This window comes from Onychostruthus taczanowskii, unplaced genomic scaffold, assembly GCF_017590055.1.
Source record: "Onychostruthus taczanowskii isolate IOZ18803 unplaced genomic scaffold, ASM1759005v1 scaffold5, whole genome shotgun sequence".
Taxonomy (NCBI): Eukaryota; Metazoa; Chordata; class Aves; order Passeriformes; family Passeridae; genus Onychostruthus; species Onychostruthus taczanowskii.
Window position 1 is genome coordinate 551,952 of NW_024502568.1, and position 135,548 is coordinate 687,499.

At 44.7% G+C, this 135,548-nt stretch overlaps 1 protein-coding gene across 6 annotated transcripts; it reads right to left on the bottom strand.

The window, feature by feature from the left end:
• Positions 1–30,361: 30,361 nt before the first annotated feature.
• PAX2 (paired box 2) lies at positions 30,362–112,909 on the bottom strand. Of its 6 annotated transcripts, none has more exons than XM_041415414.1 (10): positions 112,766–112,909; positions 108,780–108,948; positions 107,191–107,388; positions 78,851–78,936; positions 76,718–76,837; positions 55,360–55,535; positions 53,425–53,551; positions 38,347–38,448; positions 32,415–32,501; positions 30,362–30,483 (listed from the first exon to the last, which is right to left on the bottom strand). In XM_041415414.1, the coding sequence occupies exons 1-10, from the start codon at positions 112,806–112,808 to the stop codon at positions 30,362–30,364; spliced, it is 1,230 nt and encodes a 409-aa protein (XP_041271348.1). In that variant the 5' UTR covers positions 112,809–112,909. The 6 variants fall into 6 exon arrangements, with proteins under 6 accessions (XP_041271348.1, XP_041271349.1, XP_041271351.1 ...); XM_041415415.1 differs by having other exon boundaries at positions 30,426–30,502; XM_041415417.1 differs by having other exon boundaries at positions 30,426–30,502; positions 78,878–78,936; positions 108,780–108,945; positions 112,766–112,808.
• Between the last annotated feature and the right edge of the window lie 22,639 nt (positions 112,910–135,548).

Genomic DNA, 135,548 nt, shown 5'->3' on the forward strand with positions numbered 1-135,548 from the left:
GTAGGTAACAGAAAAAATAAATTTGCACGCAGAAGGAATCCTGAAGTAATCTACTTTGACCCCCTGAGCAAGACACATAGTGTACAGTTTACATTAAAGAGAATGAGAACTCACTATTTCAGTTGACACTTTCAGTTGCTAATCACAGTAAATTAAAACAGTGGAGTGTATTTTTCATCTGAATTTGTGTTCTATCTTCTAAACCATAGGTTTTTTGTTAGGCTTTTTTTCTGCTAAACTGAAAAAAAAAAAGCCATTTTATACATTGTTTTTTGTCTGTTCAGATACTTCTGTGTTAGATTCAGTGCAAGATTATGCACACCCAAAGCTATGATTTACATTTCTTGTATGCTTTATGCTGTCAACTCAGGAAAAAAAAGCTAGGTGTCACTGTGACCAGCTCAACAAATATAAGTATTCAGCATGTCCTCATCCACCCTCTCTTGTCCTGCTGCCATTTCCCTTTACACATGGGCTATGTTCAGTGACCTGACTACGAGCAGTGTTGAAGCTCTGGGGAAGATGATGAGATTTTAATGAGAGGAGTGGGGTTAGTGTTTGTATTACAATAGCAATGAAAAGCTCTCGTGAGATCAGAGCCCCTGTCATGATAGGATTTGTCTCTTGTTAAAAAAAAAAAAAAAAAAAGGCAAGCAGATAGTAATTTGGCTTTGCAGTCCAAGTGATCTGAAATTTGGGAAGACTGCATCCTCACACATAGGAAATAAAGTATTTGGGTTTTGAACCACAGAGGAGAGCAAAGTAAGAGCTGCAACCCTCACCTCTTGCTTGTTAGTCCAGCACTAGTATTGCAAGATCCTTCTGCATCTTGGGCAACTTTTATATTGGTATTTGGAAATAATAAAGATGGTGCTTTTCTATACTGTCTCCTATTTCCAAAAGATTGTAAGCCTCTATGTAGTCATGGTATATTTTTATATAGTGAAATGAATAATAATAGTGGTTGTAGTAAATGTTAGGGGCTACAAAGCTCCTCTTCTCTGATCAGGTGACTCCTCTAGGGGGATTTTCAAGCATTTAAACCTGGCCCGTTCCAGACAGTGTCAGTCAGACATCGGTCTGGATATCTAGCCAAAGCATCCAAAAATACAGAGTCCTATTTCTCCATCTGAAGGCATTTGTTATTTGGGGGTTTGTGGTGGAGTTTTTTTCTGTTGTTTTTTTGGTTTTTGTTTTTTTGTTTTTTTTTTCTTTTGGTAGAAACTTTGCAAAAATCTCTGGGAAATCCCAACTTATAAGAAAAAGACGAAATATCAGAGAATAAATGAAGATCTGTATCATGGCTCTGTTCCACAGCCTTTACCTTCTTTAATTTTTTACTTCCATTCCTATATCTGCTTTAGCACTTGTTTAGTGATATTTTCTATGGTTATCCCATCTTTGGTGCATTTCTCTCTGCTCTGTATCACAGCTGCTTGTACCCTTCCCACATTTATCTTTGTCCATAGCCCCACATTGTTCTTTATCAGATTTACCCTTAAGGCCACCCCATGGAGTATAAAGAGCACTTTTGTCTCCATTCAGCAACAGAAAAAATAAGACTCAGAAGAGCACAGGGGCTTGGGTAGGAGCAAGTGTTCACTTGGTTTGACCAGCCCCTAAGACCAGGGATACTTAGTCACATAAGAGCTGGATAACTTTAGATTTTTAGTGGGATTTTCTTCGCTGAACATTTTTCCATCATACTGAGAATGCTAAGGTGAAAAAAGGGATCATTTCCTCACAGTGGGCTGGTTCCTGCTCCTGACTGACCTGTGCCTCTGGAAGTGGGACACAGATGCACCTGAGGGCATAACTAGTGTCCTTGAGACCTGGCCACTGGGTGAGTTTCCAAAGGACATTGACCTGTCACAGTGGAGAGTAGTCCTGCTCTGGTTGCCTTGAGCTTGACCTTGATGCTGCAGTGAGTTTTTGGTGGTGCCCGAATGTGATTGGTGGTGAGGATTGCTGAGGCAGAGCACAGAAAGAGGATGCTGCCATGGGACCAATTGTACTGGCACCTGTGAGGAGGCCAGACTGGCTGTTGTTTGCTATTCCCTGCACACACGCAGGGAGCCTCGTGCACTAAGTGACATCAAGGCTCATTATTTTCATCAGATGCCACATTTGTAACCTGTTACCAAGTAAATTGTGATAAAATAGACTGGAGCAGCCCAGAGTCTGACACTGTGCTGAGATGGTTGCTGTGTGCACAGCAGGCAGGTACAGAGCTATACAGGACTGCTGGCTTCAGCATCCTAAAGGAGCAGCGAGCTCTCATGGATAACAGAGTTCAGGTCAAAATCAGCTTATGATGCATCTTTTTTGAAGACACTGTGTGCTTGGATGAGGGTGAGCTATGCCTTTCCAGTGTTTCCAGGAGGTATGTCTTTTACCTCCCTCCTCCTTCTTGCTAATGGGGAACTGAGACAAGGGAAAACGTGATTCACCCAGTGTCACATAGTAAATCTGTGCTTCATATTGTAGTCCTTGCCCGGGTGCTTGGAGCCAAGAATGGGTCCCTCACATGTTGCAATTCAAATGGAAGGGTCAACAGCAATGTGTCTGCAGTTTTCACATTCTCTTTCCCACAAGCTGGAGTCCAGATGATGTGTGTGACTTGCAATGACATCTGAGGGCACAGGAGAAAACTCAGCTGATTGCTGGAGTTTAGTTTTCTCTTTAGAGATTCTTAAAATCTGCCCAGGATGTTCAGGTTTTTGAAGACAAACTCTGTGTGTTTCTGTTCTAGGAGATACCAATTGAGGCTTGTCCTCCCAAGCCTCTGCCTGCTCCGCAAACAGACAAATATATTTGCCCTACATCATATTGTCGAGCTGTATTAAGTAATGCCTTCAGTTTGTATGTGGAGAAACTGAGGCAAATGGGAAGCTAATAAATGTCTGCAAGGACTCTTCTGTGCCTTTGAGAGTTAGAAAGCTGGGAGCAGGAGCCTTCCCAGAGCTCCCCCCACTCTGCAAGATTTCTATTCTATTTCTGGCATACACAGAAGAACATGCTGTGGTTTTAAGGAACAAATTGAGCCTTTAGTGGAGATCAAATCCTCCAGTGCTGTGCATATACAGAATTGAACTAACACACTTTATTTGGCTTCTAAATAAATATATTTTGCAGGACTAATAGATGCTGAATAGCAAATACTAAAATGCTTCATGTGTGAACAGTATGTGTTACTTGTGGTGCTGCAGTGGAACAAGCTGGAGGTAGTCATAATGATAGCTGTAAATACAGAGTTTCTTGGGAATCAAAAGTATTCTGTGATCCGTAATAGTTTGAGAAGTTTGGCTAAACAAGTATGAAGTAATTTTAATATCAATGTGAATGTTTCACTTTAGCAAAATTAAGATTATATTAATTTTAGAGCCCTTCTGTGTTCTGGTGTTTTACAAATAGAAAAAAATGTTAAAGTGACAATGTTTTTAATAGAAGTACAAACAAATAAATGGGTAACATTTGCTTCCAGGTTAGTTTAAAATACTGTTGGTATAGCTAAATTACGAAATACTTTATTGATATGAAAGATATATTGAGGGGTGGAGGGGGAGTACATGAACATTTTTTCTAACTTTAGCTTTGTGCATCTGGACTGTGGTTACCAGCTAACTAGGTCTTTACTGCAGCACTTCTTTAATACTTACTGATCCTTTATAAATATAATAGAAGGCGTGCTCTACTCTCTGCCCCTAAGGTCTTACAATTTAAATTGGCAGTTCAGAAGAATTATCTCCCTATTTCAGGAACTGGAGCATAGCAAGATCAGTAATTTGCTCAAGGTGACATGGAATGTACAAAAACCAGCACCAGCTCATTCCACTGTCCGGTTGAGATCCATCCTCCAAGTTACCCTCACTTTGGGAGCACTCTGACCCCTGAGCTTCCTGGCTTTACTGCCCTAAGGCTTGAGGTGTGGACATGGCCAGTGGCTGGGGGGGAGTGGCCGGCCAGCCCTGCTGCAGCTGTCACTGCTCTTTGCTGACAGTTGCTGTAATCCATGGTACCTGCTTCTATGGTGCTAATTAATCTCTTTTAATTAATGAAATCCTTCTACTTCATGTTCCTCCCCTTCTTTTCCTCTTTGCCTCTCTCCAGCTTCCACAGCTGAAACCTACAGTCCTCCTTGAACAGGGACTGATAAAATCTCTAGCCTTTAAACATCTCTGTGTACTCATCTGTGGCAGTGCTGGTGGCTCCATCTGCTTTCCTCCTTTGGTGCAGTAGCAGCTTAATCTTCATGGCCTGTTATCTTTGAAGCACACTTGATTTCTCAAAAGAAAAACAGCTAAGCATTTCAGCACCCGCTGCTTTCCTTCATAGGCTGCTACATGTCATTGCTGTTTAATCATGGCCTGAGTTTGCAAACACTGTGCATGTATAAAGTACTCCTTTGAACAGATATATGGGCTTGATTTGGACAACACATCCAGATAATAGTGCTTGCCTGCATCTTTGCACTCCAGGACTGCTTATTTTCTTTCATTTCATCCCTTAAGTCCTACTCATAACCTTTCATCTCTTAGGACACAGATTCTAATTCTGTGAAACTTGTAATTCCATGTCAGGTAAATCCACAAGCAGAAAACTGGCTTGGGAACTGCAGGACTGGGTGTATCCAGCCTATCCACCAAGTTACCACTTCTGGTATTCCTGAAAAAGCAAGGACCAGAGCACACTGAATAAGCAATAACACACAACAAACTATAGTTCTCATTCTGAAGGACATTCAGTTCATCCTGGGACACAGACCACATTTCTGGCCTCACAGACACATGTCACTGCTTGGCTGAAAGGTGATAGAAAATTCTAGGGAGCAGAGCCATCAGCATTACAAAAGAAAGTTTCCGTACTTCTGCAGATTCTACTGCTAATCACAACAAAATCTTCCCCTCTGTAAACCCTGCCAGATAGTTCTGTTACATTTTTTTCATCAGTTCTTTACCTCTCTCGATATGTAAGTTTACAGTGCCTTTCCTCCAGGTCAAGTGGCTGATTTACATACAAAAGTGATCAGCTGTGGGTCTAGCGAATCAAATAATAAGTGACATTAAGTGGCATCTAAATGACATTACTTCGATTCTCTGCTGAGCGAGCTATGAGTTGTAGTGTGACCATGCACGCAGTAATTAATTCCTGTGTCTCAGGTCCCCAGCTGTAAAATGGGCAAGGTTCTGAGTTTCTGGGAAGTCCTGTTTTAGTCTGGAGTCAAAGTGAGCAGAGCCTATGCAGAACTGAGAAACCATGGTGGTGGGCTGCATTCAAACATGTCCTTAGAAAGCTGCTAGAAAGGCAGTTACTGTGAGGGAAAAGAATTATATTGTGTCTTGTTTATATGGCAGAGCAATGCTTTTATATGATACAAGGACTGCATAGGAACCCTCTAGTTATATTAACTTTTGCTTTTTTTTCTGTTCATCCCCATCCTTTTATGTCAGAACATACAAACAATTCAGTGAAAGGTAGAATTGACTCATTTGCACAGTGGAGGTCCAGCCCCACAAAGCAGTATGGGGAGATCTAGTGAAATTAGAAAAACTTCCATGGCTCATATAAAATTTATAGTTTAGTCAGAGAGAGAGAGAGAGGACAGACAAAAAGCATGTTTAAAGAGTGATCATTGGAAATATGGAAATAGGACTGTAAAAAAACCCAAATGAAACCAAATAAAAAATTCTATCTTGCTGAATGCATCAACTCACACTCTATGATTCTCACTCTCCTAATGGACTTACAGATGTAAATCCAGAATTATTCTGTTAAAGTCAACAAGAATAAAATAATTTTCAGTGTATGTTTTCCATGTACTTGAACAAAATCAAGTCACTGCTGTAGTATCTAGTCACTATTACACCAGAAACTGTAAATACACTATGAAATGCATATGCTTCTTTTACAGTGAAGGACTAGATTATTTTCCTTGTTGGACTGATGTAGATCACAGATGATCTTTTCCAGGTCAGGGTGAACCCTGAGAGGCTGAATAAACTTGATCAAGATGCAGAATTACTTGGAAAAGGAAGGGAGTAACAGGGAGACCACAGAGACTTGGTAAAAGCTCCTTTCATCACCTTCTCTCATGGCTGCACACAAAATTTCTACCCCTACTTAGACTGTCCCAAAAATACACCCCAAGCATCCCTTGCAGAGACCTTTGCCTCTAGATCAGGGGCAATTTCAGCCAAGCAGTGAGGTGGACATACTGACCTTTTCTCCCCAAGGACAATCTCATCCATCCCTGAAAGGAGACCTGAGGAGCAGTGTGCAGTCTCATGCCCCATCACGCTTCTCAAGTGGTAAACAGGTAGTACAGAGAGGCTGTGGGATCTCCACTGACACCAAACATGTCACTGAGCTGCCAACACAATGGGAGCTGGGAGAGCTGCTGGCCTAGGATTGGATGTCAAGGAGAAGTGGCAGGAGGTGAGAAGTGCCAGGAATACTGCTTCCCAGCTGGCTCTGGAAACAGTTTATGCCTGTGTCCATCTGCACTCAGATCAAAGCCTCCCTGAATTATTCAGGTGCTCTTTGAAAATTCTCATCATGCAGAAAGTGAAGGCAGCTTGGCTTTACCTGCTGGAAAACAAGCACTCATTGTAAGCTCCAGGGCCAAACCAAGGTTCCTCTGCTCACACAATGACAGCAGCTCCTCCCACCTTTATGGCAGAATTCTCTCCTCCTGTTACACCAGGTTCTTACATATATGTCTCAAATGTGTGGGCCCTCAGTCCTTACAGGCTTCAGAAGGTACTTTGCATCTAATTCAGTCCAGACTTACAGTCCTGATCCTGCCTTCTGCAGTGTGCTGGGCACACTGATACATGCGCTTAAGAACAACCACTGGCAAATGCACCTGGATGGTGTTGAGTGCTTCCAGCTGTATCAGTGAGAAGAACATTCAGTTCAGCCTAAAAAAAAAAAAATAGACAACAAAAACTTGAGATTTCCAAGAGGGGAAGGGCAGTGTGTGATCTTTTGTGCTGTGATGCTACTAACACTGTTAAAGTAATTGGGCCCCAGCACTGACCCCCACACTCTGAAAGCTGCTGTATGCAGCGGCTTAAAATAGGAAAAATGGCCTGAGAAGGAGGAGATGGGGTCAGAGCTCTCTGCTGTCCTTTAAGCTACCAAAACCAACTTCTTCTGGGAAGTGAGTCCAGAACTCCTTGTATTAGAAGAGCTCTTTTGGTGTCATGGGCAGATACATCTGTTTTACAAGAAGAGAATATGAAAACTATATACAGTCTTCATATTGCTTTATGTATATTAAGCCTTCTGCATGCCCAAGGCTGGGATGACTCTGGCATTATAAACTATTCTGTCTTTGTAATATTTTAATTTTGTATTTTCTTTTAAATGTCAGCAGCAGGAGAAAAATTATTACCCTAAAAAATAAGTTTCACTTTAGAATGTAGTTTTACCAGCCATGTAACTGAAAGGTGAAAGGGTTGAAAGTAAGATGAAAACACACAGTCATCCCTGTAATTTTTTGTTTTTGGACTTTTCAGGCTGTTGTCTGACTTGCTAAACACTTGCAGATAGCAAGCCCCATTATTAGAAAGCTCATCAGCCAAATACCACTTTTCATCCTCTGCTGTTGACTAAGTTAACAGCCTACAGAGTCACGCTGCTCTTACAAGAAAAGGTATCAGCAATAGTAGTGCTCATGATAGTCCATATTGATCTCCTAGAATCGCAGGATTCTTTTCCCTGATTGTCAGTATTAGTTATACTGCAAAGTCTGTGTCCTTGATATGCATAAGTGGATGATGATTGTTTGCACCCTCTGAAACCCCCAGACTCCTCCTCATAAATCACTATCAGCTGCATCACAGTGTAAATCCCCAGTAAATAGTGAAGTGGTTTGACATTTTCACCCTAGGAACTAATGACCTGTTGTGTTTTAGCTTCAGCAGGTAAGTTGCCACATACTACCCCAAGATACTTTAAGGACAAACGTGTGCTTCAGAGAGGAAGTGACTATGCAGAACAATGTTCACAGTAAAGCTGCAGTGCAGGGACACACACTGAATTTTTTAACCAGCAGAGAGAGTTTTTTGAGGCCAAAGTCTCAAGCAAACTTAAAACAGCAAAATACATGGTGCTCCTATAATGGGGATGTCTCTTGGAATAAGCAAATGGAAGTCCAAAATATCTTTTCATACATGGAATGAAACTGTTACTGCCTGTCTTTCTAGACAATGAAGGCAATCAGAATCTCCATAAAAAAGTCTATCCAAGACAAAAGTAAATTTTCTGACCCGACTGTTATCGGGTCCTCCACTCTCAAGACTATTTCCTATCTGATTTCTTCTGTCATGCCTGCTCTGTGAAAGGGTAATTTATTTCTGGTACCAAGTAGGATTATTTGAAAATATTTATTTTTCTTCTGGTTTTGCTATTTGTAGTGTCACAACAATATCTGAGTGACATCAGCAATACTGGTGGTTTCAAGGAATTCATGTTTCCTAGTACAAAGAAGCTATAATCTACTGAAAATTAGATTATTATCTGAATATTATTTGCAGCTTGAGAGAATTAGTTTGTAATATGATCCCTTTTCTGAATATCTGAAATACGAGGTTTTTGAAGGCCAACAAATGACAATTGTATATTGAAGTTTCACTTTTTAAATTCATTGTTTTCCCCATCACATTTTAGATGGAGCATAGGGAAGAAATGAACAGAACTGTCAGCGATCCCTGAGGTCATTGAGTTAGGTTTTTTCCCATTGGAAAATGACCAGGCTTTTTTAACTAATACTGTATTGTGATGATTACAAAAAGTGAAGGGAGTGGTTACTGTTTCTGCATGTATGCTAATAAGGCAGCTACCTAAGAGTCAGTGGTAAAGATTACTGCAGACTGTACATCCTGCAGATTAGCTAAAATCATCTTTGCCTACATAAATTACTCATTAGATGAAATAAAAGATTCTTTTCCTTTTCTTACATGGAATTAAGGAATAGAAAACTTTTTTTTTCATCTAAATTCCTCTATAAAATGTCAGTTATTAGTAACAGACAGATGCTAGGAAGCACTCTTAAAGCCTGATTGAGAAACGCAACCATGGTTGATTGTGGAAGGGATTTATATGGATCCCGTGTGACTTAAGTAGTCCTTTGTCAAATGAGTTTCCTGATCAGACTGTACCTTCCACCACACACTAACGTTTACCTATTACTGAGTGATTACTGAGAGAGTGGAGCTATAAATAAAGATAAATATGTAGATGCAGATTGCCATTAGAGCAGATGTTTGTTTCCTGTCTCTTGTTGTTCAAGACAGGATCTTTAGAGATATTGTTGTCTCAGGGACAGAATAGATCTCTCTCCCTGGCTTGTACAGGACAGCTCTCTCTTAAGGAAATTAACACAGTTATTCCAATTTGTCACTTAGTGTGTGATGCTGTAAGGTGGATGTGGAATTGCAATCTTGGAAGATTGTCTTTTGGATAGGGATGGGTACAAGGAAACAGCCTAGTATAGCACTCCAATGTGTCCTCCAAGCCTTGGAAGGATCTAACTGTAGCTCCAAATCAGGAGAGTATGTTTTTGTAGTTTGTGGTATTAAACTACATCTAATATGCCATCTGATGTGCTGGAGGTCTCTGTGTGTCTAAACTGCTAGGTGTGTTCTCCCGTCTGTGTACCATGATAGGCAGGGAAAGGATTTTTGGCCTCTTTAAAGTGAACCATGGTGGGGCTGGGAAAGGTAAAGGCAACAGCTTTTTGTCAAGATACAACTGCAATAGCTCACCAGCTCAGACTTCTGCTGTGGTTTTGCTTTTCCTTATTGCACTAATAAGAATGAAGAGACAGGTGTTTATTTGGAGAGATGTCTGCAGAAGAAAAGCACTTAAGCCTTGTTCTTGAATATTCCCAATGGTTAGGAAAATCCAGACCAGAAATCCAAAACTTGTAAGTATAGCTCTGTTTCTTCAGGCATCAGATGAAATAATGCTGCAGAATAGTCTGACTTGGGAGGGACTCACAATGATCATTGAGTCCAACTCCTGACTGAATGGCCCCTATAGAGATTGAAGCCAAAACCTTGGCATCATTAGCACCTTGCTGAGCTAGTCTCAGGGTCAGCTGGAAGGGTGCAACAGTGCAGTTCCTCACTGGACATCAAGTGTGAAGGAATAGTTTTCTTTTTCAGTGAAGGTACTTGAAAGAGCAGAGCTGCTAGTGAGAGGTCTAAAATCTGCAATCCTAGTGCAGTATCATCACTCCCAGGATTTCTTCATGTTTTAAGTTGTCTAATGGAGGATGAAAATTTGGTTCTGCTGGCCCAATAGGAAAATGCATGTTCTGTTAGATTAAACCAGAATGCATCCTGTTGTTTTATAAGCAGGCAAGAAAATGTTAAAGAGCAGCCCATGCATCATCTGTAAATCTATACAATGTGGTAGAGACATATGTCTGTCTCTTACTTAAAGGTGGAGATACATTTCAGGATCCACCTTGATGATTTGTGAGGGAATTGGCGTTTTCAAACCCTAAAACCACAGCAGGGAGAAGAGCAAAATGGTGTGGTGGAGGACTGAGGTTGTGTAGCCTTTGTTGTTGCTCTTAAAAACAGGCCAGACAAAAAGGTTTAGTACTTTAACAGTGGTTGATCCTGCCTTGGCAAAGGCATGGTCTTACCAATCTCCTAAGGTCAACTTCAGCCTTATTTTCTGTAATTCTGTGCAAGGATAGAATTGTTGCTGTTATTATTCTTTCTGTTACTACAATCTGAGGAGCACTTCTCAGAAATCAGGCATTGCCTGGTGCTGTACTTGTGTGTGAGAGAAGGATGGTCTTGCCCTCAGAGAGCTTTCAAATATGAGCCAAGAAGCAATGGCTAGTACGGACAGCTGGGGGAATAGAGTAAGGAGCAATGAGACGCTATTGATCAGCAGGATAGGCAGTGCTCATAATACATCAGCAGCCTAACTGCTGTCAGATTTTTGCAGGCATCATGGCTAAGGAGAGTTTGAAGGAGGATAATGAGGAAGCTTTGCAAATGAAATCTCCAGGCTCCCACCATCCCTGCTCTAGAGGTGGGCAGCAGTGGGATAATGGTTTGCTTCTGAATACTTCTGAATGTTCTTGTGTCCCCACCTGCCACTGCCCACTCTCACAGAGGGCACAAGTGGTCCTCTTCCAAACTTGCTTCTACCCTGTATTGTAGCAGGATGGCAGGAGACAGAGCCAGAAAAAGGCCTGGCCCTCTATCTCACATGCTGTGGGATCTCTCCCAGTGACAAGAAGTAAAGTTGATGAGTCTGTATCGAGACAGTGAAGTGACCCCCGTGCTGCTCCACATAATTAATAAATAAAGCACTGGGGGAGTTTTTGCCATGCCGGCTGCTATGACAGGGCTGTCTACAGTGCACTTAAGCATTAAATGACCAATTTCTGTCAGACTAACTTCCCAAGCCTCTCTCTCTCTCACACACACACACACACAAAGCTAGCTTCCTCGCTCCCTGCACTTGGAGTTTTTCAGCAACTGATGGCTCCTGGTTCATTTCTGTGGAATTAATTGGTCCCTGAATGAATTCTGTTGACAGGGCAATTTATCATGTGTTTGGGTTGACAGTGTTGGATACCGGTAAAGGGGGGGAGTGGTGTGTGAATAGGATGAGGGGAGATGGACAGGATGGGGGTGGGTGGGAGGATGAAGAAGAGGAGGAGTAGAAGAAAGAAGAGGTGGAGGAGGAGATTGCTTAAAAAATAAAATGAAAGACAAAAAAATTCTATTCCTTTTTTGCACTCTTCGTTACAACTCAGTGCAATGGATAATGCACGAGAAGGACTGGGAGAGGAGGGGAGTGCCACGTCTCTTGCAGTGGGAGTCACAATGCTGCTTTTCCACAAATAGCACCATGGCTTGGGAGGAAAAAAAGGAAAAAAACCCCTAACAATAAAAGCTTAAAGTTTTTCTGTGGTGTCTTTGGGGCTCGGCCAGAAGCCTCCACCTGTAATGCTTACATCTCTATTTCTCCCTCATAACAAAGTGAGTGGGAAGTTAAGGACACATCTGGTTAACCCTCAGAACCCTGATAGGTGCCCGAATACTGTTTCAGTAGGTACTGAGTGATGTCTATCACCTCGTGATGCATTGGTGTCTGTCATTGTCAGAGACATCCAAGAAGGAATCACATCTTGCAAAATCACATCTTGCAAAACAAATTCTGTGATTTGGGTTCATAGTTTTCTCTCTGTATGGGTCAGAAATGGGTGCCTAGTTCTATACATGCCACTGATGATCCCAGGTTACATCATTTCACATTGTACAAGGTTGAGACAATGCAGTGCTTCCCAATACAATTAAAATTACATCATTGTTATATTTTCATTAAAATGTCATGACTCTGGCATAGGGATTCAGTTTCTAGTCAGAGCAATGTAGATGATAATTTTAGTGCTTTTGAATTCACAACTTCTGAATGTAGAAGAGTGGGTATGCAAGCACATGCATGTGCGTCAGCATGGATAATGTTAAAACCAAACAAAGATAGAAAGAAATTAAATTTGGCTGCAACAAAAGTATTTGCATAAACATTACATGGATTTTTAAATTATGTATGTTCTAGGAATCTTTGAGCATCCTAAAGAGATGTACTGCAGACTTGGTCAGAGGGAGATAGGTCTGTGAAATGTTGTATGCAGGGGTAGAGAACCAGCTTCATTATCTTCATCTTCACCTCAGTCTCCTCCCATGGGCTTCTTTCCACTGTAAGTGGGATGTATCAAAATACTCAAGGCTGAAATCAGTGGAAGAGTCAACAGTAGCTTTCCTGCTCATCTCATTGCAAGAAGCTTTAAGTTGGAGCTCAGCATTTCTGGAACCGCCATCCAGAGCCTTCAGCTGCAGGCTAGTGGGGCCTGTCTTGGTTTTGGAGCACTGTGGCTCAGTTTACTAGCATTCAGCCATCACCTTTGTCTTGGGACTCTAAGTTTCATCAGTCCAGCTGTCAAAATGAATGCCCATATCATAAACAGCCTGGAGACAGAACTGAATTTGAGTGGCAAGCCCCAAACTGGGGGTGGTAAAACACAACAATGTGTGGTAGATGGTCTCTCTCCTATTTTGTTCAGTCATATTAAAAGCAAACACAAATATAATTATCATCTAGTAAAAACTATGCAACTGAGCTTTGAGGAGACCAAATGCTTGTTTATGGTTGTCTTTACATTGTTGTTTTTATGCTGGGTCGGGTCAAGCCTCTAGCCTGCATCCTGCTGGACAACATCCTGCCGAAGCATCAGAACTTCTATGGTGCTAAAACAAAGTAGGTTGGGTGAGGAGATGTAGGAAGACAACAGCTATCATAGCAAAACTTCAAAGGATTTGAGACAGTCTTTTTGTATAGCCCCCAAGTTTTCTGCCAGTCAGAAAGACATTTAAAGTTACTGTGCTAAGAGCAAGTGTACAGGAAAGAACATAGGAGTTGTCTCTTTTATTTAGAGTGATTCCACACAAAGACATAATGTCTAAATTCAGGTTATTTATAAAAGGATTTTTTTTCTCCTTAAAAGTAAGATTAGTAGTATTACAGTTTATAAATATGAACAAAAATGAAGGACATATAGTTTGGTAGCAAAGAACTCTGCAATATAGTTTGATCACAGTTTGGTATCTGAGAAGCTCCAGCACCTATAAGTTGATACCAGGTAAATTCAACCAGAAAAAATGTGCATATTTCCAACAGTGCAGGTAATCACCTGTCAAAATATTACAGTTAGGGCTCACTGTATTTTTCAGCCCTTGAACCTTTACAGTTGATAGCAAATGTTCCTCAGGAACAGATCCTCCTACTTCAACTCCAGTTATTGGACCCACAGCAGGAATTAATTCAGAGCAGCCCTATGGGTATCTCATATCAGAGGCCAGACAAGATGATCACAGTGCAGTAGGAGTCTCCTCTGGGGTAGCTGTGGCAATGAACTTGAAAACAGCTATCTTAAAAGTCAATGCCTGATTCCAGTTTCACTTGCTCACTGTTTACATGAATGTTACTCTTTTGACTTCAGAGGGCTGACTGACAGTGGTGCATACAGAAGGCAAATCAGCTTCTGAGAAAAATGGTGATGATCAAGCTGTCCTGAGCCAGTGAGGTGAACATGACATAGGACACATTAAAGAAGTAAACAGGCATTTCTTCTCCTATACCACTGAATCTTTGAGATAGGAACAAAATTTTATTGAAAAATTACCCCTAAAAATTGGAGAGAGCAAAACCTGAAAAAAACACAAATCTCCTTGCATTGTGAAACACAGATGAAAAAACTCCTGTTGCTGAAGAGACAGTTCATTCAAAACTGAACTTTGCATAAAATAGTGGAGATAAAATGAACCAAAATAAGCTCCAAGAGGGTTGCATTTAGAACTAACCAGGATATAATAGGCAGCTAAACAGCAAGGCAAATTACTTCAAATTATTCAATATGCAGCTCCTTCGGCAGGGCCCACAAATAGAACTGCAAGCCAAAGTTGCAGGCTGTTTCCTCCCTTTTAATGGTATTTGTGTATTTAGAAGCATAGGATTTGTAAGAAAGGTTCATATTTTGCCTGCTAGACCATCTCTAGCAATAGTTTCAACAGATTCTTTACAGGAAGGTAGAGTAGTGCAACAGGCAGACAGAGGAATCTCCTGCACTTTGTTGTGAGCTCAGATAATCTGCAGAATGCTCGTTGAGTGCTCATAAATCTGGAATTTTTTTCTGTTTATAAAGCTTTCCAGAATTTTCTGGAATCTTGGTAACTCCCCGTGGTTACAAATTCAGTTGGTCAAAATACAAACTGGTTGGGAAAAATTTTAATCAGCTTTTCATTTGCTACTTTGTAATTTAATCAATTGCCATCTTTTTCTTGTGTTCTTGTGATCTGCAGAGTCTGGTTCTGCTAAGGAAGCCTGTGGCTTATCTTCTGAGGAGTGTTTAGGAACCATTTTAATGAATTCCAATTAAGAGTCTTTCTGACACCAGGGGATGCAGAGGTCAAAGAATGCCCTGAGCAGCACAGCAACAGACCACGTGGAGCACAGATAAAGGTAAGAAAATGTCACAATTAAAAATTCGAACAGAAAATTCCTGAAGACATGAAAAGCATTTGAATTTGGAAGGATTTTTGAGTGAATTGTGCAGCTAAGATTTCTGCCTGGAGCCCTGAAGAACTATGTAAAGATTCTTGTATACTTGGTGGAGGAAGTAATAACAATGTTATGCCTCATTTATGTAGTGACTAATCTGGAATGGAGGTTTACAGAAAGTTGTAGATGGTCTAATCAGAAACAAGAGGTTTTTATTCATGTGTGACTTGTAAGGGAGAATTATTGTGGTTGCTTGAAGATAAGAGATCCCTGAGTGCCTTCTGGTGTGCTTGTGATTCAAGCAGGAGATGGCAGTGGTCTGCATAGCAATTTGTCTTTAAGCAACTCGGATTATGGCTAGTAAAATGAAATTTAGGGGACTACCCTCATGGCCAAGTGGATACTCAGTCAGGAGCAGAACTGACAAATTCTTGCTGACATTTGTAGACCCAACCTCTGTTTTTATCACAGCCCAGGTAACTTGTCGTACCAATATTGCAGTGTTGACTGAGCTTGATAGGAGCTCTCCAATGAGTCTGAGTGAGTTAACCATTATATAGATGAACATCCTGCAGGTTTGAGAAAAGATACAGAAAGGACAAAAAAAGCAAAATCTCATTGTTCCAGTTGAGAACCATAATTGATTGTATATACAAGTGGGTTGCTATCAATCTCATGACCATTTTCTTCTCTCTTTGGCTTCTTCAGTCTGGGCTGTATCTTAGGTGGCTTGTTCAGCATTTAAATAAGAGGTTGACCAAAACTCATTTTAAGGGAAAAATATAATACAATGGGAATCGATGGCAGAAACAATATGTTGTTATTATTTTGGCCCTGCTAACCAAAACTAGAATCTTGAATGTTTTTTTGAAGGTTGAACAGTTTAGGAGCAAGCCATATTAGACAGACTGCCCACTAGTTCTGCATGCCAAAGGAGAAACAGTGTCAAGAAAAATGTTTTCCGTCTTTGCTAAGCAAACCAGATGATCAGTGGCTTACATACTCACCATGCTTTGAAGTAGGGTTAATGGGACAAAGTGAGAGGATCTGCAATCACAACACTTATGTCTGAAGAGAAGGAGCATAAGGAAGTTCTTGCATCTGTGTGATTGCTGCCAGTATGTATCTCCTGTGGTAGCAGCATGGGGTATTTCAAAATTATTGTCTGTTTTGGCAAATTAAGAACTATTCTGGAGCATAAACCAAGCCCATTAGTCTAAGCTTTCAGCTGCCTTCTGGGGCATTTGGTTGGCCATTTAATGTGGGCTCTGATGCTCACTGTTAACGTACACAGATACGTATTGCACAAAAAACATGTTCTGTGCATAAGCAACCAAATAATCCAGGCTCAACTTTGCTGTGTTCTGAGTGGTTGTGCAAGGGAAGGGATATACCAAAGCTTTGATTTTTCTGAATTAAAACCTTTGTAGTTCAGAGATGAACAAAAAGAACCCCTATTACCCTTGCCAATGTATGACTCGCTTAGAAGGAAAGACACCAAAAAGCCTTCCAGTCACCTTAGAATGGAACACAAATATGATGAGGCCCAGCCCTGAGATATGACCTTGGAAACATCTTCCTTTCCCTGCAGACTGTTCACCATGGGTCTCAAATGTTCTGGTGTCTCCCTCTCTTCTGAGGGAATGGATGATGTCTGTGCCCAGCCTCAGCTTGGGAATGCAAACAGGTCACACAGCAAATAAAAATGTTATTTCTTTTTTTTTGTTTTGTTGTGTTATCCAAGCAAAATATAAATGAAGGTGTAAAACACATGACTAAACAAACAATAATGAGTCAAAATGGGCAATGCATACTCAAAGACAAAACTAGAAAGGCACTTTTGTCAATACCACAGAGATATTGATAAAGATTGACAACTCTCCATAATCAAGACTGTTCTGAGTTACTTCTAGTTTTGTTTCCACTCTCTCTCCCCTCTTTTGGTGGAAACTTCATATCTGGCACTATGACCCAGAGCAGGATTTTCCAAGTAGACAGTAATTTCAAAGAATTCACCTCCAAGGAGAAGATACATTCAACATCACCTTCATGTTTCACAATGATATTTTGTGGCCTTTTCTCCAAAAATATTTTGCTGTTGAAAGTTTATTTTGTGGGAGCTCTTTGAGGCTTTTGGAGGGGGCCAGGAGCCCACTATGGTACCTGCTGTACAAACACAAAGCAGCAAGAGAATTTCTGCTGCAGACAGTAATGTCTAAATCTAGTGAGAATGATCAGTTGATACAGACAGAAGGGGAAGCACAATGAAATAGTTGGAGCATGGGGTATAATTTAAGTTTCTTTTGATTTATACTAAAACCCAAAAGGAAGTTGAATGGTGAATATGTCATCTAGTTAGTAGAAGAGCAGGGTGAAATTTTTCCTAATCAACCTAAACCCCAGAATTTTCAAAGAAGAGCAAGTTAAGAATAAATGAATTAATTAAAGCTAAGGTCTGAGTAGATAGAGATGAAAATGATGGATGGGTTTTCAGGGATCTTGAAAAAAAATTCAAAAACACTAAAACTCAGTGTACAATGTGCAACTAAGTGTTCAAACACTTTTCAAAGTCTTGTAGTAAAAAAACTGAGCTGTGCATATTTACATACCTAGCTCACCTTTGAACCCTTTAGAAGAGCTGGTCACAGCTGCAGAGACTGAGCCTCTGGAATATTTTGACAGAGGAGAAACCGAATAACAAAAGATTATGCAGTCCAGAATACTGGCCAGTATCCTACAGTTGTTGGGCAGTGAACCTACAAAGCAGAGACCTGGGATGGGAATAAATCATGGAAGAAATTCCACTCCTGCGTGCAGCCACAACAAGAAAATGTGCTCGTGAACAGGGAAAGTGCTGGGCTCTTGGTGATTCTGGGAAACCTGTGGTGTTTGCTTAGATCCTTAAGTATGAGTTACATTTTAGAGAGCTGCTTTTGGGGATCTTGGCTTTATGGACATTCTTTGGCCTGTTGTACTCTCTGCTAGCTCTTTATGTCCACAAAGCAGTCTTATAAAGTTTCTCCTTTTTTTTTTGGCACAGTGTTTTCCAGTTGATTTGCTTAGACACTCTGTGTATTACATGTATGTACTCCCCTCCCAGAAAATGATGCAGCAGGTAGAAAACCTGTGTTGAAGATTCATTATCTTTTCTTTAATTTACCTTTTCAAGAGTCTGTTTAAAAAAAAAAAAAAAAAAAAAAAAAAAAAAAAAAAGCAGCTAATTGATGATGGTTCCCTTTGCTTTTATCCATACCTGCATAAAGAGAAGGAGGATCCAGCTGGCAGAGCTGGTGAGATTTATGTGTTGTTCCTTTGCTGTCAATGATCAGGTGAGCAGCGCTGAATGAGTCAGTTTCTCTTTCAGTTTTGTCTAATGATAAGTAGGCTGGTCAGGACAGGAATGATGTTTTACTGTGTACAGTACATAAGGAACAGAGTCATTGTCTCAGGATTGGTAGGTGATATTAGGTTCATAATCACAGTTTGCAATGTTCCTTTCCAAGACTACAGTCTTTGGCTATGCTACTTTGTGTATTCACTCAGTACCCTGTAACCTGCCTGCTAAAAACAGTCTTTCAACAGCCTGTTCAAGCCCTCAGACACGGAGGTACAGATTGTATTTTGACCTTGTATGTGTAGCCCAGTAGATGTGTCTATGAAAGCTAACTAGTATCACCTGGTCAATATTTTACCAGATTCATCTCACATGAAAATCTGTACTTTGTATGTCCAGTTCAGCAAGTCTCACACACTCAGTAAGTAAGAATAATGACAGGAGCTTTAATGTTGTAAAGAGTTTTTTTGCAGTTTGATTTTAAGCATTTAGTCTTTTGTTTTTGAGCCTGTAATTGACACTGGATGGTAGAAACAAAAGAACCCACAACTATTTTAGGGAGGCTGAGATTTTAATCTTTTATTACATATCCTTCTTGGAGCAAAAGCACAAAACTTTGATGAGACTTGCATGGTAACTGTGAGAAATAATCATGTACTCTACTCTGATTTTGAGAGAACAGTTTGGCTACTGCATTGCTAAGATAATTACAATGATGCCTGCAAACAGTGTAAATGACATATGCAGACAGAGCTGTTCTGAGCAAAACAAAGTAGAAAGAAAAAATGTAGGTACCTGAGATGAGGTTTATGATGGGGTGCCTAAGAGTCAACATAAATCCACCATCAAGCAATGGCTTTGTGGAAGAAAAATTCCTTGATTGGTTTAATAGCAACCTAAAGCAAATATGCAAATGAGAACACTGTAAAAAAGAATTTAAAATCAGTTTTTGGAAAGCAAAAGAAAAAATTAATAAAAAATTTGGCCTCCTTTTCTTGGACAGACAGCAGAGTTCAGAATTTTCCAGTGAAAACTGGACAAGGTGAGATGTTCTGTGAAGTTCTGCTCTCTCTGGGGATTGTTCCCAGAGTATCATCAGCTCCTAAGTGCCAGCTCCTCTCAAGTCCTGTGGTGTGAGCTATTGACCTTTGCTGCCTTTTTATTCCCTCTTTTATGCCTTTAGATTAAATACTTCCTTTGAAATGCAGTTTGCAAGCCCCTTCTTTCCTAGCAGACAGGTAGAAATACTTTCTATGCTTCTCCTCAGTGGGTGACCAGATAGGCACAGTGGCACAGCAGCTTTGGAAAGGGGTTTGGAATGTGTCCTGTCTCTCCTCTTGTGGTATTTTGGCTTAGTTCCCAGAGCCCCATATAGCATGTCATATTTACTGCTCCTTCTACATCCTTTTAGCCACCAGAAAACCTGCCATTTAAGAAATCAAAGAGCTTGCTTAAGATGTGAAAAATGGATTTTCAGAACAAAAGGTGATGCCAGTTCCTTGCCTCCCACCAATACTATGAGGAAGGAGCCAAGCTGCAGATTGTACTGAAAGTGAGAAGGGTAAACTCCTTCATTCTCCTTTCCCATCCCAGCCCCAACCCAGCCCCCAATAAGGCTTCATCTCTCCGGGAATCGAGTCCCTCTGAGCATGATGCTGAGCCAGAGGAGTGACAGGTGCCTCCTGATATGCCTAAATGAGAAGAACCAATCGGAGAAGCCTGCCCAGCTTTTGTTGTCATCTGGCTTTGCTCACGAAAGATGAGTTTGATTGACAGATGCATCAAGGTTCACAGTTTATTGTTTTTTGCAAAAGAGCCAGATCTGCCAATTTAGACAGGGGAGTGACACAAAACTTTCCATCTAAATGGACTAATTTTACCACAGGGAATTCCCAGGCAGTGCGCTCCAAGGCAGGCGCAGTCCTGTTTTATATTTTAACAAGGACTGAATGACAAATATAAACGACAGTTCTAGGCTGACGGAACATCAGCATTTGACACTTCACAGGGGAGCGGTGAAATAAACAATAGGCAGAGAAATTGAATTAGAATCAGATGAGAGTCAGCTAGAGAGGCAGAGGAGGGCCTGATTCTCTACCAAATCATTTTTAAAAGAGCAAACTGAATACTAAGTAGCTATAACATGCTCACATCCTCGTTGATTAGCAAATTTAACTTGCTAGCATATTATACTTGCTTGATGTTAATGGCTTGCTGGACAAAGGTGGATGAGGGTGTAGACAAGGAGTTTCTGTTCATGCTGGTGCAAACCTTTTCTGCTAATCTTATCCTGTTACTAATAGGATCTACCAAGTTAGAGAGCAGAAAGTATGACAAGTTGATTTAATTTCTCTCTTGTTCCCTTTGGCATATTGCCTGCAGAGTTCTGTCCAGTCTTCCTCTATTCTGGCACTAACTAAGTTTTGGGTACCCTGCTTTGTAGCTTTGGCTCAATTCTTTTACTACTCTTTTTTTCTCTGAGACTTTTCAAGTTCAAACAGGCAATTCATGACATTTTAAGGAGAATGATTCTGTGCAGAGTCTGTCTGGAACTTTCTGATTTTAAGGAGAATGATTCTGTGCAGAGTCTGTCTGGAACTTTCTGACTGTGGACTGTATCAGCTTGAGAAAAAAGGTTGGCTTAGCTGGTAGCATTAGCAAGCTATTATCCTATTTCTACTCAGTTTTGACAGTGGGATAGGATATATAAACTTTCTTGATGGGTTAGCTAACTGTTAGCTAGATGTTGCTGGTTAAAATTTGGGTTCCTGGATTTTATATCATGTTCCAAGATTTGAAGCATATCTAGAGAAATTATTTTCAATCTTTTTCAATTAGCAAACAGTAAGAACAAAAAGCAAGCAGTAGAAGAATAGCTGCCTGTACAGTCCATCTATGGCCATAAGCTCACCTTTCCCAGTTACATTAAAAGAATTTTCCTTAAAAATAAACTAGTGATGTTAGAAGTGTACACTAAAAACTACTGTTCTTGATGTTAGAGAAACCAGCATGAAAATAGGGGCTTTGGATTGATTTGCTTGGTAATGGTGATTTGACTTTCATATATGAGTCTGTGAAGTATATATGTGGAAGCTGCCTGATTATCTAGGCAGTGTAATTAACCATTGCTGGTGTATTAAGGAGGTTCTAAATGCAGCTCTGTGGTTAAAACAGGATTCTCATGGATGCTGACATGGAAAAAAAAAAAAAAAAAGCTTCTTTCTTCTGTGCAGAGAGGTTCTCTACCTGTGTGAAGTTTCACCCTGTTCAGTCCATTTGAGTTTTCTGTGTAGATTTTGTTTGTCTTTTGTGGATGCTCAACAGGATGTGTTTGAAATTATTCTCAGGTTAAAAGTCATTACAGAACTGTAGAATGTTTTGGGTTATAAGGAACCTTAAATTTTGTCTCACTCCAACTCCACTGCAGTAGGTGAGGATGCCACTCTCTAGACCAGGTTGCTGAGAGCCCCATCCAGCCTGGCCTTGAACACTTCTAGGGATGTGGCATGCACAACTTCTCTGGGCAACCTGTTCTAATGTATCACCACCCTCACAGTCAAGTATTACTCCCTAAAATCTAATCTAAATCTGCCTTGAGTTTGAAAAAAAAAAACAAACAACCAAACCCAAACCCTTCAAAACAGTCCCCTACAGCTTTTCTCCCAGTGGTCAGAAGCCACAGAAGGTTGCAGTTTCAGAGGGTCAGCATTTGCTTACAAATGGCAGCAGAAAATTAGGGTGCCTGTAATAATGATGAATGTTGCCTCCTTCCTGAAACCTTCTGTTCCTTACTAAAGCGGACTGTGAAGGGGACTGTGACTGAAACAGCAAGGACAGAGAAGGTCCTTTGAATGTGTGGAGAAGCCAGTAGTGCCTGAGGATGGAATGTGGGGTGCTGGATGCTCTCCCCACTGTGTATAAGAAACATGTGGGGGGTTATACCTGAGAGGGTAGGAGGAGAGAAGGAAGAAGAGACTTTATAGATAGTCCATGTATTCCTCATCATGAGCAATATCAGGGGTCAACATGCCTGGGGAAGAGCTGGCAAGGCACAGAAAGAGATCTTGAAGGAAGGGCATGGCAGGAGACAGAGCTTGCAAGAAGCAGCCAGCGTTGACAAGAGGGGTTCTCTTGCTACATGGATAAGAACCAGTGGCAAACAGTCCTTTCCAAGCTGCTATTACAGAATTAATTTCCAGGTAGAATTTTGAACCTGAAATTATCAAATAGGCTTTGGATGGCATCTTCCACCAAAATGTCACACAGGAGAAAACAGGAAAAAACCCAAGCCTTTGACAAGCTTTGGTATCAGACCAGCCCTGTCAGCCTTGCCAAGAGTTACTGGGCTGTTTCCAGGTCTTGTGACATTTGAGCTGCTTCCAAAAGCACTGAGCCACAAGGTCCCTGTGATGCAATGAGATGCTACCTTTTCACTGGAAGTAAGTTTCTGACTCTTACAGAGGAAGAGGCACCATTAATAATGTAGCTGTAGATGTCTTGAGAACACTGAAACTAGAAGTAAAATAAAAGTTCTTTTGTATTTATGTTATATATGTGTATATAAATATACGTTTATACAAAATGGTGTTGTATACAAGTTACATTATTTCTAATGTATCTTGTGATTTTTGCCTGTACTGGGATCATGAGTTGCTGACAATACAAACATTCTTTACTTCATTTCAGACAGTGCCTGAATCATGTAAGTTAACTGTCCTGAGGATAGTTCTAGCATTTTCTAAAGCAGAGAAAAATTTATATATGGACAGTTCACAATCTTCATTAACTGTTACTTTTTTAGTGAGTGGATCCTTCTCTTAATATTTTAAAGCATTTTTTCTTTGGACACAAACATCATTGTATAGATTTACTAGATTATAGTTTTCAGGATGATCTTTTTCCTTGTTCCTTTCCATTGATATCATGTTTGCTGTTCTTCCATTTTTGTCACTCCCCAGGTTCTTACAGTTTTTCCGTACTGATTTTGTATCCAGTAAATTCATCTGCTACCTAAATAAATACCTTGAGTTGTGTATTATCTTTTCCCACCCACACTCATTAAAGAGTGTATTTAAAGAAGGTTGTCATCATCGCAGAATGTTCAAACTTTTCTTTATTTTTCTTGTCAGAGTAATCATAAAGAGGATTTCTTTACTTAGTGTTGTATAAACCCTCACAATATAATTTTCCTCATTAGGAGACAGACTGTGGCGCTCTTTTTAGTTTTATCACATAACATTTTCACACTGAGAACCCCCATTGATTATGCAGAATTATTAAAGGAACATAATAGTAGTTTAAATGGTGGAAATAGCTCTTTCATGCAAGTATTTATTTTTGCAAGATATATAAGTTTTTGAAAGTTGCAAAAGTTTTGCTGTAGTTCTACTGCCAGTTATGGAGACTTACACAAGAATGTCAGGGTAAAGATCTCTGGGCTGTATTTTGTGATATAAATGAGATAATCATGCTAGTTTCTAAATCATTCTTGTAAGATTATTTTACCAGGATGAACTTTGAAAATCCATTTTGCATTTGTCTGACACATCTATCTGGTGATTCTTAGCATGTCTTTCACCTCTGACAGTGAATGTACATTAATAATTTCCTTTCATTCCGGTCAATTTAACATCTAAGATTCATCTATCAATTGGCTTTTTGATTCTTATCACCAAAAGTTTGGTAGAGAAAGATAATTCTGATGCATAAAAAGTGTCAGAATTGGGGAATCCAGTTTTAATCCAATTTTGAGTGCAAGTCTATCCCTACATAACATCCCAGGCCTGTCTCTCTCACAGGCAGTAAACCCTGGGAACCTGAGGCCTCCAACTTCAGGAGAGTTGCCAGGCAGTTTTGCTGCAGTATTGTGAAAACGGCATTGCTTTTACAGTCTGTTTGGATTTCAATAAATTGACTTTCACTTACAGAAAATGTCCTGTTGGGGGATTTTCAGCCTATGCTATTAATACTGCATGGGAAAAATAGAAAATAAACAAAAGGCAATGCTTTAACTCTCTGATGAGCAAAAGTATTTGATTTCATGACAGCACTTATGTGCAGGCTTTCCTTAGGATACACAGGCACTGGCAGAAAATGGGGCCCACTGGCTTCATGAGGAGTTGTGAAAATATTTTATAATGACTAAAAATTGTAGGAGCAAAATTGGTTTGGCCTAGCCCGACTTCTTGCTACATTTTTAGTCCACCTCTATGACCTTAAACTGTATAGGACTTCCTGGAGAACTAATGCTTAACTGAGGAGAAATTGACTGAATACCTCAGTATTTGGTATGTTTATAGCATACCTGAATATAATGCCCAGCTGTTTGTTAGGGGGATGATGAATAGCTTGGAGAATGGGTAATTTATGACTTTACATTGGGTTTTGTTCCCCAGTTCACCTAGACAGAGTCTCCCAGTTGAGGCTATGAGGAAACAGGATTAAAGGGGAAGGAGGCTCTGGGCTTTACCCCACATCTTTCTGATGTTGTGGCTACCCAACAGCATTTTGATTTTCTGAACTACCTGGGGGTACCTGATGTGTTATGCATCATTGGGAATCAATGGAGTGAGATCAGTAGAAGAGGGAGTCCTGCTGGCAATGCATAGGAGCATGGTGGGGGCTCAGGGGCTGCATTGTGCTGTAGGGTGTTGCAAGCATGTGCAGTGCTGTCCATCACGCAGCATGGTGGTTGTTTACAATCATAATGTTGTTTACACGGTGCCCAAAGGGTGCCAGGTGCAACAAATGTAACTTCCCAGAGACCTCAGGGTGAATCTATTGGAGTGAAGTGTTGGGGGAGTGGAGGAAGAGAGAGAAAGAAGGAGAGGGCAAGAGAAACAAGCCGGAAGCCACAAAAATGACATAGAAAAAAAAAATTGCTTTTATTTCTCATGTGCACAAAAAGATAAAAGAAAAGAGTCAAACAGAACTGAAGTGATGAGGAAAAGCCAAGAGGGGCTGCAGAAGCCTAGAATGGATGTGACCCTGCACCTGGCACTTGCCCCCTCCCTCCCCGGGCTCATGTCTAGCTTAGCCTGGAGATCACCAGCAGAGCTGCTCTACGGTGACATTTGTTATCAGTTCTCTGCTTTGCAAGTTTGCCACCATCCTGAGCTCAGCCAAGGAGCACCCTGTGGTTTTGTGGGTCCCTCAGAAGCCCTCACTCTGTCAGTGCCAAAGGGGGCAGCTCAGCTATGATTCTTATTTCTTTTTCCAGAGGGGTGCTTTTCCTTGGGGACAAAAGGGTAAAGTTTTTCCAACAGTTCAGCAAAACAAAAATTCCTTTAGGAAAACATTATTAAGCATATATAATTTTATACTCAAGAGAAGAAAGAGATGCAGGGCTTTTTGCTTTCCTTTTCTTGTTTAACATCCTCACATTTATGTTGTGATTAATTCCAAAGTCTTACTCTGAGTTTGATTCATCGCTACTGATGGGTCAGACAGCATGCAAACTTCTCCCTGTTTCCACAGCAGGGCTTATTGCCACCAACTCTCCCCAACAGATTTACAGGCCACAAGTGTCAGCTTTACTGCATCCACCTCATGCAATCCTCCCCACATCCCTTTGGGCCAAAAGGATGAGAGCTTCAGAGAGCAGAACTCAAAGGTACTGCCCAGTTTTGAATGCCATGGTCCCTGTTGTTTCCAGCCAAGCACAGCATTTGAGATTTTGTGAGGTTCTTCCCCCATGATCGAGTAGAGACAGAGGAGAGTCAGTCTCACAACATTTCTGCTTGGTCCATTAGATAAAGCACATGTAGCAACAGAACTAAGAATGACCTGAGAAGAAAGAAGTGAAGGGAGAGCTAAGGAAGAAGTATAAAGAAACAAAGAATGATTTGTGTGAAAAAGGACAACAGAGAAATGTCATGGAAACATTAATTGTTATTCACAATAATGCTTAAAATTTTGATAGAACTTTCTATCCAGAATCTCAAAGCACTGAGCCGGTGCTAATTAATTCAGCTATGCAATCCCCCTGTGAACTAGAAACTGTTGTTATTCCCATTTTACAGTGTTGGAATTGATGTGTGTGGGGAGGCTGGAGTTGACAAAGGTTTTCTAGAGCCACAAGAAGAACAAGGGTGTTTGAGGTCCCAGAAACCTGTTCTCGTATCAGTAATGCTCTTCTCTCCCTTGATAGAAAAGTGCATTGGGAATGAGAAATAATAAAAGAGAGGGATAGAAAATGAATGGAAAGAGGGTATGAGAAAGAAATGTGAGAAAGGTAAGAGACAGCAGAATGGAGAAGTCTATAACAGAATGTGTTATAGACTTCACTGGATTTTGCGTAATGATTTCTTCCTCCAATCCTTGTTCTTTATCCTGTAACACTTTTAAAAGGAAAATAATTAAAACCCCCCACCTATAGCAAAGCAGCTGTTGGCCTGTTGGGGAAAGGGTCCTTACAAGGTTTGGCTGTTCCCTCAAGTTCTGGATTTGTGCTGTGCTTTATTGAACACATTGTTTTGTTTTCAGTGAGCACAACGAGACTTGCACGGTACACACAGCGTGTTCCTTATCTACAGGATGAGACGAGGCTGTTTTAATAACTACCATGATGATGATGGAGATGAACTTATATACAAGAGGAATTGCCTTCACATTACACACATTATCTTCCTACAAAGCAGCAATTGTTTTTTGCAAATAACATAATATTAAATAATTGGTAGAATTTTTGCGTTTCCTGCATAGTCCAGTCTAATGGAATCTAGATGAATATTGATGGTTTTCTTCTGCATAATATCACCACATAAATCCCCGTGTCAGCTACTAGACTTGGGCTATAATACTGCTTTACAATGCATCCACCGACTGTAAATCAAAACAACCAACACAAGAAACTCTTTGGCAAATGTAATTCAGTACATTCGCATGAGGGTCTACAGATGGTGGTGGAAGAGGATTAGACTGCCCAGTCCTTTGCATAATTCTGCTTTCCTTTGAATTTTCCTGGTCAAACTATATGCTGTACTTATGAACTTTCAGACCAATCCAATGCCTGGTGGAAATCCTCTTTAAACAGTGGAGTTAAACCAACAATAGATTTGGCCTTCCAAGGGTCAAATCAAGCCAGCCGTGAGTGAGACAACTAAGTCCTGCTTTCAGACTCTAGCTCATGTCCTCAAGTTTAGTGAAACACTATTAGAAAAATAAGCATTTCTGAACTTCTGGCTTCTCTCAACCTGGGCCCTGGGCTGCAGGTGGCCGAGTGTGAGGTGTGACCGTCTCCTTTTCTCTAGCTTCCTCAGGAGCTTCTCTTTGCTGGTCCTGGGATTTCTTGCCTCTGCACTGATTACCTGCTGAGTGAATCTGTGGTGCACAAGTAGAGCAGAGGTTGTACTGAGAGACTAAAAGAGAGACCATTCTAACAGGGTTCAGCATCTATCTGGTGGCTGTGAAGGAAAACAGAAGGAGCGGTGAAAGCATTTGTTTAGAAATTGAACAGAATTTTTTCTCTCATAGAGTAGGCTCAGACAACAGGCCAAATTCTGGTCATGGTGACAGTGTAACCACTCGGCTATTTGCAGCAGGTTACAGAGAGGCAAGTTGTGCAGAATGACACTTTTAATAGATCAGAAGTAACCTCTTGGATTTTATTCTGTACAGGAACAGATTTTAGCTCTATATCTTCTATGTAAATGTCCCCCAAATACCCTTATCATTTGGGCACCCCATTAAAGAAGACACAGACCTATAATCAGCTAAAGCCATGCAAAGGCTGAAAGTTAGGTGAAAGGGCCCTTTGGGATCAATACAGCTGTTTACTGATGGTGGATTTCATACATACAAGTTAAACTTGGAGACAGAATACCAAGTCCACTATCACATCTCCTCAGAGGCTTGAAACTTTGGATTTTATACATGATGTTGGCTGTAGAGATTGCTCCACTGTTCACTTTTATGCCCTTCGGGGGTTCTATTCTCAATCCTGTCTTTGTCCATGGACAATAGCCCATGAGTTTTATCTGAAACCTCTCTAAAACAACAAGGATCTACTTTGGCAGACTTGGTGCTCTGGGGACAGGCTATAGCTGCCTTCATGTTTTCTTTGAGCAATTTTGAGGAAGTGTCAGTGCAAGGAACAGTTTATGAGTTTGCTGACAATACAGGATAATAAGCATTTCTATTGACATTTAGCCTTTTGCAGAACAGTGTTTGTCCATCACTTGGGAACCAAAATGAGCAGAGAATCTCTTGAGAATCATCAGGTGAACATTTGGGATAAGGGGTAAATAGTAGGGTGCACAATACAGGATTGAAAATGAAAACATGGGGCTGTATATTGGGTCTGGCTGGTAGGATGCAAGCATATGGATTTGAATGGGGGCCTATAAATTAGTAGGTGTATGAGCAGATGGGTGGGGAATCAAAGGGGGGCCCATATAGCAGGACTGTAATGGTTAGGAAATTAGGTGTTGGGCACAGATAATGAGGTGGTTGTCACCAGCAGTGGAGATCTGGAGAATGGGTGTTGGGCATATCTAAAATTGCAAAAGTTGGGATGTGGGTGAATTGAAGTCATCACAGGTACAGAGTTTAAGATAAAAGGACTGAAGGCTAAGGACTAGGGAACCAAGCAATTATCCCAGCCAATCCTGAATTTGTCCATCTCAGTCTCAGCTGTCCAGAGGGCAATCAGATGGGCCCACGTGAAGCCCCACACTTTCCACCACACAGCACAGTGAGAGCGCAGCTGGGCTTGTTTTCTTTGTTTGCCAACCAGTGACATGGAAAACGTTTGTTGCCTCAGAGTGCTTTTTTTTTTCTTTTTTTTTTTTTTTTTTTTTTTTTTTTTTTTTTTTTGTCGACTGATGTATTTGGTAACTTTGTCAGATGTGACTTGTCCACACTGCTCCCCAGAGACAGGATTTGGGAAAGGAGGGGGAGGAGGAGGCGACCGGGTGGAGCTGGCATCCAATCCTCTCCAATACCATCATCCCACTGTAGTGCAAAACAGAAAGGAAACAAAACCCTAGAGTGAAAGAGGAGCATCAAACGTCAGAGGAACTCGTCTGCCATTCAGGTGGTGGGGAGAGATGGGACTTGGAGTTTTATTTTTGTAGGGTTTTTTAATTATTATTTTGGTTTTTTTGTTGATTTTGTTTGCTTGGGTTTTTTAGAAAATTGGGGAATTTTTTTGTTCCTTTTTACAGACCTTCATGACAAAGCATAAAAACACAGTTATATTTATAGATCTATTTATATATTTCTTCATTTCGTCGGTTTGTTTGTAAATGTTGCTCCATCCTCCTGTCTGAGCTGATTGTGTGTCACAGAAATTGTGGGTGTATGTGTGAGGTTCCTCCCAACTCTGGCCTGCAAAGTCACCACCCATGAAGTGCAGCCAACTCTGGGGGAGTCCATGCTGGAAAGTGGGGATGAGGTGCACAGAGAACCCTCATGGGGTGCAGATCTTTACTTGGTCCTTTCTTCATTTGGCAGATGGGCCAGGTGCTGCCATCTCTGCTCTAGCCAGACTGTTCCCTCTGTCCAGGGAAATAGGATGAGCATCACAGGTTACACACACTCAAGAGTCCACCACAGAAGAGTATATCTTTGGGGAACAGTGTTTCACAAGCGGCGTTCTCCCCTGCTTCCCTGGCCCTTACCGCTCCCAGAAAGGGGTCCTGTAAGGCAATGGTTGCCAGCTGCATTGCTTCCCAGTCCCCCTGGAGTCCTGGAAGCCAAGGGGATTTTGCATGGCTGAGTTTTACCCAGGGGTGTTGGAGGGCTCCTGCAGGGGAAGCCACTTGGCCGCACGCTGTTTCTGGCAGGGGCGGAGGGCAGGGAGAACGAAGGGGTCTCAGTCTCATGTGGTGAGCGCTTGGTCCGGCACCTTCGTGGCGAAGAGGAAGGAACTGGACTGTGTGGAGGAACAGAGAAGGTCTCTTCACCCTTCCCAGGGATGGAGGGAGGTGATCAGACAGGTACAATGTGGAGGCCTAAGCTGTCGCCCTGCAGTTTCATGTGGTTTCCATGGTAACTAGTGGCGGTCATAGGCAGCGGCAGCAGTGGGAGGTGCGGAGCCCCGGGATGTGGCACTATAATAATAAGGGGAACCTGAAAGTTAACACAGGAGAAGAATGGACTGGTTGAAAGGACAAACAGTAAACAAAAAAAACCAAAACAAAACAAAAAACAGAAACAATCAAACTAAGAAAAGAAATTAAGGACAACTGAAAACAAAAAGAAAGGTAGAAAGAAAGAAAAGCAAAAGAACTGAAAGAAGAACTTGGAGACTGAGCTCCTGATGGGATTAGGGAAAGGCAATCAGTGGAAGCCAACTGAGGGCTACACTTCAGTCGATAGATGCTACGGTGGCCTCTAGATAGGACTTCCCGCTATGAGAAAGAGATCCTTTTGCATCCTCTGACAATCTATAAGTAAGCCCATGGGCATTTGTGCTGGTCTTGGCTGGGTAGAGTTCGTTTTCTTCACAGTGGCTGGTAAGTGGCTGTGTTTTGGATTTGTGCTGAGTACAGGGTTGATATGTTTTTGTTATTGATGAGCAGGGCTTACACAGAGCCAAGGCTTTTTTACTTCTCATACTACCATGCAGCAGTGAGAAGTCTGGGAGTGCATGGGAGGCTGAGAGGAGACACAGCTGAGACAGATGACCTGAACTGGCCAAAGGGATATTCCAGACCAGGAAAGATCCTGGTCACTATGTGAATGCAGGGAAGGAAGGAGGAAAAGGAAATATTTGGAGAGACACTGTTTGTCTTCCCATGTAACCATTGTGCATAATGGGGCTCTGCTCTCCTGGGGATGGCTGAACACCTGCCATGGGAAGGAGTGAATTCATTCTTTGTTGTGCTTAGCTTGTGTGTGTGGCTTTTGCTTTTCCTGTTAAACTGTCTGTATCTCAGCCCAGGAGTTTTCTAGTTTTTATCCTTCCAATTCTCTCCCTGATCCTCCTGGTGGGGGAATGAATGAGTGGTTGCACGGGGCTTGGCTAATGCCTGGGGCTAAACCACAAAAAACATCGCGGTGCGATATGCCACACCTGATCCGTAGCCACAAAGAAAGTGTCAGGGCCAGATGTTCTGGATGCACCTGATAAAGTGACTTTAAAACCAGTAGGGGAGAAATGAAACAAAATTACAGTGCTTTATTAATTGGGATTTGGGTCACAATTGGCATGAAAGCTCTTTAGATGGTTATTGAATGTGTGTTAAATAGTGATTGATTATTAAAATCACATTTACTGAAGTTTAACAGCACTGGAATAAAATGTGCATCTATTATCCAGTTGTTAAACCTCAGTAAATACATAGGTAATAATCACAACTGATTTATTTTACATATAATAAATCTCTTCCTATTCCCCTGCAAAGAAATGTTGTATTAAAAGCTAAAGTCTCATAGGAGTTTTTTCCCCCACTGAAAAAAAATCCTGACTCTTTCTGAGCATATCAATGACTGGAGATGGATATATATCCCTGCAAGAGAACTCTACTGGCTATTATAAATCTTGTGATGCAGCCTGTCTCCCACTCTAGACATTAGTCCAACTGGTCCAGTAGGAAGAAATTCTATGGGATTTAAAGATTTCCCCGGAATTGACTCTGGATTTAGCCTGGGAGAGGAGTGAAACCTTATCTGAATTTTTAACCAGGCCTTGAAAGTATGCTGGTTGTGGCCTAAGAGTAGCAGAACCTAAATTTTTACTTTTGATATAATTTAGAATAAATTGTGGATGCAGCCCATGGAGAAGCCAGAGCTGAACTTGAGTTCTTAACTGTCTCATGAAAGAGGAATCTGCTACAGAACTGATACAAAATATGCATGAGGTATATTTCAAACTGGACTGGAGAGTGAGGAAAAGACCTCTCACCTGCCCAAATACTTGAAACCCCTTTTCAGAAACAAACAAACAAACAAAAACCCAAAGAGAACAAAGAAAAGAAAACAAAGAGACAAACAGAAGGAGCGCGAGGCTGGGGGTGTGCTGTGGGAAAGAGGTACTCACTTAGTAATGCAGGGTTGCTGAACCGCCAGGCCTCGTTGTAGGTCGTGTACTGAGGGTGGCTGTAGGGATTCCCTGAGAACTCGCTCCCTGGAAGAAACCAAGGAAGGTGTGAAATATAGTAAGGAATAAAGATTGATGTCTGCTATTTCATCAGACCACTGTTCATGCTGAATCCATTTGCCAGCAGGAAAACTGGTGTATGTAGCTTCCTTGTCTAGCTGGAACTCTTCCCTTCAAGACACTTCCGTGCCTGTTCAGTGCAAAATTGCTTACACATACCATTAAGCATCACAAGATTGACTTCTTCACAATCAAGAAATCAGTTCAAATTCAATAATACAAATAAATTATTTAATTGGGGTGGGTTTTTTCATTTTTTTTTATTGCCTTCTCTCTTCCAATTCTCAATCTGCAGTAGGACTGCGTATGCAAGCTTTTATGCATTTAATTATCAGCTTTCTTATTAATAACAGGAAGGTTCTCCAGCAGTGTCGAGACAGCAGGCATGGAAGGTTAATGGGACAAGCTCACAAGAAACTCTTTGGAACTAGCAGTGCTGTTGATAGCAATATGTATTGCTAAATTTTTTTATTAGGGTACTGAGGGTGATGGCATATTTGTGGAGAAGAGTATCATTAATTTTTGGAAATGTTCTGAGTTGGCTGTGATTAAATACAAAACAAAATGGCAAACACATGAATCACTTTCTTTCTTACTCTGGATGATGGTATTAGTCAGAAAAAGTGATTCATACATGATTAACCTCTCTTTTATGCTTAGAGAATTATAGAGAAAGCTTGCTGCATTCTAGCTCTGGAAAATGTTTTTCTAATGATTAGCACTTTAGGTACTGTGCTGAATCTGAAAGACTAGTTGTGCTACAGCTGCCTTTTTCACATTAGGAAAATGGGCCAAAACCAAAATACTTTCAAATTTTGTGGCCTAGTAAGACTCTGAACCAAGATCTGAATGGTGCAGAGTCTTCTAAAACATTCAGTTTTATTGTGCAGAAGGAGCTGAGTCTCGCTGTTTCTTAGAAGGCTGTGCAGGGTATTTGGTAACCGAAGGGGTCTGGTGCTGCATTCAAAATAAACAAATCGCCCCAAACTTAAACATGTATGCTTCTATTATGGAAAATCATTATGATCTGATCATAAGCTCAATTTAATGTAGTATCAACAAACTGTGGACAGTTAAGGCTGTCTGAAAGGCCTTATGTGCTTAAAAGGCAGTGAAAGAATAATGTAGGTATTAGATTCTGGTCTGCCCAAAGGCAGAGGTGGAATTGTTTCAACAGAAGCACCTGGCAGTCCTTGCTAGATACCATGGAACAGGAAAAGAAGGTAATGCAAGATGGAATGGATGCCTGTAATACAATTACCAAAGAATGTCAATTAATTTATGGCATAATCTCTGCAAATCTCCTCTCACTGGAGTGTTAAAGCCAAAACCACAGATTCTCAGATGGTGGAAATGAAGTCTGTTCAAGTTAGGGGATTTATACTGCTTTAAACTTGAGAACAATCTTTCCAGCAAGGTTTTTAGAGGTACTCAGGGTGATAACCAACGTAGTCAGTGCAAAAATGAGTATGAATCAAACCAAATAATCATCCAAAGGTATTTAGTCACAGTAGCTTTTAGTTTCAGTATAAAGCCTCATTTTTTGTGAGATCTTGCTAACTACTGTTTTAATGATGATAACTCAGCATAATTCCATAGCTAGAAACATCCTGCATGGAAATTCTGACAACTAGCTGGGAAGGAATAGGTGAAACCTGTGAAGATGACCATGCAATGCACAATCCAGATTTTTCTTTACTGGATTGATTTATCTGTGGAATATGCTGGAATTGGTTTGCTTCCCAAAGGAGAAGAAAATCTATCCTCATGAAAATTTCTGCTTTTGAAATGCTTCATATGACATAACTTTACTGTATGGAGAGAAATTGTTCTGATATTTCAAGACTTTTTTTCTCACTCCCTGCTGAATTGACACCCTAAACTGTTTATAGTGTTGCTAAAGCATGGGTTAAGCACAGGAGAAAAAGCCACAGCTATGGAGCTCAGGGAGGAGGGAGGGCAGCCACTGGAAACAGTGTTTATTGACGAGGAGTGAAAGCATGCATGCAGCAGGATAATGAGCTTTTGAGCTCAACTGTGACCAAGAGGAACTGAGCTATCGCCTTCCCCGATCACTAATGAAACAAGTGTAATTTCCTCATCAACATTGGATTCTGTTTAACGACTCCCTGCCGCCGCCGTCCCCAGCACTCTGCAGGCTCTGCACTGCTCTGTGTAAACTTCAGTTCCTTCAGTGGATGCTGACTTCGCTAAAACAGTTTGCAGAAACTTAACGTCCTTTCTGGGAAAGAGGAAGAATTGAGACAGGAATCAAAGACATTCTGTACCTTTGTGGGAAACTTCTCTCAGATATGTAGGTTAAGTGTACCTGATTCATCTGTCTGTGAGTGACTGACCCCTGCTTTTCCAAGTGTGTGCTCAGAACCACTGGCCTTTGTCCGTGTTTGCAGCCTGGGACCTGAAGTTACAGGAAGGGCAAATGCAGGAATATGTATCTTGTCACATCATTTGCATAAACCTCAGAGGCATTTGCATTTACTGCCCATGTGGCATGAATGTAGTGCTACAGGAGACAAGCTTCTCTCTAAACTGTGTGAGTAGAAGTCTAGTGAAAGGTTGTCATGGGTAGAAAATAGCAGCTTTGATTAGCACTGGTTAAGCAATCTTCTCAGAAACGGTTTTCCACTGGAAAATGCTGTCTCATTGAAATGGAAATGTTTTGCTCAAGCTTGTCAGCTTCAATAGAGTTTTGGAAAGAAAAGTTCTGAAGTTTTGGCAAATTGAAACAAAGTATTATGTTTCAACTTTCTTGTTTTGTTTCATTTTGCCTTTCTCATTTCATTTAATTTCCTTTCAGTCCTTTCATTATTTTAATATGTCTTGACATCTAGAACATGTTGATGTTATTGAAATGTTTCATCCTGATGTTTGCAAACTGAACTATTGCAAGGTTCTGACTCCTCATACCAATGCAAGATGAAAGCAAATATCGAGGAGTCACAATTTTGAATGGATTAGAAATCTGATTTCTGAACAGTTGTGTTTTTAGCTCTGCACCTTTGTTAAAAGAAGACAGAGCCTCTTTTCCATGTTTTCTCACATCTGAACAATAGGTTTGTTTGCATGTTAGTATGTTTCTCAGAGATACTTCCTGAGCAGTCATCTTGCCGGCTTCATGTTTCAGGTGTAGTTAAAGCACTGGCTCCTGAACTTTCTTGGCCTGAGGGCACATAACAAACCATTGGCACCATTGTGTTTGATCAAACTGGACTCCTAACAGAGGTTGCAGGTCAGCAGAGAGGATCGATCTCAGGAGGCCTATATTCTGTGCAATCTGCTCAGGGAATCTTTACTAACACTATTTCTCGGTATCTGTATTTAAATCTTATTGGTTTAGTCTTCTAATACAGAAATTAGGAGGCATGAAGTGAGCCTAGCAGGTGGCAGGTTCAGAAAAAATAAGGGATATAGTTTTCACACAATATGTAGTTTAGCTATAGAATTTCTTGCAAAAGGTTTCTGTGCATGTTAAAGGCTTATATGGGCACAGGAGACATTTTTTACATTTGCAGAGGAAAAACCTATCAAGGGTTTAATATTAAAGAGAAAGAAGTCTGACTTAAAATGTTTCTTAGCTGCAACATGGAGGCTGGGAGGTCTTTCAAGAAAGTGCCAATACATACTTGCTCTTCTCTTACACCCTTCCTCATATTTCCCCTGTTGGCCCCCGACAAAAGTAGTGGCTGCAGAGATCTGCAGAGTGACCTTTTAAAGCAAAATCTTCTGTTTCTTCCCAGGAAGCCTCTTTATCTCCATCTTGTTGGCTTCAGTCACACTAGAAATCAGGAAGAAAAGGGCTTCCTGGCTGGGTCTGACCAGTGGGGTATGACAGAAACAGCCAGAACCTCTTGTTCTGTTGAAAGATGCAGTAACTACTGCAGGCTACTGGAAAAACGCCCTCTGATTAAATGTTGACATCAGATTTAATGTGAAGATATCCATTTGACCAGAATAATTTTTTTAACTTTGAAGTATAACTAAACTTTTTTTTTTTTTTTCCTTTTCTGTATAATTCTGTTCCTTTTCTTTCAGGGAATATTTCTGGGTTGTTTTTTGTTTTTTGGTTATTGGTTTTTTTTTGGTTTGTTTTTTTTTTTGGACACTACTATCTTATATGCAGCCTCCACACCAAGGAGCTGAAATACCTTATTCTTGGATAAATGACCCCTGATATTAGTGGTCTTAAAATTTTTGTCCCAGTTTAGAAGTTACTATCATCCTTGTAATGAGGACATTAAACTTACTTAGAAATCACTGAACACTTTCTACTCAAAGAGCCAGCTACTTTGATATTATTAATTCTTATATGCTGTGGCCTCCTGTAAGTTTTGACCATAAATGATCTTAAATACTGTCAACTGAATTTACCTACTGTTACTGGGGGAAGTTGTGTGGGAGATGTTAATTGATTTTATATTGTCTCAGTGCATGTCTGATTCTGGAGCCAAAACACCTTCTTGAATAATTTAGTACATGCCCTAGGACATGCCCTAAAATTTGCCACTAGAATAGGTTGCCCAGAGTAGTTGAGGATACCCAATCCCTGAAAGTGTTCAAGATCAGGCTGGATGGGGCTTTGCACATCCCGTAAAGATGTCCACCCATGACAAGGTGGTTGGAACTAGGTGACCTTTAAGGTCCCTTGCAACTCAGGCAGTTCTATGATTTGTCACTTTAAGATGTGAAGACTTTCACCTGAAAACCTTTCCTAAGAGTTATATTTTCACTGTCCTCACTGATGTTCATGTTCATTTAGCTGTCTGTTCTGAGATCTGGGTGAGGGCTAAGTTAGGGTTTCCACTCCTGAGCCCTGGCAAATCAGATGATAGTAATTTAAGAGCTCTCTGTCCTCAACTTGTTGCTGCTTCAGTTCTGGACTCATCTCTTCAGAAGCAGAGGATGCAGAATAGGCTGTGTACCTGCCCCATAATCATCACGACTCACAACCATGGGCCATAAAATGCAGAAGTCAGTGGCAGATGAGTTCTGAGTTCTGAGCTACCGTGTCTGAGAAAAGAAAATCTTGCCTCTTCATTCATCTACTGGGGACAACTGTCATTAGAGGAGGGTGGATAATAGAGCCTGAGGTAAAAAACTCTTCAATTGTCTGCTGAAAGAGTGGGAGTATACATATGCTGAGATAAGGTATTTCTCCAAAGCACTGGGTATCAAAGAAAGAGTTTGTCTTTGGATGTAGGATGAGGTTGGTAATTTCTTGGATTGGTGGCACTATTTTACAAACAGGAGGTGGTTAAGTAGTTGGTTGATAAGACTGAATAGTTAGTTTCTAGTGAAATGCTGTTAATAATTTCTGAGTTCTTAGTAAGTTTAGGCTATATAGACAGTAGGTCTTCAAATACTGTAGGTATTAAATTGCCATTGATAATTTTCAGCTTGATGGCCATGGATTTAGACAGAAGGTGAGTTGTCACCCTTAGTTAGTGGATAGGTGAGTGTCTTGAGCCATGAGCAGTACATAATAATCTGCATGGGTCATTGGAAAATAATGACATTAGTTAATGAATACTAGGGTTAATTAATTACCAATTAATTGCCACAGGTTATAGCTAGCTAGCTGCCCATAGCAGCAGTGAATCAGTTACTAGGGGGAAAGAGATACATTACAAAAAGGGTTGTTAGCTGCATTGGTCATAGGCTCCTGATGGTTTCTTTATGAAAAAATAGCTCTTCATGTCAGCAAAGCAATAGCCAAGCCAGCTGTGAAAGCTCTCACATGCTGGTAAGCCTTCAGACATGTGTGCACCATTACCGAGGTTGGCAGCTGACTTACCAGGAACCATTCCTGCAAGAGTTGATGTTGGGTAGCTGCCTTGTCCAGTTGGAGGAACATGGGGTGGGTATCCAGGCAAGGTGGTGCTTGCCATATCACGACCTGGAAAGGGTGAGAATCAGGACAGGTGATCAATACAGATAAGATCTTTCAATATTGATTTGGTATCACCTCTTGTCCCACTGTCACACAACTTGATAGGCAACTACTGCACAGCCTTCTCTTACATGAGTTCTGTCTACCTACTGAAAATTTTGGGTGAAGATTGGGGCACTTTTGATCTCACACTATAAGGATGGATGTTAAAACTTAGCTTTGCTGAGGCTCAAAAGAATTTGGTTTGATTTTGGATCTATTTTAACTAAATCAAAATGGCCCTGATCTGCACAGAGAATGGCAGCATATTCATTGCCAGAGTAGCTGAGGTCCTGTCTATATGCAGTGGATGCCGTTCCAAAACCGTGGTGATGTTGCTTTAGGGCATGATCAATGTGCAAGGCACTGGGAAGTGATCCAAGAGTTTTCTGTGCCTGTCTCTCTTCCCACCTTTGCCATTCACCTGCATATGGTTTTAGGCAAGTCACTTTACCTTTCTGTGCTTCTTTTTGTGCTGCAAACTCTTTGGTGCAAGAGCACACTTTTAGTACATTTGCACAGCGCTTAGCATGAGACCGATAATGGTTGGACTCCTTCCAGGTGCTGGTGTACTATTTGTAATAATAGGATCATGCAAATCAGTTTGTCTCACTTAATTTTTCACAGATACAAGTTTTTGTTAATAATACTTTAAGTTGTGGTAACTTTTCATCGCCAAAGAAGTAGAGAGGGGTGTGGACTGGGTGTATGATTGTAATTTATTTTTCCTCTCTTAGGAAGTGCAGCTGGGGGTTTCTTGGTTCATGCCAGAGGCATTTCCTCATTTGGACTGGTTAGCCTGAAAATGGGCCAGCCAGAAGGGCATTTGCTGTTAGTGCTTATTGCATTTAAATGAACTAAAATAATCTCAGAAGCTGCTGGGAGTTTCAAGCCAAAGCAAAACAAAACAAACAAAGAAAAATAAAACAAAACAAAAAGCTAAATAAATTAAGATAATCTTTCCCCCACAGCTGCTGAGAGGTTTACAGCTCAACCTCCAACACTGCCTACTGAGATGTCAGCCGGTTCCAGGCATCAAAAGCCTTTCACATTCCCTAGGTGAACTATAGCTCACCAAGAAGTTTGTGCTATTTCTTGTTCTTTTGTTAAATTTTGTCTCTCCTGGCAAGAGCCTGATTCACCTTTAGGAGTGACTGGCTAAGTAAAGCCCATTAACACCACTGGAGTCACAGGAACCATGCTGGGATATGCCAATGAAAGAAGAAGCATTGGTTTAGCTTTACTACCAGCAGAATGATAACTGATAAGAGCAGGCCCTGGAACAAGCATGAACCTTGGCTGGGAATCAGAAATAATTAACAGTTACAAGGCAAAGCAAAAACTAATAAGCATGGAACATTAACCTGAAGGGAGGAAGTTTCTCTGGGATGAGGTAGGCTAAACCAGTGTCATTGCTTTCACAGGTCTTGAGTAAGGATTACTGAGGATATTTACTCAAGAAAACAGAAATGCAAGTTCATTCTTTCTTCCAGAGGAGGTTCCCTATCAGTGGCTGAAATTCCTAGCTTATGTCCTCTTGGACAACAGCTGAGCCATTTTCCAGCCACTCCCAGTACTGTTAAAAATCAATACATAATGTCTCAGGGATTAATATTCGGAACTCTTTTACTCTTTTATCACCATCGTTCCTTTAGTGACTTGTAGCTGTATGTTAAACCATATGAATAACACCTAGTAGATGTAGTAATTTTTTTCTCACTTTGGTTTAAGGCAAGGAACTTTTATGCTTAAAATTCTTGTTCTTTTAGTTTCATTTATTGACTAAGCTGAGAAATAACAAGTGATGAGTAAGAAAACAGTGTCACTGAAAAGTCAGAGATAACATTATCTAGCTGCAGGCAAAATGAATTCATTTTGACACTTTCATTCAGGTGGGATCACATATACACTCACTCTGCTACTTGATGTGTGCACATATGCCCCTGTGTTTTTATACAGACATGAGCACACAGAGGTTGATGTTCAAGACTGAACATGGCAAAATTGTTGGGAAGTGATCATTTGTCAGAATCCCAGTCTTGAAAAAAGAAGATAATGAGCAAGTACTGCATCAGTAACATCAGTAAGAGTCCCACAGAGAAACTCTTAAAATGCTGTTACATACAAACAGGCTCCTTCCATTGCAAACAGGTACACAGGATTATTAAATTCTTGTACTGCAGGGCTATGGCAAAGCTAGCTCATAACATGCTTCCAGCTGCAGCCATTCTTCTTCCTGCAAGAACTTTCTGAGTGAGGAACAGCACCTGAATCACTGTGGCATTGTTTGTGCTTTTGAACGCTTTGTCCCATGTCTAATTCCCTATAAGAGTCTTAAGGCATGTGCCTCTCAGGAAACACAGTGCCTTCTAGGCTAGAAGATGGTCGTATATAACAGTATCCCCAGATATCTCTACTGTTGGAACCACTTCTTGGCTTAGGAAGTGCCCAGAACTCAGAGGCTCTTAGTGGCTGCAGTAAGGTAGGAGCAAGATGGTCTAATGATCACAAGCTTTCTCTGCTGTTACTTGCTGTTTTCCTACGTGGAGGTTTAGAAATGGAAATCTCACATGACAAGACAAAGGAAGGATATTAAGTCAAAAGAGAAATATAATATAGGAACATGAAGGAGGTAGAAGCAAGATACGTTTCTTGAGTGTTAGGAAGAAGATATGTTTCTTGAATATTAGTATGGTCTGCACTAAGACTTGTCTGTTCTGAAAAAGCCCAGATTACATCCTTTGAAAAATAGTCAGTGGTCACCCAAGACGATACCCACTATTTCACCTGAGTCACCCCTGAGATTATGCAGCAGTGTTGTGTCTGTCGCCTTGCTCAGGGGTTTCCCTTAGTATCTACCTGAAACTTGACTTTTCTCCTCATCTTTACCTCCTGCCTGCTGCTCATAAATGCTGCCATCTTCTGCAACCTATTTCTTCACTTCTGCTCTTCCCTTAAAGGCCATCTACCTCAGCTCTGTGTTCCTTTGGATGTAAAACATAGCCTTTCACACATCCTTCCTGGTCTTGACATTCAGACATGATGCTGGGTTTCTTAACTGCTTGGTCTGATGTGTGAAGACACTGACACTCCCAAACCAGGTGACTCAAATACTGCTCACAGCACAGCTATTGCAGTGCTCACCAACTGCCTGTGTCTGTCTGACTTAGTAGCTGCAACCCATGCTGAACACCCCAGGCAGGCCTAGAGCTGGCTGGGATCTTTACGCTGCTGTCATCTGCCTTAGGCTAGCACACTGTATTCTGTGCCTGCAGTACTCAGGGACATTATGGCTATTGAGTCAACACAGGATATTGCTGTATGCATGTTTCTATACTAAGTACCAAACCCAATCCAGCCAGAACATCCAGTCACTTCTAGGTAGTTACAGCTTCTTTTCTCATTTTATTCTAAAAATGCAGGACAGGCATGAAAACTTTTTGATTCTTCATGGAGCTGTGAACACACACTGCAGATGCAGACCTGGCACATGGTTGCTCTCGTTCCCACTTGCACTCAAAGAGCTTGCAGCATTTATTTGCCTCCCCATCAGACGAAACTGAACCCCTTGCCTACAGCATCCCCACTCAGTTTGTGGCCAAGGCCGGTTACCTGCTATCAGAGGCTGGCTGCTGGACTGCCCAAAGTGGGCACCATGATGAAGGAAGGCACTGTAGCAAGGCGTGGACGCATCGTCTGAAAGGGCCATGTGGAAGGGCTGAAGATCAGCCTGCCCAGAGCCGACCGGCGTGGTGGGGGTGAAAGGGGTGAGAGAGGCTCCATGAGGCTCTTGCTTTATACTGAGGGGAGAGGAGAGGTTTTCTGTGGTAGGGTAAGGGATGGACACAGACAGACAAAGGGAACAGGGGAAGGAAGAGGAGGGTGGGGAAGGGAGGAGAGGAAGAACAAAATGGGTAAATGAAAATGGAGTGGTTAAAATCTACAGGGAAATTAATTTTAAAACAAAAATAAAAATAAAAAGGCTAGGAGTAGATCAGAGGAGGCAGTGCTGAGACAACAGCAGTAAATGTGCCTGGGGGCTAGGTTCGGACTGCAGGAATGCCTCTGCAGAGCAGCAGGAGATGAGGGGAATGGAGTGCAGTGGCAGAGGGGAGGAATGGGAGGCAAGAAGAGGAGAGGTGAGGGAGGGAACATGCAGGAGAGGGAGGACAGGAACAAGCACAGGATTGGGAAGAAGAATGCTCTGAAGCTTTTGTGCTCCCTTTCCTGCTGCTTTTTCTTGCTGGCCAAGGGCATATGAAGACACTACACTTACACAGTTTGGCCCAAAGAATTGCACCACTTTTTCTCTTCAAATCCAAGATAACCTTCCTCAGGAGAATAGCCTTGCTATAAGCATCTATTAAACAGATTGCTGGGTGTAATGGCCAAAGCTTCTCTACCCAAATTTCATAAAATCTTGACAAAAATGGTATAGCTGGAGTTTGAGTCTAAAATACAAATGGGACTGTGCAATTAATAGGTGGATAGACAGATGGATCAATCAGTTGATCTTGTTCACAGTGGCACATTTTGGAGATTTAACCATAAAAACAATCAGGGCTGACTCTGATTGTTCCCAGAGTGTAGTTTTGCCAGATAGATACCTTGACAGAGAGACATAATGGAAGAGAGGAAATGTGGGGGACTTGTAAAAGGTCTGATTTTCATTGTTGTTTACATTGGGCTTCTATTTCTGATGTGCAGGTTTTCACAGGCACAATAGATTGAGCTTTGCCACTGTTCCTAACTTGGCTGCCAAGTAGGATGTTTGGGAATTTGAGAACTCTGTGACCTAAAGCATGGGTACTCCAGAACACCCACTGCTGTTGGGTCAGCAGTAATAGAGTCCTGTATTTGGACACCTGAAAGCAAAGCATGGGTGATGTGATCAGATCCAATCCAAATTATCTAGCAAACTGTCCATCCTCAGGTAAATAAATTCAAGCCACTAAATGAAAGCCATCTCTCTGCTGTGATGGCAACTATTGCCAATGGCCTATGAAATAAGTTAGTTCTGGTGGTTTTGATTTATACAGAGAAATAGAAATGTGACATATGATTAAGTCATAAATCTGACTTCATTAATGTAAAACTGGCGTAATTAACTTTAGGCACCTTGTTGCAAGGCTATAGACAATAAAGGGCTGGGCAATTTCTCTCTGTGAATGCTGTGAATGCCTGAGATATTTGTTTCCTAAAGATTTGCTACCTGGCAAAAATGATAGTTTGCCATCTGTGTTGTACTCAAAGTACTTCTAACATGGGTGGCCAGCAAAGTCTCTCATCACCAAGGCTTCTTTGCAGCAAAGACATATGCTCATGTTTCAATTAATTGGGAAGGATCAGTCCTGGCCAAGAGGGATACACTTCCTCTTCACTTAGTTTATTAAGTGAAATCACTGGTATGCTAAGTGAGGATTGTAATTTCTTTTCCCTTTTTGCTGCGAAGCTCTGTTTGGCAAGGACCTTTTGTGGAGGATATGGGGAACGGAAGTTGGAGATCTGGATTTTGGTTAAGACTTAATTAAAGTCCCCAGAGTAGGCAGCCCATCAGCACGCAGCTTCTGCCTTTTACAAGGATATACTGTCCTACTGTCCCACTAGTGAGCCTTCATGTGCCAGAGCCAGTCTCTGTAGATCAGGGACTTCCCAGGCTATTTTTCTCCTGCATCCTCTGTCCTCTGCAAGGCAAGGAATGCACAGATTTACTTTCAGACTAAATAGGAAGAGTCACCACCAGCATTCTGGGAGTGCTTGAAGCCTTTATCCAAATAATGTTGATACAAGATAATTTGGATGAATAGACCTATCTGCAGGCAGAGGCCCAAAAGTTCCCTGGGCTTTCACAGGCTGTGAGTGAAGGGATATTTTTCAAGGAAGTCATTTGACAGTGATACATAAATAAACTGGGGACACTTCAGTCCTGGGCATTTTCCATACTCCTATTTCAACTCTATTATACAAGAGACAGCAGGTGTGGGGAGCTGCTGAGGACGAAAGGGCAGAGAATAAGGTGGACGTGGAAGCGTGGGTGGGCAGAAGCAAGAGGTGCTATGGGCAGGGGTTAATCCTGTTTGCACAGCCCCCAGGCACGTTTGGTTTCCTAGTCCCTCCCCTGCTTTATTTCTCTTTTAAAGCATGGAATTTTCAGCTATAATCCTTCCTAAACCACAGCATTTTTCAGGCGCTCTGTGTAAGTGAAACCATAATCTCTGGTAAAACAGACCGCTTAAGCTGCTGTAGCATTAGGCCAATCTGATCCAGCCCCTGGATTTCCGCTCTGCCCAGCCACCACAGAGAGGATTTCAGCCTGAAAGACTGTGTAAAGCCCTTGCAATGGGAACAACAGTGCTAGGCCTTGCCTTGCAAAGCTGGGAAGGGTTAAGGGACCAGGAGCTATTTGTCCCAATGTTGTGACGCTGTTAAAACCCCTGTCAGACTCACAGCAGAGATGAGCCCAGCCCTCTCTTGAACACATCAAGGCTTATGAAGAAAAATTCCTCGCACCTTCCAGAGCCATTGCCACTTACTCAGTGTGTGGGGGGATAAAGAACTTAGCAGTAACATGGCAAAGAGACTTGAACACAATAATGCTAAACACTCTTCTCTCTAATAGTGGAAAGGAGGCAAGGATAGGGTCAGACAGCGAATGATTGCACAACCAAAACTCAGACTTATATGTGTCTATTTATCTGTCTGTCTTTCCCTCTACACACTACAACTGCACAGACATAATTTATATCCCATGTATCTTTACTGATGGATGGCATTTACCATTTTTTACTCTTGTTGTCCAACTCTCCACTGACTAAAAGCAACTGAATTCTGTCTCTGGTATAACTCCTGCCACTGCTATGCTGGAATAATTGCCCCAGCAGTGAATTATAGCTCCAAAGCATGTCACTGTATACGAAATCAATTGATTGATCTATCTATCCACCTGTGAATGGCACAGTCTCATTTTTCATTTTAACCACTTCAAACTTCAGCTGCATCTTTTATGTTTTCAATTTTGATTTTCTCCATTCTCTAATTCTTTCATATTTGTGATGGAGAACTTGCCCCTGCCTATCCCAAGTCCCACTACTGCCAGCAAGATGTGGAGCAGTGCAATTTTGGCTTGTCTATGTTTTGTTGGGAGTGTTTCTTAGTAAGGCTCCTTCAGCAAATCCCGAGGTATATCTTTCTCCTAAGGCTGGAATACCAATGTGTAATCAAATGGGAGGGGAGTGTAATGAGTTTGCAACCCCTTTCCATAGCAGCAGCATCTATTCCTGCCCCAGTCTCCTTTATTCTTCTAAAAGGTGAACAGTATCCTTGTTTATAGGTGGCAAAAAAAAATATCACCCACTGTCATGGTGGGGGAAACTTGAAGGTCAGCAGAGTAGGGATATAGCTGGAAACATAGCAGAGGACAACATTTTGTGAATCACCTGCTCCTCTCTTTCTGATTGTGTTTTCTGAGTTATGGTTGTTTTTCTTCCATTCTAACCCTCTCCTCAGTTATTTTGGTGGAGAGCAAGAACTGGTGATCTCCAGGCTAGATTCCTACTGTGAATGAAGGGATTTTGGCCAGACAGAGTGAGAGGAAGATTCACAGCTTTGGGTTCCAATGGCGACTCAGCTTTTATCATGCTCTCTCCTGCTGAAGGGAAGGGAAGTGGGGTGGGGGTTGGTTGCAGGACTACATAAGCTGCTTGTTTTTCATTGCTGGTTTCCTGGAGGATAAGCTATCTGCATTCAGTGCTCCTTTTCTTTATAGTACACAAAGATTACCAAGATGGCACATCCATGCGTGAGGGATAGCTCTTACACACCCACTCAACCCTGCTTACCATCTTGACAATGTTTCCTGAGGTCTCTATCAAATATTTGTATGACTCCAGTGCCCCACCCTTTACAACACATCTCCTTACAGCATTGCTTAGGGATCACTCTTTTATCTATGAAGAACTGAGGCCAGAGAAGAATACTCAAGTTTGTGTAGGAACCCTGTGCCAAAGCTGAATCTTATCTCATATGTTTTGAATTCTATCCTTGCACTCACCACTGAAACATCTTTTTCTGTATTTGTGTTCTCTATTCCTTAGAAAAGTTTCATTGTGGTAAACAGAATGGGTCTGGGTCCTCAGAACTCATAGAGTGGTAAGTTTACGCTATTGACAGTGAAGTTACATCACTTTCTTCCTTGTGTTGATCTTGCCTCCAATTCCAAAAGCCATACAAAAGACCAGACAGGACTCACATAGCATATTGTTTGCTTTTGCTTGCTGTCATATCAGAATAACCACTTTTTCTATTCTTAGTTTTGTAGGTTTTATGTTGCAAGAGCCTTTTTCAAATTGCACATAAAATAAATACTGTCCTCTGTTTTTTCTCTTCTCTGATCATAACAGACCTTTGCTAGAAGAACTTACGGGTGTGCCAAGATTAACCTGCTTCTCGTTATACCTTCCGTGTCTTCCTACTGACTGGAGAGTATGCCTTGTCTGTTCAGGTTTTTTTTCCTGTTTGTGCACACATTCATCCATGCTCTTAACAACTTTGGGCTGCTTTCCCCTAAGAGTCAACACTGTTGTGACATCACATCCCACATCAAATTTTGTAATGTATTTTCTGTATTTTTTTCATTAAACTGAATGCTATAAATCTAGATTTTATGTCTGATCTGATCAACTGCTGCTTTCCAAGTAAACTGACCTGCTAACTCTGTATATTACTTTGAAGAGAAAATTTTATACCCTTCATATAGAGTAAAACATGGAGCTTCCACAGTAGACCTATGATCTGGACTTAATCTTTGAAGCTACATGGACACTAATTAATCACTTGGGAACTCTTCTGGAGTCTATTTCATGTGGCTCTCAGTACGTTTGTTTAAGGATGGAGCTGAAGAGGGAAGATATGCTTTGAAGTCCAGGCTGCAGGGGAGAAAGATGTGCATGCAACTTGTGCACTTGACAAACAGGGAAGTTCAGTGGAGTTTATGTTGTCCCCTTTCTTGAGTCGCAGCCCATTGGATTTGGCAAGTTCTGCCTGTCTTGAAATGTAGCATGTGCTTACTCCTTCTTGTTTTGCAACTTAAGTGTTGCCTCTTAAGATGCTTTTGAAATATATACTGGGTAATGCAAAACTTGTTAGTTTTTCATGCAGTCCTCATTATAGGTAACTCCAAGGTTTCATCATAATGGTATTTTACTAATCACAAGATAGGATAGATATTCCTTGGTAGCCCACAGCAGTGGTAAACTTAAAAAGATGGGACAAAGATTACTCTAAGCTCTCAATTTCTCTGAAAGACTGCAGTGGGCAATTTTGGTTGTACAAAAAGTGTGCCTGATTAAATTCAGTACAGTTGATGGACACCAAAAGTTATTTATGTCTGCTTAACTCAGGTATAAAGCACACTCTTTGCTACACTGGGCAAATGTATACATCGCAAGAATTTTTATCAAAATTGTACTCATTGGATCCTTCATTTAACCTCAGAAGAAAAGGCAAAACTTGAATTACTGGAAAGACAATATAATGCAATTATTTTCTCTAAAAAAGTCCCCTTTTGTCCAGCAGCACAGAGTGTGGCAGCCTGCATGCTGCCTCTTGCTGAAGAAAATTGGACTGGCAATGCCAATTCACTGCTATTGTCATTATATGACATTATTTTCACTCACTGCTATTGTCCATTTAAATGCTAAATTAAGGAAAGCAAAGATATTATTTCTTTTAGGCCCATCCAATTCTGTGTTCTTCAGTTGAATATGCCTTTAAAGCCCATCAGCTGCTTTCTTCAGCATCATAAAGTTACTGTCAGTGAAAATTCCACTGAATGCATATAAATAGTTTATGTGATTCCTTCCCCTTCACCCCCATTCCTGGCTGTTTCAGGAATCATTCATCTGACCATCTATCACTCTCAGCCATTTGGTCCCAGAGAAGAATAGTAACACCTTTTGCTTTTACAAACTCCTTGACTAGATAAGAAGATGCTATCTCTTCTTAAAGAGGGGAAATGATTGATTAAACTTGGAGGTTCTGTGGACTTCTGCTTTTGCCAGTTCCTCATCTTCAATATGAGAGGCTTGCTCACAGAAAATACTACCTTTGTTTTAGGGAGGCAACAACCTAGTAGCAGATGCATGAATGATTATCATATTCCTTTTTCAGGGCATTGGAGCACCCAGAGCTGTGCCCAAGAGGCTGTTTGAGTGATGGTGGCTGCAGCCATGCTGCTGGGCTGCTGAGCAGGGTCAGCATCTGGCATCTGCCATCACCAAAGCCAACTTGGGCCCCCCAGCAGTTTGATAAACACTGAATTTTTTAAGCCAGAGGAGTCCAGCCCTGACCAGGGCCATTGTTTGCTGATATCAGAGGCTAAAGTAGACTGGAGTAAGACAGGAATTTTTCACCAGTACAAACAAGGAAAAGGGGAAGGAAATACTTCCCCTCTCACTGTAACATTATAAGTACAACTGAATGTAATGGTCAGTTTCAGTCATGATTTAAAACACCAAACTGGATCAACTTGTTTTGCATTTCCACTGTGGGGCTCTTTGCTACAAGCTTGAATTTTATGGGAGGTAACAAATATTTTGACAAATACAAAATTCACCCTAAACATAGTTATTTCAGTTTTTGCTAAGTAGATGAACTGTATCATGTGCACGTTTATTTAAGCAATTATGTTGTTTAATATAATTTGTCTTCATATGTTATTACATGGCAAAATAGTGAACGATGAGTCCATGTTATTATTTTATTAGATTATTAACTTTTTACTTGTTATCTGTGTCAAGTTATATTTGCATGGAAATTAGAATTAAATTAAAAACAGTATTTGTAATTATTCATGCTAATTAAATAAAATGACCATAAGTTCCCTGACTTCCTAAATATACTAGAACAGAAAAATCAAGCTTTTCTAAGCAGGTTTTGCATTAAAAAATTCTTTATTAACTGGAAGAAAGGATACTTATAAGGAAGAATTTTGATTGGTTTAAGAATCCTATTTTTAAAAGAATAGATTTCATCCTTTCATACCAACTCTAATCCACTTAATTTGAGGAAAAAAATGTTCCTGCTTTTTGAAATCTGAGTTTGTTCCTTCATTTTAAATGACCATGTTATCGAACTGAACAAAATTCTCTTCAATTCACTCGCTAATCTGAAATGAAGGAAATAGCATCTTTTCACCTTGCAGGAGGCTAAAGTTCTCAAAGGATTGTTTAGCATTTCAGAAAATCTTTCCAAATGTCTAGCCAGTGATTTCCCCATGATTAGCATCACAGCTTTCCTGAGAATCAGATTCTGTTTGAATACTACTTTGTCTTTCAAGTATAGCAAGTATCCTTTTTTGTCAGTAATTCCATTTTTTTTTTATACATTCATATATGAATTTAAAAAAAAATAAACTGAAAAAAACCCTGATTGTGTGCCAGAGAGGGGAGGTGTGGAGGAAAGTAAAATCCATGAACTTTTTTCTCTCTCTGAATCTTCACAGGGCAGTTGAAAATTTGTGCATTGTCTGTTCCATATGAAGGACAACAGGGTAGGTTTCCTAGCCTAGTGTCCAGCAAGTCCCTAAGTGACAACTCAATCATGGACATTCCTTGAACATACTTAATAGGGAGAGATAAGGATGACCTGCTTGCTGCATAGTAAAAAAATGGTTTTGTTTACTTCTTTCAGAGATTTGAGTAATAAATGAGCCATCTAAAATGTGTTAGTACAATAATTGTGTGAAAGGGAGTGTTTGACATTGGCAGTACTAGGCAAAGCTGGGCTGTACATAGCTGTGGTGCTAAGCTGTGTCTTTGAATAGATGCCCAGGACTTTGGGGAAGGCCTTCTGGCCTGTTGAAGAGGTGGCTGCCTGTTCTGCAGCATTTCCAGCTCTTCAGTTCCAAGAAGCTCCCAGACAGATAAAGGGACTTCAGCAACACCATTCCTTAACTATCTCACTACAATTCACAGTCTTAGGTAGTGACAGATTGTTGAGGGTTTGATGGCTTTTGGAGGGCTGTAGTCTCAGAATGGTGTGAGCTGAGGACAGCTTGCTGAGGACAGCTACTCGTGAGCCAGAGAGAAGGACCTTCTCTGAAGTCTTCAGAAAGGAAGACTTTCTGAAGACTGCATGATCTGTCATCATATAGCTATGGTTCGGAAAGGCAGGCCTAGTGATACAGTTTTCTCTCTGGGAAGATTAAGCTGGGGAGACTTCCTTGTAGACTGAAGCTCCAAATCTCACATTGTGAAGTGACTCCACACAGAATTTGTACCCTGAATGGGTAGGTTTGTTTCGCATTTGTGTCAGGTATCACCTGAATTCACAGACTGCCCTGGGCGTTTTGTGAGGCGTTTCAAGGATGATACCATAGCAGCAAAAGAGGCAGCCAGCAATTCAATACTCACTACTACTCCAATATCCCTTCCTGGGAGCAGGAGCTGGGTGATACTAAAGAAATCTACATGCTTCTTCCTTAATTTCGTAGCTGGGGTAGATCAGGAAGCAGGACAGAGTTCCTCACATCTCTGGTCCTTCCTGAAAGCATTGCCCAGCCCCATAGCAAACATACAATGAATCATTCATCTTTAATAGATTATGCAAATTGAGAACATCAGATCAATGAAGATCAATACCTGCAACCATTTAATTGCCAGCAAAAACATTTTAAGAATGAGCATTATCTGAAGTCCTTTCTTGGGTAATGGCACCATTAATCCAAACATTGGATCCTGGCCTAAGTGTACAGGAAAAATTCTCCGCCCCTCTTCCCCTGATGCCTTTCAGGTTGTTGTGGGGCTTTTTCTTCCCCTTTTAATTTCCAGTTTCTGAATTTCTCCATCATTACCACCAGTGAACAGCTCCCAGTGCTAATAGTTCAGCTTTTGTTACTCTGCACTGATTGAAATGTTGCATACAGATTGAGATGTTAGTGCTAAGTTGCCACCTGGGAATGTCAAGCTGGGTCTGAAATGAACTTTTCTCACTCTTGGATCCAGATGGATCAGATGGGGACGTTCTCAAGCTGAGCTGGGAGTGTGGCAGGGAACAGAGTAGGGGTAACACAGGGTGGGAGGGACATGAAGAAAATTTTTTTCCTCAGCCTACAGTCTCTTCTGTGAGACCAAATCTGTCTCCTGCTGTGTTCTTGTGAGAGTCAAGTCCAAGGTTTGTGTAGTGTCCCAGCCTTCAGGAAGCCTCCTCTCACATTGACAAGCTAGAATGCACCATCTTCACGTAGGCAAAAGGACTAAAAAGAACTATTTTCATGGTCTCTTTGAATTTTAAACTCTGATTGTAGACACATCACCTTTACATTTAGCTGTGGGGATTTGCCTTGCTCTGCTACTGGCTTTGTCCCTCAAAGATGAGAAGATATTTCCTGTAAGAGATGTGGATCTGCTAAATAGTAGATGAATGACAGCTGAGTTTTGCAAATACAAAGAAAGGTTGGACACTTTTGCCACAGCTAAGCCTTTTTTTTTTTTCTGGTTGGCTAAGAAATTGCATGGCTACAAGGATTCTGAATCAAGCCTGATAGCTGTAAAAGCCATGAAACAGGTCTGGGATGTCACAGTTTCTAAACATTTCCTGAATAATATAGTTCATCTCCCATGGTCTCCATGAGATTTTGCAGACACGCTGGATGTCCTCTGTGTTTGAGTTAACTGTTACTAATCCTGCATGATCCCAAAGTTCTTAGTAGCCAAAAGTTGCATGCAACAATATGCCTTTACTCAGTGTTTGCTGGTCAAGCAATGACTGCCTGCCTCAGCCATGAGCTGCCCTGACATCAGGGGCTATTAGCTGGGGCTTCTGTAAGAAAAAATTGAGATACATACTCCAGTGCTCTTGATTCTGTGCCATCAGAGGACAACTTTTTGGTCAAGGGACAAGAAGCTTCTTCCCTTACTAACACAACTTAGACCTCTTTGTCATGAGTTGTTTCTCAACTTCTACCACGAGGTTTCTAGAGGTGCTACAAAAGTTGTTGAGAAAGGGGGATACACCAAACAGGGGCAAGTCACTTGAGCCTTGCAGCCACTTTAGCTACCCAGGAGGAGATGTGCAAGTCTGGTAGCTGTGTGAGCAGCCACCAATAGCAACCAAGGCCTCGAGAAGATGGGCTGTGACACCATTTCCTAACAGCTCTAAACACACGCAGGACAGGCAGCCTACACCAGTATCAGGACAGTGTGGGAGTGACCTGTGGCCCTAGGCCAACCTGTGCCACTCAGGTTCTGCGTGTGCCACCAGCAAAAAGGAAGTTTCAGTGAAGCATCTGCTACAGGGGTTGCCTCCTATTTCTCTGCATCCTAATTTGTCTGCTTTCATGTGTTGGCTCATAGTTTCTACTCTCACAGGAACACACCTGAGTTTAATGTGCCCACACGTGAGGAAGGGCTGTGAAAAAAAATGTTTGCCGGCTTTCCTAAGAGACTCATGGACTTAAGGAGGAGGGAGTTTAGCAGTTGCAGTTCAGCAAATCTCAGTTTTTAATTTGCAAATGCCCCTTCCAAGTGCCAGGGTTGAATAAAACTTAAACTATTATTTCTCCAAAAGGAAACCAAGTGGAGATCATGGGTAAGCCATGACCCCCTTGTTCTCAGATACAAAGGAAAAAAAATCACAGTGCACATTCGGATATATTTGTTCTCCACCAACATCCCAACCTTAAGCCCCATCTGGGCACACAAGTTTGTGATTCATTTCTGGGTTTGCCTGTCTTTGAGTCACACCTGGACACATCTAAGTGTACCCAAAACTGCCAACACTCTGAATTTCAAACTTCTATTGAACCCTTATGTTCTCAACAGTCTTTCTGTCTCTTTCCTTGTTTGCCACAGAGGGGTATCTTGCATTAGCAGAAAAAGCAGAAGCTAATGGTGATGAGGGAAATAAATAAAAAGCTTGGTTCTGCTGTTTGGTCAGGCAGCTTACCGGTCACCACAGGGTACGTCTGGGGTCCTGACACATTTGTCCCCAGGTCTGGGTTAGCAGAGGTGGATAGACTTGATTTGACTTCATCGAGACCAGGGGTCAGAGCTGGGAGGGAGTACTCATTACCCTGGGGAAGAGAGGAGAAAGACAGCTCGCTATTGATGTGTTGGGAGAAAGGGAAGGGTGTACAGATGGGGGGGAGGAAGAGGAGAGATGCAAACCCTTGCACAGATGGAAGAGGAGGAGGAGGAGGAGGAAATGGAGAAGGTAAAGTGACAAGAAGGTTGAGGGGGATGAGGAGGGGGTATCCTAGGATGAACTATCCCACCTGCCTGCTTGATGCTGTGAAGGGAAAGAGAGGTGAGGGATCTGGCCTGTTACCTTGTGGTATGGCTGAGCCCTCCTTTGGTGCTGTGGGGATGGGGATGGCTGTCTGTGCCAGCCCATGGGAAAAGAAAAGGGAAATCCACATCCCCTCCTCTTGGCTGAGTGGAGATGGGAGGTGTTTGCCCTGGTGACAAGGACAGCTGGGGCACAGGACTACAATGACATGACTAGGACAGGCAGGCTGTAGGAAGCAGCCAGTGTTGGCTCACTGTTGCCAGGGTCTCTGCCTGGGTCGCCTGTCTCCCCTCCACTGTTACCTCTGTCCTAGCTTTTTAAAAACAAAGAAGCCTCATCCCCTGCCTCTGTCACTCTGTGCATTGGGGTATGAAATTGGGGAGGGGGGAGCCACATGGCTAACAGAAGGGTGGGAGGGGGAGAGCCATTGAATCTGAAAGGGTGTCCTGTCCGAAAGGCTCTGGTAATTGCCTTTTTATTGTGGCAGCCTCCAGACCAGACGCGGGAGCTGGAGAAACCAGGAAGGCTACAAAACAGCAGGAAAAGTTGCTCTGATTAATATTACGTTAAATTAAAACTGATTTTCTGCTCTTTCTCCTCTGTTTTTTTCCATGCACTTCCCCAGCCCCCTCCCCACATCTTCCCCTCCTCCAGCAGGTTCCACGCATGCTGCCCCCTCCCCGCCCCTGTCCCTGCTAGGCTAGGACTGCCTAGTCATTTCCAATTCCTTCTTGTATTGATCTTCCTGTAGAAATCAGTTTTGTAATTAGCTGCAAATTAGGCCTTCTACTGGGGGTGAGCCTGCCCCCTGATTTATCACCAGAGTAATTCGCTGTGATCGGAGAGAAATTAAAATGAACTCAATTAGGCTTTGGATTTGCTTTATGGGCCCTGCTCAGAGTTTCAGGGGGAAAAATGACTGTGCTGGTGCTTAATAGTCTAATGAAAGTAAATAAAGGTTATTCATTGTAATAAACCCAGGGACTCTGGGATGAAGGGAGTCCACAGCCAGCCTCTCCTTCTCTTCCTTTGTTGGTTTATGGCTTGGGGCGGTTTAAAAAGACTTTTGATTTTCATTTTATTAAGACAAACAGCTTTTGGGATAAAAGGCTGGGAGAGCAGGGGAGTAAAGAAAAGGTGGGCAGAGCTGCAGAAGTGTGGAAAACTATGCTGGAGATAGGAGTTGAGTCTCAGCTTTGGGCCATGAAGGAAAATGATCCATTAAAACCCAATCCTGTGGCTCGCTGACCACCAGTGTGATCTCAGGATGCAGGAGTTTCTATGCAGTGCTGTCTGCCAGTGAACATGGATGAGGTTAGGCATGTTCATGGCAAGGTTCAGACAGGTCTGTGTGCAGAGGGAAAAGTGGTCATGGGGCTGTAGGGAGAGCACAGTGTGCAAGTTTACTAGAGGAGGTAAAGCATGTGTATAAGCACAGTGATACAGTTACAAATAAGCAGGGCTGTAAAAGGTATGTGCAATAACAGGTCAGCGTCAGAACAAGGGACAGAGAGGGGGAGAGGGATTTTGGGAATCTCCCTGTCCTCATCCTCTCCGTGCCTGTGGGTTCCCATTACCAGGCCAGGCCCTCACCTGCTCAGATTTGATGTGCTCTGATGTTTGAAAGACGTCAGGGTAAGAAGGACGCTCAAAAACTCGATCTAAAGCTTCCAGCTGCTGCTGGGTGAAAGTGTCGCCACGAAGGTGCTTCCGCAAACTGTCCACGCTGCTCTGGGAATCTCCATTGGGAACTGAGCCCTCGGATACATCTGCAGGGCACAGACAGAGAAAACAGGGAGTTAGCACCACCCTGGCTTGGATTGGTAATGGATGCAGGACAAGGACAGAGTGGGAAAGAGGGAGGCTCTGTGCCTCCACCCAGGTAGCTGTGCCATTCCTGAGGGAAGAGGGGGCTGCAGGGGTCCAAGAGGAGCCCCCTCCTCTCTGATGGAGTGGCCAGGCTGCTCCAGTGGGTTCTGTGGGATTCTCCTGCCCAGGATGAGTGAGGCTGTGGAGAATGTTGCTTAGCTCAGAGATGAGTTTCGGTTCCGCTGATTTTCAGTGTTAAAAATTGCCAAATCTCCATTGCCGAGCATAAAATGGGAGCAAAGCACAGCGATTAGCATCGCTGGAAGACCATTGGAGAGGCAGTTCACAGAGAAACAAGTGTGTTGAGGATGGGCTGTAGTGGAGAGGACTGAGGGAGCCTGCAATGGGAAAAATGCTCTCTTACAGTTTGGAGGGGAGCAAGTCTCTGTTGTAGCTCCCCAGTCCTATGAGCAGCTATCACTGTTCTAATTTCATCTGATCGTATCCTAGATGAGCCTTTCATTCCTTTTAGATAACAGGGAAATCTGTTTTCTGACTCCATGTTCCACCAGAGACAAATCTCTCCCTGTGGGGCAGCTGTCCCATCCAACATATGTTGGTTTCTGTCCCATTCACCTATGTTTAGCTTGTGATTTATCATGACCCGTATCTCTGTTATAAAACTCCCTCCAAAATGAAATTAATCTCTGTCTCTGCCAGCTTCCCTTCTTATCCAAAATGAATTACTGTATTAGAAAACCTAGGTGGGAATTACAAAATTCCCGCCTGCTCATTGAGATTCAGCCTTCCTTGTATTACTTTGCTCTTACTAGGAATATAGCTGTCTTCTGGTAGAAGCTTCCCTGGAAGTGCATCTCTATCCCTACAGCAGCCCTCTGACACAGTCCAATCTCACAGCAGTGCCTCCTGCCATGCTCCAGGGTTTCTCTCTTTCTGTTGTGCCATCCCATGTCTCTTACAGCCCACTCATCCCCTTGGCTGTGAGTCCGTTATAAATGCCCTGCCCCATCCAAAGTGATTTTTTTTCCTGTGATAAACCATTTGATCACCTATCTGGGTTTGGGTTTGGTTTGGTTTTTTTCCTCTGTTATCCCCCAACTCAAATGAGGTGCATTTTTCTCTGTTATAACCCCTTTTTATGTCGAGTGACTCTCCTGCTATTAGCATCTGTCATATCCAAGGTGAGTCTGTCTGTTATAACCTCCTGTCCCAGCTGAAGTGAATCTTCCTCTGTCATAATCCCTCATCTCCTCTCAGGCAAGTCTTCTCATTATAATCTCCTCCAACTGTGCTGAGTATCTTTCTGCTGTCACATCTCAGGCTAACTTTGGTGTGCCTGGTAATAATCCCCTCCTTCATCCATGCTGATATACCTCCATACTCTCCATGCTGAATCCTTACCTACTGTACTTCAGCAGACACAAGTCTGACTGCCTTATCACCCTGACTAACCTAAGATCAGGTTCTCCCTCTTGTGCTGTAATTATCTTCCTGGTTTTTCACTAATGTGCCTGGTACTTAAGCCTTTCCTGGTGGCCTCCAGTCTGTGAACCTCAGAAATCTGCTCTCTGTCAGGAAATTGGTCGAGGGTACTGTATAGACCTTTTCCTTCCTCCATGCAGTCATGAGGTGCTCATGAACACATGATGCTCCCAGAAGCCTAGAGTGACATTCACTGTGCAGCATTCAGAGCAATATCACTCTGCTGCTTCCTCTTTTAGCTCATAGATAGTGCCAAGATGGTATTTTCCTGGCACAGTTAATGCCCAGCTGGTGGCCCAGAGTTATGACTGAGCCTGCTCCCTTCTGGCTATGAGATATATCCGTTTATAGGTGATTATACGATATGATATAATCAATAGTACATTATATACAGTAGCGTAGTACAGTACCACTCACAAGACCATAGAAAATATTACATATTGATTTGTCCCTGCCAGCAGCCTTCCCTCAAGCAGCCTCTTCTCCCTTTCTTTTCCACCCCAAGCCAGAGCAAGGCTGTTTACTGGCACAGATCCCTGGAGTTTTCTCCTCTCCCCAGGCTTATTTGCCCAAGAGAAAGTTATCAATTTCCTGAAATCTGGAGTTCATGACAGATTTGACTAAGAAAACAAAGCAAGGATCAGGCTTGCTGGACTGCAGGCTGTGTGGGTCAGTATAGTTTTCATGTTTTATATGACACTGAGCTGTTTCTGCAGGTGGTGAATTTCAGGAAGACTAGAACTCTGGTCTTCTCTGCAGAAAGCTAGCACAGAACTTCTGGGCCCAGACTCAGAAAAAAAAAAGTTTCTGTATCAGCCTCAACCTGTCTGCAGCCTGTGAAGCTGTTTGTCTTTGAGGATTTTTCCACGTGTCAGTGAGTGTGTATGATTGTACACACCATGACACTAATACACATGGGTATTTTTGCAGTAGATAATTATTCTGTTATTCTTTAGATTCTGCATCACAGTACATACCTGACCAGGCATTTGTCTGTGGGTGCTGATTTTGGCTATACCTGATTTTCAAGGATGGCAGCCTTAAACTCCACATCTTGTTTGGTGTGAGGGGACTGATGTACAGTAAAACCTTCACTGATTGTCATTAAACTAGATTTTACCCTTAGTGAGTTGCCCTGAGTGGTTACACCGATTTGTGCACACATGCACAGGTATTTGCAATTCTGTCTGCCTTCGGAGCCCTGTGCACATGTTCTCCTGCGTGTGCACAGGCCATGCCTTTGTGTGAAGAAGCTGAAATCACAGCTTTCCTGAGTCGCTGTAAGAATCTCTTTTCCTTCATTTATTCAGGGGCCCTTCAGATCTTGACAAATCTGTCACTCTAAATTTGCGGGAGATTATGGTGCTCTCTGCCTAGCACGGAGAGAGGTGATATATGATATCTGCTGCCCCTATTGATTGCCTGATCTGGTGGCAGAGGGCTGGCGAAATGAACTTGAAATGAACATCATGCCTCAACTCATTGTGCGTATAATACACTACTTAATCCCACATTTTTGAGCCGCTATGGAATTCAATTGATCAATCATGTCCCTCTGATAGTACTGTTTTAGGGGTTATTGCTGCTCTGCTCACTGACCTTTCTATTTATTTATTTATTTGTGTCAGAGTGTGTGCGTGTGCATGTGCACACATAAGTGTGTATGTGTATTTGGGAAACCCAGGACCAGCTGATGAGACAGCATCTGTACAGTCTATGGGAAATGAAAGAAAAGGATGCAGGAAAGAGAAGGGTAAAGAATGGGGTTAAAAAAGAAATAAGAATGATCAAAGCAAGCAAATGGATAGAGAGGGGTACAAAAGTTGTAAGGAGAAAGACAATACTTTAGTTTAGGTTGAAATTTCTGGAGGGGAGAGGGAAGAAGGAGGGGGATGGGCCACTCTGCCCTAGCCTATGCTTTAAAAATCTGCAAAAGCAAGGAAACTTTTGACAGAGGCCTGTAGGGTACCTTGAGGCTAATCTTGTCCAAACAGCTTGCAGTAGTATTTGGCTTAGCAATGGTAGAATGCATGAATCCCAAACTTCACAGAGCAATTATATTAATTGTGCATATATATTTTACTTTTGAAGCAGAGAAGGTTTCACTGAGGTGATACTGAAAGACAGATTTGTATGTCTTGTATTGCTAAAGCTGAGACATTCACAGTCACAGATTGTCTTATTTTCTTCAAAACCAAATGATTTTAAGTCCCTGTGTTTGTCTTCTGGTGTCAAAACCTACAGAGGATGTGTTTTCATTTTTTTCCCTGAAACTGCAAGGGCCAGACACTTATATCTGGTTTTAGATCAAAGTTGCAATTCTCATCTAAGGGTATGCCTCTGGAAGCTGGACTATCAGGAGAAGCTTCAAATATTGTAATACACAAAGTATGAGAGCTGAAAGCCGTGTGTGTATGAGCAAAGGTGACAGAAAAGACCAGAGAGGACTTCGGAGAAGAGACGGAGTCCATCAGAGGGCTGCAGGTGCTGGTGAAGAAAGGGCTTATGGGGAAAATCTGAATTGGGAATGACTAGCAGATCCCAGGAGGAATGGCACTGTGGTGGGCAACAGTCACTTCAGCTGATGAGAACAGTGCTAAAAGCTTATGGGACAGGTATTTGCCAAGAAAGCAGTTATTGGAAGGGATCCTGTTCAAAGGGGTAAAGGAAGACTTCAGCTGCAGGATGAGTCTGAGGATGCCATGTGGGTAACTGTGGTAACTGTACCCAATAGGAAGCAGCATCATCACCTTTCCCAGTTCCCTTTTAGTGGAAGGGAAACCTCTCTTTTTGATCGTAAGAATCTTAACAAACAGCTTGAGAGGCAAACCACGGCCTCAGTCACTGTGTCCCTCACAAAGGCACACATTGCTGTCAATGTGATCAGGCCTTGCACTTGTGACAGGAAATATCTCTCCTCTGAGGGACAGCCAAGGGAGTACACACAGCGCATGTTCAGAGTAAACCCTCAACACAAGACACAGAAATGCTCCACGGGTGTCACAGAACTATTCTGACAGATAACAAGGAAATGCTGTGCCAAAGAACAACAGAACAACCTTGACTACAATTGACACAGGAAATATGCCCATTAAATAATTCCAAAACAAAGAGACATTCGCAGGTCTGGAAGCCACAAAGACACCAAAATGTACAAGTAGCACAAAGTAGCATAATTCATTACTTTCCGTGGCTACAAGTGACAGACAGAACTCTTGCTCAGGATCATCTTAACAAATAACTTAGAAGTATTGCTGACATAAGGAGATCTTTGTGGCACAGGAACATCTAGGAAGATCATGAGAAGCTGTGCAGCTACCACACAAACATGGAGATACTGCTGTCTTTTAGGGAAGGGGCTGTTATGACATGTCTGCCTGATCTCAGCTGGGCCCTTGCAACTTTACCAATAAAAATCACAGTCATAACAAAAGCAAATGTGACTGGCATGAGAACTGCCAGCTAGGTGACACAGCAGAACCCATTTAATTGTCAAACGCTCCAAGGGAAGCACAACAGTCTGATGCAGTGGTGCTGAGCTGGATGCTGCAATGCTGTCCCTCTGCACCAGCAAGGCGACCCTGTCCTCAATTGCAGCCTGCCTGCACCATCCCTGCCAGGTGCTTAACTCAGAGCAGCCCTCTCCTACTCCCTGAGCGTTTGTGAATACATGTGCTGCCCCTTCCCAAATCACACTTTTGTGTTAAGACTGCTCTCTCCCTTTTTCCGATTTCTCTTCTCTTTTTTCCCCCTCTGATGTGTTCCTGTGTCTCCACGCAGCCTGGGCCTGTCAGGCAGCTTTCCTGTCCATCCCGGGGGGCCTTTCCCCACACTGCCAGTTGTTGCAGTTTCAAACTCAATTGTTCTCCTCGGTGCTGAGGCAAATGGAGTCATTAATTACCTTCTATCGGCTGGGCCGAGTTCAGAACGCGATCGATAGCCAGTGCTTGTCATTCACGGCAGCCAGCCCTGCGCGGGCGCTCGCGCTGCATTCAGTGCAACACGAAGGAGCCCAGCTCCAGAGAGCTGGCCTTCCAACCCTGGGCTCGAGCTCCCACTGGGAATAGCAGACCTCCCACATCTGTGTCTGAACTGACCCCAACAAGAGAGAGACCAAGGACAAGGACCTTGTCGTGAGGTAGTGGGTCACACATTTTCAGATGGCCAGGACTGCCTGGTACTGATGTCCTGATCTACACCAGCTGATCCATTCTAGCAGCCACAGTGTTTCTAGAGACACTGTTTGCATCCTCAGTAATTATTAAATTAATACTGTACTCCCTCCAGTAAGGATAAGTGCAAGGACTGGCAGTCCTAATCTGGTGATCTTTTTGCCTATGTAACTTTCTTGCCCTACTAATTAGAGGTTTGGAAAAGGAAGGCTGTAAATTTTGGGTTACATTTCCTTTCAGGAGAATTTTTGTGATCTTTTAGACAGTGCAAAAGAAGATGTCACCTCTAGATGGGTCAGTTCTGTGTTTCAGCATGTAGTAGTATTGCAAGAATTCTGAGTGCTTTGATTGTGATACCTAGTGGGGAGAAAGATGAACCTCAAATTCAGATGGGAAGGATCCTAAGTGAGTGCAGAATAGAGATAATGGAGCATGGAAGGGGCTGGCAAGGTTCAGGAATGCATAGAGAAGGAATGTTACCAGGCACCTAAGCTGTGATGGTGAAAGAAGATACAGTACAAGTTCAGGTTATGTACAGTATCCTGCAGAAATAGGGATAGTGGGACATAAATACTGGAGGATTACCACCTCAAGGAGATCATAATCAGCCTTCATGAACTCCACAATTGTTCAGATTCCTGTGTCCGTTTGCCTCAAGAGAATCCACAAACCTGAATTTCAGTATGCTAATTGATAGTACTGTGCTGGTCCACGTGTCTCTGTAGTTTAAGTGTGTCAGCAACACATAGACTGTGTGTAATTCTTTCTTACATGCTCAGGCTTAAAGCAGAAAGGCTCAGAAACAATGGATCTTACATTTCGAAATGAGGGCATAGCTCACCTGAGGAATTGGTGAGTAAGGAAGGCTGCTCATGCAGGGAAGTGAGTGTGCCTGACTGAGGAAGGGTGAGATGTGTGCTGATGCCTGACAGCAGTGCTTTTTACACAGGGGTTGAGTGTGACTGAGTACCCTAGATGGAGCAGGCACGGGCAATGCAGCTTGAATGCAGGGCTTACATGAGCAAAAATGGCAGTGCTCAATGAGAATGTAAATGTAATGAATTGTGTGTGCAAATGTGTAATGAAGTGTGTGCTCAGATCTGTCTTGGATTATCATGGGAGCATGCAAAATGCTTTTAAGGAAGTGAGTGTGTATATGCATATGAAAATCATATGTATTTACTACTCTATCTAAGTGTGTGATTGCAAATTTGGACAAGAGCATCTGGGAAACTAAGTCTGTGTTGGATAGTAAAAATCAGCACATCCAGCCTTACTGAAAATGCCAGCAAGTCTTTCCAGATGTTAGGATGCAAGCAGCCATCTCAGATGTATATACAATATGTACTACAGCATGTGTGGGTGTGCAGGTAAGGGGTTTTAGCATAGGTATTAGTTTCCTAGGTCCAGTATCTCTTACTAGTACTATTAGGTTTGACTGTTAGACAAATAGAAATGCAGCTGCCTCTAGGATTCAGTACACTGGCTGTGTTTATGTTGACAGAGTAGCAACTGGCATTCTCACACTGTGAGCCAGATCGTCTGGTCAGTGTAAATCTGTAAGTCTCCTGCATTCAGTGGTTATACTGATTTACACATCCTAAAAGTTATCAGAAGGAGTGTCCTGATTTATGCTGTTGTGGTGTCCACAACATTGCCTTTAGTGCACTGTCCTCGGGTACAGCTGCTGCTGCAGGGAAGCAGGGCTCCAGAAGCTACACTTTCCCTCTACCAGAGAAGGTGATGCTCTTAGCATCTTTGGTGTGACTTAACTCTCTTCTCTATCTTCCTAAGCATGTTTGTTGAGGAGATACTTCTTGGCAGGATCCCCCTTGGTGAGCATATAAAAAAGGGTGGCTTTTGTTAGCTCCAAAGGACAGAAGGAACACAAAAAATTACATCGCATGCAGCCCTAACTATGCTTGTTTAGAGAAACTGCTTGCATTTATGAAGTCTTTGGTGCGGAAAGCAGGGTTGCAAATGACTGCATCAGAGCGACAGTAAAGGCCATTAATTTCCTGTTATGTTTTCCTGTGTTGGGGGCTTTATTAATTTAATTTTACACTGTCGAACAACAGCGAGCGCTGACACCGCCACACTTGGAGGATTTTTTTTTTTTTCCTCAAGCAGTGCTTTGCCTGACATGGAAATCAACACTGCTATCAGGACTGCTAGACACAAAGCAAGGAGCCCAGAGCTGGACTGTCACCATCCAGTTCCACCTCCCAATTTGTGGGAATCCCTGAGATTCCAGCGGGGAGCACTGAGAGGACGCCAGCATATAGACTCAGCAGATCTGGGCCAGACCATAGACAGTCTAGAAAATATGAATTCCTCTTTAGACTGCTTGGTTCCATCGGCTTGGTCCCCCACTAATATGTCTCCTTTCCTCTGTTTCCCTTGCTCTAGACTTTCTCTTCCTTTCATTCCTCCTGTTTCCCCTCATGTGCACTTTTACCTTAACCTCATCAGTCAAAGGAGTCTGTACCTGCCCCTGAGCCAGATACTTGTGAATCATGTTATTGGAAGCTCCTCTGAGTCAGCACTAAACCAGTATTCAAGCAGAGTGTTTTTAGAGCTGCCATTTTTGACGTGCCATAAAACAAAGGCTCCAATCACTCAGAGTCATTAAAATTCCCATGGCATTTTTTGCAAGAGTGCAGACATTAACCTGGCTGTCCTGAACAAAATCCAGCCTGAGTGATTACCCACAGCATATCTTAATTCTCCTGTGGTTTCATTTGGACATGGCACAGCAAAATTTCACAGTTGATGCTCTGTATTGTTCAACATCTGCCATGGTCCACCTGAGAGTCAGCCACATTTCAGTAGAAAACGAGATCTTAAGAATGGGAAGGTTAATAAACAACATATGATACTGGATGGATAATTGTGAAATGCCATGCAATAAAAGAGCTACAGGCTTGCAATAGGTAGCAATCTGCTTGAAATATCACCATGCAAAATATTTTTTTGACTCCTCATTCCTATAATAACTGTAAACCATTAGTAGAATAATTTGTCATCTTTCTGCATGAGGTCACATGAAGGCCATTATAGGTTCTTCTCTGGAGAGAAGAGCTATAAGTATCTTTGAGGATTAGCTAGTGCAGTATTGTTTTTTTGTTTGCTGGGATTTAATAAAGTTTCCCAAACTCTAGAACAGTTCTGATCTTCTTGGAAAGTCAACACTTCTGTTCAAGGCCTACCTCTTCCCAGACTAGATGCCAAAAGGCAAAGCAAAAGAACACCAGGGAATTTGGGAAACCAGGCATAGAAGTATACCTGTCCTTTATAACAGCCTTTTCTAGATCATTTAAGAGAGGAGTAGAAGGCACTCAAGGTTTGATGGACATTTCATAATAATAATCACCTCATTAACGTTTAATCAGATGTCTACAAATCTGTTCCAATGCAGATCCCCTAGCTTTAAAACAGAATAGCTCCTCTGATAAAAAAAAAAAAAAAAAAGGCAGGGCCAAAGAGAGAAAGAAATCCTGACCTGGTACACATCCAAAAGGAAACTGTGATAGCCATGATCTGGCTCCTGTTCTGGCACTGAACTCATATGTGTTTTTCTGTAGCTGTTGACCTCTGTGGGAAGAGGCCTTTGTATCTTGAACCTGTTGGGATGTAAGCAGTAGGATGCTTGGATGAATGAAGGAAAAGTGAAAGGAAAATGTGGATCTAGGCATTATTTTTAGGCCCCTTGACAAAACTCTGACATTTTAAAGGGCCTTAAGATGGGCATGAATTGCATTTGACATCTATTTAAAGCATCCTTTATTTTGTCTGATTGATTCTTGGAAAAATAATCTTCAAAGAGCTATGGATGGAGACAGACGGAAGACAGAACATGTCTGGTGTGTGTCAACAGATAGATACAAATATGTTTCTGTAATTTCTTCTTTCCAGCCATCTACTACTAACAGAGTTATCCCTCATATGCAATATCCTAGAGCTTAGAATAGCCTCTGCAGGCCAATACAAAATGCTGTTTTATCAGCAGAGATAGCTGGAGTCCTGAAAGTCCTGAAAGCATCATAAAATGTTCACAAACTGCATTTTTTTAAAGCAAGGTCTGGTGACAAAATTAAACACACTGGTTTTTATTTCTTTCTCTCCTCCAATCAAATTGCCTCCTTGCCCTCCTCTATCCAGTCAAGATTCCCATGGGCTAATCGCTTGGTGAGATCTTGTTGTTCCCCCGGGACCCAGTGAAACAAGGTTAAAGGATCTGATACTATCACTTCGGGAAGTAAAGAGCTTCTGCTTTCCTTCCAAACAGCAGGAGCAGCAGCTCCCATTTTGGGAGGAGGGGTTTTTGTGGCCCTGACTGAGAACAAGGTGCTTAGTGTTTTCCTTTAGCACAAGAAGACACTCCTCTATAGGAATGATTTACATCTATGAACAGCAAGAGATGCTTAACGTTACACTGATGTAGTCTTGGGAGTGCAGAGATAGCCAAATTAGGAGCTAATTGGTGCACTGGGGATTGACTGTTGGGCCCCCTTGGCTGCTGGATGTGATCAGGAAGAGAAAGAAAGAAAGGGAGAGAGCAGGAGCCATCCTCCAGCCAATGCCTCTCTAAAGGTTGGGATTCCTGAGGCTGCTTCTGTCTAGTGCTGTCAAGGTCAGCAGGTTCAGGTTCACTGAACGGTCAGGATGGTTTGAATTACTGGCACTGCCTGCCGATTCCTCCACTGATCGTGATCCGTCTTCCAGCACTAGCTGCGGGATGATGCTCCCCAGCCATGTGCTGTGCACGGTGTGGGGCACAGGGAATGTCAGAGAGGCAGATGCTCTTATTAAAAGGATAAGTTTTTAGGAAGATATAAGGACCCAAGGCAATGCTGAAGAAAAGCACATGCTCCAGCCACTGAGCATGTGGAGACTAGGTTTCTAGAAACAGCCATTCTGATCCATTTTTCTTTTACCTGGATAACTGCACATTAGTATGTGCAAGTCTTTATTTAAACAACACTGCTTGGACATTTTCCTCCCCAAGCACATGTAGCTGTGTGACCAGGCTAAAAGGCAGGGTAGCCAGCATGTTCCTACAAGGCAGTCTGCAGAGAGTGCCAGAAGGTGCTCAGAAGCCTGACTGCCAGTGTGCCCCGCAGCAGGTAGTCTTGGGGCCACTGAAGAGACCTCACCAGAGGAGCAGGTGGGGAGCAGCCGTATGTGCAGAGGTATGAGTTTGCATAGCCAGGCTGACAGTATCACAGATGTGTACCTGGGGTGGTACCAGTGTGTGTCTACACATGTGTGTGTGTGTGTGTCTTTACTGTATATGTGCCATCCAAGCAGCCCCAGCAGCAGTGATAGTGGAAGTATGTGAGAAACATTGTGGCAGGAAAGAGCAACAAGAGGGATTTGTAAGACAACAGGGTTGTGTAGAAGTAGTGTCTAGTGTTTGTCTTGGACAAGAACATCTCCACAGGCATGCTTTACTTGCTTTCAATAGAGTTGCACTACAGAGAAATCTGGCCCTTACAATCTTTAAGCTGGAGTGCTTACTCTTGCTTCTTATTCTGAGCTCTGCTGTGTACATGTGTAAGTCAGTCAGCTCCTCTATGAGTCAGTCACTCATGTTCAATAGCTATGGATATGCAGCTTTTTGTACTCACACATCTGTGTGCTTGCCACACACATTTCTACACCTGTTGTAGAGCTGAGAATGCAAGGTGCCCGTGCCTGGTGCCCATACACAAGGCCTCTTGCACAGCACCCGCGGTGCTCACCAGGACATGGAAGAGATCAGGGTTAATGTCATGCGATCTGCTCCACAGAAGGGAAGCCCCCATCTCCTCTAAGCTTAGCACAGGTATTCTAACGAGCTCTGTGTGTAGCCTGCTCTAGGAAGTATGTTGTGCCTACTGTCACCTCTCTTCAACTCCTCTCCCAGTTCCTCTTCCACTGCAGAGCAAGGGGCTATGGCAAGAAGGGTCAGAAACAGTGCCCAGTATCATGCTGGTTTACATTAATGAGATACACACAGTGTAATCCAGCAATGGAATCAGCTCTACAAAAGGAGGTAATAGCAGGCTGCCATGAGCAGAGCAGCTCAGGTAATTGGTTTATCTATCTAGAAGCAGTAGTAGCAATCTCTGCACAGACAGAGTAGCAGTAAAGTCTCTTCCTTAAGGCTATTTCCTTTGTCTTTTCAATTGCTTGCACATCCATGTGAGATAGAGAGAGAGAGAGAGAAAGAGCTAGAGAGAGAGAGGGAGAAATGTTAATTTGTGAATTAATGGCTTTTCTCTGCGGAATTGTAAATTCAAATGTCACCTCACAGGGTGACACTACGCTGGGCTGCTGAGGAAGCAATGATAAGATCCCCCCCATCCCCATGCCGACATATACCCATGCCCCTCCCCTCCCTGAAAGATAGCTACGAAGTGGAACATGCTACTTTTAATTTGCAGTAACACCACAGCAGAGGGATGCAAGAATGACTGCTTTCCAACCCTCCCTTCCACAACAAGCTGGGCCACATCTTTCCCTCTCTACCTCCTTCCACCCCCTCTTCAACCCCTCCCATTTTAAACTGTGTCCAAGACAACACATTATCTCAAATCCCCCCACCCTGAACTAATCAAAGGATGAGCTAAGGGAGGGCTCTTTAGAATGGATGCCTCTGCAACCCTCTCCTCTCCTGCAATAATCAGGTGAATTAATGACCCTGAAGTTAAAGTGAGCGCTGATACTCAGGCGTTGTGTAGCGTAGGGGAGAAAGCCTTCATTGTTTTCGAGCAGGAGGCGGGCAGCAGCAAGGGAGATTCATGGATGGAGATTGAATATGCAATTTTCTTTCACCTTGCCAAGAGCTGCCCCTGGGCTGTGCCTGGCCTAAATTTTTTTTTTCCTCTTGCCATCTCTGCCTTATCCGGCCCTCCCACCTCCCTTCCATTCTTTCCAGAAAATTACCTTCAAAATTGATTTCCACTTTTACAAACAAATATAATGGGAACATGAAGGGGGGGAAAAATCTTGGGCTGTGATGAATTAGGGCTGTCAGGTGCTTCCAAGTCTCCTTTGTTTTTGTTTTACTGCCTGTTAGGTTCTTTGTTTTTCCAGCAACTGGGAATAATGCCCCTGCCCACACAGTCCCCATGGTCCATGGCTACCTTCACAGGATATGGCCACCACCTGATGTCATCACTGTGTTATCCCTTCTCTCTATCACTGCAAGCAAACAGCCACTGCTAACAGGCTGCCCTGGCCCTTCACACCAGGACACAACTGATCCTGTGGAGACACTGCGTGTCCCAAACTGCTGGTGATCTGGGTCCTACAGCCCAGGTACAGGTCTGTTGATTTGCCTCTGATCTTCTTCACCCTCCTCCTCCTCCTGTTTTCCCTTGCCTTATTCAGCTGATGGACAGATTCCAGCTCTCCCTGTTCTGACAGATCAGCCTGGGTCATTGGCATGTCACTGTGACCCATGTTTTGTCTCAGTGCCATGTCACCTGTATTCCATAGTAGTATTGCCCTTACGTCTCATTGCCATGTCACTTGACCCCAAACCAGTGTCATCTCTCACTGGTCATGGCATCCCCATCCACTGCTATACCAACAACCCCTAAAATACCATTTGCCTGCACATTTGCGAGCTATTTCTGGTTCCTTTTGCAGTTGATTCTGTCATCCACTGCACATTAACGTGGGACCTTCATGGATTCAGACACCATGCTCCCTCTGACTCCCATACTCTTTACGTCCGTGAAAACATACAACAGCCACCTCCATGATTGCAGGCAGACCCAACGTAAAACTCATCTGAAGTGAACAAGAAGATTCAGAAAAGCAGCAAAACTGGGGAGCAGCCTTTGCACAGGTAGAATCATACTAGGAGGAGTTGTAGCTGCCTGACTCCTGTTGACATGTTAGCTGCAACAACCACTCCCAAGAATGAGTCAAAAAGTGGAAAAAGATCTAACCACAAACTAAATACCCATAATAAACAGTTGGAAAAGCACACAATTATGGTACTCACACAAATAAATGTAAAGAAAAGCTCTATGCAAAAGTAGCGCCCACAAAACAGCAAATTAACATTAAAGACACAAGAATGCAAACTGAGACACACATAGGTACTAGTGTAGGTGCATGTCAATCAAATGTAATTTCTGAATAAACAAATAACTTACAAAAGTATATGTACACTAACTAAATGAAAACCTGTAACTCAAAGTAATTTCCTTAAATTAACATATACAGAATCAAATAATGTAAACAAATATAAACATTTACATAAACAAACAGCCTTTATACCGGCAAGAACAACCAGTATGTATGTATATATATATATATATATATAGCATACACACAAATATATAACCTCAATGCAAATACACGTCTGTACAAACTATATACAGAAGTGCACAGCACTAGCAGGCTACATATTCATATCCAGCAACCACAAAGATACATTGATACTCCAAGTATGTAACAACACATACACTCAGAATATACATACAAATACAACATTCACATATATGCTCAAAATGTGAATACAAATACCTCGCATTCATAAAAATACATAGCACTAATACTGAGCCATGCATGCCCAGGCATCCATATGATCCACAGTATCCATCCTCCTACTAGGCAATATTATACACAGCTTAATGTACACATTTTCCACATCTGCATAGTCATGCACAAAAATACGGGTCCAACCTGCCACTCACCCCAGTACATAAGCACAGAAAAATAAAGACCAGTGATCCTAGCACAGAAATACAAAAAACAAACAGGCGTGCATTCCTAGAGATACAAATACACAATCAGAGATGCACACAAATACAACTGAAGCCAGACCAGCTTGTCTTCAGAGAATACCAGCCCCTGCCAAACTAAGCAGCACTATAAGCTTTGGAAGCAGGGCATTCTGTCCAAACTGCTTTCTGTGATGTAAGCTGTTAACTCTCCCTTACCTGACTTCCTCCTGAGCAATGTGTGCTCCCCAAACCCCCAGCCTGTGTGCAGACATGCTCACACAAATACATGTATCCTGTTTCTCCTGCTTACAGACTGACCTCCAGATTCCTGGTGCAGCAGACCACATTTCTGTCAGTGTTGTGCTGCTTATTCATTTTCTTCTGCTTCATCCAGTTTCCCCCTCCTCTGTTTTCCTATACATACTCTCCCTTTTCTGACATCCTCCTGCAGTTTATTTATGGAGGTGCAGGATGAGTAGCAGGTGCTTTTCTTATGTCCTTCCAGGGGTCTTGCTAGCCAAAAACCTTCAGGAGGGAGAAGTGGGTGATTACTTAGAATAAACTCCCTCTTCAATTTATATTTTCATCTAGAATGGCAGGGAGTGTTACCTAGACTTGTGTGTATAAATGCAGCAAGCCTGGTCCCCTGTGACTGCTCCTGTTTGCAGAGACACACCATTGCTGCAAGCTGCCAGCAACTGGAAACTCAGCCGTGCTGCATAAAACAGCACAGTCCCAGGGAAAGTAGGAGAAAAACATTGTGAGAGTGTGAAAGACTTCAGAATCTGCTCAGCCCATCTGCACATCCATAAACTGCTGTGTGTACACCCCACAACTCTGTGTGATGGTTGGAACATGGGGTTAGCACCTGAGGCAATATAACTGCATGTGTCTCCAATGTCATTAAGACTTTTGCTGACCTGCAATAAAGCAGTCATATAGAATAACACAAACAAGTCAGCTGTGGTGACAAAAAATCACGCTGTGAAACAATGCAGGCTCGCCACAGACAGTAGTGCTGTTCCATCACTTGCAGGGGTCCAAACACACCCTGTTGTCTTCAACAATTATTAGGGTTTGAGAAGAACAGAAATATACCTAATATGCCCAGAAATGAACATACATCAGGCCATGACACAGTCAAGTGGAGTGACTCACTCACATTCTTAGCAAACGTATGCAGGCAGCATAGAAAAATGAATGAATGCATTTCCCCACAGGACAGTTCTGGGCTGGACCTCTGCTCTAGTACAACTTCAGCATAAGCAAAGCATCACCCTACTGCAGATGACAGCATAAGCACACTGTATGTTCTGAAATGACCCCAGCATGCTGTGGAACACTAATATCACACTTCATGAAAACACAACATTCTGAACAGGGTGCTGCAGTGACATCGCTATATTGACTTCACTGTCATGGTCAGTCTGTTTTCAACCCACACGTTATATCAGCTGCAGTAACAACTCTATGAATTGCAGTGACAGCACAGTAGAAACTGCACCAGTGAACCAACAATTACCATGTTGAAACACCCTTACTGCATGCCGTGATGCAAACATACCACAAGAAACAATTCACAGCTGCTGCTGTGAAGAGTGTAATGGCTTTGAGTGTAATGGGGCAGCAGAGCAAGTAGTGATACAGTTAATCTCATCATTAGCGTCACAAACCCACAACCTATAGTGGTAGTTACAACAACAGGATAACCACAACCAAACTGCCTGCAAACACATACTGTGCGCCACTGGCAATGACACAGCCATCTGAAATGTCATAGCTATGTCTCTCAAACTGCCACTCTGAACAACACAAGTGGGATTGTACTTGCTGTGGCACACTCAGCTGCTGTATATCTGCTCAAAACCTTACACACATTACACACCTCTCCTCTGCGTTACTTTCCACTTGAAAATGTTGAACTCAAGTCTTTAAAACAGTGTATGTCCTGGGACAGTATTTAAAAAAAAACTTTCAGTACTGAGACTGTCACAGTCTCACACTTCACTGGAAGGAGGCATTTTTAATTTCCCAATATGAAAATCAGATCATAGCAAGGTAGGAAAAGTCCCAAGCTAAACACTGTCAAGACCCTGCTCTACATTCAGAGTCCTCCTATTTGGAGTGAAGAAAGAGAAAACCACCTGTAACAAAAGGACTGAATTTCAGTATAGGGTGTTGTGGCACTAACAGTCAGAAAATTATATGAGCAGCACCAAAGATAGGCAGTGATGCTGCCTATCCTATAGCTCCAGGATTAACAGCACAGACGCTCCTACAGATAGTGGGCAGCACCCTGTTCAGCACAGCCCAATCCCATTTGAGGAGTATGGTGAACCATCTGCACTGATACAGCTAACACTTCTTGGAAAACACCACCAGATCTGTAGAAATCTTGGTGACTCTTCATTGTCCCCCTGCACTGACACAGCCCTGCATTACTCTAATTGTCAAAATGACAAGTGAAGAATGGGAAGGAGAGACTTCTGCCTCCTCAGGTTTGCTCCCCCATCTCTGCTGGGGATTCCTTTACTGCAAACACCCTGAGTATTATAGCCATTTACAGTAGCAATCACTCCGTCCCCTCCTCTCCCACAAACCTAGTGCTGATATTAGCACTGATCACACTAACAAGCCTTTGGGTTTTATTACTACTGATACTAATAATACTGGACACATTACGTCTGCTCCCACCAATAACAGGCTGCAGATATGATCCCTGCTAATGTCGATAATACTGGGGGATATTATCTCTGCCATTGTCGGCACTGCAGATATTATTGCCAGTAATGCTGTCAAATACTACAGATACTGTCAAGGACCAAGATTAATAATGCTAAGAATGTTACAGCAACAACCTCACTGGAAGGTGAATCCCAAATGAGAATTTAGGTTTAGACAGGAAATCTGTTTGCAGCCTTATTATGGAAAGAAAGGGCTGTGTCTCATAAGAATGGTTTTGTAAAGATTGCTGAAGTTTCACCCAGCTGAAGATGCTGTGGTATGCTGGCAGCAGCTTGATATACTCTTTTCCTGTTATCTAATTATTTATCTATATCTATCTATCTATCTGTCTTTCACTTTCTCTGCATTTCTCCTTTTTTTCTCCTTGTACAAGGAGACTACTATATGAGTAATACTAAGTTTTTGTTAGTGCCTCCAGGTCACCCCAGTTCTCATTCTTTTAGCTGTCAATTAAGGAGTTATGAAAAAGCAGAAATAGTTGCATATTTTTCCCCTTTGTCCTTCTGGATATTGTATTGCTGCTTCTTAGTCTGGCAGTGACTCTGCTGACCATGGTTGACCTGCCATCACAGAGTACCACAACACTCAAACCATAAAGAGCCACTCATGTTTTCTGATGCAGCTTGATAGTGTAAGACCCTCACTGGTCTTGAGAAAGTCATTACATGCCGCAGGGTGACCTCTGCCTTTGGAAGATGGTGGGTGTAAGTGATGGTGGGTGTAAGGTCAGAGGGAAGTTACAGCTCCACTGGCAATGCCCACAGACCACAAGAAATGGCACACGTGCTACACAAATGGTGGTGAACTTTTTAGTCAAATTATTTTCAAAATTGCAGGAGTTCGACTCTATCACAGAAGTCAGAAGTTTTGCAATCACTGGTTATAAACTGAAACAAAAGTGTAATTTGGTCTTAACAAGGCAAATCCTGACCACCCGTTCTTGGCATTCACCTGAGGAAGACATACTGAGTTTTGAGGAAAGACTCACGGCCAGACAGTTCCTTGTTGTGACTAGTAGACACTCAGAGCTGCTTCCCAGCTAGTCCTCTCTCAATGTCATACATCACCCAGGCCACCCTTGCACTTCCAACCAGTGTATTTGGTAGGTTGGGATTCCCACTCTTCCCTCTAACTCCCTGTGAGGAGCACACCTGGCTGTCAGCGTCCATCTCTGAGCCCACCTCTTGCATCTGTCTTGCTCCTTCTGTCCAACTCGGGAGTTCTGCTACATCATCTTGACACATAATTATCTCTCCTCTTCTTAATCATCTGTGCTACTGTCTAATGTAGACACCAGCTGCAGCAAGGAGGACCTGGGGGAGGGGGTGTGCTCACATAGGAGCTTCTCTGTCTTTCTCCCACCCCGTTCCCCCCAGCCATCACAGAGGTTGCTAACAAGGTTTTCAGAACTGGTGATTCAGGAACAGCTTGGTACTTCCCCTTGCTGCTGAACTGCATTCCTCACAGAGGAATCCTTGCAGCAGAGCTGGTCCAACAGAGCGGAAAGAAAGAGAGAACAGTGCTGCTTCTTCTGCCTCCTTTAGGGAAGAACCACTCCCTAAATGCTTGGAAAGTAGATGTGCAAAGCTCACAAGGGCTTTTCAATGTGAAAATAAAAGCTGAAGTTAAGAAAGAAACTGCAAAAAAGTGTTCAGAAGCTCTGAGAAATACTAAGAAGGTGTATGCATCCAGCATGAATATGAAAGAAATATTCACATTATATCTCTTGACACACTTTTCCTACTCCCCATCTCAACTAGAAACAATCAGAATGCTCAGCGCTACAGAGGAGACTGCCCAGGAATGAGTGTGGATCACTGGCTTTGCAAAACTTCCCCTTGGACCCTTCTAATCTTAGGACTCAGCCCTGCAAAGGGACAATTTTTCAGCATTTCTGAAGGCCAGTGTGAGTCTAGATAACTCAACTTATGGTTAGAGATGTTCAGCAGCTAGCTGGGGGTCCCATGTGAGTTTTTTCTGGGTCAGGAGCACAACGTGTCCCTGCAGCAGCTATCTGGGATGGCAGGATTAAGGCTGTTATCTAAGGCAATTGCAATCATGTCATGTAACTGCCACCTAAAATTCTGAGAGCTAAAGACAAGCAACATCTGCAGGATTGTCGGGTTGGTACCTTTTTGATTCCTAGTGGGATATGGGTGCTTGGCCAACAGCAAGGAGCTGCATAGTGTCACTTGCCTAAATCAAATCTGGAATGAATTAAGGACAGACACAAAGAATAGTTCTTACTGTCAATATATCATTGTGATGTGTCACAGTCTTAGATGGCTGTTGTGTCGTTTCTGTGTTTAATTGTACTGTTCCAAAGAAAGCTCAGGTTCTGAGGCTGGAAGTGACTGTGTGGCTGCATTTAAAGTGGGATGATCTTTCCAGGTATAGCCTGAATAGTAGCTAAAGCCAGACTGAAAAGCTTAATTTCTAATGAGATGTGGAGGCACCATGTTGAGAGATGGTGATCACCACACTGGACTGTATGAGAACAGGGATTCACAAACCCCCAAATAACTGCCAGGAATCTGCACAACTGTTACAGAAACGTGTCATTCAGTTTGAAATGTCACTTTTTCCTGCCATCGTATGTAATGATGGCCAATGCTGGAAAGGTTTGCAATACTTGTCTCTTATTCCTGACATTTTTTGACTTTGAGGCATTGACTCAGCCCTTCCATTGCTACACTTTTTTCTTAGCTGGGCCCTACTGCCATCTAGCTGGGAAATGGATCTTCCTCTGGGGCCCCGATCCAGTTTCCAGTGACATCAGCAAAAATCTGCCCATTTGCTTTACAGAAGCTGGATTGGGCCCTGGTATCTAGTTTTAATTTGTATAAGGGAGAAAGGGAACATGATGACTGCCTTTTCTTCTCAGGATTACTGTGTTTATTTGGATCAAAAACTTACATATGTGAACCTCACCAGAACCAATACTGAGAAAATTACTAGCAAAACCTCAAAATGCAGCATCCGTCTCAGGAGAGCTTTCTCTTCTCAGCACATATCACAGAGAACTCTCGTGTTCTCTTGCGCTGCACAGCATTGGGATTACAGCACACACAGCACACTGAGCCACCTGTCCTAAGAGGTCTTTCCATGCAACAAGCAACACAACATACTGCAGTCAGAGCTGAACCCAACAAACTGGCCAGTCAGTATTCTTTAAAAAGTTCACCTCCTGGGCCTCAGTTTTAGAACAAATCAAATTTAAAAAGACAGATTTAAGGAAAAGTGTTTGAAAGCTACCATAAGAGCACCAAGACCTTACCCACCCCTCCTGACTCAGTCTATTTAGACCTGAGGCTCAAGCTTTTGATTAATTTCAGGATCTTTGCCCTGAATACTTCACAGCAGGTAGGATGCCAAAGGAGAGAGCTTAATACTATTTCATTACAACCTTAGCGAAAGGCTTAGAAACAACCTTAGGATCACAGTACTCAGAAGACTTCCTGTTCTCCTTTCAGACTGTTGCAAGCATGACAGTTCTGCTGTGGTAGATGCTACTTATTGAAAACTGGGCCCTTGTGATCACCAGCTAATGTAGCTCGTGGCACATCACAGGGCAGGAACTTGTTTGCAAGGGGAATGAAAGACAACTCCCACATTGCTGGTGCTTCTCCAAGACGGCATTTAGTTTGAAATCAAGCGAGTCAGGGAAACCATGTTTACCCACAGTTCAAAGTCCGGGCACCTGCTGGCACCTGGGGAATTCAGTTCCAGCCGTTTCCAGCAGTGAATGAACTTGGGATCAGCTCCAGCAATGGAGACGGCTCTCTGCCTGCTGAGCAGATGTCTGGAGACGCAGCCTGTCATGAAAGGCCTCGGAAGAAGAGCATTCCAAGCCAGCAGGGCAGTGGCGGGGAACTGGTCTCTGTTGCTAAAACTGATCTAGCCCCTGGAGCAGCTGCAAACCTTGGCCTGAAATTGGAGCCTGTACATGGGGACAAAGAATATAAAAGGGAGGATGAGCTTCTCCCCTCCCCCTACCTTCATCACGTTTCCTCTTCTCGCCATTCGACCGAGGAATCCCCAGGATCCCGTTAATGGAGTAAGAGCCCACTGGATCATTGGAGGCACTGGAGACGGGAGGGGATGCTGTGCTGGGCACTGGACAAAAGGAAAAGGGGAAAAAGGGCCATCAGGAGAGCAGCACAGCACTCAGGGATCCCCAGCTGAAAGCTATGCATGCCACCAGTCTAATAGGAAAGCCTGGGCACTAAGCAGATTCCCGATCCCTCATGCTGAAGGACTTACTCTACTGTATCCCAGCAAAGCTGCGTCCCAGCTTTGCTTGTTCACTTCTGCACTACAGCTTCACAGCCTTCCAATACAGGGCCATTGATAACAAGTAAGGGTATTCCATCAAGAAGCTAAATGTTGTTACGTCCTAGTTCAGAGCAGACTTTCAAGGTAATGGAGTGAAATGCAGCATAGGCCACATTCTCTAGTGACTTCATAGTCCACCCATATATTACCAGATCATTTCCTCTCAGTATTTTTTCACTAGGAGTGCACATGCTCTGTCTTAGGCAGAGTAGCCTCCTACTTGCCCACCTGAAACACTTAGTGAAAAAATTACCTTCTTAACATAGGTTGGAAGCACTTCACTGCTGGCCTATTAAATTCAGTTCCCTACTGGAATGACTGGGTGATACATGCTACCACCCAGATTAAAGAAAACCTAGTGCCTTCCTTTAGTACTGACCAATATCAATAGGCAGAATGCTCTGGCCACTTGGCTGTCCAAGACTGCTCATGAATTTCCAATATATCAAAAGTGACAAGTAATCCAAATTAGAAATGATCCCTTCATGATAATCAGGCCTTTAGAAAATAGACCTGTGTATCCAGCAGGCATACCTATTGTGTCCCAGTGTGTCCCAGTAATGAAAGGAATATCCCAGTTCTCTTACAGGCCACTATTCATCATTCAGCTCATAAAGCACTGACCTGAAGCAATCAATACATCCAACAGAAGCCTTTCAGGATGGAGCAGAACCTTTAAACACTCTCCAATGTTGACCCACTTCCTAGAACATCCCAGAGCAATGAGAGACTCCACTAGAAGCACTCACAATCACTGTCCAGCTCAGCCATTGCATTCCCTGGACATTGCACTACTGTTCCAAGAAGGAATCTGCCAGCTCCATCTGTCCTGATCAGTGATTGCCAGTCCAGTGAGCAAGTTTGTATTAAAAGGGCACCCAGAAATGTTCTTCCATATTTGCTCATTGTAATTCTGGATACAGTTTGTGTACAGGACATCTACCAGCTCTGTCCCATGCAGAGGAGGATTTTCTGGTAAATCCTTGTGTAGCAGAGATTATCAATAACCAACAGAATCTAAGAAAGTCTTAGGCCACAAATAAACCACCATTTTTCACAATATCCCAGCATACTGCATGTTTTTCCTGCACTAGTTTGTCACTAGATAAAGCTATGCTAGCAAGAGCAGACATATCCACCACACAGCCCACAGATTAGAAAGTATCTCATCACACATCTAACACAGACTAGGAGGCATTTGGTCACTGTATTACAGCCCCCATCTTCTGTTCATCTCAACAAACCAGCAAAACATCTCCCACAGTAAAAGAAATATGTACTTTCTCCGTGAAATATACCCATGGGACTGCAGAGCTAGAACAATAAAGAACTTAGTTGTGAGGCAGCTGGAATATCTTACCTATGTTTGTGTATTACTACCATTAAAAAATGGACCATTTCCATCAAAGGGAGAGGAGAAAAGAAAAAGTGGTTGGGAGGAAAAAGAGAGTCAAGGTAAGGACAAGGGAAAAGCTGAAGACTGATGCTTAGACAGGACAGCAGTAAATGCTTCTCTATAAGGAGATGAAGGAGAGAGCAGGAATGTGAAATGGACGTTAAGGCAGAATCACTTGGGCAAACCCCTGCTTTGAGTTAGTTTCCCTGTGATTCACTTCTCTGCAATGCAACAGGGGAGACAAATAGAAAACTCTGATTTTCATGGAGGCTTCTTTCCCTCCACCCCTCCTCCCTTTTGCTCTGCTTAGCATCTGCTTGTCAGACTTTGTTCCCTCAACTAAGCTTCATCCCCATTTCCACTTGACCTGTCACCACCCCTCATGCCAGTCTACTTACCAATAGTGTGTCCTGGTGCAGTCACACCTGCCCCACTCCCATCTGGTGTTGGGTGAAAAGGTTGCTGAACTTTGGTTCTGATGATCCTGGAAAAGAGTGAAACGCGTTCAGAACTCAAATGCATCTTCTCTGTGCCTTTGCAGACCCACAGTCCCAGATATCAGAACCTGAAGGCTCGATCTGAGCTCTCAGTGCAGCAGAGTGGTTTCATTTGCCTTGTGATCCTGGTTCTACTGCTTTAATAGTCCAGCTCTCAGAGAATCATCCTATTTCTGCTCTGTCGTCTTTATCCCAAACTTGGGTGTTCACTGCATAAGGATGGTGTTCAGTGAGCAAGCTAGGATCTTCTGTGTGTTAACAGCTGCATTGTCATTTATCGTCTGATCTGTGAGCATAATCACAGTGCAGTCTTCACAGCTAATACAGACATGGCTGAATTTACAAATGGAGTAGCTTTAATTTCATTGTCTACCTGAAAAATACCCTTCTAACTGACTAAATGCTTTGTCCTGTGGAAGGTTTGCCAAAAGCCCTTGCCTTTCATAAATGAGGTGAAATCAGAAGGCATCTGCAGGGACTAGTGATGGGATATAGAGCACCAGGAAAAAAAGGTCCATCAAACAGGGCAAAAATTGGTGTTTGTCAGGTGGTGAATGAATACAGCATGGGAACTCAAAAAGACATCACAAAGCTTATAATGTAGCTCAGAATGACAACAAACTGAACTGTAATTGTCAGTGCTCTGTTTCTTGTTACATGAAATCTTTCACCTCTAGGTCACCGGTTTAAATCCAGCTGAGGTCAGTGGTGAAAGAAAATCACTAGTACCTAGTACCTGACTGGCAAGGTCCCTGACTACTGGCAGATATTGGGTATCTATGAGTTGGGAACAGCTGTTCCACCAAGGAATTCAGTAAATGAGCCATGATCTGTGAAGGCCTTGGAAACCACCTTCCTTTCTGAGATTAGAAAAAGCCTCTCCTCTCTTCAGCCACTCTATCTGGGGTGTAGGCTGCAGATTCTATTCAGCCTGAGCTTCTGGAACTCTTAGCTCTGCATTATATTAGCTTTATTTTCTACTCAAAAATCTCTCCAGAAAGTGAAAGCAAGTAGAAGATTCTTCCTGCCCGCTTGAGAGCTTCCCTTAAAAATCTGTTCTAAAGAATAAGTTGGCAAAATTTCAAAGAGTAAATGTGTGGCTAGCGGGTGATATGGCATGGATGGAGATAGGCAGAGACATTGTGGGGGCAATTTTTAAAAACCAACTTCTAATTTTTAAAAACTACTTCTGAGAATGAAATCTTCTTAGAAAAAGAAAGAGAACATCTCACCTCAGCATGTCAGAAAACTCTGCTACAAGTTTGATGAAGCCTGACCAGTAGCTGGAGTGCCTGGGACATAGCTGGAGACAGAGAATGTCAAGGTTCTAGCTGAGGATGGACATCCAGATCCTCACTTCATGTAGATCAGTGGTACCAGATGCCCTAATCTATAGTTGCTGAGAATCTATACAAAAAGTGTTTGAAGGCCTCAGGGCCAGATTCTGAGGTCATACGATTTGTACTAGGTGAAGAGCTGATCTGAAAAGTGTACTACAGCAAATAATATAACTTTTTTTCTTCTTTTCTGTTTTTTTTTTTTTTTCTTTTTTTCCCCTCTTGTCTCACATTCCCCCTAAAACCCCCTGAAGTGCCACTCTGGTTGTGTGAGTTTATTGATTTCCCCCAGCCCAGAGAAACAGAAAAAGGGGATGGGGTGCAGGCAAAGGGATGGAAATAGAAAGCTATAAATTATTTGTGACAGGAAAGCAATAGTGCCAGAGTGCTGAGCACAAGTCCCGTGTCACTATTAGATTCCTTTTAGCCTGATGACACTGTAAAAGAGGTTAAGTGTCTGATGGAATCGTACACCTTGGGGGCAGGGGCAGTCCAGGAGCAGAACAAGCCACAGAGAGCGGGTATATCAATTCTCCACGCCAATAATATTCCCCTCATTGATCGCAACACAAAGTTCAAAAATCTCATTATAGCTAGGCAGTCCTGGAACTTTTTTAAAATCAATAGAGTGATATAATATATGTATACTTTGTATAAATGTTTCTATCCATCCATCTATCCGTCTATCCAAAATCTGCCTGAGGGTGTCTAAGTTAACCTACACATTATACTGTTCTATTGTAGTGTAGCATGGTGAATGGATTAGAAGATTTCCCCTGCAGCCTTAGATGACATATTATAAAATGTCCTGTTAGCACTGAGGTGACATCAGATGGTTCCATTCATACTGAGATATGACATCAGATTTGCCATTTGTACTGGGAGATGGCACCAGGCAGCTCAGCTTCTACTGAGGGGAACCATAAGATGAGTCTAATTATACTGAGATGGCAGATCAGGCTGTGCTGAATCATGCTGCATGAAAATTGCAAAGTTTCAAAAACCCATTTAGAGTAAAAACAGCCTGTGAAACACTGCAGGTATAAAATGCCTGTCCATAATATTCCAAAACCCAGGCAGGGGATGAAGAGGAAGGTTCAATTTCCTTTCCCATTCAGTTCGAGGTCTCTTGGCTGAGAATACCAGTTAGTGCCAGTTGTGACTGTGTTTACTGAGATGTGTCCATTAGGAACTGGAATGAGACTGACCAGCTCATTGCACCAAGTAGCTGTCAGCTGGTAATGATTTTCGGTCACTACCAAGCAGGGCCAGATTTCTGCTAGTGACCCAGAGGTGAAAGGCTCTGTTCAGAAACATTCCCTTCCTAAGAACGAAACCGGTCTTATGTCAAAAGAAAGTGTCCGGAAACCGTGAGCAGAGGAGAGCAGTTCTGGTTGTGCTGCCTCCAGTGGCTTGGGTCAAATAATTTTTGGCATCAAATGCACAGTGAACCTAATGAGGTATCGGGTAGAACGTATTTTCTATGGCTAAAAGAAGAGACAGGTCTTGAAAAGACTCTCCCCAGCAGTGTTCCTTCACCCTGAAGTCGTGACTCAACTGCAGTGTTTTAAGGAAAGAAGGGAAATTTCAGGACTCTAATGCTTAGTGCAGAACACGGCGGTGCATCCCCCTGGGTCGATTCACTTAGGGACAGTGATACACAGCAGAATAGATAGGCAGCACTGCCGCTGCTTTGAGAGGCTTCAAGTGAGTCTGTCCTACAAAAGACCACCTAATGAAACAGCAGATGAGAGATGAACAGAGCTGACCTGGCCCCATAGCAACAAATGCAGCATAATAATGCTGTCTTTAAACTTCAGTGTTGCTGAAAGCTTCTCACCCTTACCAGGGATTGAAATACGCACTAAGCCAGCTCTGCTGCCTCAAATCTAGGATTTCTGGATTACTGCTGTATAAGAGGTCACAAAATCTTCATCACCTCTTGCTGTCTTTGATAGGTTCTTCTTGCCTTCAGACACTGGAGAAAGACAAGTCTTGCAGAGTACATCCTCAGCCCTTCCCAAAAGCCAAAGGGACACAAGTGCTGGCACACCAGTTAGCAGTGCTGATTTCTTGAGATAAATGACAATATTTTCAAACATCCCTTCCAAGAGAAATTGACCCTTTGGACTAAATTCATCCCTGCTCTAATTCCATCACAATCTGTGACTCCAATAACAACATTTGTATTTAATTAGGAACACAAACTCATACTTACTATAAATTCCCATTTTTCATTTTCCACTGGGAGATTTTTGTACAAGTTGACTACTTTGAGTTTTGGATAATATAAACAGATTTAATACATAGCCTTCTGAAGTTTCAGCAACAGGACATTTATAGATCTTTGATTGCAGTAAAGCAACTGAACTTCATTTCACAATCTGAATTTAATATGCAATATTATGTTAAGTGATGGCATATAATGTCATTACAGTAAATAGTATCGTATTGTGAATTATACATCCATCCTGGAATTCATGAGTTGCTATAGTTGGCTTGTAGTAACTCCTTCTAGACTTAATATTACATACAGCACCAGCTGAAAACAACTGCTTATTTCCAAATGCCTTTGACTTTCTTAAATGTTCAACATTAGATCATCAATTTCCAATGTTTGATTTATATTTCATTATTTTTGTCAGTTTTAATGGAATTCCTTTTCCTGACTGTGAATACAGATGGAGAGAGAAAAACCTTCTCTTCTAGTATTACAATTGTAACAAGCTCTAATCAAGAGATGCAACAAGAAATATTAGAAGTTAAAATTAGCTGAGCCAGAGTACTTTCTGAGAACTTTCACTCCATGTAAACAAGCTAGTAGAAAATCCCTTCTAAACTTGTCCAGAAATTACTTCGTAAAAGAACATAGAAAAGATCGCAGAAAACTCACCTTGCTTCTCTGACATTTCTGCCCATACTCTCTTAAAACCTAACATACTCTGTGGTTTCTTCTCTCTTACTATGGCTGGCAGAGTGTTTTGACAGTATCTCAACTAAAAAAAAAATCATTCTAGGGCTGATCAGAGGGAGATAAAGTGGGACTGAATAATCTGGAGTCACAATCTAGCAATTCTCTTAATCCTGGAAGAACAGTGTGAAGTTGAACTGAAGGAACGATTGGTGTGTCCTACTGCCTCAAGAAGACCCTGACAGATTTCAGAAAGCATTGGTGTCCTCACTTTGATCAGATTCCATTGTCATGGATTATTTTTGAGGGTGGAAGGATACACTCAGCAGAGCACCAAACTCCTTGTAATTGTTTTGGAGTATTCATATTTTAAATGCTCCATATTAGAAGCACATTACAAGACCCCAGGGTGTGCATTACTGGGCAATTAAAGCGGTTCTTGGAAGGCTAACATTGTGAAGCTTCAGCCTTTTCTCTGCGCTGTGTCCAGGGGAGGCTGTGATGGCCAAGGCACACACACCCTGCTGTGCCACGCTGCTTAATTAGTGCTGGGCTGTGCCGCTGAGCCCGGGCTGTGCCGGCGCCGCGCACAAGGCAGCCTGGGGGCACACGGGGCAGGGCTCTGTGAGACACACACCTTCTCTGCATCAGATGGCTTCCCACAAAAGGGCTGGTGACCATCCCAGTGTTGCTGGCAAAGAGAGACAGCATGGGATGAGGAGAGGCAGCTTTGGGATCTTTGGTGAAAGCCCCCATGAAGCCAATATCCCACCTGCAGATTGGTGCTGCAGGGGCATAAAGAGCTCTGAATGTGGCTTCGGTTCAAACAGGAGACAGTCTCATGTTTCTGTGCATAGGTTGAAACACAGCTGAATTCACGGTTGGGCAAAAGAAGAGGAGAGGGAAAATCTTGTTTGCCCAAAGTTCAGAATGGAAAGCAAGCTGTGTGACACGGTGAGGAAAAACAGCCAAGGGATTTGGGGGCAAAGGAAGGGAAATAGAAAGTCTGATAGTTAGAGCCTAATCCGATTTAGGGAAGGGCTTCAGTTCTTGCTCTGTCATGGACCTCTCTCATCAAGAGTTTGGACAAATGGCATTTCTCTCTGTGCTCTGTTTCCTGCCTGAAGTGTGAAGATAGGAGCATTGCTGTGCCACCTGGGGCACAGTGAGGACAGCTGGAAGGAGGAGTGAAGGGCTCAGACTCTCTAATAAACAAGGGCCAAGTAAGTGCTTCAGCGAGCTGTAGCACAGTATTGGCTTCGTTCTCCTGCTCGAAGCAGAAGTGACATGTACCCTGCTGACAGTGGCTGTATGTGAAGGGAAATGGGCAAAGGCAACAGGAATTGTATTTCAGCTGTACAGGCTTTGGTGGTGGTGTTTGAATTTGCAGCAGCAGATGTAATTGGGAAAATCAGAGCTGCAGTTGCTACATAAAAGCCAACCAATAATTTCTCACAGGAAGTAGGGTGGGAGCAGTAGAAGCTACTGCTCTCAAAATCTGCTGCAACACTTAGAACCTTCAAAAAAACAGCTGACACTGGCAGGAGCAGCTTCCTCGCTAGCTGGCCTGGGGCTCTGGCACTCCCTGCCAAGACAACAGAATGCCTTCAAACCCTGCCATGTTCAGGGGCCACAAGCAATATTCACATTCAAACTTGCTTCTGTCATGAAAATTGCATTTCCTTCTCCCTACCTTTTGGAAAAGGAGAGAGAAGACGAGTGATCGTGTACTGTGTTAGCATATAAGCACAAGTATGATAGATTAATTAGATTTGTTAGATTGATGGTCCTAAAAGATACATGAAGAGGGATTATCTGTTTTCCCAAAGCTTCCAAATAGATGAGAGGTCAAAATGGAGATTCCTTACATATCTCAAAAGACAATCCCAGCCCTCTCTGAGGAGAATTGACTCTGTATGTGCTGTTAATCTGTGTAGGTCCATCAATTTCACTGGGGCTAGACTGACGTGCCTGCAGACATCAGGAGAAAAGTCACTTTCTTCCAAGTTAGCCTGCTCAGTACAAACATGAGAGAAAGCCCAATCCTGCCCATTTCTCTCACTGCATTTCTTGACTGCACTCTAAGAAGACACACAATTCACAGCATCAGTTTTACTATCTGAAGGGCTTAGAGTGGAGCTAGGATTTTTTTGTTGTTTTAAATCAGTGACCCATGATGACACCATATGGTTTTATTTCATTTAATTTGAGCAGAGCATTAACGTTCAGCTTCTAGCAGATCTCTACCCATTCCCATTCTGCTGTGCTACATGGTACAAGTGCAGACATAAGGAAGAGGGGTGGAAAGAAAGGAAGGAGATGTCTGCCTTCTGAGAGTAGATGTGCCAGGCAGGAGGCTGGCCTGCCACCTCATTCTGCTGAGCAATGGTATGCAGCTTCATGCCCCTGGTACTGATGATTGGCAGCGGTCAGCCCCATGTGGATAGGTTACCTAGCCTGACCCCTAGAATGAATTGCTGCATGAGGCTGTAAGAACCATTTGCCCACCTGGGAAACAGGTATACTTGAATATTTGCTGTGCTATGCAAAGCTGTGGCTACAGAGCTGTCAGGACCCGGGCTGGCTGGCTTAAAGGTGGCTAACGTATGGCAGTGACTGCAGGATAGAAATGTCCTCAGGCAGGTGTTTCTACTTTCATTTTACTCAGTTCATGTCTGGAAGGCTTTCTTCCAGAAATTCGTTAAAATCCAAACATTTAGAAGATATCATACAGGTACCAAAATACTGTAAGCAAACTTGATCTTGGGTTTTTCACATCCTGGTTTTAGGATGTCAAATTAAGGAAGTCTTAAATGGCAAGGAGTACTACTGGTATTGAATGTAGAAACACAGGCCTGGGAGGAACCACCTGGGTCATCGAGTCCAAATTTTGATACCATAGGCAACCATGTAGCAGACATTCAACTCAGAGCATCCATCAAAGTATCCATTAAAGTAGATACAGATCTACCTTTCCCCCTCAACAAATTCATAATCTCTGCAACAGAAGACCAAAAGCTGTAAAACTAACAAGCCACAGGAAGAGAACAGGAGAAAAGCATCACTAGTAGCTAAAGTGCCTTTCACTAGCAAGACATTTCTGCCATGAAAAGTCCCAGAAATTTTTGACCTCTTAGGAATTAAGAATTGTTTTCTGATTACACCTGATTCACTGCAATGATGTGTAGTTCAGAGTGCCAGCTCTGCGGTTCAGAGTGTCATATTCTGTTACCTCCAGACTGGCCGGCTTGAGTGCTGCCAGCAGTGTTGCTGCAGCAGCATGGAGCTGGCATGGGGCACAGCCCCACGAGCTGCCAGCACACGGTGACTGCCACGCCGCGCGGGCTGGAGCTGTCAAAGCAGCGGCTGTGCCAGCGGGTGAGTTAAGAAGACCTACAGAAACACACGGGCTTGCCAAGGTTAAATATCTTAATCTGGAGTATGGGAACTTTTAATTGAAAGCTTTGCTTTGAGCCCGTTTCCAGTTATTAAAATTCAGGAGTCTGTGCTGAATTCCTTGTGGACATTCATTTTGATTAACAGAAGACATGTGTGTACTAGGAAGGGAGTCTTGAACTGGGAGGAATCAGATAAATGTAGATAACATTCTCAGCCCTCTTGAAAGTTATGCCATACCTGGTATTTTGTGTAGAGCCTCAGATCTTGAAGATAAACAATTAGTTCAGCTTTCATTTAATACCAAGGTATTTTTGGCTTTCATAACTGCAAGGACCAGGTGGAAGTGGGACCTGGCTGATTCCCAAGGGGCCAGAACTGGAGGCAAAGGAAAAATTCTTATTTACAGCATTGGGAATTTTATGCCAGTCTCTTCATTTTGGAGGGTACTGACTCAGGACTTTTTAACTTTTGGTTTTGGCAGCATTATGTATTAGCTGTGTATTATCTCTGTATCCTGCAGAGTGCTGCACTGCAGTACGTGCTTGCATGTGTTGGATAAGTAAATGTTTCCCTTTACAGGGATGTCATTTTTTGTGCCTCCCTTACACTCCTCAGAACTGGGGAAAATTTTCCCAGTGGACCCCTTACTGTTAGAAGATTTTTGCCAAAATAAAAAAAAAAAAAAACCAAAAAAACCACAAAACAGTGCTGAGGATGTGTTTATTAAATCTAATGTTATTTTTACCTCAGCTTGTAAAGAAATCAACAAAATTGTAATAAAAATGTAAGTATTATTAGAGAAGAAAAATTTTGGGGTTTCCCTTTAAAATTACCTTTTGCAGGTCAATTGGTGACTATGCTAAAAATAAAAATAATACGTTTAGATTTTATTGAAAAAGTAGGTTCCAACTACGCTGAAATGTAGAATTTTAATAAAGTTCTGATTCAAAAACACACAAAAAATATTCACAGGGAACCAGAATCTTTGCCTTCCTGTTCTAGTCCTTGTTGTTCTCGGCATCATTTATTCCTTGCTTTGTCATGTCACCCAAAGCAGTTAAGTACAAGTGAGCACTTCAGGGTGTGGGTGCTGCACAGACTCCCAGCATCAAGTTGGTACCTGTCTCTGTAGAAGATTGTCTAGTTTTTATTTTTTGTAGGACAAAGCCAGTTTTATATAGTGAAAAGATAAATCTGTAACCAGTCTGTTTGGCTCAGGTAAGCCACTGTCAGGTTTAGAGATACAAGCTGTATGTTTATGTGTCCATATTGTGTTGGCAAATGCACAAGTGTTTGTTTCTTGGTATGTTTTAATTCCCCACACAGCCAGCATACCTGTTCACCTACAGGTCTGCATTTATAGCTGTGACTACATGGAGTTAGACATTTGGGTCACATATTAAATATTCAGGTCCCATGAAGAATTAATAAACATTTTTCAACCATTTCAAGTTTTAACAGAGTTTTATGGGAAAATATTCAGATGTGTGCCTTGTAACCATCATCAGCTATCTATATGGATGTTTTTGTACAGCACACACTTATTAAAAATAATAAGTCACAATCACCTAGCACTAGTCTTTAACAAGAGTATAATATCTCTGATGTAATAGCTAACATCTCTGAATACTGATCCATAATTTATGTGTAACCTTGCTGTATTGTAAGGCCCATACCTGTGTGTACGTTTGCATAATTGTGTAAGTTTGTGAATGCAGAACTGCGCTATTCTTAAAAAAACATACCTGGCTTCCATCTGATTAACTACAGAACTGCGTGTTTCCATGAGCCTTCACCAACCTATTGTATGCATCCTTTGCTGTTACAGTTGCAGTGGCTGGTGGAGTACCCTGAGCCTCTGGGTCTCCTTTTTCTGGCTCCTGCATAACTACAGTCTCTGTCCATAGGAGTTAGCAGATTAAAGGTTTACCTACATAAGGCTCTGCAAAATAATTGGAATTAACTGAATATGTGAAATTAAAGTGGTCTAGTTAAACTGTATTACACCTCTGACTCTCTTGTTTAGAATTAAGGCAGCTTTAATTTAGTTTAGCTTAATTCACTTTGGAAATGAAGTGAACTTAATTCAATTTAGGACACTCAAATTTTGAATGAGCACCTGAACAATGTTTTAATGCTTTTAACCAATGTAGTTGCAAAGTTAATTCAGATTAATTTTCCTGTTTGCCCCTGTGTAAACAAGCCTGTTTTCTATTCCCTCTCAATGAAACCATCTCAGCTGAGACTCCTCCAACAACTCCGAATTGACAACCAGCCTCCCAAGAGGAGCAGTTTAAATGATCCTCCCACACGCACAAGTGTTTCCTTATCCCTACATCCCCATGCAGGCAACTTTTCTCCCAGTGAGCTTTAGTGATCTCTAAGACTGATTTGTCTAGAGCTTGACTTGCTGAACCAGGCACTAGCTGGGGTAAACACAGAAGGATGCAGCAATTGTTTAGCACTGTCTGAAAACCCGAGTTATCAGTATTGAATTATTCAAATTTTGCAGTTTAGGATTTTGCAGTGGAATATAATATTGCAAATTATGATATATTATTTCTGCAAATCATGATATCCTAGAGAATTTTAGTGATTTTATTCAGTTCCATTATTTCAAAACATGGTCCCTTTAATCTGAATTAAGTACTTGTACATGTACTTGTTCATGAACCAGAATGCCTCCAGCTGTAAATCAGCATGTATTTAATTTTTTTATCTAACTTAAATTCAACAAGATCAGATGCAATCAGGATTCACAGGAATATAGAGAGACAGAGGCAAGGGTATTTAAAAAAACTATACTCCCTTTACATTTATTTCTTGAATGTATTGTAGTTTAAGAAGACAGGAGGTAGCATAAGGTGAACCAAAGAGTCTATCATGTCATTTGGTCAAAAGATACCTTAGGAAGGAAATTCTGTCAAATATCTTTATCCAATGCAAAAAAGCCCTTGAAAAATTGGCTTTTGGAAAATCTCATCCCAGAAAGCAGCTGGCCTGAGATTTTGCTGAAAAGTTAACCAGACCAAAAAAACCACAAAGAAATCAAAGAAAGCCACTTAAATGTCTCAAGCCATCCACTGCTGTTTGATTAGATGGTTAGGCAATATTTTGTGTGCTGTTTTTTATGGAGTTATTGCTTATGAATAGTGTTATTTGATGGCTACAGCAGTCTCAGATCTTTGAGTGGTAGAAAATTAGCATGGTTTCACTGAAGCAGCCACAGTGTAATGCAATAAGGAGACAGTCCTACATATTAATATGCTTGTGCAGAATGCACTTCCGTGTATGTGGGCATCCATTTATGTGCAGCTAGCTAAGAGGATGCCCCTGTAAGTAAAGCCTAGGCTAGCAGAAGCAGTGACTTTCAGTGTGGCTGTGCTGCCCTGCAGGGCTGTACTGCTGTACTAGTGTGCATATGTGTGTGCTCATGGGTTTGTACACACAGCCCATTGCAGGTCTGTCTGTCTGTCTGCAGGTGTGCTCCCACCTCTGTGTGTGATCCGGCTGCGCTGCTTTCTGAATGTCAATGAGCTCAGTAAAAGCATGTATGCATTTGTGTGTGTCTGTGCATCTATCTGCATATGGATGGGCTTGCATGGTGGCTGTAGATCCGTTTCTTTGTGTGGTTTGTGTGTCCCTCCTGTGAGATGGGGGCCTTCTTGAGGCCTGATCTCGGTCAATGTGAGTACTTTCATTCTCGTAAAAGGCACCATCATTCAGCTGCAAAAGCACAAACTGGGCACCAGGAGACCTGGATCCCTGTTGATGAGCTGTGTGAGTGAGCAGTCTTTTAATTCGCTCTGTGCCTCAGTTTCCCCTCCCTGCCTGTTTTTAAACTGAGGCTGTGGACACACACTCCCCGCTACTGTATGGGCATAATATAATTCCCTGTGTGAATGGCTCTATCTGGTTCAGTCAAGATATTGAGTCCTGAGAGGACCTTCTGATGCTATGCCACTGCCTCCCAGTAACATTCACCCCTGCATGTACCTGCCTCTGTGTGTTTGTGGTTGGGGTGTCCATCTGTGTACTTTGTGGCTGGCTATTTGTAGTTTTTATCTCCCCCATGTACAAACAGAGCAGGGGAAGATGGAAAGGAAGGAGTTATTAAATGCCAAGCGGATATGCAATAAATCCCATTGATTTTACAAACTCCAGCTTGTCTTCAATCTCTTTCCATTCTTTATCCTGGGGGCATTGCAACAAAACCCTATTTTAAATACCTTTTCTTTCCCTTCCCCCTTCTCCCTCCTCTCACTCCCAAAAAAGTGTCAATATTTTATTTGGATTTTTAACTTCGCTCCATAACAGTTGTTTGACCTCCTGACTCATGTGAGTCACATAAATTCTGGGACTTTATTCAGGAGCCATGTTCCTTCTATTGAATAAGCAATTTGGGAGGGTGAATTAATGACTTGTGCTGTTGCTGGAAAGTCCCTGAAGAAATATTAAAATTGCTTGCAGACCAAATCAATACTCACTGAACACCCAGCATGAGGACCTGGGCTTTTTAATGGCTACAAACAGCAGCACTGGGTAGAGGAAGGGGAATTCCTGTACACACAACACACGCAGGCACACACAACCAACAGTAGCCTTCCCCCAGCCTTGCTGGCTCTTTCAATAACAGCACATTCTTGTGCACGCAACCTGCTACGAGCTGCTGCCTGCTGTGCCAGGGAAAGGACTTACAGTCTGGTTCCCCCATCTCCCTCCCAAGAAGATCATGCAGGATTTGCAAAAGCTGGCTGTTTGGGCTGTGTGTTAAGCGCTTGGGTTAGCATGGTCTGGCACTATCTGCAAGCACAAGGAAGGTTGATTATTTGTGACCTTATGAGCCTGTTCTATGTGCCGCTTTGCTTTTTTCCCCTCGGAAGAGGAAGCACACTAGTGCTGTGTTAGGTTTGGGGGCAGTGCTGTGGTTTGGGAAGAGGATTTGGCTGTGTTGCAGAGGCAGGTCTGTGAGATGGTTCTGTGGCTTTGGGTGCTAAACAGTATTTTGATCTGTCCACAGTGTGAATCTGTTTTGTTTGTAATATTCTCTATGATTTCCTTTCTTATAATGGCTTGTGTTTTGGTGAGGTTTGAATGTCATGCACCCCTTCTTGTGTTAAATGTGCCTGCATGTTGCTTTTGGTCATTGAGCAGGTGTCACTTCACTAGATCAGTCCATTTCAAGGGTGTGGGTGCAATCCTGAGTGGTTCTGAGTGCCCTGGCAGTCCACCAGCCTCACTAGGATATGAATGTGCTCAGTTGTGCTGCTCAACAAGGTTTTTACTATTTCCTGCTCACTAGACTGACAACTGCCAGATTTTGCCCATACCCTAAGACCCCTCTGGCAAGGGTGGGTTTTGTTACCAGAGTTTTCAAGTCTCCCTTGAGAATGTGGCCCCATGTTTTGGTGTTTTGCCCTGTGGTCGTGAATGGCTGTTTTGTATTCGCTTGTTGGGCGGCTGTTATTGTGTATTAACACCAGGCTGGGTGTACTTTGTATGTCTGCATGTCTGTCTCATTGATTCCATCAGTATTATTTTGTAATCGTGTGATTGAGTTAGTGTGCATTTCAGGGCTCCTGTGTATTGAATAATGATGTCAGGGATTGGGTTGTTTGACTGGGTAATGGCCTCTTTTCAGTGTTGTAAGTGAATGTGTCCTTCTCCTGTTTCCCTGTCTCGCTGGGGCAGGATCACTTACACTAGGTGATTCCTTAAGATGCTCACATGCACTAAAAGAATATCCCTTTGGTTCACGAGCTCTCCCTGCCCGCGGGGTACGTCTCTCGTGTGTGTGACACGTGGGGTGGCATGTCTGGCTGGTTCTCAGCTGCATGCTTCAAGGTGTGTGTGTCTTCTGGTGTACTCAGGGATTTTGCTAAGACCTTTCAGTTATGTTTTTGCATAAGGTTCTTCACAATTACGTACAAGACAATTCTGTACAGTTTCAAATAGATTTGACTGAGTCTGTGAAAGGACCTATAAATTACTACATGTCTTCAGTGAAGTGCACGCTTGCCTTTGCAAGGGTCTTCTTGTGTGACTTTCTACGTTAATGCATAGAAGGGCATCTGTGTCAGTTAACAGATGCTCCTGATCTGTGTGTGACTGACTAGCAATGTTCCCAAGTCTGAACTGACCTGGGTCTCCCATATATGTAAGAAAGAATGGGATTCTGTGTCAGCAGCATTTAGCAGTAAATATATGTGTTCAGAAATTTTAAACGTACAATGAATCTCTGGGTTTGTGCAATGGCTTCTGACTTGTGTGGGTATTGTGCAGTAATGCTTTAAGACATTGTGGCCACATTTGGTCCCTTGGAAATGAACAGGAGAGTTCAGTTATTTTTCAGCTGATGATTATGTGTCATTGCTGCATGAATTTATTTGCTCTGCACAGGCAATGTGTCTGGCACTGGGCCTGTTCTGTCCTTCCTCGGCCATCAGGATTTAGCCCAGCAGCAGTCACATCCAGACAAAGTCTATGAAAATTGCCATGAAAGATCCGGAAAACTTCCAGAGAGAGTTTTCACTTGTACCCTCTCATCAAAATATCTCATCAGGGAAAGATCTATGACCTCTCTCAGTCAGGCCGTCAATAAGGCTGGGATTTAGCAAGCCAGTGAATTTAGCTTATATTTTTCAGTGAGGTTGCTAACAGGTAACTCCTTACTCATCCTTGCATTAGCTGAAGCCTTGTTACTTCCCTTGGTCTCTTGTTTGTGATCTCACACTCTTTTCCCCACTTTCTCCTCTGTATTCTGGCCTGAATTTGACCTTGAACAGATTACATGATCCTTAGCCCAACCACTGCTTTACCAGATCCCACCCCTCACACTGGGGTAGCAGCATCAGGGTAATAGGGAGAAGGGAAAAAAATGAGGGAGTGAGGAAAGGAGAGAGGGAGGGAAAGAGGGAGAGAGACCTGTTTGAAAAATAATTGGAGGCTGTTAAACAGAGGAGCCCAGCATATCACTCTAGTAATGGAAATAAATTCCATTGTATTTGCATTTTAATTTTCCACATAAACAAAGGCCCGGAGTGAGCTGGCTTCGCCAGAATCACCGGCCAGAATTTAATTAGAAATGAAAAGTTTATAGGGTCCTCTTTAATGCGATTAATGCACAGTTAACATTTATCACATACATATGCTGGAATCGCCTTTTTTAAGCAACCACCGGCCATGAAATGAATTTCTTTTCAACTTTTTTAGCATGCGTGAGGAAGGCTGTCTCTGGTGAGGCGGTCCAGTGAGCACACTCCTGACAGCTTGGTAAACTGCAGCCCACAGAGGCTTAGTAGCCCCCATCCTCACTGAGGAAAGTTCAAGGTGGCTTAGAGGGAAGCATGGTCTAGTGGTTAAAGCCTGAGGTTGGGAGTCAGGGGATCTGGGTTGTATTCCCAACTCTGCCACATGCTCACTGCATGACTGACTTGCTCTCAGCGTCTGTTTCTCTGGGTGTTAAAAATAAAAGAGAAATCAGCTGGAAGAAGATATCTCAGCTCCAGACCCCTTCGTGTCTCAGTCTCTCCAACAACTTGCCCAGCCCTGTTGTATGGGATCTGGATTGCATCCTGTACTGTGCTGACCTCTCAGCTCATCTCCCTGTGCCTGAGCATTCCTATGCCAGCTGCAGGGACAGGGGAACATCCACAGAGCTTGCCTGATGTGAGAGGCTGGGCCTCCTGCAGGGACTTCTTTACAGTGCCCCAGCTGCCTGCACATTCATATGCATCTCACATGAGCATGAGTTCCTGTGGATCTCGCATTGCTTCTGTGAGATACGCATCTTCCTGCCGAAGAGCATGAGTCAGGAGTGGAACAAACTCTACCTTTGCGGTGTGGGAGCCCCGGCAGCCCTGCCACAAGGACCTGTATTCACTGCTGAGACAGCTTCATGTTCCTTAAGGGGATCCCAAACATGCCGGTTTAGTCCAAAAAACTACTAAGAACAGCTTGTGAGATACTGGGTCCAGCAAGCCTGAACTTCAGATACTAACATAAACCTACTCAGGAGCAGCTACCAGCCCTCCTTGTGGTAGGGTTAATTATGCCTCAGTCACCCTGAGAGGTTGCCCTGTGAATGCTTATAAAAAGCTTGAGCTTGTCTGCACATGGATGCCAGGGAAAGCAAGTCTAAACAAAGAAAAATTATCAATATCCTTTCATTGCAGAGCAACAATGAGATAAAAGGCCAAAGGTGAACACCTCCCTTGTTAATCTGTGCCCTTGCCAGAGCCAGAAGGGTATCAGACTTGTCACCTCCCTGCCTCATCGTGAGTCCCAGAGAAGATCATGGTCCCTTCCGTATGCCCCCTTCCCTGCTCTGGCTGTGTGGCAGACGGGCGACAGCCCCACTCTACTCCCATACTTCCTTTCCAGTCTTGCAGACAAGCAGAGTAAATAAACCAGGCCCATGGACACAGAGTGTTAGCATGTTAGGGACACAGCAGGGGAAGGAGGAACATGAAACCTCTATTGATCCCTTGAGGAATGATGTCCCTTCCTTATCTTATCAGATTCTCTTCACTCTTCAATTATAGCGTGTTGAAATTGGCCTCTTAACCCAAACAAGATAAGCTGGGTAATGAGGAAAAGAGTGCAAGGGGAAGGGAGAGGGGAGAAGGGCAGAGGCCAGTGCATTAAACTATAGCTATAATTAGAAATATCTCGTTTTGTGTAATCTCCTCTGCCCCCGCTATCCCCAGGTATCCTCTTCTTGCATCATGTATCAGGTGAACTACCACACATCCACTCCCCGACAAATGTATCATTCCATGACAAATGTATCATTCCATATATGCCCCTCATTCCCTCGGTGGCACTTGGTACCCACAACAGGCACATGTCCCTACCTTTGTGCATGACATTTTCTTTTGTATATGTATTTGCCCTGTTGTACACCTTTTGTGTTCACACATGTCAGCAGATGCCACTTTGTCATACACACGCTTGCACATGTGTTTGTGTTAGCGGTGCTGCCCATCTCACCACCTGTGTTTCCTCAGCACATTGGTGGTACAGCTCCCAAAGCACCTTATCTCCACATCTGTCCAAAAGAACTGCTGGCGAAGATATGAGCACTGTGAGGACTCCCCCCTGCATCTGCTTAGAGCCATAGTCCATCAGTGCATTTACAAGACTCTCTGGCCCTCGGGAAGCAGTGGCACAGAATCCCCAGCAGAGTCCCACCGTATTGCTGTGCCTTTGCTCACCACTGTGACTCCCTGCATGTAACTGCAGAGTTGCGATGTTTTTTCTATGGATAAGACTATTCTTAGTTCTTACACAGACCAATAATACCTACTTCCTAAAAGTCTATACTCCCAGCTGGACATGTTGCCCTAGTGATATGCCCAGTGCTCCTCCTGGTACACATGTCATGGGGTATAGGGCATGTCTCGCCCAAATATCCATTACAGAGAAGATTGTCTATTGGAACAATAGAGACTCAAAGGTTTATCTGTACAAAGGCACCCAGGTTTCCATGCTCAAATTACTTCACTGTGCACAGAGTGATCCTGGAGCATATTCAAGAGGTGCAGAAAGTGCTTTCATTTTGGAAGGTGGTGCTCTGAGCAGTGCTAAGGCTTCATTTACAGGGCTGGCATCCTCCTCATGCATGCATGCTTCAAAAGACTGTGTTCCCCAGGATCACTTTATCCCTTGTCTTTCACAGTGCCAGGGGCATTTCCTTGTACACACATCCACCTGAAATGGACCACACTCCCTTCCATTTCATGTCACCCTCTGACACCACCTCTCCCATTTTTTTCTGTGGGGCATGAAGAGCAATAGGTATACCAGAGACATGTATTTTTCTTTAAATATTTGCAGACACAAAAACTCATGTAAACTGCAAAGGGGGTTTACAAGCATGGTACTCATCTTTTACAAATTTCTTTGTGCTTTCTCATGTGCAAGCATACAAACTCATCCATGCAGTTCCTCCCTGCTCTCCAGCCTGCACCCCTCACAAGAAGCTGCATGCAGCCAGATCCACTTACTCTGTCCCCATCCTGTCTGCCTTCATACTCACAGACCCTAAACTCAGGCACACATGTAGCCTGAAACTGTTAAAGCCACATAAGGGAGTTGGATGTTAATACTGAATGACTCGGCATCTTATTTGGCACAGTGGCCCAAACTGCCTTCTGGAGAGCCGCAGCAGGTCTGATTTTGATGGTATACAATTCAAATCTGCTTTAGCCTTTCACTCCATCCTTATCTCTTGCTCTTTCCTTATCCAACCCACCCAACTCTCTTCCTGTTCTGGAAACTTCATGTTGTGGCTCATCTGTCAGAAATAGTACTACATATATTGTCTCTTTTAAACTCTAAATTTGCTTTTTGTTCCATAGAGAAAGGGAATTTGGGACATTGCACATTTTCCATTCTGCCTCTGCTTACACTGCCTTGGCACATTTGTATGTAGTGTATCCTGAAATACACTTCCCCATGCACTTGGTTTGCAAACATTTTATCCTTTTCTTCAGAAATGTTATTCGTGCCTTTTCTCTTCTCTTATACATCCCCTCCATTCACATTGATTTTATAAATGAACATATATATTTTGTGTATGTGTAATTTATGTATAAATGTTTAATTTTTCATGTTCAAAACTCTGCAGTTAAACAACAAAGAAGTGGCCTAAATTTAGGGAAATATTAACAGCAGGCACTATTACCTAGCTATGTCATGCAGTGGTCTTTCTTTGTAGAGGCAGATGACCAAAACTTGTTCTTAAAAGAATTTTTAGAGAAACTTGGGTATACTGAAAGGCAGTAATCCCTTTAAGACGAGCCCAAATCTCAGTGCTCAAAGAATCTAGTGCAACTTTAAAGTGAGAGCTTGAAAGTGGTAGTGGGGTAATGATGCTGTTGTATTTTGGCCCAGCTTGAAACAAATGAGGATTGATTTTGGGAATCAAAGGGCTGTGATATTATTCCTTCCTGACCAATGAAATAAGTGCTCTTTTTGTTGCCAGAACTATGCAAACTACCCTGGAACTAGAGGTGGTACATGGCATTCTGTCTGACAGATACGTGAGGGTTTCTTTTGTAACTTTGCTGTCTGGTTGCAGTCTCTGCTTTTCCTTGTGTAAATTAACAAGCAAACATCAGTCTGCTTGCAAAACATGGGTACCACCCTTCTCAAATGAAATATAGTGATGGGCATTTTGAGCAGAGCTGATCACTAATCTTGAAGCAATTTGTCTTCCGAGAAGAGATGGCTATTTAACCCTTATGCCTTGGACCCATAAGAGAGGGAAGAACTCGTACCTCGGAAGGAGGAGGATCTGTTGAAAATGGAGCTAAACATAGAATAGTAAATTTTCCCCCAGGAGTGAACAATTATTAGAGGCAAACTCCATCCTACCTGTGTATATGTGCATGTGTTAGGGAATTGCTGGAAGCCTGGGGAGCAGTATTCTGTGCAGGTTTTAGAAATGCTACAGGAACTGCAGAGCTAAGGGTGACAAAAGCAAGAAATGTCCTATTTCTATTTTTCATAGAGGCAGAGACAAGCCACCAGAATCTCCCTTCCTGAATTAACAGTGAGGTTTGGGTAAATGTTTCATATACAGCATTTTCTGGGAAGTGTATCTGTGTACTCACAGTCTGTTAGCTCAGGCTTTTGGCACATCACTCTTCCTCCTCTCTGTCAAAACTAGTACACACATAAATCCCAAGCCAGACAAAGGACAAAGGAATATCCTTCCCTGACTGCACTGAGCTCCTGAATATGCTTCCTTTTGCATACCAGCATTTTGTGTCACCATCTACGTGCCTGCTCAGAGACACGTGCTCTCTACCATATACCAGTATGTAGTATCCAACCAACAGGCACATTTTCTCAAAGGTACCTATCTGCCTTGCACTTAGAATCCCTGTGTAAATGTCCTGTAGAAAAAAATGCCGTATAGTTCAGATTTTTTGTTCCTTATACCCACCTCTGAACACACCAATCTTTCAAATCTGCCTCCTATATACTAATGTACCCTCTACACTCTGTCTATATCATCGCTCCTCCTCAATGTCTGTATGGACAGACATATTCTCTCCATATGTCTCAAACATTTCATGCATATATCCTGTAATTCTTCATACCCCAACCACAGCTATTCCTCTCCTATGGCTCCAAGATTGAACTATTGTGTTGTCCATTTCCCGGTGACAAGGGGTCTAGTTACAGGGTTATTGATTAGTTTTCATGCAGACAGATGGATCTGCCTTTGGTCTCCCCACCAAAATCCACCTCTGTATGGGCTGATTGTCACTGCTCCAGGGATAGGATTTCACCAGGAGACCACCCTCCATGCAAACATCCTTCACCCAGGCCACGGATGGTAATAAATGGAGTCAGGCTGAGCCATAATAAAAGCAATTGAGTGGGTTACCTGTGCAGACATGAGATTTATACCTCCTCATATTTGATGTGATTGTTTTATTGAGTTCTCAGTGCAGTTAGGATGCCATTTATTTATTTATTTATATGCCTACTTATCATGGAAGAGGGGGGAGGCTCTTTCAGCCTGGCTGGTGTGCAGCCTCTGTCTTGTCAAATATGAGCCCATAGAAAAGGACTCTTCAGTTTTGCTCTGCTTTTTACCTAGACTTGGACTTGATCAGTGAGCCCTTCCCACATATCTCATTTCCTATGACAAACAAAGATGTTTGTTTCAGGACCCCTGAAACCTTGAGGATTGTCTGAATTATGAGCCTAGTAGAAGCTAAGGGGCTGGTGTAAACCAAGACATGTGTATATGCTGATTTTCTAAAAGTGCCTCTTGAAAGAAATTCCTATTTACGCTGTGCCTGTTTTGGACAATGGTTTGTGATCTATGCACAGAGCCTCTTTATGCTATTGCAATAGAAATAGTAAGCATTGGCATTTCTTCTGACTCTGTGATCACATGTAAGCATTGAGAAATATTAGCAGGTGTAAATTGATTGGAAATGAATATTTGTAAGTGCACCCTGAGGAATCTGGAAACCAAGTGATTAGATTTGTGATTTTCAGCTGGGTAGATAGCCATATAAGTGCTGCAAAATCAGCCCTCAGTTACTGGCAATAGAGAAAATTGGAGGCTAGTGCTGAATATCTGAATATAGTGTCTAGTATTTCATCACAAGCCTAACCATGGCTTTTTGGGTTTTTCAGCTCCTCCAGTCAAGTGGTAGTATGAGAATTTCAGCTCTCATTTAATAAAGTATGTTGCCAGTGCTTGTGGGGGCTTGAAAAGGGACCTGTCAGCTCTCAGAAGACTCAAAGGGCTGCATTGTTAAGATGTTTTTAAAGATGCTTAATAGGAGTCAGATATCCAAATCCCCTTTAAAATTTAGAGTAGAAAAGAGAAAACAAGTGAAAACAAACCTACATTGTATTACAAGTGCTTGTGATTCTTATGCCAATTACACAGTTTAGGCTCTACCTTGGCATTTTTAAACATTTGGGACTGATAAATATGGCAATGCAGCTATAGGCTCCGATAGGTTAATTTGAATTACAGTGGAAAAAATCCTCATTCCTGTTAGTCTCAGTTTAAAAAATAATCATTTGGGAGAAGAACCTTTCTGATGCTTTCATGAGTAGTAATCATTGTTAGAGCATCTACACACAGATGGGATTTCTTAAACCCCCAGTGAGCTATGTGGATGTCAGACCAATGGCAAATGCTTTAAGAAGTCTCTAGCTTTCCATTTATAGAGACCAGCAGCAAAAGTGTGATGTCTAAATGTTTTGCTGATTTTAAGTGGAGAGCTTAAATTTCATTTGAATTTCACCATGCCTTAATTAAGGACAATGGAATCTAAGTGAAGATCAACCTTGTTTAACTGTTTTAAAGTCATATCCTGTTATTCAAGTAAAATGAAAATCTTTTTTTTTTTTTGAATAGGCTTTGGGGTTAGAGATGGGAATTTTCTGATACTTGATATATGTCTGAAAACACGGCTTTGTTTTGTATGCACCATGTCATCATATTATAAAAAGTCTAGCTGGCCTGCTAAACCATTATCTGTCTCTTTAGCCAACACAAGATTATTTCTTATTGTATATTTGCTTGTTATTAATGCCACCTACTTATATATATTCCAAGAAATCAGGAATTCCTATGGGATACAATTCCACATTTTAATGGACCTCCATATCAGAGGATACCTTCTGCTACCATTTAAATGTTTCCTTTCTTATTTGCCTCCCTTAATTCTTGCCTATAGTGCTTTGTTTAAATGTGAATCATTCCTTTCCTTTTGGAAGGACTGTGCCCTTCAGATCACTATATTGTTCTCACCCCATCGTCATTTCTTGGCCAAGCCACTTATATTTTCTCCTCTTTTCTCCCAAAGTCAAATGAGTTTTTACCACATAATACTGATTCTGGTAAGTGAGGTTTAGCTCCATAAGAATCACTCACCCAGCACAGAACTGCAGCTACCTCTATGGCAGAATGCAGCAATAATTCAGTAGTTGCAAAAGCTTGAAAATATTTAACTTCCAGCAAAAATCAAGCTTTTTATATATCTATAGAAAAAGGAAGGGCTGGGATTTTTAGGTGATAAAGGGGCCGATACGGTTCTGAACTTCAAGGTTCACAGAACAGGGAGTTCAAAACTTCCCAGGCACAACCAATTCTACTTGCTGACTGGCTCTGTTGAGCTAATATCTCTGCAATATGAAAATCAGAAAAAATGCAGCTAGCTTATTGTACTTCCCCCCATACAACCTTCCAATGGCCAGATATGATGAATAAGACAAAGAGAAATGCTGTGAGCATTCATTTACTCTTTCAGCTGCAGTAACATTGTCTGTAACCTCTGCTTTATGAGCCTGTCCTTTATTTGCAATGATAAAAAGAAGATAATACCAGGTTTGTGTCTGATGGAAAAGAGTCTGAATTTAAAGGAGTATATTCCCTGTAATGAAGCCCTGTGTGACCCGATTACATTCTTTGCTCTGCTGAAAGCAACTGGCAGTAGAAGTCTTCTACCTCGAGAGCGTGCCCTCATGCCGGAAACTGCATAGAAACCTTAGACTCAGCATCAGCCGGGAGAGAGGATTCCTGCTCGAATCCTGAGTTTCTTCCATGTGCACTAGGAAATGCCAGTTTACAAGTCCCGGTAATCTCCACTGAGCACCGTCGGACAAGTTTTCTTCATTCCTCCCTTGCACCAAAACAATGTCAGACAGAGGCAAACCCAGTCTATCTGACAAGTCGAATATTTGGTGTCTATATTGAGAAAACTGACTTGTGCCTGCTAAATACCAGCAGTGGTGATAGGTTTGTGTGACATGCACACCCACACACATGCTTGCAGGTTAAAACTCAGGCAGTTCACCCCAAGTTCACTGCAGACAATGCAGTTGTCACTGCTTTTGATCACTATGAGCAAGCTGTCATTAGAGATACCCTGTACTCTTCCAGCTTCTCCCTAGACTCAATACCTCTCTTCCAAGAATTCCAGATTTGTTCAGGAGGAAGGAAAACCAAGGAGATTCACAGTGACTTTGGTGGGATGTCCTTTGGGGAATTTTCAAGTGCTGCTGGCTAGCGAGGGTAGCTCAGAAAGCTGTTTGTGTAATACTGATTTCTTCTGCATACAGCACAGCCCCTGCTCTAATGTGCCTTCTTCTTGCCAGACAATTGTTTGTCTTGAAATGTTACATTTACCTCAATTGCATGAGCTAAAGCCTCAGCTGATGTAAACCAACCTAGCACCAGTTTTGAACTTTTTATTGTTATGTGTTGAACTCACTGGAAATTTTTAGTGAAAGATCATATGGAGTTTTACAAAAGTAACTAAAAGCTGTTATTTTCATTTTACAGATGGCAAAACAGCCTTCTAAGGAGTCCGTGTGACCTGCCTAAGATCAGTCAGAAAATTAATGTCAGAACTGGTAAGAGAAATCTGATCTTCGAATATGCCATTCTTTGCTCTAAACTACAGGCCAGCCTGCAGCTACTGAAATTGGCCGTATGCTCAAAAATATTTCAATGTACAAGTATATTTTACTGGTCCTTATAACGCACGTCAATGTATGTGTCTTTCCATATGTATTTTAAAAACACATCATTACTGGAGACTTTAACTAGGCATCATTAGTCAATTGCTGTATCGTGAAAATGGAAACATCTCCCTAAACCATATGCTTAACTCTAGAAATTAATGGATACCCAATACCTAAGAGAAGATCGAAAAAGCATCCAGCAGTTTGACGGAGATAATATATCCACTAAACTCTATTCTCTGCCATGGGGTATTAGTTAGGTCTGTTCTCAGGAACTCAGGGTCCAAAGTGTAACCAGAAGACTGACTGAACTCTGAAATGCTTTGCCTTTGGCATGCGTTGGCTAAGAACTAACTGGGAGTTCCCAGTACTGAACCTGGCCATCCAAGAACTGGGATAGAGGTGCAAATCAGGGGGAGGTTGTTTTGCTTTGCCTTTCTGAACCTCATTCATTAACCCAAGATATTTCATTAATTTAAGAGAAGCAGGAAATAGCGCTTAAACAACAATTGCATAACTTAGAGTACCGTGAAAGTATGACCGTGATGTGCTCCCTCCTGTTCCTACTAACGTCCACTGTCTAATTCAGATTTCTCTGGCATGATTACCATCTCATGAAATTTATGTTCTTAGGTGAACTGTATGTTCTGCTAAACAAAGGAAAAGTTCTCACTAACGTCTGCCCAAGTTCATTTTTAGGAGACTGCCACAAGGAGCATCTACATTTAACAGTGTCTAAATTCACTTGAAACAGTCTAATCTGAAATGACCAAAGATAACTGGTTTATAGTTAGATGATAGATGGAAAAGTTTGCGCTGGCAGAGTGCTCAAGAAGCAAGGTGCTCAAAAGATTTAAAGCATTAATTGCTTACCAAAGAATTAACAACTTCTGTCATTTGCCTGCTTCTCAATTGCATGCACTGTGTATGTGTGTGTGAGTTTACATATATACATGTACATACACATGTTTGTATGTATGTTTATGTATACGTATGCATAGACAATTGGTTTATACTGCACAGTACTTAAAGTATGAAGTGGGAACAGGAAAGCTGTTGGCGCATAGATAACTGATCCTGTAATTTCTGGTGCACTTGGCTTATGAACTCATATACTCTCTAGATTTTTCCCGTAATTAAAAGAAATCTACTGTGTTGCAGAAGACTTTAATGTTTTTTCCTGAGTCTTGACAGCTTAGTTAAGTCATGTTTTTTTCACTAGAATTTGTATCTACCCTTTGTCTGACTGAGTTTGGAATGAAAAAGTTTCTGACAAAACTCAGAACTAAATAACATGTTGTCCCAAAAGTGTCCTGCTATTCTCAGTGCAATAGTGACAGACCACTGCAATGTAGGCACACAGAATTAAAAAATTTTTTTTAAAAATTTTAAAGTGTTTAAGGGAGAATTTTAAAACTGAATTAAAACTGTTGCTCTGTAGTCTCTCACCTGAAGACCTTTACAAATGTTAGACTAATTCTCAGAAAGAAAATAAAAGGTTGTTAATACATTTTCAAAAAATCTTATAATAACCAGAAGTAATTTTTTTTTTCTATATACAAGGACATCCATTTTGAAGCACAGTATTCACAGTCTATTTAGGGATATAGGTAACTTTCCATAAATGCCTTGCTAATTGCCTTAAGATAATGTTCCTGGATGTAGTTCTAACTGTTCTAGACACTGGGTAAAACCAGATTTTGCATTGGAAATGCCACATTTTGCAGAAGTAAGAAGACAGATATTTATTGATGGCTAGGTTTTAAAATTGTCATCTCTCTGAAGCTGCTCAGAGACTAAGTGTTAGATTAACTCCAATTTGTGATTGGTGATCAGAGAGATGAAAATTTACTGCAGGTAAGGGATTTCCTGTTACAAAGAAACTGTCCAGATTCTGTATGTGAATTTTTACAATGAGGGAGAGAAAAATATATATTTAAATTGTGAGCTTCTTTGTGTTTTGTGAGTTCTGTGAGGTGGAGTAATGAAAGTCACTGGAGTGATGAAGCTCACGCTACTCTCCACAGCACTAGGATTGGGCCCTAATATACTCAATATTTCCTATTTCACTGCAATTTTTTCCCAGTTCGCTGTCCTGTTCTTGTCTAGGACAGACTTGCAAATTTTATTACCTGTGTTATGGGCTCACAGATGTGAGTTTTGGGGAGCTTCATACAAAGGTGAACAGTGGGAAGTTTTATCTGTATTTTTAAAAGGAATGGGGAAAGACTAGATCTTGTGAAGCTAAAATGCTCTTGAGCCTTGGGGACTACACACTCAAATGCCATTGCCATGGTGGGTCACAGCTGAGCCTCTCTAGTATAAGAATACTTAGCAGCTACAAAACACTTGTCCTCAAAGTATTTTATAAGCACAATCTAACTGGCAAGTGTTTCCACCTCCTTCTGAGAAAAATTAGTTTTCATTTCCAGTGTGGGGAAACTGAGGTACAAAACTCCCAAAACCCTGCCGCAGACTGGTAGCACGGTGGGAGCCAAATCTGGTGCTCAGCTTTCTGCCTGGGACAGCACAACCCAGACATGAGGCACTGGGTCCAGCAAGCATAAGACTGAGACTTCCGTGACTTTTGGATGCTGAGATCCCTTAAGCTAGCTGAAGTATAAATATATTTTGGGTCTGTACATGTTATTTCTCCAAAGAGCCTATGGCCATTCCTCTGGACTTCCATACCACCAGCTCAATTCCTTACAGGGATAGCTGTCTGTCCTTCCACAGCTGCCTTTGTAAGGTGTCTGAATGTCAAACTGTTATTATTTCAATACCTGACTGAGAGAGTAACAGAGACCTGGAGGTTTTTTAGGAGGGTGTATAATTAGCCGATCAGTATTATGTTACCCTGTTCATAACTTAATAACCATTTTAATACAGATGGCACACACAGGGATAATTTCCTAGGGTAGCCTAGCAGTATATTACAGAGACAGTGTGTCTGAGGGAATCTTTCTTAGCCAAGGTACATTCTACTAGCTAATTCTACCTGCTGTTTTCAAGATGATTTGGGATAATTCCATATCATTTGCAAAATATTAAAACCCATTTATATAGGATGCCAGATTTAGAAATACATGGTCTGAGTTATTAGACATATTTTGATAAATCTGCCATGAAAAGTGCAAGACAAAAAAATACCACTGTTTTCCTTGCTATTTATTTTTGCTTCTCTTGCTATAAATACACCAGGTTTTGGTTTTGATTTTGGTTTTTTTAATCTGGCTAAATTTGTTATAGATCAAAAAGGCCAGTATAGCGATTTGTGCATTTTATCTATGTAAACACTACAAAAGCCTGCATGCTTATTTACACATACCCTGTGTATATGTATTTGGCTGGGAAGAGCCATACATTTGGAATTGCATCCAAAATTTAGTGTATTTTTACTCTATTGGTGAGGTATTTCATGCCTATGTATACTCTGTTTCTAGAGGTTGTATTTCTGTGGGCACAGTCAGGGTATCTGTACATACATAACACTAAAACGGTGTAATTACTTCTACTGTGTGCACAGGAGTGTTGTGTTGCCAAAGTGTGAAGATCTGATGTACGTTGTGTTTGAACGTGCAGGCATGTGAGCAGTCTGAGCGCTTTGATGTCTGTCAGTACGTGATTATATCTATTCCTTTTTCTCCTGCATCGATCCTGGGTTTTTGCCTGTCATATAGGTTTTTTTGTCACCTCAAACCTGAGACCAAATCTGAGTCCCTCCAACAACAAAATCAACAAAACCTGCACCCTAGCAGCCGGGGGAGGAAATGGGGAAGGCGGAGGGGGCAAATGGTTCGCTAGTGCGAAATCGATTCTGCTGCTGCCTAGCCTTCTGCGAGATCAGGGATCAGCCCGAGTCGGGGCCGCCGGGAGCGCGGAGAGCAGCGCTCCCCAGCCGGGTGAAGAACAGCCCGGCAAATTTAGCCGTTCCCTCAGGCTACCGATGGAGAGTGAGCCGGGGGAGTGGGTGCAAGGGAATCCTTCCTCCCGCGCTCAGCGGCTCGCGGCTGTGAGCCCTGCTTGGCAGAAGACGACGGCAGCCTTTCGGCTCAGAGTTCTAATACCCTGGCAAGGCTGGAGCTCATCTACACCCCGGTAGGGGTGTTCGAGGGACACGGGAAGCCCCGGCTCCGCAGTCCCTCACCCCTGCAGCCTGAGCAGCACCCAAACCTTGCCGCAGTGCCGGCTGCTCGGCGGGAGCTCAGGTGCTCTGGCAGCGGCGCTGCCCCGGCCCCGGCTGGCCCCGGGCCGCGCGGCGGGCACGAGCTGCGGGCCTGCCGCAGCGAGCCCCGGGACGGATCCGCGCACCCGCTGCTCGGGGCGGCTGCTGCGGGAGCGGGCGGCTGTTTTCCGTCCCGCTGCCGGGAGCTGGGCTCGGAGGTCACGGCGAGGCCAGGGAGCGCCCGCTGGACCGGGCCGGGGACTGGCGGGCTATGCCCACGGGTCCCGCTTCAGACAGGGGACCGCCGAAGGCTGGATCTACCCTGACCGAGGAAGGATTAGGCCGTCCTCGCTGTTGGAAGGGGTTTTATGGGGCCGTAAAGATGCGACTGGGCCGCGAGCTGCGGGGTTGCTCTTACCTGTTTATGGAGGAGACGCTGGGGACCGTGTCGTTGTCGCAGATGCCCTCGGCCAATAACCTGTCCCGGATCTCCCAGGCGAACATTGTCGGGTTTTGTCTCTTGTACTCGGCGATTTTATCCACTACTTTGGGGGTGGCCACTTTGGGTTTGGAGCCTCCGATCACGCCGGGCTTTATGCTTCCCGTCTCGTAATACCTGCACAAAATATGGTCAGTGGCCTGCCGTCCTTGAGCACCCAGAGCCTCACTGGCCCTCAGAGCACCCCGCGGCCCCTGCCCCCTGCCCCACCTCGGCTTCGGCCCGCGGGTACGCGGCCTCGGGCTGTGGCCGCTCGGGCGCTGCGTATCGCCGCTTCTCGAGGCGCCAGGCGACATGACCTGGGGCTAAGGCAGTCCCTGTAATTCTCTAGGGCTCACTCTTGTTTTTTTTTTTCTTTTTTTTTTTTTTGGTTGGTTTGGGGTTTTTCTCTTATTCTTTTTTTTTTTTTTTTTTTTTTTTTTTTTGGTTGGTTTGGGGTTTTCCCCTTATTCTTTATTTCCTTTTTTCCCCCTTTTTTCTTTTTTTTCATTTTTCTTTTTTCTTTTTTATTTTTTTTTCCTATGTGTACGTGTGTGTGTGTTAGAAGCGAGGGACGCTGCCTCCCCCTTCCCCCGCTTTACGCGCACACACTTCCTTTAGGCCCTGGGGTCGGGAAATTAAACAGAAACCCTCTCCCCGATGCCGCTGTCCAGAGATGAAGCCCGCCGAACGCGGGATCGGGCCGGGCGGCCGGGAAGGGCGCGTGGGGAACGGGCAGTGGCGGGCTCGCACTCCCCCGCCTGCATCTCCCAGCCGGCCGCTCCCGAACCGGGGCGCTGGCCGAGCTGCGGATGCAGGAGAACGGTTCATCCCGGCCCCGGGATCCCTCTCAAGCGGGTGCTCGTACCGGGCAGCGCCATCCCACTCCCCGCTGTCCATTAGCTCCGCTGCCGGCAGCGTTTCTGTCCCGGCCTTGGCCGGGCACGGCAGCGCGCGTAGCGCCCGCACCGGCGGCTGGGGCACCGCCGCCTGCTCACACCGCTACGCATCCGAGCGGCCGGGCCAGGGCCCTGGCTCTCCCCGAGTAGCCCCTAGGGATATTGCACACCTCATTTGGCGATGATCCGTTACCGCGGGCATTTATTTATTTATTTATTTGCCCCGTTGTTTGTTTATTTACCCGTGTATTTGGTAAAGCTGCTTACGGCTTGTTGTGAGTTAGGATTTTTTTTGTTCCTCATGGATTGGGGATTTTTGGTGGTTCTTTCGTTTTCTTTCTCCCGTCCCTTCTCTTTCCCGCCCTCCCACACACTCTTCTCGAATTATTTTGTCTTCCCAGGAGTTTTTAAACACCGCCGGTGAGGGAAGGGGGGAGGCGGGGGAGAAACACGTCCTTGCCAGCTGGAGGAGGGGGCCCTGCTCAGCCGCGGGCTCCCACTGTGGGAAGGTGCCGGGGTCGAGGCGGGGAGAGCCCGGTGCCGCGGGAAGGGCGGAAGGTCATATTGGAGCGGGGAAGGGACGCAATGTTGCAGTCTCAGGGGAGGGGAAGGAGCTGCCTCTTTCCTTACCTGCCCAAGATCTTGCTGACACAACCGTGGCTGACCCGCAGCTGCCTGGAAATGTCACAGGGTCGCACCCCCTGGTGAGCCAGCTCCACTATCCTTTGTCTCACCACGTCAGGTAGGGGCCTGCCGTTCACAAACACCCCCCCGAGCTGGTTCACACCCCCGTGCCCTGCTGGGGAAAGAGAAATAAAAAAAACACAACAACCCACGCACACCAGAAACACACCGTTAGTCGTGGATTCTTTACCACTCGCGCTGCAAATTCTCCAGTCATTACAGATGGATGGAGGTGACGGCGGGGGGTCGAGAGTGGGGAACAGGACGTGGGGAAGCGAGAGAAAATAAACAGGGAGAAGGAGAGAAAAGAGATAAAAACAGGGAGAATGAGAAAATGAGAGCGATAACAAGAGGAAAGAAAAAAAGAAAAGAAAGAAAAAGAGAAGAAAGAAAGAAAGAAAGAAAGGAAGAAAGAAAGAAAGAAAGAAAGGAAGAAAGAAAGAAAGAAAGAAAGGAAGAAAGAAAGAAAGAAAGAAAGGAAGAAAGAAAGAAAGAAAGAAAGGAAGAAAGAAAGAAAGAAAGAAAGGAAGAAAGAAAGAAAGAAAGAAAGAAAATAAAAAAAATAAATGATGGAAAGGGAAGGCAGAATGAATTTTCCCGAGACGGAGGAAGATTGTTCTCCACCTTCCCGTACGCCGCCCTCCCTCCCCGAGCCGCTCTCCTCCTGCGGTCCCGATCGGGATGCCGGAGCGGTGGATTCTCACGGCCATTGTGATGGGCCGGACATGGAAACAGCGCCCGCGCCCGCTCCTCAGCCCCAGAGCAGGGCAGCGATGCACTCCCAACTCCAGAGCTCGACCTCTTAGAGGCTCCGGGCGGACTCTGCCGCAGTCCCCTTTCTCTTTACTCCTGGGCTTTTTCTCTCATTTTCTTTCCAGGATTTTCTATCACGTTGTCAATTACAGTTCCTCGCGAACTCCGCCCTCCCTCACCCCGCGGCATGTCCCCCATGCAAGCAGTTCTATCCCGTTATTTTGGGATGCGAGTTGAAAAGACTCACGGAGAAAAGAGAAAAGGAAAAAAATGGAGGGAGAGAGATAGAAAATATTTTGTGTCCCGCAGCTGGTGTTCCTTTACAGGCAGACCCTATTTCTCATTAGCTTTCGATCTTTACAGGAAAAAAATCCGGGAAAAAAAATAATAGACTCGTACTCTTCCGGGTTTGGGTTTGGTTTTTTGGGGGATTTTTTCCTTCCCTACCATACAAATCTAATTCAGGGAGTCCGTTTTCCTCTGTTCTCCATTTCCAGCCAAAAACCTGCTCTCTCTCAGACAGGATTGCTAGGATCGCTTTTCCCCCCCGATCTGTCTTTCTCCATTTCTAGAAATAACTTTGGGGAAAAAATAAGTATGCACCTGCTAAGAGTGGACACGGAGTGTCGGGGATAAAGGGAAATATCTGCTTTTCGGACGCACTAAGACAGTCGGTCGTGAATCAAAGGTCTGCGTTAGAGCCGAGAGCAGTTCGCCGTTGCCAGGGCATGGGGAGATGCCCGCTCGCAGGCGGTACAGCTTCGCTGGCTCTGCTACCTGAGCGCCTGTCTCCGGAATATCCAACTGATATAGCTGTGGAGTGCACTCTGTATTAAAGCTTTCCTTTCACACAACCCTAACCTCCTGTATTTTCCTCGCCAAGAGATCTTAGTTCGTTTTGCAGTTTGCTGAAAAATGATCTGTTTGTATTTTCGTTGAGGTTTTTTTCTCTCCTGCTTCTGACACTGACTTATTGGCTCTGAACTTAGTGGAAACTCTCATTGCCCTGCGATCGATCCAAGTCCTTTCGTACAAATAGAGTTTTTCCCATCTCCCCCACCCCTTCAGTAACACCTTCACACATCCCCTCCCAGCCCCATCGGCCGGGGCGCCGGCTGGCTTTTCCGTCGTTCCCCGCTGAACCGGGGTTATGTTTTGCATTCTTTTGTTACTCTTTTTAAAAACATATTTAGGGTTTCAGAGGGGACGGGGGATGTTTATCTTCTTCCACTAAAACCGGCGGGTATATATTGTTGTGTTCTTTCTCCATTTTTTCAGAAGCCCTTCTGCACATGTTGCCTCTAAAGTTACCAGATAGCAATTTCTTCGGCAACTCCATGATAAATAATTCAAAGCACCTATTATAACTCGCATTACAAAGTATTAAAGGGCAACAGATGCAAAAAGATTAAAAATTAATAATTCAAATTATTGCAGTCCGGATATTTTTCACACTGGTTTGTTTTGTTCTGCCCCGTGGTTTTCTAACATTCTTTCTATCAGAGCAGTCAGATATTTACGTGTATTTATCTGCATGTAAGTGCCGGCATCTGTATGTGCACAGACTCAGTCGTGCCGCTGTCGTACCGATCGTGTCTGTATGTCAGGAGCCTGTGCCCGCATCTCTTTACATTGCTTAATAGTAACCAGGTCTGTAGCTCTAGAAATACACTTTAGGAAACGAATCAAACGTTGGTGGGGTCGTTTTGTTTTGTTTAGATTTGGTGTTCTTTGGGGTTTTTTTTGTTTTTTTTTCCCCTAATCGGAAGCCAAAAATTGGTCAGGAATCTCCCTGGAGTTTTTAAAAAATCAGCGACAGTGAAATGCCTCTTTCGTCTGCTGACATGTTTCAGATCGTACTGCAGCTGGAATTACTGACATCGCGTCTGGAAACAGATCGCACCGCTGAAAATTAAAATAATGGCTAAAGCACGGAGTGTTTGCTGTTAAAGCTCTTTGGAAATCAAAACTCACATTTTAAGCAATGTATTCTGGAAATCACTTATTAGGAAACAGAAAGGCAGTTACCTACATCCGCGTTTGGGGATTTAATCGTGGGCTTGTATTTCTGCACCTTCCTTCTCAAGGCAAAATCGGGATTTTTTTAAAGTTCAAGCATTTCCATTTTCTATCTTTTCGATTTGTGTTTTATGCAGTGGGCAGGGCGTGTCCTCAAAAGTTTCGGTGTCAAAAGTTACAAATTGCTCTTAATTATTCATTTCCTGACTCAACATACTCTCAGTCTCGGTTTTCTATTTGTATTTTTTCTTCTTCAGTTTAAATCTCGGAATTATTTTCTCTCCTGCGGTATAATTAAAATCACTGGAAATTCCTTGTTACAGTCCCTGGTAAAGGAGGTTTTTCACGTTCCTTCGTCCCCCTCTTAAGAAAGCCTTTTAAAATTGAAAAATGTAGCATGAATGCCCTTCCTCTGTACCAGGATTGTATTTAAAATTCACACCGGGTATCTGGTAAATAAACCAGGAGGGATCGTGACTTCTTGGGAGCCTCCAAAGCCACTTCATCTCCCTGCCATACAATTGTCCTATTTTTTCCCGCAGTCCAACCTTTCGCCAAACGAAAACGACTCACAGAACAGCCACCGACTAACCCGCCATTAATTCGAAACTGGCGTCTTCCCTCTCTGCCACCAAAATCCAAAATCAAAGCAAACAGCATCGCATCGCGGGGCAGTCTGGGGGGTTAAAGCCGCGGAGCGTTGCGGGGAGTCCCGGCCCGGCTGGGCACGGACAGGGAAAGGGCCCGTCCCGGGGGCTGACACGAGTCAGAATAAACTCTTGTTTTCTGAGGGGCGATGGAGAAAGTGTATTTGCGGAGCACAGCTCTGGTTCGAAGGGGGCTTTTCTTAGTGCTCTCAGGGCACGCAGCACAGGCACAGCAGCGCTCAGTCCCCTGCCCTCGGACTGGGGCTCCTGGCCCCCGCCCCACTGCCGGCACGGAGCCCTGCTCCCCTCAGCTCGGGGCTGCCCGGCATCCTTGCTCTGCAGCTCGGGCCGGCAGTATCCATCCTGCCTTCTGAACGCCTCTCTGAGCCCGGTAGCGGCCAGGGTGAAAAGGTGGACGTGGAGGAGGATCAGGTGAGGAAGGATGGTTGGGGAAGGAAGAATGAAGGGATGAGAAAGGGACAGCAGCGGAAGGAGCCGGGCTCCAGTACTCACGGTGCATTGCTGAGAAGGGGTCTGCTTTGCAGTGCATATCCATGGGGAGGCAAAGGAAGGGGAAGAAATCGGCTGAAGCCGCCGTGTCGCCTCTAAAACTCAACTTCAAGACTTAGGGGAGAAAAAATTGAAAAAAAAAACAAAACGGAAAACAAAACAAAACAAAAAAGCACACGAGGAGAGGAAAGGAGGGGAGCGGCGGGATGCGCTGGGCCCCCGGCCCGGCGGAGCGGGCAGCGAAGTACTTTCCGAGGGGCGGGAGGGCTGCGCCGGCCGTGGGGGAGTCAGCAGAGTCCGTGGGAGCGAGGGACTGGCGGCGCCGGGGGGCAGGTGGGTGTCATGGCTGGGAGGGCTCAGAGCATCCCCGGCGACGGGGAGGGGGTGCCGGAGCAAGGTGCGGCCGGCGGCCAGGCGGCAGAAGGCGCAGGAGGACGCGGCTCTCCCTCCTCCTCCTCCCGCGGTCCGGGGCTAGTTCATTTAAGTTCAAAGCAGAGTAGCAATCCCCGGGAAAGCGGCGAGCGGCGGGCGGGCGCGACCCCTCCTCTCGGCCGGGCGGCGGATCCGGCGCCCGGCGGACTTTCGCCCGAGGTGGGAAGTGCTTGCGAGAAGCCGGGGCCGGAGACTGGAGCCTCCGCTCCCGGTGTGTGTCTCTCTAAAAGCCGCAGCGCCCTCAGCCCCCCGCCCGCCTCCCCGGAGATGGATGACTTGTCAGACAAAGGCAATAGATTCCGACACTCTCTGATTCGCCAGCGCGCCGAGCCGAGCGCGGCCAGGAGAGGAGAGGGGAGAGGAGAGGAGAGAGAAGAGGGCCGGGCCGGCGGAGCTCGGCGCGGGGGGGGCCGTTGCCTGCGGGACCGGCGGCGGGGGAGCCCCGGCCGCGCGCCCGGAGCGCCCCGGGCCGTGCGTGTGCGGGGCGGCGGCGCCCCTGCCCGGCCCGCGGGAACGGACGTGAGCCCCGCTTTGTTGTCACGGCTCAGGATCCTTAACTCGCTTATTTAACACAAGCACACACGCCTTGCTAGTTTCACCTCCCTTCTCACGCTCCGCTTTTTTAACCGGAGACTTTACTCGGTGTAAAGCGGGACAGGAGGGGGATTCGATACACATCAAGGCTTCCGTGGTGTGCGGCTTAGTGTGGGAGAAAAAAAGAAAGGAGGTGAGGGGGAGAGAAGAAGGAAAAGAAAAAGGAGAGAGACAGAAAGAGAGGAATGTATTAAAAGGAGAGGAAAGAAATATAAATAGAAGCCAGACAGAGAGAAAGAAAGAACGAGACATAGAAAGAGCAAGCAAGCTTCTTGCACCTCTTAAAAACCAAGAGATTAGGCCCGTTTCGGTCATTGCAAAGTTTTCCCTCACATGCATTTGGGGAAATAACAGCAAGTCCAGCCTCACACTTTCCACATCTCTGCTGCTTCTCTCACTCTCTCTTCTCTCTCTCTCTCTCTCTCTCTCTCTCTCTTTTTTTTTTTTTTTTTTTTTTTTTTTTTTTGGTGTTAGAGTGGGATTTTAAAATTATTTTACAAATAAGTCTGCTGCTAAAACAGACATGGCTTTGACCTAGCAAAGAAATATAGAGCAAGTAAGAAACACCTTCATAGGGTAATAACCAGGGGCAGAAAGGCAAGACAGAAATTGCTGTCAGCTCAATTTTGATTTTCAAACTTGAGAGTTTACCATCACCTGAAATATACTTCCTTCTCTTTTCTTCCTTCATTCTTCCTATCCCTCTGCTTATCTGTCACAAAACAGCCCCCCCCCCCCCGTTTTTTTCCCTAACCGCTTTAAGTAAAGAATGTCAGAGAGATCTTTATGAAATATTTTCCACCGTCTCATAAATCATTTTGGCACTTCAGCTGATGTTTTATCTTTCTCTCTCCTCTCTCTCTTTCCCTTGTGTGCAAAAGAAGGGATGATTTGGAAAAGAAAATTTTTTTGTTACACCACGGGGATTACATAGAAGTGAGTCCTCTGTGACTGCGGGGCTGCGCTGCGGACAGGCGCGGCGGGCACGGCTGAGGCGGCCCTGCCGCCCCTGCCAGCAGCTCCTGCGCGGGGTGAATTTCCCACGGGACTGGGGGCTCCGCGCTGCCCGCTCAGGATCTGCGCTGCCGCCCGCCTGGCGAAGGCAAAGGCTCGGCTCCGTCTCTCCGGGGGAACTCCCTCCGCACGCCAAACCGAGGGCGGCCGCTGCTTCCCGCGGGCTGCCCCGCTGCCGGGCCAGGGCGCCCTGCTCACCGGGGACGCGCCGTGGCTCTGACCCGCCGGCCGCAGCTCGCCCACCCGCCAGGTCCCCATCGGCGTTCCTGCCGCGGGCCCGGGCCCGGCCGCCGCGGGACCGCCCCGCGCAGCGGCTGAGGGGCGGCCGGGCTCAGGGGCCCGGCCCGGCACGGCACGGCACGGCACGGCACGGCACGGCACGGCACGGCCCGTTCGCGTCTGTCGGTGGGACAACTGTAGCTGTCGAATTCCCCGGGCAGCAGAGTCCCCTGTTCACGGCGGAGCCGGGAGCCCGCTTGTCGCCGCTGCCGGGAACCCCTCTCGCCACTCGGCGCCTCCCGCCCTGCCCGTGGCTGGAAACGGCCCTGTTACAACTCTCCGTCACCGACCGGTCTCGGTCGCTTCTCGTCTTCCAGCAGTCCCCCCCGGCCTTGCTCCCTTCCGCCCCAGGCAGCCCCGATTGCCCCGCGCTCTTGGGGCCGTGCTCAGGCACACAGTCGAGCACGGGAGGTGCGGCAGGAGCCCCGGCAACGCCGGGTGGAAGGGAGGGAGCTCCCTGCGCCTGCACTAACACTTGGTGAGTTCCTGGACCCTCTCTCAGAGATGCTCTGAGCCTTTGTAACTGACCATTGTACGGTCAGGAGATAACAGCTTGGTGGTGGTCTGGGGCAGCCGGCAAATCCCAAACTTCTTCCCGATAATGTATTTTGCCTTAATTTCTTCACTATTTTGCCATATCACTGAGAAGAAAGACAGGGATAGCAGGCTCGAGAAATACAAAAAATGAGCACTCTGCGACACGAAGCCTCAATCCTACGCACGGAGGTAACCCGAGTAAACCGGGGAGCCCTGAGCCTGGTAGAACAAGACAACTTTCTGAGGAGAGGGAAGGGAAGGGAGGGGAAGGGAAGGGAAAGCTCTCTGCTTGCTCTCCCCTTCCCCCACCACACATACCACAATATCACCTGGTGCCCCTTCCCACACTAGTCTTCCTGGAAGTATTGCTTTGTCAACATTTAAATCCACTGAACAATTTCTGCCAACCGAAATTAAAAATACCGGGCTGTCTGCGCGCCCCCGGGCACTGCCGTGAGCCCTGAGGGACCGGGTGAGGCCGAGACCACGGGCCTCTTTCCATAGCTTCCCATCTATTCCACTTCACGAGCCCTGTATGCTTATTTCCCTGTCCCACTTTAGATAAATCTTTTCTCTTTTTTAAATCGCTTTGCTTTGCTTTTCCTTTTTTCCCTCCTGCTTTTATTTCTTTTTCTCAAAGAGAATATGAGGATCTCCCCCTTCTTCTCTAACCCAGCCTTCCCCCCCCCCGCCCCCCGCCTTCCCCCAAGCTAGAAACATTTACACTTCAAAAGAGACGGCCGCCTCTCTGCGGAAATTTCAAGAAAAATAAACTTTTGGGAGAGTTGCAATGATAGCCATCTTTCGATCTGCTTCATTAGCCGGATTTCTCCATCTGATCAAGTCGAAATCTTCTCCATTGATCCTGTTTCCCACCCTTGGTTCCAATACACATAATCTCGAGGGTCCTGTCAGCTTCCCTTCGAAGTCATTTGAGTTCTCCCGAGCCGCCTTGGCTTCCCTAGTTTGCCGCCTCGCCTTGTCCCTGGGAGCCAGGTTCTACAGACACTGCTCTCGGAAACTGCTCCCCCTGGTCCTCTCTCCGCTCGGAAGGGCGCTGTGCCCGGGAACAATAGGGGTCGGGAGAGGAGGAGCCCCTCGGAGGGCTCAGGCCTGGAGCAAACGCTTGTGCCTGCGATCACAGTTGGCTCCAGAGCCAGGACTTGTGCCCACGTTGGTTCTCTGTTTTCTACGATTTGTCTGTAGCCAATTATGCTGGAAAAACAGCTAAACGCGACCTATGGCCACAGGATGCAGGACGGTGTGCTGCAGAGGTAGAAGTTTTGGATTTGTACACCATGGAGGTGCCACTAAGTTCTTGGCTCCACACCCTGTCTGCCTTCTTCCTCTTGTCAAGTGTGCAAACGCTTACAGCCTAAATGTTGGTACTTTGGAGGTGATTTAGCTCAACCCTTAATATTCTCAGCACCATATTTAAGAATTCACAGAATAAATCTACGCTGACCATCTAGGTGTATTTTTTCTGACGCATAGTTTCTGCGTCAACTAACTTAACTTTCAGCCTGAGAAAGTTGGTGGCGAAATCCCTGTCTGAGAAAAGATAGAGGAAAAAAATTATAACACATCCCCCCCGCCCAAAGATGTGAGCATTTAAGGGAAGGAGTGGGCATGTGTGTGTCAGAGGGATCTTCAGGGGGGGGACGCTTTGATAAAACATTCCTGGACGACTTTTTGGGTGCTTTGTCTCAGGAGAGGATGATTTCTGGCCTGAGATTTCTCACTGCCTCTCGCCAACGAGCGCCCAGATGGAAGGGGTATCCACATCTTCGCTGTGTGGGAGCTGTGGCCTGATCACACCGGAGGGGAGCGGCTGATGGGGAAGGGCAGAGGTGCCGAGCAGTAGCGTGGAGACATAGAAACAGAACCGAAGCTGCGGGAGATTTCCGAAGGGTGCGTAGGGCCGGGCAGGGCCGAGCAGGGCAGGGGGAAGCAGCCAGCATCCAGCTGCTCCTCCCCGTGCCCCCCAGCCGCTCTGCCCAGAAGAACCGAGATTGCTCTTGGTGGTCGAGTTTAACAAACAAACATAAAGTTAGGTTTTAAACGAACAATTAATAAGAAAGAGGGCGCGTAAAGAATAAAAGGCCCCCATCCTTCCCCTCCCCCTGTGTCTCCGAGCCCCTCTTCCCCTCTCCCTCTTTCTCCCCCTCTAAGCACCTCTGGTCACGTTGGAGGATGAGTTTTTGGAGAGCTTCTGGTACAATATGGAGCACCACGGGCTGCAATTTCACACTCCACAGCACATTTCCCCTAAAGCTACTTTCTTTTTTTTCCCATCTAAGACCCCCTCATGTCTCCCCCTCTCTCTTTCTCTAGCTCTTTTGTGAGCCATGGGTGGGTTGCATGTCTGGGGGACGCCGGGGCCGCGAGGAGGCCGGCGGCCGGGCCCTGCCAGCGGGGCGGGTGCGTGTGTGTACCGGGGGGGCTGCGCTCCCCCCTCGCCCTGCCTGCTGCTGGCTTTTCCCTTCTCTGCATTTGTTTGCCCTGAATGGTAATAGCCCACGTGTGCTGCTCTTTATTCAGTCACCGACACTTTAACCTCTCCTCTTTACAAGAGAGCGTTTGCCACAAAAACGAGACAAGCCGAAGACCTTTTGCAGCCTCATTGAGGGAAAAAAAAAGGGGGGGGGGGGGGGGGGGGGGAAGAGCCAACAATGTGAAGAGACACTTCTGCAACAAAGCCGCCTCTCAGCGCACCGGGACGGCCGGAGCTGGGGCGAGTCTCCAAGCCTCCCGAGCCATAGACACATGGAGACAGGGGCGGCCTCAGCACAGCCCGCCCCAGCCTGTCCCTTCCCACCCTAAGCGGGCAGGCAGGGAGCGGGCACCCGGCTCCCAGCACCGAGCTGGGGTCTCGGTCCATCCCTGCCCCCGAACATCGCGCCCAGTGCGGGCTGGGGGAGCCCCCGCTGCAAGTGGGGTTCCCAGACCTGTTTCCCGTCGAGGCGGCCTCCACGGGCCGGCTTCGCCCGCTCGGTGCAAAACTCCTGCCACCGATCTCTCCGTTTGTCTGTCCTGCAATCCCAGAGCCCCTCTGGTCGTCCGCCTGCTCATTTCTTTGCCCCGGAGCGGCGGAGCGGGGGTGAGGACAGAGGGTTTCGTGTTGCTCTTCTGACCCAAAAACGAACTGGCCCAGATGTGAACCCTGCTTCTTTCGTGATAGGAGACTGACCTACTGGCAAGGCCCAGCTGTCTCTTGCTTTTGCCCTGGGCTGCCTCTGGGGTAGATGCGTGGGAGCCCCCTCTACTGCCTCCTCATCTCGAGGGTGGAGATGTCTCTTTTTTTTTCTTTTTTTTTTTTTTTTTTTTTGTCCTGTAATTTCTCCATAAAACTCTCGATGAGTGAATTAGACGCTTATTAAAGTCTCCTTTTAATCATTTGTAGTGGGAGATCCTCCCTCCCTCCCTCTATCTGCCCGTCCAAGGTTAGTTTGCCTCAGGGCGATTTGCAAATGTTAGGATTTACAGTTATCACACGCAAAAACATTTATATAACCCCTAACTATAATACACCCATAAAAATGGGGAGGCAGAGAAAACTGCTGCGGATCAGCGAAAAACCCTATGGCTTGCCCATTAAAGTCCCCGGAAAGGGTAATTCCAGCAGTCAAAGGGGCCAAAGTGTGGTAATGACTGCCTGGGATTCACATCTCCAAAAATGATCTCACAGAAAGACCCGCCGGGGAGAGGGGCGACTGCTTCGCTCCACTCCCTCCGCAGGGCCGGCGGGGGAAGTTGGAAGCAGACTTCTTCACACATGCACTGGAAAGTGATAGATATGCCTCGAACACAAATAATTCTCCCCTCTCCTCTCTCCTCTCTCCTCTCCTCCTTCCTGCCAAGCTGAGCCCGAACAATTTCTGTACACACACAAATCCGCCTCCCCAGAGAAAGTTGCCGCGGTTGCGTTTCTGGCAGTGGTTCCCAAGCCCTGTTGTAAGCCTTGCTTCTGCCCCCGCTTCCCTCTGCCGCGGACGGCTCTCCGGTCTGCTGGGATGCGCCGGGAGCTGGGTCGGGGAAGGCAGGCTCGTTTCCACCGCTAAACAAAGGCTGGAAACGCACCAACAAAGGACCTGGCGCGGCCCCTCCGCCCCGTGCGAGAGCCGCAGGTGAGGGCTGGGGCTTGCCCGGCCGGGCGCGGGGGTCCTGCTTGCGGAGCAGTGCTTGAATCGGCGGCGGGGGGGAAGACGGGAGTCTTCAGGGCGTCAGGAGAAACTGGTCGTAAGTTGGTGGGGAAACTTTCTTCCCCCTTCCCCTCTTTGTGGGAAAACCGGGCAAACGGGCGAATTTAGCTCTCTCTCCTCCTGTGCCACTGGCAAAGATGGGCTCGCTCCTTCCCTTCCCCTGGAGCCGCCAAAGCTCAAGTTAGGCGCCTAATTAAAAAAGTGGCAGGAAGACTCATGCCTCTTTAACATCAGCTGCTAATGGCCTCGGAGTTTACTGCCTCTGAGGAGGAAGACACAGAAGGAGAGGCAGAGGGATGAAGTGTGCGGGGAAACGGAGGGGCTGAAAGAAGTGGAGGTGTCTCTCAGCGTAGTGGAGGAAGAGAAAGAGACTGAAGGAAGGGTGGGGGAAATAGAGAATTCTAACTTATAAAAAGGAGCTGGAAGGTGGAGGGGGCGGGGAAGGACTGAACTGTGAGCCGGCACCAAATCCCTCCAGTTTCCCTGGCTGCCTCATCTGGGCAGCTCGTGCGGGATGAGGAGTCAGGGAGCAACTCTGCGGGCGCGGGAGAGTGGAACGCAGAGAGGAGAGAGGACGAGCGGATCCGGGATGGAGGGACGGACAGAGGGAGGGAGGTTTTCCGAGCGCGGAGCGTTGTTCCCGGGTGCCTGCCTTTCCTTCTCCTCACTCGGACCCTGGTACTTTCCTCCTTCCTCTCCTCTCTGAGGTTTGCAAACCAAACGTCACCAATCAATACGAGCCTGGGCTCTGTGGGTGCGTGTGCGCGTGTGTGTGCGTGTGTGAGCGTGGTTGTTGATCCTGACCTGCTGGACTTCAAAAATCTGCCTCTTCTGACTCCCTCCTAGCCTGTAAGTTCAGAATTACAACGTTCTACATCTATGCAAACTTTTATTTGTGGGAGAATTATTTTCTCTAGGAAAAAGAGAAATTGTCACCATGTGAACGGCTGGTTTCTGACACATGGGGTTTTACCCCTTCCCCAGCGTGGGGAAAAATATCTCCCGTGGATGTCTTTAAACTGTGCACAATCCATAACTTTGGCAATGTATATGTAGTGTTATTTCTGCAAGGCAGTTTTCCAGGGTTAGGGGAGGTGGTTGCATTCTGCTAAATGGATCCTTTGTGGTGAGTGCAGATTTATGCCCAGTTTTGATTTATAATTAAATTAGCTTCTAATTTGCAATATGTGCGTCTGTGTTTAAAATGTATCTAATCTGTGAAATTGAGGACTGGGGCACTTTAAATGAAAATCTACCTTTCGCCTCAAGGGTTTCTTTATGAAGGGATAGCCGGGAGGGCAGCGTGCAGCAGGAAAGTGAGGCTGTAATTTCCATTAGGAGATGTCAATCAATCTTTCTTTTCAATACATCAATTAATAAATCCGATTGGTGCTGCGGGCTGCTCCCCCGCTCCCCGCCCCACCGTCCCCGAGGCACTCTTTTTTGGCCGGATGGGGAAGTGTGAGGGGAAGGCAAACTTTGGCAGGGAAGTCCCCGCAGGCAGAGCCCGACCCGACCCGCCCTCCCCCCTCCCCTTCTCCCCCGCTCCGGCCCTGCGCGGGGCTCCGGGACCGGCTCCAGCCTCGGCGCGGCGCTGGGGGCTGCAGGCGAAGCCGGCGGGACTCCCTCCGTCGGCTCTCGGGGTTTGGCAGAACTAAATTGACACAACTTGGTGAGATACGGTCAATTTTTTCCGCCCCGATAGTGGGGGTGTGCACACGCGGTTAGATCTGGGCCCGGGACCCCCCGTCTTAGTTGATTTATATTTAGGCTTCACTTATTTAAGCGACCCTCCCCCACCGTCCCACCCCACGCAGCTCTAACCCAGGCGATAGTATCATCGGTTTCATTGGTTATTTTTCAATGGAACCGCAGTCCCTAGCTTTAATTTTTCACAATTAAAAAGCGGCCGGGATGGCGGGGAACTCCTCCAACCTGACAGCTCGCCCTAGCTCTCCCTGCTGTTAGCGTATGCTCCACACCTACAAATAACCGCGGAAATGGGGGAAAGAGGGTATTTATTACTATATATATATATTTTTTTTTTTAACGGGCAAATGCAGTGATGTCTCTAATTTACCAATTACACCGATTCTCCTTTATTTTCAAGTGGCGCTGGTCGTTCAGCAGAATGTCACCGTGGTGGGCAGGCGGGTAGAAGCCCGAGGACAGCCCGGCGCAGGAATGCCCAGTGCCCACTTGGGGAAAGTTGGCCTGGCAGGGACAGGGCAGGTGTGGGGAAGGGGGACAGCGCCAGGACAGGGCGGCACCGAGGGCCTCCCGTTGGGTCTCTGCTCTTAGAGCTTCGCAGTCAGGAAAACCGGACAAACAAAACTAATTCAATGTGTCACCTCTCCCTGACAGAACACACGCAGGATTTTGTAAAAATCCGGCTACAGAAAGGGCTGACTTTTCTGAACCCACGACCAATGTAAATAAGATGCTTAGAAGGAGGAGAACATCCTCAAACTACTCCGTTGTCATCGTCATCATCATGATGTCCGTTTGATTTAAAAACAGCACGACAGGGAGCACGCTCTCACTGAACGCTGTCTCCTCAGCTTTCTTTTTTTCCTCCCAGTCACACGGCTTTGTACCCTCAGATTTGCGGGCTACTGCTGCCGGTTTTAGTTGCTCGACACAAGCAGCGAGAGTGGGAACTGTGGGTGAACAGAGGGCTGCGAGAGGGAACACGGGGGCTACGGGGCTCAACTTCGGGAAGGAATGAAGTAAAAAGAAGAGAGAGAGAATGAGAGAGTCTCCCAGGCAGCTCGATCCCATTAGCTCCGTCCTTGGGTTGCATATTTATACGGTCTAGGAGGTGAACAGATGGACTATCAATTTAATTCCATCTTCAACACCATCAGAGATTGATTTTCTACTCGCTTTTAATTTTGCCATAATTAATTAGATCATTACAACTGTTTTCTATTGATCTCCCTATTTAAACCTCAGATGCAAAGGGACTTCGGCAGATCCTTTAAAAACACAGAAGGGAAAAGGAGCAGAGGGGTTTGCAAACTTTCTGAAGGTTTTTTTCCAGTTTTGACTTAGAAGATTTTTGGTACAGAATAGCAAAAAAGCTGCCTCTATGGCCTTTTCTTTTAGGAGGCCCTTTTCGTTCCCTTTGTAATTTTCTTTCATGTTTGGTGAATCTTTGTCATATTTATATTTAGTATACAGCATATATAAGAGATTTAATTGGTTCGATTAGGAAAACATAAGCTTGCACATGTATGTGCATATATATATATTCACATACAACGTGCTTAAAATTGAGATTTACAGAGGTAGTGCACACACATTTATATATGGGGAAACTATCGATTGAAGAGATGTGGTTTTCTGAAGGGCGAATATTTTTATTTGCCTCTCGTACGTGTCTCTCTGTTTGTGCACTTGAATCCCTCTCTAGGTGGGGGATATTTCACCCTGCGACTCCATCAGAAATGACAAAAGAAAACCAGCGCTGTTAGCTCCGGTTCCCAGCGCTCGCCGCAGCCTTTCTTTTCCAAGCCTCCCCTGCAGCAAACGACTGGCAGCCGGGGCAACAGCTCGGCTCTGTGCTGACAGTCGGTGAGATTTGTATTTTAAACCTCTATGTCCTCCCCCCCCCCCCCCCAAAAAAAAATCCCTTAATTAAAAGCTCTGTTTATATACTTAATTTGAGGGAACCAAACCGCGTAATTGTGCTTTTACCGCGAGCGGCAGCGCCGAGGAAAACCTCTCCGGCGGGGTTTGTTTGAAGCTTTGTTTGCAAATCATAAAATTGCTGACTGGGAGACGGGGGCGATCCGGAGACGCGTCCGTCGGTGGAGCAGGTTTGGGGGGCTCAGAGGCAGCCCCCGCTCGGGGGCGAGGCAGTGCCGGCCCCCGCCCGCCTCAGCCGCGCTTCGCCCCCGCAGAGCCCCGGCGAGGCGCTGGGCTGCCCGAGGGGCCCGAGGCGGGGACAACGCAGATCCAGAGCCGGCACAGCGAGCAAAGTTTCCCGAGGTGGGGAGGGAGTCGGTGGAGGAAGAGTTTAAGCAATGCCCTGAACTTTCTGCGGGCGGGAGACACCTCCGGGATTGGGGCAAATGGACAAAGGCCGGTGGAGGGGGCTGGCTCGGCCGTCCGGGGCGCCTGCAGGGCGGCGAGGCAAATCGCCCGGGGCCGCTGGCGGTCGGAGCGGCTCGGGAGGGAAGGGACCGGGGCTCGGCCCGGCTCTCGCTCGCGTCTGGGTGCTCCGCTGCGGGTCCTTGCCAAGCTGCCCCGGTAAACACGGTGGGAGCCCAGCCTTTCAAGGAGCGCTGGAGCGGACACCCGTAAGGAAAAGGGGTGTTTTTCAGGTGAGATAGCAAGTGCTAGAGGGGGATCTGGCGAGGTGAGGAGGGTGTGCGTGGAGGAGAGCCGAAGCAGGCTGCCTCTTGCCAAAGGAGGGAGTTGGGGGTGACGGTCTCATCCCTCCCTGCTGAATATTCAGCGCCCCCCCTGCCTTACCTGCTCTCCCTGAGCTCTGAGCCATGGCTCCTCTGCCTAATGGCCCGTCTCCCCGGGACGGCTGCAAGCCAGTAGATCCGCCGCGGCCTTTTCTTCGCTTCTCTCCTCCCCGCTTGGGTGTCTTGCTTTCCCCCGCTGACTTTCGAGATCTAGGCGCAACCACCCAAAACTAAACGGTTTAGATAACAACACACACACACACCAGAGCACCACCACCACCACCCCCAAAAAAAAACCACCCCCCCCGCCAAAAAAAAAAAAAAAAAAAAAAAAAAAAAAAAAAAAGCCAGCCATAGAGAAAGAAACGCCGCTCTACTGAGCCGGGACAGGCTAAAAGGAGGGGAAAATAAATAACAATCAAAGCAAATGCAGCGCTGCTGCTTATAAAATTGGAGAGGGGCTCACCTGCTCCAGTCTACCAGGGCTGTGCAGCCAGGGAGGAAGGGGGCTGGGGGGGGGGTCCCGCGGGGATCCTGCGGGAGGGGGGACAACGCCTGGACTTTGAATCTGCTTCCCCTTGCCCCCCTCCTTCAAGCTGGCTACCTGTAGGGAAGTCTTGTTGCAACAGCAGATTAATTTGTTGTCTTATTACCATAAAAATGTGCTCGGAGAGGGGCTGGCAAGGGAGAGGGGGACGCGGGACAGAGGAGGAACTTCCTCCAAGTTGAAAAGGGAGGCGGTGGGCTCAGGCTGAGGGGGGGTAGCGCGTTGGGGACGGGCGGGGAATTGGTCTGGATGGTGGCGCAGCCCACCCGGGAGCTGGTAGCTCTCAGCTCGGGGTCCGGGCACACTCCAGTTGGGGTGGCGGGAGACGGGAATTTCGCCGTTTAGTTTGGAGGCGACAGAAGGCAATCCTGTGAAGTCCACCTCTGTAGAGCGCCTAGCTTTTTCCTCAGAGAGATTATTTATCCGTCGGTCCGTCCATCCATCCATCCATCCATCCATCCATCCATCCATCCATCCATCCATTTATCCGTCCACTCGTCTCTTGTCTTGCTTTTACGACCACGTTTTGGTAAAGGCTTTGCGACTGAAAATAAATAAATAATAAATAGAACAAAGCTCTAAAGAAAAGAAGAAAAATTCCCAGTGCTAAAGACATCACTGAACGAATATTTTTCTTTCTCTCTTTCTACTCCCCCCCTTCTATCTCCCCATTGATTGAAAGTCTCTCTCAGCTCCAACAAGGAGTCCCAGGAAAAATGAACCATTCTGCTATCGATTCTTCATTAAAATTACATTTCTGCATTTGCTAAATTGGTTTTAAAAAGCTTCCCCTGTTATTATTGTCTTGTCAGAGCCGGCGGTGCTGGGCAAACAGTATTTAAAAGCTTGGGACCTCTCCAAGAGAGGCTGTTGCGGGTTATGTGTGTGCATGTGTTTCTTTTTCTAAAGTGTTTAGGAAAATGTTAACAACGCGGACTGGCGAAAAGCACGCCCCAGACAAGTGGAGAATTGTAAAAATAAGGAAGGCGGAGGGAACGCTTTCCTTCATATCACTTAAAAACCATCGATTGCCTCTTCAAGCAAAGAAAAGAAAGTTTCATTTTAAATATTAAAATGGGGCACCAAAAGTCAATAATTTCAGCAACGAGTATTAGCCTCAGACGCCTTCTCCAGCCCGGTCTGCAGCAGCCGCTGGAGCTGTCTGGAGTGGTTCCTCACCTCCCTGCAGCCCGAGCCCAGCTCGCAGCCGCGCTGAAATGCTTCCTCGGTGAGATGTTTAAATAAGTCCAGCTAACCCTGACAGAGGCATCAGATTCCTCCGACCTTACCCCAACAAACCCCACGGAATCCCCGTCCTCCCTCCCCAGACTGGTGTGGGAGAAACCCAGAAGGGACTCTGGGAGATTTACTCTGAATTCTGCAAATCTCTCTCGAAAGAGCAGGGAAGCAGAAATGTCTTCCTGATGTGTTTATCCCCTAATCAGTTCATTAGTTATAAACAACATGACATTAGAAGTTAGGAGGCAGTTGATATTAATTTTTATTTAACTAGTTGATGTTTAATCCGTCACGCCAGACTGCTTAGAGAGAGCTGCCTGACACAAACCAGTTAGAACTTCATACACCGCGATGATCGGCCGGGCATTGGGACAAACAAACGGCGGCGGGGGGGCGAGGGACACGGAAACAGAAGGGAAGAGAGCAAGGGGGAGAGGGGCAAACACGTGAAAGAGGGGGAAAAGCAGCAAAAGAGACTGGAAAATTCCCCTTTCCCTATATGAAATGTTTGTGTGAATCAGCGGAGAAGGGAAAGGCGGGGTGGGACGGGGGGGGTGGGGGGCGAAGCATGAAAAATATCATCAGGAGGCTGAGCCGAGTGGGCCGAGAAGGGCAGGTGCCCATGCCATCCACCTCTGCGGGCCATGGGGCAGGGCGGCGGGCGGCCCGGGGGCTTGGGGCGGGCTGGGCGACAGGGCTGGGGCTGCCGGGGCTTCAGCCCCTGGGGGCGGCAGGGGCGCCGTCGGGCAGAGCGGGGGGCACCGCCAAGAGAGTCCTCTCTTAATTAAAAGGGGCACAGGTTAATTAGCACGAGGCTAGCCGAGGGAGAACAGCAACACATGGTGGGGCCGGGATAAACGGGAACCGGACTTTTCCCGGTTTCCCGGTGTGTAACAGTCCTTTTCGGTGTCAGACTGCAACCCTTAACCAAGGAGCGCAGGTGCTGCTACAGATAAAAGGAGTGAACGACTATGGGTACCTTAATGAACACATTACTCTTCCGACCTTAAAGCTGTGCCAAACTATAATCTAACGAGAGTCTAGAATTGCAGACTTCCCTGTTAAAATTTCTCGTTTCTCCCCTTGCAGCAAACTGGTGCCCCACGAATGGTTATAGTGTACCTGTTTGGCTCTACACCATCTCTATATACGTGAATCTCTTTTCTTTACCCTGCCGATACGCTGGACACCCACCCTCGCCTTTGCTCCAGAGGGCAGCGCCAAGCATTATCCCAACACCTTCCCCTTCTGTGGCGGGACCCCCGGCGTTTCTTCCCCCGCGTGAGTCCTGCTGTGCGCCTTCAGTGTGCCCTTTCGCTCAGCACTGTTCAGATGTATTAATGCGAGCTGTTATAACTATATCTGCATGTATTTCACAATTAAAACATTTCTTGGCCAACCAGGAAAACCCGAGGCAGCAGCTCGGAGCGTTGCTTGCCCTGGACGCCTGTTCCTCCTTGCGGCAGTAGCCGTGAGACTGTGACTACGGGCAAAGTGTTCTACGACACATATTTTAATATCAGTTTCCATATTAATCAATCACCTCAAACATCTATCTGCTGGATAAAGGAAATAGTTCGCATTCCGAAGAAAATTGCCTGCTTTCCTGCAGTTAATAGTTAACTCCGTAATAGAAAGTTCCCAGGGAAATGCAGAGGCAGAGGGAGCGCGGCTCTCCCTGCTCCCAGCCAGCACCGGCCGCCGCTTCCCCCCGGCCGCGGCCGCTCGTACCGCGGGAAAATCTCCCGGCTCCTCCGCTGCGGGCTCGGGCTCTGGCTGCCTGCACCTTTTAGCAAGGAAACCAGGACGGAGTGTTTTAAGGAATAAACTCCTTGAAGGGGCTGTGGTGTGCAAAAGGGAGGCTCACAGGCTCTTTCCCCATAGTCCGAGACAGAAAGTGGTGCAACAGGTAATAGGGCAGACACTAGCGACACGGGGAGCAGGGACGATTTCCAATGGCGGGGAAAATTCACATTGCTTGGCTGTTTGGCTTGAGAGCATTGTAAGGAAATGGGCGCCTTTCCCTTCGTTCAACGTCTCCTCTCCCTTTCTTTGAGGCAGGGTGTGCTTTGAAGGGTGGAGAGATATTAAAAAGACGACCTGTGGAGGAACGGGCACGGGAGACGCAGGGACAGAGGCGAGGCTGGACCCCGGCCGGGGTCTTCGGCACTCGGAGGCTCGTCCGGCCGGCAGCCGTGCACGGGCAGATCCAGCCTTTTCCCGAGAGTTTCGGGGTGACTTCAGAGGTGCGGGATGTCCGTGCCGCTGCCTCTCTGCCCCGCACTATTGCCTTAGTGTTGGGCTGACCACCTGGTGTTTTTTCATGGTGATGGCGGAACGGGGAGGACAAAGGGAGAGGTGAGAGGAGCAGGGCAAGGAGTGAGCTTCTCCCCTGTTCCGGGGCTGTCCGTAGAGGCTGTGAGATGAGCAGGAGTACTTTGAGCTACCAAAGTTGCAGGGATACTGCTGGCACGGAAAAAGGCTGCCTTTCCAGTGGCTGAGCTGGTGTCAGAGCAGCGGAGTGGGAAAGTGTTTGCGACAACTTTGGGGTGGGTGGGGTGAATGCCCGAGGGCGGTGGGTTAGGGTTGCCGTAGGATGGAACCCTCCCGGCCGCCCGGGACGCAGCCGCAGGGGCTATCGCTGCCTTTCGGGTCTCTCCGGCGGGGTGCCCGGGCGCCGGCGGGGGTGGGAGGTGTGCGGGAGGGATGGAGCCAGGGTTCGTCGGTGCAGGGGCCTCGGCGGGACGTGGCGCAGGGACAAATGGGCTGGGCGGGCGTGCCGGTGACGCCCCGGGGCACGAAACCAGGCCGGCTGCGGGAAGCCGAGTTCCCCGCCAAGATCAGGCCGGGAGCTGCGGCACCGGTTCGGGGGCAGCCGGGAGGAGGGTGGCGTTTCCTTGGCTGGGGCTCCCGACGCCCCAGCAGCAGGGCGGCCTCGGGCCGGTTCCCGGCAGGGCGGCCGGGCAGCGCGTCCCGCCAGAGGGGGCAGTGCAGCTCGGCGGCGCCGGGCACGGGCCCCGGCCGCGGCCCAGCCAGGGGGGCTGCCCCAGCCCCGCGCCGGGCAGTGTTAATCCCTCGCTGCCCTGCCGTGACGTTTACATTCAAAAGCGCTTCCCAGAATGTTTCTACGGCCCCGGCTGGTGGTCCCCGTTGGAGGGGGTGGCTGGCAAAACCCTGCGAAGTGTCTCGGGGTCGGGGCTACCGCACCCCCTGCGCGGGGCTGTGGGCAGATCTCCCGAGATCTGGGGAGACGTCGCTATGAATCTCTCTCTCCTTCTCCAGGTAGTTCAACATAAGTTTCTATCTCAAGGAAGGGGACCCGGCAGCCAGGCGGCCTGCGGGCGCCCTGTTCTTAGGGACAGCCTGGCTCCGCAGGGCCCGGGGAATCTGGACGGGCAGGGAATCTGGAGAGTCCCAGCGTGGATTAGGATAGGAATGAGGGAGGTGAACATGTAGGCGGGGGTCTTCCGCTCGCCGTTGCCAGAATTGGAGAAAAGGAAAGGAAAAATGGAAGATCACGTAAAAACCACGAGAGACTGCGGCAGCAGAGCATGCCCCGTGCCAATGTGCAAAAGAAGGTGAAAATAAAAGATGTATGGAACTAAGTGAGAAGATGGAAATCAGGATGAATGGGTAGACAGAGAGACCGACATTGATCTTTAACAATATTAGGGAAAAAGGTCTGAATAAATAAGGGAACGTTTAATTTGATGATGAAAGGAGGATGGGTGGATGGATGGATGGATGGATGGATGGATGGATGGATGGATAAATGAACAGAATGGGAGAAAAAATAGAAAATATGAGAAGAGGAAAACAACCCCCCACCTTTCTGGAGTTTGTGGAAGGAAAAAAGTGAGTGAGGGGGCAGAGGAAGAGAAAGGATAAGAGAAGAAAGGATAAAAGGAAAATAAGTAAAGAGTAAAGAGGTTTTTAAGAGCCGTCAAACACTTGGTAGACATGAGAATTAGAACAGAAAAGCTGAAACATTTATGGCAGCCTGTGCCGAGGTGATTTCCCCATTGGCATTTTATGGAGCTCCTAAATCTCAGCTTTACGCTGTTTTGAGCTGTAAGAATTATTTTCCGCCGCACTTTTCTTTTTTAGGTTCACTTCCAGTTTCCATTGCGAGTGCCCCGGAGCAGGTGGAGCAGCTGCCCCCAAACAAGCGCCTCCCGTCGGGCCGACGGGCAGCGGGCGCTGGCCCCTCCGCACCGTGGGGGACGCGGCAGCTCCCGGCTGTCCAGCCCTGGCCACCCTCGGTAGCCCAGGGGTCCCGGGGGTCCCAGCAGGAGCGGCTCGCAGCTGCCTCGGAGGCGCCGGTGTGGGCCGGTGCGCAGAAGCAACAGTTCCCCGGCACGTCGAGGGAAGGAAGAGCCTGTTTTTCCCCCGGGCACGGCTTTCTCCGGGATGGGGAAGGAGCCAGCGGCGGCACGGCTGGGCTGCCTTGCTCCGCGGCTCTTGCCGGGCGCGGGGGCGAGTGTCGGGGAAGGGCTACGGGAGCAACAAAAAAATAGACCTCAAGGCTCAAGAAGTGAGGAGGCAGTGGTTCTCCCTTCCCAGACAGCCTGTCCTTACACGCCGTCTCCACGTCGGTGGAAAACTCCAAACCTCCGTGGAAAACTCCAACACTCCAGGCATTAGTAATGATAAGAGGAACAATAATGACAACAATGATAATGTGTTTCCGTATATTAAAGCATAGAAAGTAAATATCCTCCTATATCCGCTGCCTCCCCGCTCCCCGGGTCTCTTGAACACGCTGAGTTTTCAGTATTTTTGATGCTGGAGTAGGTTTGAGAGAGGAACATTGAGTGGAAGAGTAAAATCCGGGGGAGACGTAACTCGTGTGCCTTTCACCTTTTCCCGGGAACACAACCATTGTCCTTGTGACAAGAATCTCTGTTATGGTCTGGGAGCTGTAGAGAAAAGGGAACTTTGCAGGTCTGTCTCCTAACTGTGCTGCAGGCAGCTCCCTCCGCCTGCCCCCCTTGCCCCGCAACTCCGGCAGCCCCCGGGCTCTCAACCAGTTGATATAAAAGTGTGTGTGAGTGGGATAAAAGTTCCAGCCTCTCATGAGGGGAGAAGGCTGCAGGGGCAGAAGCAAGTTAATTTCCAGCCGATTTCTCATTACTCTTCTTAACGCCTGTAAGGGAGAGAAAATTAGGCACACAGCACACGTTTTGGCCACTTCATAAAAAATGCAGATTTGAGAGATGATGTGAAATGTGCCCTCGAGTCAACGATTAAAGATAGCTGACTACATTTTTTTTTTTTCTATTTGGAGTTGAGATGAGAAATGCCCCTGAGCTCTGTAGGTCCAGGAAGGGTCCTTTAATAACTGATAAATTGGCCCAAGAACTCCCTCTTCCCCTCTCTCCTTCTGCCCCCCCTCCTCCAGTCCCCTCCCCGCCCTATGCCCTCCACCGTCACACGTCGTCGACCGTCAGGGGAGAGATGCAATCCGCTGCTCTTCTCCCGGCGATCAATAGGAATCGCTCTCGGGGGATGATTTCCCGAGCGGTCCATGTGCCGGGACAGGGCCAGGCGTGACACCCCAGGGAGCGAGTGCGGAGGGGTGCGGCCACTCCTGCTTGTCCCACTCACTCGTGTCAGTAACTTTCGCTCCCCACCATCCCCTTAGCTTGTCAACTTTGTCTGCGAACCGGCCAAGAGACAAGAGGTTCTGATTCAACAGCATTAAAGATTTGCATTTAAGAATACAGGATGGAAGAGATGGCCATTCTGAAAAGAGGCATTTTCCCATCTGCTTTGAAAGGAGAGAAAGTTAAAGCTAATGGCCACAGGCATCTCTGGCAGTTGTCATCTCTACTCGATTGTCAGAAGCTGAGTCTTCCTCCAAGTTTCCTAAGAAAGTTTTGGCATCGACGAATGTCCATATAAAGAGGAAGAACTCGCCTCCCCCTGCCACGGCCACTCCTAAGCGGACAAAGAAGCGTTTGCCGAGCCCTGCCAGGGGGAGGTTTAAGAGCACAATGAAGGGGAACTGTCAGGGAGAGCCCTGATCTGTCTCTTCCCTGCCTGGCGTCGGAGGTTACAGAACGCCCAGGCTGCTGGCTTCCAGGCTGGCATTGCCTGGTAAAAACAGGAGTTAGGAATTCTGAGGGTGGGGCGAAGGAGAGCAGTGCCCTCCAAAAAGGTGCTTCAATTTCTTTCTCAAAAGCATCCTTCCCTGCGGTCCCCATCACAAACTTGAGACGAAGAAAAAAATAGAAAGGGAAGATAAGAGAGAGGGGATGGGGGATAAAATCAAAGCTTTCCAGCCCGCTGGAAGAAGAAATGTGTATTTCTTTTTTCTAAACACTTCTAATTTTTCAAACCAATTGAAAATAATAAAATGTATAAAGAAAGCAGGGATGCAGTTTTCCAGAGCTCAGCTGCTGAATAACTCCTCATCAGCCGCACCGATTTCTTTGATTAATCCCGAGGTCTGAAGTGGAAGCAGTTCCAGTGTGATACCTTACACGCCAATATGCTTCTGCTTCCCTACTTTGTTAGACTCGTTTATGCGCATTTTTTAACAATAATTTCGACTCCTTTTCCCCTTAATAAATCCATTTTTTGAAGCGGTACCTGCTTTCTAATTGCCCTGAATAAACACCTTTCCCCATCTCCGCTTTCCTAAGTCCAATGGCACCCCAGTGGGAAGGAGGTCGCCGGCACCAGGCCGGGGGACCGGACCACCCCAGCTTCTAACAATTTCCTCGTGCTCTTTAGTCAGGAACTTGTAATTGTAATTTTGCGTGCGAAACGGTGCGGACCGACATTCACTGTCTTAATGGGACTTAATGTAACTGTACACGATCCTTTATGCAACCATATATATAACGAGTGCTCTCGTTGCTAGACGTATTGCCAACTCTCAGATTCCCTGTGTAACTATAAGTATATATGTTATGTTCACAACTGCGCACATATACCCAAAATAGATTCGTCTGTGGAGAGGAATACGTGGCAATATATAAGAGATGTATAATATAAACCTGAATCTTTATATCAAAATGAAGAGACTTTAATTTATATATATTTTATTGCATATAGCTATTTCTTTTGGAGACAGCTAGGGAGCATTTAGTACGTGGCGAGATGCACCTGTGTGGGGATCTGAACGAGAATGTTCCCTTGTGCTTGCATAGCCTGTGCTCATGAACATATATCACATGTATATCTCTCCCCCCCTCTTCTCCATTTATAAAATATCAATGTGATGCTTTAGAAAAGCTGTGAGCTCTGTACAGTTCTTTACCCTTTTGCCAGACGATGCCGTTGTTTATAAAATCGCACTTCTCTGCCAGGCGGCTTGCACCCTCCGTGCTAATTCACACTACCGAGTCATTTATCCAGCTTTCATTTCTCTCTGAATTACCCGTCTCGGAGTCAACCAGAAGCACCAAATTCCTGCCTTTCTGATGAATGGACAATATTGTCTGCTCTTTTCAGGGCGAAAGAAAAATAGCTCGGGCAAACGAGAGCGAAGCCGGGGGTTTCTCGGCGGCTGCCCCGCAGGGAGCCGGGTGGGGCCGGTCCCCGCTTCTCGGCCGAGCCGCTCCGCGCCGCGCGTGGGCGAGCCGGAGGTGCGGCCGCGGCCGCGGGTGGGAGACGCACCGGGGAAGGCTCGGAGCGAGCCAGGCTGCCCCGGCACGGAGAGTCACAGCCCGCCGAGGACGCGCCTGCCCCCGCTCCCCGGCGTGCGGTGCCTGTGTGCGGTTTTCCTGGGCTGGCTTTGGGCTGCTTCGCGGGAGGCGCTAATTAGAGTGTAACTGCCAGGTCATTGATTTCATGTTACCAGAGTTGTTGTTGTTGTTTGGTTTTTGTTCTTTTTTTTTTTTTTTTTTTTTTTTTTTTTCCCTCCCTCACACGCGAAATACCAGCCCAGCTCAGAGGCAGTAAGAGCTGGGTTGGGGACAGTCTCAGAGATCCCCCAGACCCACAGAACCCGATTAACCTAATACACGCACACTGCTGGCTTGGGAGTTTCAAGCTCCAGACCCGTGGATCTGTCTGTTTTCCCTTTGTTGCTTTGTTGTAAGTCTGCTTCTGAAGACGATATCTGAATGCAGGGAACATTATCAATGACTTTTAAATAATAACAAAGGGGAAAAAATAAAAAATAATCAGCCCCGCCTCTTCCAGTTTCAATTACTCTAATTAAAAACCCGAAAGGCAATTCCTAGGCAATACCTAATAATAGAATTAGCAATCGGATCCATCATTTCACACGGGGATTTACTTGCAGGGGTTCTCTGCGAGCTCTATTAATAATAATAAAAAATCCTGCTAACCCTCTTTTTAAAATTAATAACTCTGTAATTATAATAATTTTATGTGCCTTTTTATAAGAAGAGGTTAATGTTGCCACAGTCTGGGGATGGGAAGGATGAAGTGAAGCGAAATACTGCTGCTTAAACTGACACCTTCCTATTTTATTAGGAGACATTATTATTATCAGACATCTGCAGGTAGAGAATTAAAATTAAAATCGCTTTCAACAATTCAATACACTTTTTATCAGCCATCTATCTGAAAATCATGAACATTCATCATCGGAGGCATTCTCCCTGAAAACAAGAACCCATTCAAATTTTATACAAATTATCATATTTATCATAGTCTGAAACTCTGGAGTAACATCTCCACAAACTGTCTGCTAACTCCCCAGGGAACTGAATTCCACTCCGCAGTCGCTCAGAGCAATTCTCGCTCCCTCTCCCTCTCTCCCGGCCCTTTCACACTATCTGCTTCTCGCGACTCCGCAGCCCCCAGAACAGAGGGAGCGAGGACGCAGAGGGAACGGGGTGGGGGGAGAAGGATGCGGCGACAAACAACATTAAAATAACACACAACAGCGGGAAATGCGTGCCTACTTCTTGCAAGAGAAATAAGTTTCGCCTGGTGTAGGAGACTCTAAAGATTAAAACTCTCTGTCGATTTTGGGAGAATGGCATCGATTTATCTTTGAGGTTGATGTCTTTGCATAAGACCATTATTAAGAGCAGAATGTTAGTAATAATAATGGTAGTAATAATAGCAATAATAATAGTAATAATAATAATAATAATATCTGATCCTCGCCAGTTCGGTGTTTTTTTTTTTTTTTTTTTTTTTTTTTTTTTCCTGGGCTTTGGTTGTTTTGGGTTTTGTGGGGGTTTTTGTGGTTTTTTGGGGTTTTTTAGTATGGTTGGTGGGGTTATTTTGTTCGGGTTTTTTTTTTGTTTGTTTATTTATTTTTAATTTTTTTTCCCTTGTAGAATTCCATCAGCACAGGGAAAGATATTGGCTGTTATTTGTGTGGGCACTGGGTGCTGCTGACAAATGACACGAATCCGTGCTTCCTGTTTGCGGGTTTGGATGAGACAAATCACTTCCCACGCTTTGCTAATGACATAAAGTTCATCAGTGCTGAATCAGGGGCTGGAGCCGCGCCGGCTCCACGCCTTCATGCATCCCCTCGGCAGATGCGCTGCTCGCGCCGAGGGACCGGCAGCGCGGAGCGGCTCTGCCCC

What these genes read in the sequence shown, in the direction of transcription:
- PAX2 (XM_041415414.1), bottom strand. Translation starts at nt 112,808, where the DNA reads ATGGATATGCACTGCAAAGCAGACCCCTTCTCAGCAATGCACC. An exon ending in CCCCTTCTCAGCAATGCACC is followed by an intron (nt 108,949 to 112,765) that starts GTGAGTACTGGA and finishes CTCTTTCCCCAG; the next exon opens with CAGGGCACGGGGGTGTGAAC. An exon ending in AGCGTCTCCTCCATAAACAG is followed by an intron (nt 78,937 to 107,190) that starts GTAAGAGCAACC and finishes ACTCTTTTCCAG; the next exon opens with GATCATCAGAACCAAAGTTC.